This window comes from Osmerus mordax, chromosome 3 (assembly GCF_038355195.1).
Source record: "Osmerus mordax isolate fOsmMor3 chromosome 3, fOsmMor3.pri, whole genome shotgun sequence".
NCBI lineage: Eukaryota > Metazoa > Chordata > Actinopteri > Osmeriformes > Osmeridae > Osmerus > Osmerus mordax.
Genome location: NC_090052.1, coordinates 20,649,082 through 20,786,009, shown reverse-complemented (window position 1 = coordinate 20,786,009; position 136,928 = coordinate 20,649,082). Strand labels below are relative to the sequence as shown.

The 136,928-nt window shown below is 46.5% G+C and overlaps 11 protein-coding genes across 13 annotated transcripts; 3 read left to right on the top strand and 8 right to left on the bottom strand.

Moving 5' to 3' along the window:
* Window positions 1–19,986: 19,986 nt before the first annotated feature.
* On the bottom strand, window positions 19,987–40,895 carry mrc2 (mannose receptor, C-type 2). The gene is made up of 29 exons (XM_067232747.1): window positions 40,778–40,895; window positions 34,829–35,251; window positions 33,328–33,501; window positions 32,930–33,094; window positions 32,389–32,502; window positions 32,095–32,238; window positions 31,757–31,948; window positions 31,097–31,251; window positions 30,713–30,817; window positions 29,012–29,127; window positions 28,665–28,813; window positions 28,189–28,412; window positions 27,902–28,044; window positions 27,625–27,721; window positions 27,352–27,481; window positions 27,133–27,165; window positions 26,863–27,029; window positions 26,487–26,655; window positions 26,245–26,387; window positions 25,710–25,824; window positions 25,441–25,607; window positions 25,229–25,337; window positions 24,695–24,933; window positions 24,382–24,547; window positions 24,140–24,289; window positions 23,181–23,300; window positions 22,814–22,996; window positions 22,477–22,500; window positions 19,987–22,250 (listed from the first exon to the last, which is right to left on the bottom strand). The coding sequence occupies exons 1-29, from the start codon at window positions 40,893–40,895 to the stop codon at window positions 22,030–22,032; spliced, it is 4,455 nt and encodes a 1,484-aa protein (XP_067088848.1). The 3' UTR covers window positions 19,987–22,029.
* Window positions 40,896–41,622: 727 nt separating this feature from the next.
* On the bottom strand, window positions 41,623–51,315 carry tlk2 (tousled-like kinase 2). Its single transcript, XM_067232246.1, has 21 exons — window positions 50,562–51,315; window positions 49,416–49,498; window positions 47,707–47,778; window positions 47,536–47,605; window positions 47,390–47,433; window positions 47,130–47,228; window positions 46,681–46,782; window positions 46,467–46,559; window positions 46,175–46,285; window positions 45,924–46,060; window positions 45,597–45,749; window positions 45,437–45,503; window positions 45,259–45,356; window positions 45,081–45,162; window positions 44,834–44,925; window positions 44,371–44,460; window positions 43,865–44,034; window positions 43,461–43,599; window positions 43,189–43,300; window positions 42,918–43,025; window positions 41,623–42,814 (listed from the first exon to the last, which is right to left on the bottom strand). Exons 2-21 carry the CDS (start codon window positions 49,494–49,496, stop codon window positions 42,641–42,643), a joined length of 2,094 nt encoding a protein of 697 aa, XP_067088347.1. The 5' UTR covers window positions 49,497–49,498; window positions 50,562–51,315; the 3' UTR covers window positions 41,623–42,640.
* A 138-nt stretch (window positions 51,316–51,453) lies between these two features.
* On the bottom strand, window positions 51,454–54,005 carry mettl2a (methyltransferase 2A, methylcytidine). The gene is made up of 9 exons (XM_067232247.1): window positions 53,848–54,005; window positions 53,553–53,641; window positions 53,156–53,424; window positions 53,024–53,073; window positions 52,789–52,849; window positions 52,561–52,700; window positions 52,346–52,452; window positions 52,112–52,177; window positions 51,454–52,025 (listed from the first exon to the last, which is right to left on the bottom strand). Exons 1-9 carry the CDS (start codon window positions 53,991–53,993, stop codon window positions 51,838–51,840), a joined length of 1,116 nt encoding a protein of 371 aa, XP_067088348.1. The 5' UTR covers window positions 53,994–54,005; the 3' UTR covers window positions 51,454–51,837.
* Window positions 54,006–54,587: 582 nt separating this feature from the next.
* On the bottom strand, window positions 54,588–62,974 carry LOC136940768 (integrin beta-3-like). Its single transcript, XM_067233058.1, has 15 exons — window positions 62,821–62,974; window positions 61,883–61,968; window positions 61,193–61,385; window positions 60,776–61,028; window positions 60,469–60,631; window positions 60,209–60,370; window positions 59,980–60,075; window positions 59,765–59,854; window positions 59,463–59,597; window positions 58,921–59,350; window positions 56,483–56,705; window positions 56,176–56,276; window positions 55,942–56,061; window positions 55,265–55,431; window positions 54,588–55,119 (listed from the first exon to the last, which is right to left on the bottom strand). The coding sequence occupies exons 1-15, from the start codon at window positions 62,972–62,974 to the stop codon at window positions 55,054–55,056; spliced, it is 2,439 nt and encodes an 812-aa protein (XP_067089159.1). The 3' UTR covers window positions 54,588–55,053.
* A 5,906-nt stretch (window positions 62,975–68,880) lies between these two features.
* On the top strand, window positions 68,881–69,896 carry rprml (reprimo-like). The gene has a single exon (XM_067233475.1). The coding sequence runs from the start codon at window positions 68,881–68,883 to the stop codon at window positions 69,214–69,216; it is 336 nt and encodes a 111-aa protein (XP_067089576.1). The 3' UTR covers window positions 69,217–69,896.
* Window positions 69,897–78,055: 8,159 nt separating this feature from the next.
* On the top strand, window positions 78,056–79,124 carry LOC136940556 (proline-rich protein 29-like). The gene is made up of 4 exons (XM_067232746.1): window positions 78,056–78,106; window positions 78,294–78,496; window positions 78,778–78,848; window positions 79,080–79,124. The coding sequence occupies exons 1-4, from the start codon at window positions 78,056–78,058 to the stop codon at window positions 79,106–79,108; spliced, it is 354 nt and encodes a 117-aa protein (XP_067088847.1). The 3' UTR covers window positions 79,109–79,124.
* Window positions 79,125–81,993: 2,869 nt separating this feature from the next.
* On the bottom strand, window positions 81,994–83,662 carry tcap (titin-cap (telethonin)). The gene is made up of 2 exons (XM_067233724.1): window positions 83,329–83,662; window positions 81,994–83,127 (listed from the first exon to the last, which is right to left on the bottom strand). Exons 1-2 carry the CDS (start codon window positions 83,475–83,477, stop codon window positions 82,737–82,739), a joined length of 540 nt encoding a protein of 179 aa, XP_067089825.1. The 5' UTR covers window positions 83,478–83,662; the 3' UTR covers window positions 81,994–82,736.
* A 4,553-nt stretch (window positions 83,663–88,215) lies between these two features.
* Window positions 88,216–90,966, bottom strand: mreg (melanoregulin). Its single transcript, XM_067233453.1, has 6 exons — window positions 90,960–90,966; window positions 90,443–90,536; window positions 90,000–90,162; window positions 89,757–89,847; window positions 89,498–89,661; window positions 88,216–89,170 (listed from the first exon to the last, which is right to left on the bottom strand). Exons 2-6 carry the CDS (start codon window positions 90,532–90,534, stop codon window positions 88,964–88,966), a joined length of 717 nt encoding a protein of 238 aa, XP_067089554.1. The 5' UTR covers window positions 90,535–90,536; window positions 90,960–90,966; the 3' UTR covers window positions 88,216–88,963.
* A 2,337-nt stretch (window positions 90,967–93,303) lies between these two features.
* Window positions 93,304–98,569, bottom strand: stard3 (StAR related lipid transfer domain containing 3). The gene is made up of 15 exons (XM_067233598.1): window positions 98,525–98,569; window positions 97,220–97,464; window positions 96,933–97,010; window positions 96,597–96,674; window positions 96,441–96,494; window positions 96,024–96,141; window positions 95,820–95,921; window positions 95,626–95,681; window positions 95,443–95,535; window positions 95,252–95,314; window positions 94,824–94,919; window positions 94,621–94,700; window positions 94,386–94,490; window positions 94,149–94,242; window positions 93,304–94,059 (listed from the first exon to the last, which is right to left on the bottom strand). Exons 2-15 carry the CDS (start codon window positions 97,436–97,438, stop codon window positions 93,952–93,954), a joined length of 1,344 nt encoding a protein of 447 aa, XP_067089699.1. The 5' UTR covers window positions 97,439–97,464; window positions 98,525–98,569; the 3' UTR covers window positions 93,304–93,951.
* A 763-nt stretch (window positions 98,570–99,332) lies between these two features.
* ppp1r1b (protein phosphatase 1, regulatory (inhibitor) subunit 1B) lies at window positions 99,333–115,428 on the bottom strand. Of its 2 annotated transcripts, none has more exons than XM_067233749.1 (5): window positions 114,919–115,428; window positions 103,717–103,800; window positions 103,480–103,555; window positions 101,708–101,872; window positions 99,333–100,809 (listed from the first exon to the last, which is right to left on the bottom strand). In XM_067233749.1, exons 1-5 carry the CDS (start codon window positions 115,024–115,026, stop codon window positions 100,658–100,660), a joined length of 585 nt encoding a protein of 194 aa, XP_067089850.1. In that variant the 5' UTR covers window positions 115,027–115,428; the 3' UTR covers window positions 99,333–100,657. The 2 variants fall into 2 exon arrangements, with proteins under 2 accessions (XP_067089850.1, XP_067089851.1); XM_067233750.1 differs by having other exon boundaries at window positions 101,714–101,872.
* Window positions 115,429–122,760: 7,332 nt separating this feature from the next.
* On the top strand, window positions 122,761–125,778 carry LOC136940928 (neurogenic differentiation factor 2-like). Of its 2 annotated transcripts, XM_067233274.1 has the most exons (2): window positions 122,761–122,847; window positions 124,694–125,778. In XM_067233274.1, the coding sequence occupies exons 1-2, from the start codon at window positions 122,811–122,813 to the stop codon at window positions 125,776–125,778; spliced, it is 1,122 nt and encodes a 373-aa protein (XP_067089375.1). In that variant the 5' UTR covers window positions 122,761–122,810. The 2 variants fall into 2 exon arrangements, with proteins under 2 accessions (XP_067089375.1, XP_067089373.1); XM_067233272.1 differs by lacking the exon at window positions 122,761–122,847 and having other exon boundaries at window positions 124,699–125,778.
* Window positions 125,779–136,928: the final 11,150 nt, after the last annotated feature.

The following is a 136,928-nucleotide window of genomic DNA, read 5'->3' as shown; positions in this document are numbered from 1 at the left end:
ACAGACAGACAGGAAGTCACAAAGCAGTCCGGTTTCACTGCATCACGGTTGGAGTGAATCACCATGACTCCTCGTTCACCTCCGGTGAAAGGAAGCTCAGTTTGACACGATGCGACAGCTGACATCCTCTGATGGAAAACAAGTCGTTGTTTAGTTTGATCCTCGAACCCTTATGTCTCTCTGGGATGTTATTTCCCTGAGCTGAGGTCAGGGAAGGTGAGCTGTGAGGGACAGGAGAGAGACTGTTGTGTGGCTGCAGTGTGGCTGCAGGTACAGGAGAGAGACTGCTGTGTGGCTGCAGGTACAGGAGAGAGACTGCTGTGTGGCTGCAGGTACAGGAGAGAGACTGCAGTGTGGCTGCAGGTACAGGAGAGAGACTGCTGTGTGGCTGCAGGTACAGGAGAGAGACTGCAGTGTGGCTGCAGGGACAGGAGAGAGACTGCAGTGTGGCTGCAGGTACAGGAGAGAGACTGCTGTGTGGCTCTAGAGTGTGGCTGCAGGTATGTGTCCTGGAGGGTTGCTGGGTCTCAGTAAGCCACTGTCGCTAACCCTAATCCTATTCTGGGACTCACTGAGTACACTGTAGAGGCACACAAATGTATTTAACACATACATTGACTTAACACACACACTGCACACTCATCTGTTCAAAGCATGGGATGCAAGTGAGATGAAATATTTTCAGATTGTCAAAAAGAAAGATTGAATTAGGAGATGGGGAAGGAAACGAGAGGAGAAATCAGGGTTGGAAGCAGGGGGCAGAAGGGCCTGGGAGGGGTCACCACAGGCAGGAAATGAGCAGTGGAAATGAGGTTGGCACCAGCAGCATGGGCACTGGTCCTGTGGTGCCCCTGTAGTTCAGACTGACACTAAGAGGATTAGCAGTGTGTGTGTGTGTGTGTGCGCTAACCAGGAGAGGGATGGGTAGTGTCACTGTTTGTGGCATTGGCCTGCATTTACATTTAGTCATTTAGCAGACGCTCTTCTCCAGAGTGTCTTACAGTAAGTACAGGGACATTCCCCCCGAGGCAAGTAAGGTGAAGTGCCTTGCCCAAGGACACAACGCCAGGAATCGAACCAACAACCTTCTGATTAATAGCCCAACTCCCTAACCGCTCAGCCATCTGACCCCTTCAACATTTGCACTCATCGAATCATCCATTCATCCATTCATCTATGCACACGCAAACAACCCCAGCACAGACACTGACAGGCATCTCACAGACGGAGATCATATATTGCCTTCAAAGCCTTTCGAAAGTCAACTTGCCTTTCGCTTTATCTTTTACAATCTCCACCCACTCAGACATGTTCCAGGCCTGAGACAGGGAGCTTAATTACCGCAGAATGTCTCGCCTCTATTTCAGCAATCTGATCAGTCATTTGCCCTTTACAGCAAAGCAGCCATGAGGGATCAGAAGCCCCTTGGTGGGTTCTCCGCCTCTGCATACTCGACTTACTTTCCTCCAGCCGTCACAGGGAGAAGGCTCAGGCAGAGATAACTGAACAGAGCTAACATCATACTCATACACTGATGTACACACATACACATACATGATCTAACTCTGGTTCATGGGACTATTGTATGGATATGATCCAATCCATACATGACTATGTTTCTGTTAAAGGAAGTGCTGGGCGAAATGAGGATTGGAGAAAGTCTGGAGGAGCATTCTGACTGTCAAAGGACCATAGAGTAGCACTGCAAATTGCATGAAGTCATGAGATGGTTTGTAATGAAGAGCAGTGTGTGTCATCTTGACCAGCAAACACACACACACGCACACACACACACGCACACACACACACACACACACGCACACACACACACGCACACACACACACACACACACACGCACGCACACACACGCACACACACACACACACACACACACACACGCACACACACACACGCACACGCACACACACACACACACACACGCACACACACACACGCACACACACACTGTATATGCACAATGTGTACATACACTTTCAAACGGACTCGAACATGAAACCCAATTCATGCAAGATAAGGGCAGATGTTTCACTCTACAGTTTGTAGAATGCCACTGCACAGGAATATTAATCGAGACACCTTTCCTTTGCTTTTCGGTCCAACTTTGGTTGTGTAGCTCACAAAGAGCAGACAGACCTGATCAACTCCCTTAGGAGGTGTCATAGACTGTGGAGATTAATTAGCCCCTACTTTAACTTTATCCCACTATGGGATACATTTTTGCTAATTAAAATGTGTGTGTACTGTTTGTGTGTTGATAGATGCAATGTACACACCCGACTCAGTGTTGAAACTCATCCGAAACAGAATCTTCTCGTAATCTCCATCAGAGGAAGATTGACCGATATGGTTATTGATATTCTGGAGGGTAGGTATTATATTTCCATCTGTTTACACGAGGATGCACACATGTTTCTCTAAGGGATTAAGGGGAGTATAAATTATCTTAGTGATTGGGATGTGACTGTGTGTGTGTGTGTGTGTGTGTGGTGTGGGGAGGTGTGGTGAGGCCTGAGGGGGTGAAGGGAGAATATTCAGTACCTAATCTGTCATACTGTCACACTCTGGGGAGTAATTTATTCAAGTTTATAATTAACTTTTAATGGGATGTGTCGTATTGTACATCTGATGTAAATAAAACCTGGTCTGATTGGTATTTAATTATCTACAGGTAGTTTTATATCCAATTTAAAAAAAACATGTTAAAACAACTCCCTAGGAATTTGATTGAATGACTGTTGACGACATGATCTCAGGCTGAATAGCTTCCGATCACTTATCCCAGTCGGGGTTTGTGTCTGTAGAGGTTTATGATTGGTGTGTTCTCAGTCTTAACAGAGACGGCCCTCCCCAAGCTGCAGGGCTCAATAGGAGCTAATTATAGCGTAATTAAACCCTGTCTGCTCTTTCAGTCGTACAGGGTAGTTTTGTCCGACTAGTCTGCTGTGGTGCTCTCTGTCATCATACCTCGTCCATCTCTCTGCCACCCTCGTCCCTAACCCGCTCCCCCACCCCTCCCCGCTCCCCCACCCCTCCCTGCTCCCTCCCACTCTCTGCCTGTCAGCAGGGTGCGTCAATCACCACGCAGGTGAATCAACCTGTCCGCACCTGACACATCAGGAAACACGATCACCACGATGAGCAGCAGCACCTCAAAACATAAGGAGAAATGTTTTTCAACGGACATGAAAGGGTCAACAGTATCATTTCACAAGGCTGTGAAATGAGAAAGAAATGATGCCTACAATTCCTAAAATTCTCCCACCCTAATGAACTACACCAGTTGAGCCTTAGCCCTGAGCTCAGAGACTGTTTCCACAGAGACGCTGACGTCACACTAACCTACAAGTGAATGTTCCAGAATGTTAATGAACCCAGCTGAACTGTCTGGTGAGAGGGCTGAGTCACACACACGCACACACGCATGCATGGTAGCACACACCAAAGCAACTTGTGGAGTGACAGCTGGATTTTTCACATGGCTTTTATGTGCCTCCACAAGCTTTTGTTTTGGTTTCTGTAACCAGTGCTCAGCAAAACAACAGCAACAACAAACTCCCTGGCAGCATATGCAGGTGTGGCTCGGTACCGACTCGACTACACTCTACCCCACCCGTCTTTTTTATTTTAGCCGAGGCGATCCCAAAAGGCGACGTGAAAAATACTGCAGACTACTGATTGGTCAGAGAGAGACACGACATGGGACACACAAACCTGCCATTTTAAAACAGCCAAGTTATTTTATAGCGTGCTACGCTGAAAAAACCACAAGATTAAATAAACACATTTTTTTGATTGTTTTAGGGCTGAGCTGCCCCTTTAAGCCTCTATCTGTTGCATCTACCCATTTCCATGAACACACTCAGACATCCCGATCCAATCTAACAGACTGTTAGCTGGTGAAAGTCCTAAGTAGAGCGAGAGATGTGGTGGAGGCAGGGAGAGGGGGAGTTCAGCGGTACGGAAGAAGCCACTGAGTTGGGTCTAATCAGAGCAATGAAGCGGTGAACACACACACCCCGGCACCATGCCGGACCTGGAGAGTGTCCTCCCTCCTGCCCGCTCTCCTAGCCCACGTCTCCTCTCCCCTCTCCTCTTATCTCTCCTCCCCTTTCCTCCGCTCTTGTGCTCGTCTGGTCAGCTGACCCTGCATCGGGGAAACGTCCCTCCGGTTGTTCTTATCTCACTGCTGTCGTTCAGAGGCTACTTCTTTCACGGTGGGGAAGTCTTCAAACTCAGAGGGACTTAACTCCAACTTCATGATGCACGAAGAAGGTTCCAAATATGCCTTGTGTGTGTGTGTGTGTGTGTGTGTGTGTGTGGAACTCTGCATGCGATTGTGTGTGTGTGTGTGTGTATGTATGTATGTTGGCTATAGTGACAGCGTGTGTATAGTTGGTTGGAGGGTGTTGGCAGAAATCCAATTCCAGCTGAGTCGTGCTAGCCAGTTATGGACGGCACATCGCTACCCTGACGCTGGTTTCTAAGACATAGAGGAACGTTGGCATACAGGCCGCAGGCTGTAAGATGAGTTGTGTGCATTTTTGGAAACGTGTACTCAAGACACCCAGATTACACTACAAACACACGTGCACACACACCAACATACACACACATGCACACACACACTAACATTTACATTTGACATTGAGTCATTTAGCAGACGTTCTTATCCAGAGCGACTTACAGTAAGTACAGGGACATTCCCCCGAGGCAAGTAGGGTGAAGTGCCTTGCCCAAGGACACAACGTCAGTTGGCTTGACCGGGAATCGAACTGGCAACCTTTCGGATTACTAGCCCGATTCCCTCACCACTCAGCCACCTGACATACACACACATACATGCACACACAGAGGCATTCATTAATGACAGGGATTATTCTTTATAGCTATTCATAGAGTTGTGCTCTGATAAGACAAACCAATTTGGCATCATTAATTCATGCACAAAATGTCGACAAACAATCTGCTAGGAAGCAACAAGGCTCTCTGCTAATTATTCCATTCCATTCTGGTAGACTTGATATTGGCTGTGGGAGTTGTTCTCTAAGTCTTTCTGTTAGTGAGGTGTTAGTTGCTGAGCGTGGGAAGCGTGATAGATGATCGCTATTATTTATGGGGTCTTGATAGTGTGATTTGATCGGTTGAGTTAGAAGGTATGCAAACTTAGGAGACGATGGTCTGATATGTGGGGGGTCGTGGTGGGGGTGGGAGGGAGGGGCAGGGTGGAGGTGGAGGTGGAGGGGGACGTGCTGGTTTATGCTTTTAGGCCCAGCTCCAGAGTTTGTGTCTGGGTGGCCGTAACTCTGGTAGATTTATCATTTCTGTTGAACAGGATGTGGGCACAGGCCATCAGTTACAGCTTTCTCTGTCATCTGGAGGTGGATATCGGAACACCTGAACCATCCTGGTTTTCTAACATAAAGTCTTGGTTTTGTCTATAGGGGTGCTGTTGTGATTGCAGGTAGGTAACGTGATCTCACTGACAGAGCCCAGTCAGAAACTGGAAACTGAAACATAGACTTAGCATGTGCCTGTCAAGGAAAACGAAAGTCTTAAAAAATTGATGAGTCATTTAAAACCTACAAATTCAGCAGATAGACACGCATGTATGTTTAGGGCTTGTGTCTACAGGGGCCTGTCTCTCTCTCTCTCTCTCTCTCTCTCTCTCTCTCTCTCTCTCTCTCTCTCTCTCTCTCTCTCTCTCTCTCTCTCTCTCTTGCCCTCTCTCTACAACCCATTACCTCTTTTTCATCACTCCTTATTTCAGCCTATCTCTCTCACTACTCCTTTTCTTATTAAGACAATGACACATGCTTAGGATTCTAAATGGACATTTATGAGTAAGGACATGTTGATGTGGCGTTGCCAGGGAAATTAGCCATGGTTTCAGACTTTTAATTATGTGTGTGTAGGTGTGAGTCAGAGAGAGAGAGAGAGAGAGAGAGAGAGAGAGGGAGGAGGGTGGGGGATGGTGTATGAGCGTGTGTGGAGGGGGTGGGTTGGAAGAGTCCTTCCTGTCTGCGCTGCGATCTGCATTTTGAACACACCCTCTGAGTGCTGATAAAAGGTTGATCTCAGACCCATGGAGTTGTGTGAAGACCATCCAAGGGCATCTGTGAGGAAGGGATGTGCAGGACACAAAACACCAAGGGCGATCCAGCTCACGCTTTTCAAGTGTCAGAATCAGCAATAAGATGATGGAATCTGTCATGGGAGATAAACACACACACACACACACCACCTACCCTAATTATTTACAGAGGTGAGTGATGGACACAGTGCTGAGCTGTGTCGCTGACGCAGGGAGTCCTCCTGCCATCTGCTCAAGGACCAATCCTCACCTGCCCCAAAGCACGCACACATACACACACATACACACACACACACATACAATCACGTGCTGAAACACGTTTCCGAATGCAAGGCAGCTCACTGGATCCTCTGTGGAGGTCACAACAGAGGCCGAGGCGCCTCATCTCTCACCTCGTTACACACACGTTAGGGCCCAACGTCATTGCAACACGTGATCACACGGTCCCTTTCATCTCTGGCATTCCGTGCTCTCTCTGTCCCGCAGAACATACTTACAGTCAGCCTCATTACCGTCATACTTGAGCGGTTAGGGAAGCGGGCTAGTAATCTGAAGGTTGCCAGTTCGATTCCCGGCCGTGCAAATGACGTTGTGTCCTTGGGCAAGGCACTTCACCCTACTTGCCTCGGGGAGAATGTCCCTGTACTTACTGTAAGTCGCTCTGGATAAGAGCGTCTGTCAAATGAATAAATGTAAATGTACTTAGGTTTGCTTTCTCTAAGGGTCAAAGGTCAGAGGTGAGGGTCATTGTTTTCACCGAACAATGCGTGGGTCAGCCTGTCATATGCCTTTCAGCGCTACGTCATGTCTGACGGAAGAGTCACGAGGCCCAGAGGAGAGGTAGGGAAGGGTGCGGCGCCCATGGAAAAGCTTTCAGCTCATTTGCTGCTCATTATTTTCTGCTAAGGACATGAGGAGGGCGGGGGAGGGGTTTAACTTAATTATGAAGTTGTGTTGTATTTGTATTCTAAGAACATAGAAAACACCTTTTCCCTAGTGATTATTAGATGAGAATGAAATCAAATTAACAGTCAAACAGAGGCAGCCAGACCACCCCCAACAGCAGCCTTTTACACCATCTGGCAGCCATACAACACATATCTCCTCAGAGGGCCTGGATCTCAGTCTCCCTATAATGGCTACCAAAACAGAGTAGAACCACAAACTTCAAAGCTGCTGGCACACACTCTGTCACACACACACACACACACGCACACTGTGTGAAGTCAGACTGTCTAAACCATCTCCGGTCCTGTGACACTAGGCCAGGTGCACCGTGACTAGCTAGTTGGCAGTGCCCTCCGGTTGTCGCTCCTGTCCGTCTTGAACTGCGGCCAATCACAGAATCTCCCTCCTTTGAGGACCCGCATCAGGAGACCAGGCAGCCTCCCAGATTGGCTGAGCACCTGCTGCTTTGCAATATGCCCACCCGCTCCCCATAGCGTCACGACAGGCCTCTCATTCACAGTCCTCCGAAAGGTTCCCTTCTCCCCCTCCGTCTCTCCCCCCACCAGGTGGGACCAAACACATGGCCAGCGTTCCCCGGTCAGCTCTGTCGCGTGACCAGGATGGGCCAGCGTTCCCCGGTCAGCGCTGTGGCGTGACCAGGATGGGCCAGCGTTCCCCGGTCAGCTCTGTGGCGTGACCAGGATGGGCCAGCGTTCCCCGGTCAGCTCTGTGGCGTGACCAGGATGGGCCAGCGTTCCCCGGTCAGCTCTGTGGCGTCCTGGGAGACGAGCAGCCATCACACAGAGGAACAGCCAGATAAAACGTCCTCCGACAGCGCAGACGGGAACACAACCCCCAGCCAGACAACGCCGACAATATGAGGTAGGGAAAACACAGGCCAGACTTCACACCAGACCAGACTGTTCAACAACAAAGCCCTGGGTGTTTTAAAAAAAAATAGTCTAAATGCTCCACGGCCAACAAATCTACTCGGCATTCAGTGGAGCGAGTCGGGGATGGGAGGAGGAGGACGAGAGGTCAGACGAGGCACAGTCTATCGCTTGTTTTCATTTATTTCCTCGAAAAAGATCATGATGACCAATGAGAGTCAATATGTCCACCCGTGCCTTCCTGCAGATAGCTATCTAAGCCAGGTGAGAGAACCAGCGGCCCACGCTGATCCAGCAGGAGCAGCTGATGAAGCCGCAGCGCTTCCCCAGTGATGGAAGACACACTGGGGAAATCAAGCCAATCACTCCTCCTCACACCTCCGCACAGCTCTCCACCTCCAGCCCTCTCTTGCTCTGAATTACCCGCCTCCTCTCCGCTCCCTGTGAGCCTCCTCCTTGGCTGGTCTTCTCCAGACCCTCACAGCAGAGCAGTGAGGGCAATCTCAGCCAGCCTTAAACTAATTCAACAGACAGTCTAAAGCTCTCCACTGTCACTAAGCCCCAATTGGAACACTTGAACTGGAAATTACATTTTCACAGCTCGCAAACACGGAATTAATGTCTATTTCGTTGTGTTTGAGGGAGGGAGAAGGAGAGAAAACACAAAATGGATCTTAAACCAACCAAGCATATTTGTCTCACCTAAATGTAATGCTGGCTTTATGTTTTTTGACTGTTGCAATTTAAATTCAGAGCAGAAATAAAACCCTCTTGTTTCATTAGGCACTTCTCTCTCATCTCTGTAGCTTCCAGCCCCTCTCCTCGGATGAGGTGGTGTTACAGGGGGTTGGGGAGGAATTGAGATCATAGCGTCATAGCGATTGTAAAAGGATTGTCTGTGTCTGTAAATAACATGAGAGATTTCAAACACCTGCGTCTCAGCTCATGAGAAAGAGATGGGATTGGGATGAAGGGAAGGAGAGAAGGAAAATAAGAGACAAAGAGAGAGAGAGAGAGAGGTGTGTGGGGGGGGGGGGGGGCAGGGAAAGATTGAGAAAGTAGTTGCACTAAAACTGTAACCTGAAAGTAATAGATAGCTGATAGTGGAACTGAAAAGTCACACTTAGTTCAGTCAGGCAGGTATCTGTAGTGTCGAGCAATTCCCTCTAACACTAACACCTGTCAGAGACACCATCTGCTTCCCCAGCAGATCCTGCTCATACACACAGATACATCTGCCTCCCAGTCTATCTCCCCTGTCTCTCTTCCTCTCTTTTCTACCTCTCTCTCCCCCTCTCACTTTCTTTCCCTGTCGCTCTTTTACCTCTCCCTGTTCCCCCCCTCCTCTCTCTCTCTCTCTCTCTCTCTCTCTCTCTCTCTCTCTCTTTCTTTCTCTCTCTCTCTCTGTCTCTTAATCTTTCTCTCTCTCCCTCTCTGCCTCTCTCCCTGTCTCTCTCTTTCTCCATCTTCCCTTATCTCTCTCTTTCTCCCTCTCCCCTTATCTCTCTCTCTCTCTCTTGCTCTGTGTGTACATCTTCCTCTGACCTTCCTCTGGGATCCTAGAATACAGTGTGGGGCTTTTGATATATAATGTATGAACCAGGCTGAGCAGGTCTAGCATCGACCTAGCCAACACTGTCACGATGACAACACAGAATAATGGAATGTATATTTACAGGTACACTAATTGGAAGGTATACATGTACGGACACTGGTCTGTTAAAACATACATTACCAAACCAATGAGATTGTCTGGCAGTGTGGAGGAGTCTACACACTACTACTAAACACAAACAACAAACTCCATGTTAAATAGAAAGGGCTGTTGAATTTGGGTGCAGCAACCCCTGAATTGAAATTGCCCTTTGCACTACTTACTTTGATCATATTCATGTTTTCTTGGGCTGAAAAACGTTAAAAGAACATTTGAATATGTGGAAGGACTGTCTGTTGTGCGTCCATGATGGCGCTCCTCGTTAGAATGAGCTGCCATAAACATTGTTTTGGTACAAAAATGTTGATTACTTTTGCCTTGAAAAGGAGGTAATTAGGCTGGGTTTGCACTTAATTTTGAGATAGCTCAATGAGGGTTGGCTTAATGAAGCACAGCTTAATGGAATTTTAAAATTCTATTTGATTCAGGTCAACACAGATATAAAGCAGTGCGTGAATAATATGCTAGTCCATCGAGCTAAATAGGAGAACCTAAACATGCTCTACCGAAGACAAAACCATTTCTGGCTCTCCGACCCTCTCTCTCGTGGTTAATCTCTCCCTGGTCCTGGAGTGTGTCCTGTCTGGGTACTACAACACACTAACAGGCTCCTGCACCACTAACAGGCTCCTGGGGAAGGCTGCTGTTGTAGCAGCCGCAATTATGACACAAAGAGCTTCTATTGACTCAGAGGCTATGGTGGCTTTGTGCTGGGGAGCACAAGTGTGTGTGTTTGTGACTTGGGTTGAGATATGGGTGTGTGTGTGCGTGTGTTTGTATCTGTGTGTGTGTGTGTGTGTGTCTGCAGCTCTCTCTCACATGGGACTGTGAACTTGGAGGTTGTGTGGTTTTGTGTCAGGGAGCAGAAGTGTGTGTGGCTGGGGATGGGATGTGTGTGTGTGGGTCTGCAGATTTCTCTCACACAGAACTTTTGTGAGAAACTATTGTTGGCATCCTGTGCTCATACTTGACTGTGAGACTTCCAGTAATTCTGGTGTGATTCTGTCCTGTGTCTGTACACAGGGAGCACAGGTGAGAAGCCCTCACAAAGCAATGTTTCACCCTGCCTTTGGGTGTGATTTCTACAACATTTTAGCCAGTTTTGGAAGGCAGGGTGGCCAGGGGATTGGTCCAGGTGAACCGCTTCTATGCCTGCTTTCAAAACAGTGGTCTATTCAACTCTCTCTCCCCCTGCCTCTCTCTCCCCCTGCCTCTCTCTCTCTCTCTCTCTCTCTCTCTCTCTCTCTCTCTCCCCCTGCCTCTCTCTCTCTCTCTCTCTCTCTCTCTCTCTCTCTCTCTCTCTCTCTCTGTGAGTGACAGCTCCATCAGCTAGTGGAGAGGGGAGCATGACTGAGTCCACTCACAGCTGTTGTTTTCGAGGCTGTCTGCGTTCAGCCCCAGAGATCTCATTATAACCCCTACTGAGAGGCCTGTTCATTCACACACACACACACACACACACACACACACACACACACACACACACACACACACACACACACACACACACACACACACACACACACACACACACACACACACTGCCCAGTTTCACATAACCAGACAGTGAAATGAATTCAACACACAAACAAAAGCAGTGCAATTCTCATAAAAGTTCAAAAGCGCTCTTTAGTATTCCGAGCCGGGGTTGGATGTTTGGAAGCCAGTCCAGCACATGGCCACAGAGAGAACTTACTATTAAGACAATTTAGTTTATGGAACCACAGGGGCTGCAAGGATGTCTCCCACATTTTGTTCCTCTTCCAACGATAGGAGTCAGGGGACAGTAATGAGCCCGGTTTCCGCCCCTGGCTCCACAGAACTCATTATACTGAGACAAAAACGCTGATCTACAATGCAGAACACAGTCTCGCTAGGGTGTAGCATTCATGAGGAATCCATTTTGTATTTGTAGGTTTATGTGTGTGTGTGTGCTGTGTCAGCGGGGTGTCAAACCACACAGCAATACACAAACCTGATAGATAGCATCAATATTCCATTCCCAGCATGCCTAATGTATTCATGTGTAACTCCCCTCACACACAAACACACACGCATTCCCACACAAACACACATGCACTCACACACAAACACACATGCATTCCCACACAAACACACATGCACTCACACACAAACACACATGCACATGCTGTACTATCTGTCATATCAAACAAGTTTCGATTATTACATTACCTCTCGGTGAATAAACATTGACCATGCTAATGCCCTGCTACCTGATGTTGAGACGTTACCATGGTGTGACTGATAAAACATGTGCTGTGTTTCAATATAAAAGACTCTGCTCTGAAACCCTGCAGTGCCTATCCTCACAGCAGACCAGAGTTTCTTAAATATTATTCTGGACTGCCACCTGACCTCCATCTTTTTAAACCCCCTCTCCATCTCAATGTCCTTTCAATAATTCAGCAGAGTGTTTGCTTTTAGTAAACATCCCTTGGCTCCCGTGGGTCGGGGGTTGTCTGAATGCCGTGTGCAACCTGGGGAAGGATGTCTGGGTTTCACTGCTGAAGGTTTTGGGCCTCGCCTGTGGGTCAAGAGCAGGAGTGGACATTAAAATTCATGAGGAAGTGTTTTAATGCTGAGGCAGGGCGGCGCTAGCCAGCGATGTGAACACACAAGCCCTGGCTGACATGGTCTGATCCAGGCAGGGCCTGCAGCGTCAACATGCCCTGGGCCGAGAGGGCTACTCCTCTCAGTCACAGCCCCTGAGGTGGCCAGCCACTCGTTTCTACACAGCTGTGTGGCGCTAACTGCCTCTAGGAATGTCGGACTGCATCTGTTTACCTGAAACTGTGTCTGTCCCGCGTCTCAGAAGAGGAGTTCTGATCTCAGAGCGGAGATCTGTTCTACCTTTCAGATGAACAGAACAGGCCCGGAAACGAGATTAACGGAGGATTAAACCCAGTGACGGAGACTTTAATTCTAGATAGTGTGCACTGTATTAATCAGTTCTGAGCAGTATATACTTTGTGTCGATTCTCGACATTATTCATCCAGTATACATTGTCAGTATTTCAGAGCCACGGTGCTGTTGTTTAGGGGCCTGGCACAGCTTGGCTCAGTTGTTTGGCACAGTCCTGCCTGGTTCTGAAGGCAAGCCAAGACAGCTGCATCTCTCGCTTTCCTTCTCTCTGAGGCTGGCATCAGCTTCACGATGACACAACATGACCGACAATCTCCAAGTACAACAGATTAGTTGCGAGTCCATGAGGATTTGGTAGGGGCACCCTCTTATCTGGAATGTGGCTGTTTTTCTGCATCGTATATCTGTAGGGAAGCATATCACAGTCTGGGAATTTGCTTGAACACAGTACCTGTGCCAGTACCTGACTGTGAAGGTAGGCAGTATTCAGTGTGACACTAAAGTCTTCTGAACCAGCGCGTTGAGAGGAAGCCGTCTGTCGGCCCTTCCTCAGAGAGCAGACGTGGAAAGTACCCAGATTAACATCTTATCTGTGGAGAAATGAGCTTGATTTAGTCCACAACGACCTCTATTTATTTCCACTACGCTGACTGTCAGAATGAGTATGGGGAGATGCACGGAGGACGTCACTGTTATCACGGCAGCCAATGCGGCTGATCAGTTTCTCCTCAAACGAACTTCTTTCTCACACTACGGAAGTTAAAGACGTCATTAGATCTGACTGCGGCTGGCCTAATAAGGCTGCGTGCTATTGAATTAATTACTTTTTGCGCTCCCATCGAATAGCAGGCGCACATAAATGCTCGCACATGCTCACCCAAACATCTGGAGCCCTGATTTGATACGCGTGTATCAAGAGCCATTTCTATGTAAATGCATCAGGGTGTATTTGTATTCCTAGGGCCCGTTCTCTGGCATTGTCATTCATCTGTGCAGCCCAACAGGCCAGAACAACACACATCTAAGAGACCCATGGCTTGGATCTCTCTGAATACAAATGATGACTCAGGCAACTCTACAAAGAGCTCTCCCACAGTTGACACAGACTTCCACTCTGTTCCCAGACAGATAAACATTTGTTGAGATGAACTCAGCCTTGGTGAATCTGCCTGACCAGTGATGGTGAAGTGTGGTGCTGTGATCGTTTCTTACTGGTCGGTTACCGACCAGGGTTCGTTCAGTGACGCCATTATCTGTTAGCATCCAACCCACAGCATGGAGGGTTCTGACTTACACTGGAAGGTGAAAACAGCACCACTGACCAGACTCTCAGAGACACCCCAAACACGTTCTGACAGAACGCCTGGCCTGGATGAGACAGGAAGACATCTAACTGCATGGATACATGCAGCCGGACACAGTCAGAAGCAGAGTTCAGGGAGAGGCAAGTGTAAGATCACAGCCAGGAAGCTGTCCCTCGCAGTACGACTTCTGTCTCCTGTAAAACCTTGTTACACGAGAGGCAGAGAACCGTCATGTCAGAAGCTTTCGTGTTCGGAGCACTCTGTGGGGACACGATGGGCAGTCAGTCTTTGAGAGACTCTATCTCTCTCTGTCTGCTCTTTTGGAAATCTCAGGACTTTCCCAGGAAGCAGGATTTTCTTCCTGTTTCTTTTGCGTTTCATCCCTCTCTCCGTCTCACCTTTCCTCTGCCATCTTTCTTTCTCTTCATTCCTCCATCTCTTTGCTGTGTCTCTACATTAGTTTTTTCTCTCTCTCTATTTCTCTTCCTCCCACATTAACACTTATCTGCCACATTCATTTACATTTATCTATTTTTATCTCGTCATTTCCCTACCCTCTTCATCTCTCTGTCTCTATAGCGTTCTCTCTCACCTTCCTCTGACTGGCTCTAACCTCCCGGTCTCGCAGAACGGCAGAGAAACTCATTATAGTGGAGGATTAGATCGATCAACATGAGGGGATAGATGCCCAGTAGAGAGGCAGCCAGGCCAGGCCAAGCAATTTATGCCAACAATGGAGTTCATCCCCGCAGATCCCCACAGCCTCGCAGGAGAAAAAAAATCACCGTGGTGACTCAGTGGGTGAAACACACTCATAAACTCACACACAAATGCAACACACACACACACTTATTTTAAATGTGTATTGCTCAGTGAGATACTATGCACAGGACACAGCTTTGGCAGGAGAGTAAGGTCCTAATGAGTGCTGGTCAGTACAGGTCTATAGAGTCATGGGAGGCGTGGCCAGGCATGTTCCAAAAGAACCGAACAGATCGGAAAGCAGACATTGGATCGGGTTTTTGCTCAGTGGGATGTCTTTAGACTGGCCTCCTCTCCCCCCTCACATCCCCCCCCCTCCTCATTTCCCTGTGGAGTCAGCCTCGGCACCCCATTCAGTCCAGCAGAGCTTATCTCTGCCTCAGCCCTCTGACTCAGGACATTGCACTGCCGGGATTGTTAGTGTGTGTGTGTGTGTGTGTGTGTGAGTGTATGTGTATGCATATGTGTGTGATTGTGTATGTGTCTGCATGTGTGTGTTTGTGGGTGTGTATGTGTGTGTGTGTGTATGTGTTGTGGGGTTAATAAAGGATTAGGCATAAGACCGCATCAAAGCAATGGTGTGCAGCTTTCCATAAATTAACTTCACCTTTTGTCTCTATTTGTTGTTTATTTATGATTCCTTATTATTATTATTTTGGGGTAAATCCATGCAGATGAGCGAGTAATCCTGTTCTGGTTGTAGGTGATAGTGGTGAGTGTTGTTTACTGAACTGTTACATCACACTCAGGTGGAGATGAACTCTGCCACCAGGAACTGAAGCCTGGCTATCAGAAACTACAGTCCTGTTATGACATCACAGGGGCAGAGCAGGGCCAGGATAGGATAGGAATCATATTACAGTCCTGTTATGACATCACAGGGGCAGAGCAGGGCCAGAATAGGATAGGAATCATAATACAGTCCTGTTATGACATCACAGGGGCAGAGCAGGGCCAGGATAGGATAGGAATCATAATACAGTCCTGTTATGACATCACATGGGCAGAGCAGGGCCAGGATAGGATAGGAATCATACTACAGTCCTGTTATGACATCACAGGGGCAGAGCAGGGCCAGGATAGGATAGGAATCACACTACAGTCCTGTTATGACATCACAGGAGCAGAGCAGGTCCAGAAGCTGGATAGGATTCATGTGTTCTAGCAGATTGGCAGAGGAAAGATGGATTAGAAACAACCAACACAGATTGAGGGAGAGCCATTACCAAAGAAGAAAAGAGAGAGTTTGCAAAGCTTTTCTCGTGAAAGAGTGATTGATGTTGTATATAATTGTTGTATAAATTCCATGTATGATGCCATGTAAAGATTTGTATCAAATAAAGCATTGTGTGGTTATTAACATACTGTCAATTTCAAGTACAAATAGGAAAAAGGATTGCAAAACAGAAGGTACCGGGTAAGCAAATGAATTAAATAATGTTATACATCAGGAATTGTATTACATCTGAATAAATTAAGTGGTGGCACCAGTTGCAATTGGCAGGCTTTTCAGAAAGAAAGAATAGCTACAAGATTCATCACAGGGCTAATGAGATTCATGTAAGACAAGATGTACCTCTAAAAGGTATGTATAGATTCTCACTGTGATCTCCCACTGTGTTCTTCTGTTAATCATCGAGGTTTCAAGACTGTTTCTCGAATAAAAGTACAAAGCTGGTTTAGGCGTAATTGTACACATTAAGAATGGTAATCATGCCTCTGAAACTCAGCCAGCACAGGCATTCATGCACAGCTCTCCTGAGGAATATGCAAGGAACTGGGTACCCACAATCCCTTTCACCACATGTTGTCCTGAGAAAGTGCAGGATTCTGCAGCCTCATACACATTTTCATCTGCACAGAGCAGATAACTGGCCCCTTCTCCACCCTGCATGTGCTGCCCCCCCTCCCCTGTGTCCACAGACATAGCCTTACCTGAGGCTGCTGCTGGGGAGTTTGTCTGTCCAAACATTCATTATGCTCATGGTTAAATCCAGCACATGCATGCACACACACACACACACACACACGCACCCTGACACACACACACGCACCCCTGACACACACAGAGTTACTATAGAATGGAGAGCAGTTGGGCAAGGAAGAACAGGAGCTCAAAATGTGTTGGAAAATCAAAGGCAGAGCACATGCACACACACACACACGCACGCACACACACACACACACACACACACACACACACACACACACACACACACACACACACACTGTTGTTTTGTGTGTGTGTCTCTGCTGAATCAGCCACTTTGAAGTGTTGGGGCTTTGATTTAGCCCAGATATTTATGAGTTTGGCCCCATAACCTTAAAATCATTTTGTCAGAGAAATCAATGCCTGGTGATGTGTGAATCCTCTGAGACTCTGGGTGAGTCCAGCTGTGCCAGGAAGGAGTCCGGTGAGCCTGGTGCTGCCGCTTGGGCCGGGAACCAATCAGAACACTGGAAATTCATATCTGACCTTGACAAAGCATCAAACAACGTGACACACAACACTGACCAGACACCAGCTGGGTCTGTCTGTTCAGGTATAGGTTGTGACATCTGCAGATGATGATGCTGTTAGGGACGTCCTGGTCTGTCTTCCAGCTGGCATGAACCAAATAGTGCCTGATGATACCAACAAGCGGAAGACTAGCTCCACCCAAGGGCAGAATGGACTCCAGACAGCTGGACCCTGGTGTCCCACAGGATCCTCACTGCTCAGAACAGTGGCTCTGATTAGATATCCTAAGCAGGGTCCATGCAGCAAGAATGACACATCCTCTGGAAGAACTGGAGCTTGATAAGAAACACCTGCGTTGATGCGTGATTGATAGCATTGTGATAATACGATTAATCTCAGATCCTGTTTTCTCCTCATGGACTTTCATCAGTGTGTATTGTGTGATGAATGGTAGCCCGTCGAAAGCAAACTCATTGTGTTTCTGATGATGAGGTGTCACTGAGGTGTCACATGCCTGTATCTAGGGACACGCACACAAGTGGATGGTAATTGATCAGGGTAAGTCCAGCGCAGAAGCTGTTGGACCTGAATGCGAAGCGGGTTTGGATTGGACGTGTCACTTCAAAGGGGACCATTACACTGCTGTTTATAAGAGGAGGAGGAAAAGGCTTTTCTATTTGTCTCCGTATATATTTCGGTCTCTCTTCTTGTCTCTCTTGTGCCAACCCAACAGCTGTTTCTCCTCTGGATGGCCTCCAATAGGCTGACTGAGACCAGACTGAATGGGTTTTTAATTTCACTTGTTAATTGCTGTCATCCCCTCATTCCCCTCCTCCATTCCAGTGTGCTATGCTGCAAACTTTTACAGAGCAGAAGAAAAAAAACTGATGGGGAAGAGGAGAAGGAAATTGCATGTTGGGGTGACAGACGGCAGAGGCGGGTAGAGATTGATGAGCCTGGGAAGGTGAAGCGAATCTTGCGAAACATTTCAGATGAATCAATATACTACACTGATTATGAATTCAGTAGAACTATTTGCTGACTGATTGGATTTTTCATCAATCATGAAGAACCTTCCTGAAAGGTGCAAGGAAGCTTCCCCACTTGATCAGCTTCACCCTGTCGTTGTCTGCTCGTCGTGGACGCACAGACGAACACAAGTGAGGCCATTAACGGTAGATATTACTGTGCAACTAGGATTGCTTTCACTGAATGCATGCTATTGTCCAGCTCGAAGGCAAGTTCACAGTAATAGCACTGTGATAGCAATAAGACTTGACTCACAGGTAATAAAGACAGGCCATTCATTTGTAAATGACTACTGGAAGAAGGGAAACTGTTCACTTTGTCCTCATGGGTGTGTTAGGTCTGCATAATCTGAGACTAATGGACTGCAAGTATTTTTGCCTCACACACTTAATGGAGCCACGCAATGCACACACACACACATACACACACACACACACGCACACACACACACACAGACGCCCATGCACACGCACACACACTTATCTTTTTTCCAACGGTATGAAAACCATTTCCCAGTTGCCTGAGAAACATTTTAATTTAACAACCCATCTGAAACACATACCCAGACTAAACAGATTAGAAAGTAGCCTTTAGAAGTTTGACCTTTGCAAAGCTACACCTGCTTGATTTCACTCCGATAAAGAAGGAAACACCAAGCAATTGTTTTTACCTCACTTCCTGTGAACAGTGTGGTGAGTCACCAGTCAAGCCAATACACTCATGCAGACAGATGGAACCACTTGTCAGACGGCCCTTTTACCAAGGTGCAACCTCAGCGTGACAGCTTACAGCCCATATCTTCCAGTCTGGCACAACTGAAAATAAATTACATGTAAACATCTGCTCTGCAAAGCCTGAGAGAGTGGAGATTTCTCGGCTTCTTGTTGATGCCACCCCTCTGCCAATGCCACTACAGCCCATGCCCGGTTAACCCAGGCGCATATTCGACCTAAAATGGAACATGGCGGCTCTACCACACTTGACCACCGCATCTACAGGCTGGTGTCAGCTCCTACTACATTTCAAGCTTTCTCCTAACCTAGACTGGAACAGCAGGGGTGGGGGCAGGGGGGTCTGAGGTGAGGTGTAACTGTGTTTGAGTGACCAGGATGATGTCAATTCTTCATTACTGCAATCGAATTCCATGATGAGGGAACCGGAGGAGCTAGAAGACGCATTCTGACAGTTGTTCTAAGTGAGATGAATTGCACAGAGGCTTTAAGATAGGAATACAGGCAGTCTCCTGTCTGTTTAATAAGTGTCTCGTTCAGAGAGAGAGAGAGAGAGAGAGAGATAGAGAGAGAGATAGAGAGATAGAGAGAGAGAGATAGAGAGAGAGAGAGAGAGAGAGAGAGAGTTTGAGGGATTTAAGACGCCACAAGCTGCCCAAATCCTGCATTTATCCAGGTGTTTTGCCTAATCACTCTGCCGTGGTGCTCAGTCCCTTTCCCATACACAAACATGGCCTCCCGGCCAGCTGGTAGAGGAGTGTGATGCCACATCTCTTAGCTGGCACACACGAAACAGTGATCGCCTCAGTCTTGGGGCTCTGGTTGAACTCATTACCAGAGCTCAAAGCACATTAGTGCCGTCGAGGTGGGCAGCCGGCCACACAATCCTGCTGCCAGGTTGAGACTGTAGTCAGCCTGGGAGGCAGCCAAAGCCAGGAAGAACCCGGGACACATCATACGTGGTTAACACCAGGAGAAAGACAGAACTCTTTCAAACGTGCCCTTCACAGCAAGCATTGTCTGCCCTCTAGTGGAAGGGCTCTGTTATTACAACAGATTCCCCTCATCCAAAGCAATGGATCCCAAATGATATATATTTTTGCCCCCCCATCTCATCCGAAATAATACATACATGTGATACAGGAGCATGAACATATATTTTATTCATTTATTATAAAAACAGCAAATACTTTCAGCATTAAAAGGTATTCAGGTGCTTTTTAAAGAACTTTTCTTCACAGGGACTAGGAGTTCAAATCATCAGGGTCTGACCCAGTCATCGCCTCATAGACAGCTCCCCACAAAAAAACAGCTCACATTTAATCAGTAGAAGCATATGGAGGCAGGCTGATACAGCAGTCCTCCACTAGAGGACAGCATGACCCGCTCTTCCCCCTGCTTCTGTGTTCTCCCGGTAAGCCCCGGAATCTCACCCTTTTTTTCCCCTTTCCCCTTTCTCCCTCCTCCTAACCCCTCTCTACCTCGAATCCTCCTCCTCCCTGATTGGTTTCAGACCAGCCCACTGAGCTCTTCTTGCCGACTCAACATTCCACAGCTGGAGACTGCGCACACACACACACACACACACACCCACACACACACACTCACGCACACCCTCCCATTTCTTTATTCCCCACTCTTCTCTCTTTCCTTCCCTTCTGTCTGTCTTGGTCCAGTTTACAGGGAAAAAAAAAACACTTTTTTTTCATACCGGCTCTCAGTGAAACACCAAATGCTTCCATCTGAAAGGGCCCAGAGCATTCCTTAGAGCTGGGGTACAGAAATCCGGTTAGGAATCAGAGCAGTGGGAGGAGGAATGTTGGAGGAAATAGACAAAACTGATTCTATCCTCACTATTCCAATTCAATTCTAAAACACACTGTTGCTTGGTGTTTCTCTTGCCTTAGATCTAGTATTTAATCTACTACAACAATCTCACATGTATCTCTCTCAAAACAAAGTCGGACTGAGGATGTTGAAGGTGGTTGAGTTTTGGTCATGTTCTTTGGTTTCTCAGAGCTGATTCCTGTATTTTAGGAAGGTTGTTATCATGCACATGTCAATGAGTACTAAGTAGTCATAACAATGGCAAAAAATACAAACACTAGACATACATTCATACCCTAACACTGCTTCAAATCCATCTAAGCCAAATGAGATTCAACAAATCCAAAAAAGTACCGTGGTAATAATGCATCGACGGACATGTCAGTGTGCTTAACAACACTGTACAGTTTTAAAATAAACTATTCTCAAGATGGCAGCTGGAAGTGCTGAAACCGATCACAAACATTGACTCAGAAATAGGAACATCTAAATCGGACCTCTAAAGATGTCCTCACGTGACGTGCTAAAAGGATGGAGAAGCAAATGTTTCATGTTGCTCACAACCTCTCTCCCTCTACCTTATGTGCACACATCCTCCTCTAACGAGACCGTGGTGTCTGAGACAGGCCAGGGACGGTTTGGGGTCTGTCACTGTGTGTTCTGTGACTGTGTGTTCCCCACTGCCCTGCCTTCTGAACAGCTGGAGCTGCCGTGCCGGGGGGCAGGAGAGAGAGAGGGAGGGGGAGGGGAGAAGAGGCCGAGGGGGAGGGGAGAGAGGACAGCAAAGGACAGACAAAACTACAGGTACACATGCATCATCATTAACACAAGTTAACTACAGCTGCACTGATTTTGACCACAAAAAAAAACAAAAAAAAACAACCTCAGGTAAATCCTACCATGGCATAAAAAGATCGGTCCTGTGGGAGAGTCTGTTATGGTTGTGAAGATAAAGAGCAGTGTCTTTACTTTGCTTTGTGCTTTGTGAGTCTTTGTTTTGGATAATTGCATATGGGGATTCGGAATGACACACATGAAAAGACAACAAATAGACATAAGTACAAAAACTCACATCAAAGAGGTGCAGTCCTGATCCCAAAATACTTTTGTCGACATCTCACAGATAAGCTAGGATCTGATTGGTTTAAAAGGTTTCAAAGTGGCAGTGTATGTCTTGGTACCAGAGGGTGTTCTGGGCCTTTCCTATCTAATCTGATTAACGTACTGCGTTCCACACAGCTTTTCACGATTGTACAACGGTTTTAAAAAAGGGGAAATAAAAGGTCTATCCAAAATCAGTTTCCGAGTCCGAATCAGTCTGTCCCTGCCAGCTCCACGTCTGGTTCTGGAAGACTGTTCTACGGTTCTACTCAGGCTGCTCGTTCAGTTCCATGTCCGACACTAGGATGTTCTTCTCAGCCTGCTCGCCGGGGTTGGAGTTGGTGCGGCTGTAGCGAGCCCCCTCGTAGGAGCCCTGCGCCCCCATGCTGCGCCGGCGGTACAGGTAGATGATCCCCACGATCAGCACCAGCAGCACCAGCCCCGTCACCATGATCAGAACCAGGGTGGGCAGGTGATCCCCCTCCGCTGAGACACGGGGAACCAGGGAAGGAGGGAGAGAGAGAGAGAGAGAGAGAGAGAGAGAGAGAGAGAGAGAGAGAGAGAGAGAGAGAGAGAGAGAGAGAGAGAGAGAGAGTGAGGCTGGCTTAGGTCACATCTAGGTTCCTGATATAATACGCTGCACATAAGAGGCCTGCAGCAGTGCGCCGCATACCAATGCACAAGGACCACAGGAGGTAGGGTTGATACTTACAAGTGACGGCAGAAGTCTCAGCACCTGTGAGAAAAGCAAAGGAAAGATTTGTTCACTTGAAGTTTGTATGTCCTCGATTCGACCCCAGCAGAGCTGCATGTGAGGTCTATGGGAGTCAGGTGGCTGAGCGGTTAGGGAATCGGGTTAGTAATCCGAAGGTTGCCAGTTCGATTCCCGGTCATGCCAACTGACGTTGTGTCCTTGGGCACGGCACTTCACCCTACTTGCCTCGGGGGAATGTCCCTGTACTTACTGTAAGTCGCTCTGGATAAGAGCGTCTGCTAAATGACTAAATGTACATGTAAAGCGGGGTGCTGCGGGGTGAATGGGGCCTTACCACGGGGCCGCTTGCAGATGACTCCGTGGGTGCGGTTCTTGCAGGAGCCGGGCTTCCACAGGCCCGTGTTGCTCTGGATCCAGAAGCACGTGTTGGGGGACAGCATGCTCAGGTTGGTGTCCTGCACCTCCCAGTTTGTGAACTCCACCTCAGTAGTCTCTAACCACATCAGACTGGCCACTGCTGAACGCATCAGGTACACACACACACACACACACACAGACACACACACACACTTCTCATCGAGTGTTGCGTTCCAAGCGTACCAACCCTTCCAAGCTCCGGATTTAAAGAGCAGGGGGGGTGGATCAGTGTATATAAATACGTATCAAAATACGTCAGAGCGCTGATCCCTGTGTGGCCTTACCGTCGGGGTTAAAGGTCAAGCCCAGCCACGCTCCGTGGGCCTGGTCCTGGTAGCTCTGAATGTGCTCCCACACAAAGCCGTTCTCTGTCTCATCCAGCACTGACAGGAGCTGGGCACCCACTGGGAGACACGTGTTTAAATACCATGTTAGGACAAAGATAAGGGAAAACGACAACTAACATACGATTGAGAAAGGGAATGTAGAGGAATGAAGGGGAGTCAAATCTCAATATAAATTCAGAGACATATTGATATGTTGATACATTAAATTATGTCTATTGTGAGAGCATTACCAAGCTGTTGAGATTTACTATACACAATATCAAAGGTTAAGTGTGCATGCCAAGTGCTGTCTTATAAAAGTAAAAAGAGTCCTACAAAGGAAGTATCTGTTAGATCCTGGGATTATAAAGTATTGTACAAACATTCTAATTTTGCGTGACTGGCCCACCGAGAAGCCAACTTTAAAAGGGTCCCTATTTCCGGTCCTGTGCATGGCCTGTGTGTCTGGCTGGGGAGAAGAACCCTAACCCTTCTGGTCCTGTGCATGGCCTGTGTGTCTGGCTGGGGAGAAGAACCCTAACCCTTCTGGTCCTGTGCATGGCCTGTGTGTCTGGCTGGGGAGAAGAACCCTAACCCTTCTGGTCCTGTGCATGGCCTGTGTGTCTGGCTGGGGAGAAGAACCCTAACCCTTCTGGTCCTGTGCATGGCCTGTGTGTCTGGCTGGGGAGAAGAACCCTAACCCTTCTGGTCCTGTGCATGGCCTGTGTGGCCGGCTGGGGAGAGGGAGCCCTAACCCTTCTGGTCCTGTGCATGGCCTGTGTGGCCAGCTGGGGAGAGGGAGCCCTAACCCTTCTGGTCCTGTGCATGGCCTGTGTGGCCGGCTGGGGAGAGGGAGCCCTAACCCTTCTGGTCCTGTGCATGGCCTGTGTGGCCGGCTGAGGAGAGGGAGCCCTCACCCTTCTGGCAGGAGGAGCGGGCTTCCTGCGGCAGCCTCAGAGTCTGCAGGTTGAAGGAGTAGCAGTGGTTCCTGAAGGGCACCCAGGCCCAGTTCCCCAGGGAGGTGGGGCACTGCCCCGGATACATCCACTGGTGAACCGTCCCCTCGTCTGAGGAAGGGAGCAGGACAGGCTATCATGTTGTATCTTAAGATGATCATATCCGGTGTGCTATCAAAAAATCACCTCAGCTAGCCTCTCACCATGATTGATCTGACAGATGGCAGCTTTCAGTTTGGCGTCACAGGGAGTCATGGTCCACTGCCCTGTGGTGGTCATGTGACCACATCCAGGCAGGTGATTGGGCTCCCCTTCTCTCCAGTCAGTGTAAGTCAGTTCTGTTTCGCCCAGCCAGGTGAATGTCCGTCCCTGAGGATAGAACAGAATAGCTGTTATCCAATTCCGGCCCAGAAACCTACCTCTCTCTCTTTCTCTCTCTTTTTCTCTCTCTCTACATAATCCTATTCTTCATGCCCCATCAGCGCTAACGAGCTCTGAGATAACTCTGGTGCTCACCCCAGAGTTGTAGAGAGCGATCCAGGCAGGAAGGTGGAGGCTGTTGATGAGCAGGGTGAGGAAGGCCTGCTGGTACGGGTCTCTCACTGTCGCCAAGGTCCCGTTCAGAGACTCGCACACGTGCAGAGCGCCCGTCCAGTCCAGGCTCTTCTCCACCACGCGGTAGGTGACCCCCCCCAGCTCCACCGGGCCTGACAAGGAGGCGGGCAGTAGGGCAGGAGCAGGGGCTATACCTGGGTCTAGGCGGCCAAGTCAATTCAGCACAGAGAAAACAGATGTTTAATGTGAATAGAACAGGTGGAGTCATGAAGTAATGTTTCCCCCCCCGATCTTTCCGGGTCCTCTGACTCACAAACGCGACAACCTCCTCTATAAACACAGTTTTAAAACCCTATAAAATGACAAAAGCTAGCTCTAGTTTAACCCATTCGGCACGGTAACATGAACACACCTTCGAGACATGACACAACCATGTTGAAAATGCTAAATAAATGGTCCACTGTTGCATTGCTGTAGCACGAAACAGGCCGGTACCTTGCTTCTTCTGGCAGATGTAGCCGTGCTTCTCCATCTCACAGGGTCGTGATGCCCACATGCCAGTGTTCTTCTCTGGGTTCCCATGAAGCATCACCACACAGTTGCCCTGTCAGGTGAGAGCGACGTCAATCAACCGTGGTTCAACACTGAACACAAAGACCTATGATGTCAGGCGTTATCTAAGGATTGGTCACAGGTGAATGAGGTACCGGGGTCTTGATGTGGAGGGGTCCGCTGTTGTCCATGGGCTCCCCGGGGGCCCAGTTGGTGTAGCTGAGCAGCCCAGGCTGGGCCCACTGGAAGTGCCCTTTAGCGTCGGACGTCAGACCCACCCAGAGGTCAAAACTGACGTTGGTCAGCAGGGTAGTGACGAAGGCTGTGGGGTAAATCAATAACTGGCGTCAATGTGTGTATGTGTGTGTTTATGTCAGTGTATGACAAGAAAATGCGAGCCCGAGCGCGTGTTATTTCAAAGTACCTTGCTGTAAGTGATTGGACACCACGGCCAAGACCCCAGCCTGGGACTCACACATTAGCTTGGCTGCTGACCAGCTGGCCCTCCTGTCGTCCTCGCGGCCGAACACCTTGAGACACTACGGGGGACACACGGCCCGAGGTAGGTTAGCGTGAGATCAGGTGCACGTGATCGCAGCAGCATCGCACAGCAGCGGTCACCGTTTCTCCCGCGGACGGGTGGGATTACATTTACATTTAGTCATTTAGCAGACGCTCTTATCCAGAGCGACTTACATTAAGTACAGGGACATTCCTTTCCGAGGCAAGTAGGGTGAAGTGCCTTGCCCAAGGACACAACATCATTTTGCACGGCTGGGAATCGAACTGGCAACCTTCAGATTACTAGCCAGACTCCCTCACCGCTCAGCCATCTGATTCCCTTATTACGCGAGCATTATCGTGAAGGACGGCCAGCCCGGCCAGCTGGTGCGGAGGAGCCGGCCGAGCGCGGCAGAGGGCACAGCGAGTCACCACGGCCGTCTATTTCGAGCCCCTACCTTGTGCTGGAAGGATGCCCAGCCCTCGGCACAGCCCATGGGGGGCAGGGGGGAGGAGGGGGTGGGGGGGATGGTGCCCGTGACGTTCACTCTCTTACAGATGTAGGGCAGGTCTGTGTGGCATTTTTGATCCGCCCACTCGCCTAGGTTTAGGGAAAAACGGGGAGAGAGATGAAGCGATGGCTTCACCGGACAACCTGAACACGCGGTTTGGGGTTTGCGGCCAGGGCCTCGTCTCTCACCTTTGCTGGCCGATGTGTGGACGCACTTCCGATCTCGGCTGAGGGGGCGGGGCCTGCTGAGCCCCCAGGACACGTAGTTGAGAACCGAGTGGTCTGACCAGCGGAAACGGCCTTCGTTGTCGTATGTGTGAAGCCCCACCCACCAGTGATCCCCCTCCACCTTAGGAAGCTGCAGGTGCGAGACAAAACCAAACAAACCAGCAAATAAACCACCATCTACCGTCAGATCATCACACACACACACACGCACACTACAGGCCTGCTGAATGGAGTATATTCTGGTGTGTGTTGTGACGGTAGGCACCCCGAAAGCGAGAGAGAGCGAAATAGAGAGAGAGGTATTCTCCGAGTACTCCGAGGCTTGTACAGGGTGTACCTTGCGCAGGGTGTTGCCCAGGAAGACCTCCTCGTCAGCAGAGTGGACGGAGGCCAGCGAAGCGTCGAACCAGGAGCAGATCCTCTGGGCCTGGTCCCACGTCGAGCGGTGGTCGAAGAACTTATACTCTGCCTCCTGGAACGCGAACCATTCGTTAGCCCCAGAGTCTGGTGGGGGAGAGGAGGAGAGAGAGGGCTTGAGAGGGAGGAGAAGGTCGTCCAGTGTTAAGCTCAGAGTGAGGGATTCGGGGAGTCCGGTTCAAAGACTGACCTGGAGAGAATTCTGGTTCCACCTCCACACTTCCTGTAAACGCCAAGAGCACAGACATCTGTATTTGCGGATCAATCGTCATGTTCAAAACGTAAGACACGGCTCAACGCAGTCTTGTCGTTTGAATGAGGAATATTCTTGTTCCACACACACACACACAAAGCTAGCTTTGTGTGTGTGTGTGAGTGATTGTGTGTGCAGTGTGTGTGTGTATGCTACCTCGGGGGATCTTGCAGATCCAGTTCAGCTCAACGTCACAGTGCATGGCTAGCCAGGTCATGGTGCCTAGGTCTGCTGCTGCACACTGGTAAGTGTTGTAGTTGTAACGGCCAAAGTTCTGGTAGTCATACTGACACACAAGGACATGGAGAGTAAGACTGAGCCTGATATGAATACAGCTTTCACACAAGAACAAGCGTAGAATAATACCGCATGCCTAAAAAGTTGCTGTGAACGCTATTTCTGGGGTGTGACCCTCACGGTGTGACTCACAGCCAGGCCGTCGCTCCACTTCCAGCTGCCGTTGTCAATGGGGTTCCTGCGGTTCAGCCCGATCCAAAACCAGTGCTGCTCATCGTCCTCCGACTCCCTGTGAAACATCATCATCACCATCATCATTATCCCTGTACCACCACAAATGATACAACTCTATCCCAGGATTCCTTGGAACAGCAGTCACCTCTTCAAGCACTTCACCCCCTAAAATGAGATTTGAATGAGACTCATTAGAACTACCTGGACTTGACTGCTCCCCTAGAAGCACACCTACCCAAAGGTCTCGTGGAGAACCTGAAGAACAAACTGCTCCTCCTCTGGACCGCTGATACTGAGCAGGTTGGCCCCGTGTATCTGGCAAAACAGGTGGGCCTGCAGCCACCTCAGCCTTAGGTCAGGGTGAGAGAAGTGGAACACCTGGACACAAACGAGATGCAACACCAGAAGCAAACACATCAGAGTACAGCTGCTGAGTCGGAAATATCAGTATAAAACAAAACCAAGTGAATACAAAACGAAACGACCCCTAGTCCGGTCCAGGTACGAGTCGGGCTGGGGTACCTTGTAGCAGTGGTGCAGTTTGCTGTCGCTCTTCCACCCCCCGGGGCAGGCGCCCGTGAGGCTGGGGGTGGGGCGCGGGGCAGGGGCAGGGGGCTCAGGACTTATGGAGGTGCCCTGGTCCAGCCTGCAGATGAACTTGGCACGCGATGAGTCACACTCCTTCACCTCCCACAGGCCTGTGGCATAGCCTGTCGCCATGGTCACACAGCCTCCCTTGCCTTTCCCTGAGAGAGAGAGAGAGAGAGAGAGAGAGAGAGAGAGAGAGAGAGAGAGAGAGAGAGAGAGAGAGAGAGAAAGAGAGGGAGGGAGGGAGGGAGGGAGGGAGGGAGGGAGGGAGGGAGGGAGGGAGGGAGGGAGGGAGGGAGGGAGGGAGGGAGGGAGGGAGGATGAAGACCAGGTAGTGCACTGCTGCCGGTGAGAGGAGAGCTAGTCCGGTTGAAACACAGAGAGGTAGAGAGTGAGGCCTAGCAGCCTACCTGGCTGGTCTCTGTTCCAATTGGTGTAGGACACCTCGTCCCCGCTCAGCCAGTGGAAGTACCCAGGGCTGTTCTGGTCACTGAGGGCAATCCAGAAGGAATCTCCAGAACGACCAAACACAAGACTGCTGACAAAGGCCTGCTCAAACCTGTAAACTCATGCACAGAGACAGGGGTTATCTTAGATTAAGCACAGATGTGTGGTTGGGACTTGTTTAAGTATCTTAAAACCCTTGATATATCGCACATACGGCCCATTGTTCTACATAGATCAAGTGAGATACTTTTTTTAGAAGATGGCCACTATATCATACATATGTCATGGTTGTATTTATACACTGGTGTACCTATTGGTGATGGTGACAAGACCAGCCCCACTGCCCACACAGCCCTTCTTGGCCTCTTCAAAGGTAACCTGGTCCTCCCCGACCCAGTAGCAGGCTGGACTGTGCCACTTCCAGCCCTGTGGAGGAACAGAGGAGAGGAAGGGTGGGTTAGGGATGGAGAGAAGGTCAAGGACATTGGGTAGCGAGAGACGGTGCGAAATCCATTCTTCTTGCCTCCTCTTTGCTCTTCTCGTAGATTCCCTAGGAATCATTTCGGGAGACCAGGAAACACTCTTAACTAGGCCAGGCAGGAACAAGCCCAGACAAAGAGAAGCACTTATCCTTGGCTCTCTCCCTCTGCTCTCGTCCTCCCTCTCTATCTCTCCCACCTGACACTTTTGCAGACGTGTACAGACTGAGAACTTAGCCAACACACAAAAAGGTCACAAGAGGTAAGAAGTGTGTGTGAGCATGTGCGTGTGAGTGAAAGAGAGAGAGAGAGAGAGAGAGAGAGAGAGAGAGAGAGAGAGAGAGACAGTTTGGTTTATATGACTCAGCCAACCTCGAGCTATTGCACAACTTGGCCATGAAAGAAAAACCCAAAAACCTTCCAGCTGCTGAAGCTGCTTTTGTTATCCCTCTCTTCCCCTCTTCTTCTCTCCCTCTCTTCCTCTCCCTCCCTTATCTCTCTCTCCGTCTCACAGTGATCCTCTTGTCTGGAGTTGAAACTGCTTCGAATAGTTCTCTCATCTTTCCAAGGACACTAGTCCTTATTGATGTCCGACGGATGGATAAGTAAATGTCTGTTCCGAATGGCTGTTACGATTCACATGTTGCATGGCGTGCTCACGACCAGAGTGGTCTAGTCAAGAGAAACCACACACACCACATGCCCCAGAAGGCCCTGTCATGCTAACTGACCCCTGTCACATGACCACCCAGTCTGCCACACTCTCCAGGGAGATATAAAGTTACAGTCCACACAACCTCTTACTGGACGGCCTACACATACAGAGCCTATTGTTCAGGCAGGATAGCTCAACTCGAATCCTCCACCACATCATGTTTTTCACAGCTGATCATTATAAAACGACAGGCCAACATCTTACAGGCCAAGAACAAAAAAGTATCCCATAATAAGTTCTATGTAGAGTGACATCAAGTATCAAGATCCCAAACAGAGATCATTGAGTTCACTTCAGAATTCACGTAAGAATTACTGACTGTGAAATGGCAGCGAGAGAAACGAAAGGGGAGCGATACATACCAGATGTGAAAAGCTAAGCATATGGGTCATCTGTGTGTGTGTGTGAGCATGCAGCTAAACATATTCGAGTGAAGAAATCTGTTTAGCTTTGCGTGACACCTCCACTTAAGTGTTAAATGTGAACGAAGTGGGCCCTTTTTTTAGGTTAGAAAGTGTTTGTGTTGATGGCGGGGAGGCTGTTTGTGAGCGCCTGGGGTTGAGAGGGAGGTTGTCTGGGAGGTTTGTCTGACTGACCTCCACAGTCCCGAGGGAGTGATTAAGAGGACAGACAGAGGCCGGAGGGGGGGGGCGAGCTGTACTACTACGAGAACGTCAGCCTCCGAGCTAAGACTAACATGACAAGGCATGAATTCAGAACACATTCACGGAGAGAAAGTGGGGGGGGGGGAAAGAAAGTATGATGACAGAGGGGTGGACGGAGGGAAAGGGGGAGGTGTATGATGCAGAACTCGTACCGGTTTGCAACCGTGATCCTGTGCCTGTCCATCACTCTTCTGGGCTGTTTTCTTACAGATGGAGGGCAGGGTCCGATTACAGGGAATGTCATTCCAGCGGCCTTCCTGCACACATGTATACAGACACACACAAAGACACAGGGAGAGAGAGAGTCAGAGCGTGAGAGAGAGAGAGAGAGAGAGAGAGAGAGAGAGAGAGAGAGAGAGAGAGAGAGAGAGAGAGAGAGAGAGAGAGAGAGAGAGAGAGAGAGAGAGAGAGAGAGAGAGAGTTTAAACACAGCTGCTGAGTTTAAACAAATGGTCTTACTGATAGTGACAGCATATCACTAGGAGATGATCGCGGAGCCCTCAAGACAAAGAGGTCAGAGGTCAGAGGTCACTCACAGGTCCCCAGATGATGACACAGTCCTCCTGGGTGTTTCGGAAGTTGTTGGGCTCGAATGGGTGCCAGTAGGTAAAGATGACTGGCGTGTGGTCGGACCACTGAAAATCCATCTGCATCGCCATGTCGTGTAGCCCAATCCACAACTCCTCTACATCTAAGACACAGACAGGGACGAGCAGGTGAAGAGAGTGCTTTATAAGGTCAAGATCATCATTCCAGATCTCACCTCACTAAGCCCAGACAGATGTGATGGTTAGTGACTTAAGGGCCCTTCAACAATAGTGTATTTGAAAAATATAACTCTGACAACTCATTCACCTAATTCTACCATTATAGGTACAGTATGTGTGGAGAACAATACGTTTTGTTACAGTTCACCTTAAACCATTAGGGTTCAAGCTAGTGGCTAGACCAAGAGCTGCTTCCTACCCAGTGGTTAGCATACAACGACATTCAGTGTCTGGCACTCTTTCTAGAGACGAAGAGACAAGTGATGCAACTATGACACACGCAGAAACTCAAACATGATGACACTCACTGAAACCAAAACACGAAACTATTTCACGATTTAAGACTCCCTCATATCCCTTCCAATAATTGTACTCCTCTTCGGAAACAAAAGATATTCTCGGCTCCGTCAGTTTTCCGGTTCTCCTCACCTCTCTTCAGGTTGTTTATGATGAACTCAAGCTCAGGCAGGGTGTGGATGCTAACCAGGCTGGCCTCCATCTTCTGACAGGACTTCTGCGCTCCGTCCCAGTCCATCTTCTCAGAGGTCAGCTTGTAGCAGCCTGCCTGGAAGGCCTGCCAGCCCCCATCACACTCATACTTCTCATCATCCGCCCATGAGTCTGTCCAAACATAACACAACTACATCAAACAGGAATGCACATGCTGCCAAAATATGTTGAATTCCACATCAACACAAGCTGACTTTTCGACATATCAAACTATCCAGGGCAGATGATTACACATGGTAGACGGCGGAGAGGCTGACCGGTGCTGAAGGGGTCCAGGGTGGCGTTGGGTCTCTTCTTGCAGACATAAGGCAGGGCTATGGAGCAGTCTCTGTTCTGCCACCGGCCCAAAGACTCTGTCCTTATCACAGCACAGTTCTCCTCCTCGGCATGGGATGGCTGGTCTGGGGAGAGAGCGAAAGAGAGAGAGAGAGACAGAGAGAGAGTGAGAGAGAGAGAGAGAGAGAGAGAGAGAGAGAGACAACGGCGGTGAGAGATCAGACAGAAGAGTCAAAGAGTGATGAGTAGTCAGGATGATGGTTGCATCCCCTCACCAGCCTCCCAGTTGAGGTATTTGAGCGGTGAGTCATCAGCCCACTGCCAGCCCCCCTGGATGTCCAGGTCGTTGAGGCCAATCCACAGCGCAGCGCTGTAGCCCGTCAGAAGACCTACAGGAGCAAAGGACATACAGCTGAGAAAATGAGCTCACATGATTGTCTGTGCGTAGGATACACGCTGACAATATGAAACGACTCCTAGTTCAGATTAAAAGGTAAATAACCATCATACATATAAACATTTAAACATAAAGTACACAAAATATCTTCAGTTTTGTTTTCAGTCCAGTGTGTGTGTGTTTGTGTGTGTGTGTATGTGTATGTGTTTGTGTGTAGGGAGTCAGGTGGCAGAGCGGTTAGGGAAGCGGGCTTGTAATCAGAAGGTTGCCAGTTCGATTCCCGGCTGTGCAAGATGACGTTGTGTCCTTGGGCAAGGCACTTCACCCTACTTGCCTCGGGGGAATGTCCCTGTACTTACTGTAAGTCACTCTGGATAAGAGCGTCTGCTAAATGACTAAATGTAAATGTGTGTGTGTACCGTTGATGTAGGTCTGCTCGTGCAGCTTGGTGATGCTGAGCAGGTCTGCCCCCTGCTGTTGGCAGCTGATGCGGGCCTCAGACCAGGACAGGGTGGCCTGGAAGTTGAACTGGTAGCAGCTGTCGGTCAGCGGGTCAGTGTCCCAGAACGTCTCACAGTCGTTGCCTGCCAGTTAGAGAGAAGGAGAACGATAAGAAAAAAACCTAATGATCAAAGTACGATGAGATTTAGAGACACAGTCGGAGGGATCGGGCAAGAGAAGTCGAAAGAGAGCACGAACCACAAGGGTAGGAATGAGAGAAAGTGATTGTATGTACACGAGAGGAGCCGTACACCTTGACAGCAGTGTAGCATGGCGATTGTGTTAACGAGCTGAAGGGTAAACCTGCAGGTCTTACTCTTGACAGGACAGAAGCCCCAACGCTCGTCTTTTCCGTAGTTGTAGGTGGTGGCACACCACAGGTGGCCGTCCTCTCGTCCTATACTCGTGCAGCTGTGGAACCACTGGCCGTCGTACAGGAAGGGCAGGTAGCAGGGCCGACCGTGAGAGTTCCCCTGGATGGTATATATCTCTGCAGAGAGAAAGCAATGGGAGAACTACACATCCCAGCATGCAACAGCATCGAAGTCCCTCCTTTCTGTCCCCGAAAATAAATGTTACGTAAAGCGGACAAATGTGTTTACTCAAAAAAGCTTGCAATTAAATGCGACCAATAAAGTATGGAAGAGGAAATTACTGGAAAAAGAAAAACAAACAAGGTGTAAAATTGGAGCAGGACACTTTAAGTAAACAATTAACAAAATAAACTGGATTGCACACATTCTCATCATGGTATGAGCAACTTTTATTAATAATCCAGCCAAGCTCAGTCACATTGCAGAAAGTTCAATTCACCATAATATTATCTAATAGATGATATTCTCTTTATTTTGGATTCAATCTAACCGGCACATTTTGACAAAAGACCCTGGGGGTTGCCACGGTAGCCTCTGCATTCCATAGGACAGTGAGGTTTGAAATAAAGGGGAAAACTCCAATGATACAGTGAGAGAGAAAGGTAAAACTTCTACACCATGCTTAGAAAGTAGGGTATATGTGTCAAACAAGGGGGAAGGCCTGGCACTTTCCCCCCTCTCAAGTCTTTCAGCTGCACCACTGGCTGGCTCACGTCAAGTCGTTGCATGGCTGACTCATGTCACTGGTATTCTCTCTTCAGAAGTGTGTTGACTTTCCAAAGAAAGTTGTGAATATTGACAGTAAAAAAGTAAAACTTGTTATGCCAGTTGCCTTGTCTCAGCGAGAAAGTAACTTATTAGGGGAAGGTTAAAGAAGAAAGCGAGGAGTGGTTTTCTTGGTTTTTTGTTTTGGGAATGTTTTAATTGCAGTCAGATGGACTATCTTAACTTGAGACCATACTGTTCATACTTCTTTTTGCAGAGGAGGTTGTCAATATCTTTAAAAAGGATATACAAGTACATAGTAGATCGATTATTCTAGAAACAAGGCTAAAGTATGCTTCAAACTCACTGTGCTTACCTACACTTCAGGTCTGAAAGCACTGTCCAATATAAACACTAATATATTCATAGGGAAGGACATTACAGTTCGTTTGTAGAACAGAACAAACTCACAACAGGTTTTCCAGCCTTTCCTGAAGTTAGCCAAGCTGTGACTGAGGTGCCCCTGGGCAACAGCTTACTGCATGAGTCTGAACAGACCCAGCTGTCTCCTTCACAACAAATGCTGACTCCTTGACCCACTCATCACAGCTGACAGTACATGCATTACAACCGACTACAAAACACTTAAGTCCAACGTGGACTCCAGAAACTCTCCTCGACATGTGTTAATGCATTTGACTTCATAGACGAACCAGCCCGTCCTATTTGTCTACTCACCATGGTAGGTTATCAAGCACAGGTCCTGTTCATCACTGTAGAGCCTCCATTTGAGCCCCTCTGCCTGGGGCTTGACTGCTGAGGCCTCTGTGCTGGCGTTGGCCTGGGCCGGAGGGGAAGGTGACGGCAGGTATGAGTTCAGGGCCTCCACCACCTGGGAACATTGCCAGGTCCAGCGGACCCGGGGCGGCGCAAAGTCACAGGGGTACACGCCCAGAGGAGAGCCATCTCCCCGGGAGCTGCTGTTGCCCGTGGTCAGGCCCAGACACAGCGAAGAGCCCAGGTTGAAGAGGCGATCACGTGTCACCCACTTCCAGCGCTGGCTGGCGTCCTCGCAGGAGGTCGACAGGAGCAGGGATTGGTCCTGGACCCCCAGGCAGCCCTGAGCTCCCTCATGGTAGAACGCAAACTCATCCACCGGCCCTGTTACAGGGAGAGCAAGTGAGGGAAACAAAGGGCGCAGTCAATAACACTGTTCCGACGTCATTCTGTCTTTGCTGCTAATGTGGAGAGAGCAGGGACACAATCAATATTTGTGTTAATGGCTTTGGTGCTGAGTTAGAGTTAGCATCCTCACAGATAACTATGATCCAGTTGGGTGACAGCGTCCCTGTAGAGGTAGCAGACATAGTTCAACAACACAGTTCAATTCAGCTTCTCTCAGCCCGATGACGAAATGGAACGATAATTTCGAGAAAACCTTTTTATTGGGTGTGCTCAAGCCTTCGGCGAGAGCACAACCTTTGTTCTCTCACATATATATTATTATTATTCTTTTTGCCCCCCTAAAACTCAGTCAATATTTGGCCTACATAGACAACCTAGGTGTCAAAAGTTTCGTCTTGGTAGCGATTGAGTTGCTTCTATTGGGATTTACGTTCCGTTGCATGGTTTAGGCTCAAGTTACGTTTTTGTGGCGAAAAGTGAAGCTAACGGTGGCTAATTTGCTAGCCACAGTCACTGACGTTACTAACGTCACTACGTCACTAACGTCACGAAAACACGCGTGACTACCTTTGGCAGAACATTCGTTTCGCATCTGTTAACTTGGGGGATAGCTAGGCTAACTATAGCTTTACTGCAAGGCAGCTGCAGAAACGCCACAAGCAAAGAGGCCAGGGTGATAACTATTTACTCATTTTACTTTGTGATATGACACACAATTGTGATGTGTAATGTACAATATAAGCTGATATTATTAAGGAAGTACATCTACTTTCGGAAACAGTAGTCTACTATTTCACTGAAGTATTAGCATCATGACATTAGCCTGTGTTGCCCGGGCAACACATACTACAGTGGTCTATGATGTAGCGTTATCTGTTTTCAATCTTAAAATAAACATTCCTCACATATACATTTTCGTTGTAGGATTTATTCTGACATTAGTAAACGATTTGTTGGTAAAATTACCATTACCTGTGGTTTCAAACCAGCGTACTGTTCATTCTACACTTCACTCGTATTTTCAGTTGTAAATGAGGAGCAAAGAAAAAATGCTTTTAAATCTATGTAATCTTTATAAATAATAAGTATGCATTTTTATATAAAATATACAGAAATATCATTTGTAAAAATGTCATTTAAAAACGGACCCCTGTGTAACCGACGCAAGCAAGCACCCTCTCTAGTTTGAGTGTCAAATCCCCATCGCAGATCTGACAGACCTTTCAACTAAACAGAAAGGGTATGGGGATTTTAGTGTAATTGCGATAACTGTCGGAGGCCATAACTACGAGGGACTTGTCTTGGTCGTTAACCGTTAGATCTGTGATATTTGCTCCTTTTCAGAGAAGCGACCTGAAATGGCCTCTTATTTCAGATAGCCAGCGGTCTGAGTGTGAAGGAGGTTTGGCTGTGCAGAGAGAGCTCTGCGGCATGACAAACTCTGGGGTGGAGCTTGATTTTCAGGAACAATTCTGGTGATGCAACACTCCAAAATATTACTGTGCATTTGAATAATCAGACCAGACGACCCAATAGTTGTATCGTTGTAAAGGTGAAGGGAATCTTTACAGATCTGTAAACTGGCTTTTGGTTTCATGCATTGTCACGCAAGACTCAAGACTCTCTGTACTGCATATCAGCGTCTTCTTAACATCTACTTATGCATCTCGAACACTGCTATGAGTAGTTCAGAACAATATAACAGCCAGCAAGTATTTCAACCATATGTGTTCCTATGATAGATAAGGAGAGATAGTCAGAACCTAAACTATAAGCTTAGAAATACTGTCTGGACTCCAGCCACAGTGACTGGAATGTTGGGAACCAAACCCCCAAACCTTCCAAAAACCCAGTGTGTTATCCTCCTGTTCCCATATCTCCAAGCCTTTCTTTCTCCCTTTCAGCTAGGAGGGATACGAGTTTCAGGGACCCTGAGAGTTTAAACACTTGTGCATAAGGAAGAGAGAAAGAGAGAGGCAGAAGGAGGGAGAGAGAAAGAGAGAGGAAGAAGGAGGGAGAGAGAAAGAGATGAAGTAGGAGGGAGAGAGGAAGATATAAAGGAGAGGAAGATATTAAAGGAAACGAGTGCAGCTGTGACGTTTGAGTTGAGGTGGCGTTATAAAAAGAGGCAGTGGCAGTGAGGAAAAACTCAAAAACAAACAGAAGCCCCTCAACACAGTATAGGGATCCCAAGAAGAGAAACAGTAAGACACTCAGCATTCCAACTCCACAGGCTCCTGTGAGGGGCCAGGAAGTAGGGGAAGGTGGGAAAGATCACTGAGTATTTGGCTCAGGGTTTTTGGTATGTTTTTCACGTCCACATTGAAACTTGTGGTCCTGCAAAACTAAGACTCTCTCCAAGGCAGTCTGCTTCTCCAGCCAGCGCTATTCTACAGGCACCAAGACAAAGAAAATGATCTGCCAGTTCATTTTAAGCCTCTGTGTCCCAGACCTTCAATCAGTGTAGCCTCAGTCTTGCTCTGCCCTTGTGGCCACGTTCTTGAGGACTAATGTCAGCTTGCTTGTGACGTGGAAGCCTTTAAGAGTGAGACTTTGAAAGTAGTTACACAACACAATGGCTGTGTGGTTTGACAGAACTATGAGAACCTTAATTGGCGATGCTTTGTGCAGTGTTCTCAGATATTTTAAAAAGGGCTTAGTTAGTTTATCTGAATACACTAGATTTCTGACGTTCATCTCAGTAGAACCCTATTTTAGGCCTTTTCGCTGTCAGCTAGCCTAATCAAGATATAATAACCATCCATATGCAGAGAGAACAGAGGACAGGTCTAGATGACAAAACTCTGAGGTTATCAAGTATGTCTTTCCATGAGTCAATCATTCCACCCCTGTTAACAAAACGTAATCCATAACAGCCATTAAAAACTGTTTTCCATGGACAGATTCTATTGGCAACCCACTGTCTGACATTTCCATTAGATGTTGAGTGTTCAGTGATACCAGTCTATTGTGATCTAGATTTTCTCAGCATGCAGTATCATGTTATTGTTGTGTCAGGGAAGTCTGAGATAGCTCACAATACATGGACTTTACTCCACAATCTTCCTGGGTGTTTTTGTGCAAAAGCGCCTAACATCAAGCTCTGCTATGCAGCTATCTGGCCTCCAGAGACAGTATTATTGATGTAGACTGAGTAGGGGTTCTTTACCATAAACACCATATCTCTTGAAACAACTAGAATCTAATTCGGGATCTTCTGGTGTCAGTGATACTGCTTTCTATCCTAACTGATTTCATTTCCATATGCCTTCACTTGAGCCACTAGGAAAACGGTTACATAATGCTGGCCAAGATAATATTTGGCTAAACACTCACTGTAGCTTGGTATTGGCGTTAGAACGTTATTAAATGCTGCCTGGTGTCATTTGCTGTAGTCATAACAACAAATCAGACATAACAAAGACAATCTCATTCATCATCAACCCAACAACAAAAAAATGAAGTACAGTAGATTTCAAAAGTGTAACCAAGGAGAAGGGATGTTTAGCACCGACCTGGATCAAGCTCATCTCACAATCACCACACATTAGCTATGAGCTAACAGAAAGGTAAAAGGGGACAGTGGTGCCCCTCACCCATCTGTAACAGCCCACTGGGATCACATCATGTGTTCAGTTCAATCAATCCATAAAATCCCTGCTAAAGTTACTGATGCGAACTGGCCACCCAGATCAAATTGACTCTCAAGAGTGTTTACACAATTATGTGTGATGCATTTCCAACCGAACCAAATTTTAAAACGACCAACTTCAAACTGAATTTCCAATTCCTTGAGAGGATCGTGAGTTACAGCATGTTTGATCTAGACTGTCAACAGTAATGTAATTAAGTGATTTAGTTAAGTAAGATCTGCATCACCGGAAGGTTGCTGGACGGCTAAGCTTCTCCGGTATCTCTGTAGCCTGAACCCCACCTCCACCACCACCTCCACCACCACCTCCACCACCACCTCCACCACCACCTCCACCACCACCTCCACCACCACCTCCACCTCCACCTCCACCCCTGGTTTGGGCCTTTCACCTTACTCATGCTCCTGGCCATTTCTCATTGGTGACAGCCAAGAACAACAAGCACGACGAGCCAAGAAAATCAGATCTTCCCAGAAACACCTCCATGCCCTCCTACGCAGGCTGATGGCTGGAAAGGGTCTGTGAGTCTGGGGGACGAAGCTTGGAGCTTGGTGGGGTACAAAATGAAGGTGCCTAACTCTGAACCCTACTGTTGTGAGCTACCGGGACATCTGTGGACACGGAGTGACGTGTAAAAAGTAGACGTCCTCAGATCACCCAACGACAACAAACCCTCGTGTTCTGCAGATGTTTTCAGAGGAGAACATGAAGAGTGGCCATTGAGAACAACAGTAGCGCACGTAGTCCCACGTCTAATCTGGGGTGTGGTGGGGCAAGTGGATTGTCCTTGAACCCTTCTTTATTTGGACAGATGTTTGAGATAAAGAAGGGGGTCTTTATGGGTCATTGTTATAAAACAGAAGATCTCATTGTGGTGGTTAAACAAAAACCAACAAGTACACAGGAAATTCCTGTTCCTTGAGTTTGTTTCTTTTTTGATTTACGGTAATCCAGCCTCTCATGGAGATTAGGTGGGGGGCTCCGTGGGTTCATCTCAGCTCAGCGGTGGAGGTGAGAAGTGTAGTGGGTGGCACTGATGATCTTTGAAAGGAGGGCAATGTTTTGGTTTTCTATGGCTGTTTAGGATGTGGAGTTTAATGTCTTTGTTCAATGTTGTATGCTGCTTGAGTGTCAAATCAATTCTGATGGATTTTCATAGTTTATATATACTGTTTTTACTATGATTCTCAACGTTACTACCAGAAACCTCTGGTGTGGTAGGGTGCAGACAATTTCCACTTAAAACAGTAATGTCAATGTTGGCTGTTCTTGTTTCTCAACTATGCCTATATGATTGACCATTAACTACAGAGGGGAAGAATTTCAGTTGTTTCTAACTCTCCAATTGTTATACAACAGTGAGGTCATAAAGTTAGTTGGTCTATACGGTAGCAGACAGAAACAAAATAGCCTCGGCTCCGATAGGGACTTTACTGTATAGTTAATTGCATAACAGGATGTTAAGGTCATTCATGCCCACGGGGTGTCAAATTTATGCGATGTCAATCCGTGACAACGTGGATTACAAAATAATTATACCGAAAGGCATTACCAAAAGCCAACAAGGCGTCAGAAAAGTATATACCAGCCAATTGGTGTATCTTTATGAGAAAACACATAAAATAAGCATAGACCCTTCCCCCTCCCCTTTCATCTCCACATCTGGTTCCACTCTGAATTCGGACTATCGTGGCATTCCACAGCATCAAAATTCGGTTACAAAGTCACCGTGTAAAAGGCGCCGCTTAGTTCACAGAAGTGACTAATATTAAAAGTAGATCAAAAATCAACACTACCGACTCTACCGTTCGATTTTTCTGTCAACTTGATTAAAAAGCAATGTTCGTACCTGAAACGCTCCTCTTTAGTTCCAGACTAAAGACGAATAAATATAAAGTGCATTTGTAAAAGTGTTGGCAATTTTTCCATGCTCTTCTTGAATCCTTATTTCGGTCGCTGTTGTGCATGCTCACAACTGCTAGGCTACAAAACTTCTAGCTTGTTGACTGAATGCTGTTTTCGGGACGGATGGATGCGTTGGCGAGTTTGCAGAGAAGAGTAGCGCGGAAAAGACTGCGTGTCTTTTATACTCCAAAAATGAATGGAGTGAAGCGTAGACCTAGACACTGCGTCATCACGAGCACCTCACATACAGTTGTGGAGACCCATTGCAGTACTTGGAATGGCTATGCACCAACTTCTGAAGTACAACAAAAATATGAGAGTAAAAAATAGTGATCCGAATAACCCTCTATAGATAACATAATGGTGTACCACTATTAAGAGTGAACAGATGTGATGCCAGCAGAAGCCACATTTTCTGGCTTATACAAAAACAAATCTGGATGCCAAAACCATATATCTTAATCTAAAACCATAAACATGTACATTAAGGTTTGGCTAGAATAATTTTTAGATGTTTGAGGCCCATTTTGTCCCCTTATATTGTCCCTTCTATATGAATCAATTCATGGACTCTGTTATGCACAGTTTCACATTGTTCTGCACTGCAGGCTCTGTGCGTGAATGGAATTTGAGGTTAAAAAGTAAACGCCTTTTGGGAGAGTTCAGCTTTAGAACATTATCAGACATCAGTGATATGTGATGCATGTTTGTGGCTACTAAAGATGTTCCACTACCCCCACTCTAACCACACCTTCCTAAAAAAACAACACAGTTTAATCAATAGTAGCGTGTGGTTTATTTAAGCAATTCTCTGCTAAGGCCCAATCTCTCACCAACAGTTCACATGGGTAAACCAGTTATTTGCATTTCATTGGCTACCTAAATAAATATGAGTGTTTAATACAGGGACAATCAGTTAACATGGCAAGGTTTAAAAAGGCAATATCAAAATATCACTAAAACATAATTATTTTCAAACTTGGGTCAATTTAAAATCTGTAAGAAATGCAAAACGAACCGTACACAAATTCCCCAATTCATATCAAGTTACACACTAAAGCCATTACAAAAAATAACCTTAGTGTAACAGTGCCACCAACTGGAGGTTTTGGTCACATGAGCAGACTAGAGTACATGAGAGAAGCTCTAGCTCCACACATATTAGCCAATAGCTCACGGTCAGTGTGTTTGGGAGAGCCAAAAATAAAGGGCTTATACCCCGAGCCTTCGGGTCTGGTCCAAAAGGAAGAACGGACTGTCTTAGTCACAGACAAAACGAAGCTACCTGCAAACCCAAAGCATTGACTTGGAGTAACAGAGTACCTTAGGTACTAGAACAGTGAATGGATGTGCATGTGTGAGTACAGGGCCTTTGACAGTTTCATTCCATCTGTCCAAGCTGGAGCAGTATTTGACTCTCTCTCCTTCCTCCGAGTTAAGCAGGAGAAACACTGATTCCTCAGCACAGTGCCATGCAAGTGCCAGGTCCCCCCCTCAGCACAGCGCCATGTCCCGGTCCTCACAGTGAGGGCAGCCCAGGGCTTTGACCCCCAGGACAGTGCCATCCCTCAGGGGAGAGAAGGACATGGAGTTGGGGCTGGTGGACACGAGAGATGGAGGGTTTACACCTCCAACCCCCCCATCTATGACTCCTCATCTACCCCCTTGCCAGCGTCCCAGTACAAGCTCTAGGCCGTTGCATGGCGCCGTGTGATGGGGGGTGGGGGGGGGGGGGTGGGGGGGCAGAAGCAGGCATCGCACCCTCACATCCACACTTCAGGTCAGTACGTCGATAACTGCAGTGGTCTCAGTTTGAGGCGCTGCTATTGGAGGAGCTGGATGTTGAGGGCGTGGCCATGGCAGAGGCTCCAGAAGTGGCCACAGACTTGCGGATGTGGGGCATGAGGAAAGGGTCGCTGGCCAGCTGGTGGACACCGATTCGGTCATCCTTACGGTAAACTAGACAGCGCCTTATAAAGGCCTGCAGACAGAGACAAGAGGCCATTACAACACAAATGATACCACTTGTACAATGTTATTAAATGAATGGCAAGGTTAATGACACCAAGGACAGAATCGACTACCTTGGCCTCAGGTGTGACTACTGGTTTGGCAGGAAACTGCACCTCGGTGGCCTTCAGAATTGTGTTCTCTTGGAGGATGTCCTGTTGCGACTGGTTATGGCCAAAAGGCTGGAAGAAAAACGACAACAATGTTGTGCTTTCCTTTGTGATGTCACAGGTAGAGGGTGAATAAAAGCAGGTAAACCATTAACAACAGGATGCACTGCTCTGAGCTGAAGGAGAACACTTCAAATCTACCGGAGGGTAAACTGGCCGTGGGTGCGTCTCTTACCTTGCGGCCGTACAAACACTGGTAGAAGATGACTCCCACCGACCATACATCTACCTTGTTGGAGATTTTAGGTGGCTCCTTCCCCACCACAAAGCATTCTGGGGGCAGGTACCTGAAACGCACGAGAACAACCGCCATTTTAGAGCTGGAAACTCTCCAGCCCAGTCAGACGGGTGCTTCCTTGGACCATAGGTGTGTCTGCACATGCGTCATGGGTCAGATGGGTGTTTCCTTGGACCATAGGTGTGTCTGCACACGCGTTATGGCCTCACCAGTAGGTCCCTGCTCCCTGCGACGTCAGCTCCATTCCGTCCACAGAGTTGTAGCTGTCGTCGTCCATGATCTTGGACAGGCCGAAGTCAGTGATCTTGATCTCCCCACAGGCGGTACCGTTCACCAACAGTATGTTACCTGAGGAGGGACAGGCAACATACTGATACAAGACTGATACCTCAGTCTTCACGACTGAGGTATCTTGTATGATCAGACAATAATTATAAATCAGTCTAACACTTAACATGAAAACATGAACATGTTTTCATGTGTTATCCCCTTGTCACAATTCCGCTATTCAACTTGGATATTATATTATTTAGTATATAGTACAGTTCAGAGATAAGGTAATATTGGTGTCATAGAGGTCTGTGTGGTCTGTGTGGCTCCTAAGGACAGCTACCAGGCTTCAGGTCGTAGTGGATGATGGGCGGGCGGATCTCGTTGAGGTACTTGAGGGCGTTGACGATCTGCATGATGATGGAGCGCCCTTCCTTCTCGCACATCAGCTTGTGCTGCTTCAGGTAGAAGTCCAGGTCGTTCCCCTCGCAGTACTCTAGAACCGTGCAGAACCTGTTCCAAAACCACCAAGGGAAGACGAGCATGAGGTTCTGTTTGGAACTGAGCCAACTTACAACAACGGAAAACCAATCCAACTCTTCCTGACCTAGATTTAAAACCTCCAATAGCTTTTTTTGTTGTTGTCAAGAACAATGTATTTTTGGGATGCTTTGTGCAAAGCACTCCAAGGATCACAAGTTGAAAGAACTTTTACCCTTGCACTTAGACAGAAAGGGCTGCTATGGTAACAAAGTTGTTCCTCCTATACCTTCATTACACTAAAAGCCCTTCGGCATGCTCACAGCCTATCGGCAGCCATCTTCCAGCAGAAGGGAAAAGGATACTTACGAGTCAGTATCGAGTGAGAAGTAGTCGTACAGTTTGACTATCCGTGGGTGGTCGAGTTCTTTGTGGATTCTATATTCCCTACACGCATGTCTGAAAGCGGGAAGGAAAATCTTTATTGTTTTAGAGTTTATCATACAAGTAGTTGTATCTCTGCAACAGGTAGTTCAGTGCCATTCATAAGGAAATATTTGGAAAGAAAGACATCACATGGCATGTAGGGGGGGGGTCAGATGGCTGAGCGGTTAGGGAATCGGGCTATTAATCAGACGGTTGTTGGTTCGATTCCCGGCCGCGTAAAATGATGTTGTGTCCTTGGGCAAGGCACTTCACCCTACTTGCCTCGGGGGAATGTCCCTGTACTTACTGTAAGTCGCTCTGGATAAGAGTGTCTGCTAAATGACTAAATGTAAGATGACATCACATGGCATGTATGACGACATCATATGGCATGTATGACCCTCACTTGTGATAGTTCTCCTTCTTTTCATCCCTCCAGTTCTTGTTCAACTGGTGAATTTTGACGGCCACGTATCTCTGCTCCGTTATGTCAAAGGCCTGTTAAGAAGAAACTTGTCTCATGAGAAAGAAACTCGTTTGGGACCAATCCGATCACTTTACGGTGTCCAAACACTCTACACGCGTCTTGTTTACACGGTGAAAGTGCTTGGTAAGATGAGAAGATCCCTGAAGCGCTGTTGGTGAGCTCTCACCTTGTAAACTTCACTGAAGCCCCCGCGGCCAAGTAGATGAAGCAGGAGGTACCGGTCATTAAGAGTAGGATGGTCTTTAAACCTTCAAAGTGAAAAAAACACATTGCCTGTTTAGACGACGAGCCAGCATTTCTGTCACCGGTGGAGGTGTGGAGGTGGAGGTGTGGAGGTTACACACTGGGAGTTGTCCTCGTTGTGGATTCTCTTGAGCTCGCGGATGTGCAGGTTCCGCACGCGCTCCAGCCTTTCCAACTCCGCCTGGATCTCTGCCTCCTCCTGCGAAACATAAAGACGATGACTACTTTGACGAGTAAAAGCACACAAAAAATATATATACACACACACACACACCGAACCTTTTTCAGGTGGCCCAGTCTCAGCTTAAAGATCTCCTCTTGCTCGTGATATTCTGCCTGTGATAACCTGGAATGACAACCACGCAATTACAAGCTGTGGCACAACACAGGACATGTAGGCAGACATGACAACAGAGGGGGGTATAAAAACAGGACTGACGTTTCGTTCTCCACGCCGTTGGTCTTGCTCTTGCGTTTGTTCTGTTCAAAGCTAGGGGGCGGAGTCTGGGCCATGGAGGGCGGCTTCCGCTTGGCCAACAGCTTCCTTTGCCTCTCAATGTCCTCTCGTTGGGAATTGATCCTCTCCTGTTGCCTAGAAACCAAGGCACAGGCGAGACAGACAGAAGGTGAAGGGGAGGTTATAAGCTGGTCATGCCCAGTTCATCTGATATTTCACTTCAGTTTTTATTTTTTTGATAAGACAGGACAAAGAAGGCGAGTGAGTTGGAGTCAGTGGGCCAGGAGGGGTCGTGGATGAGAGTCTCACTTGATGAGGTTCTGGAAGGCGTAGCCGTCGGTCCACTGCTCCGTGAAGGAGGCTCCGTGTCGCACGGTGGTGAAGTGACCCAGACGCAGCCTGTCCTGCATGCTCTTGTCCCTGCACGCCATCTTCTCCTGCTTGGACTGGAGGGACCACAACACATGACCATCAAGCCCATCTGGCCGAGGCAAGAACGTCCTCCTTTCAACCGGGGGGGGGTAAACTAGAGCTAGGGTGAAAAACCGCGAGGCACTCACCTTCTCAATCAGCAGCTTCTTGCTCATGGTGACACACTTGTTGAGCCTCTCCTTGTACCGTTCCAGCATCCTCTGCTGTTCGTCTATCTGTCTGCGCAGGTCGCAGTTGGCCTAGAGAGCAGCACATGCAAAAGGAGGCAGCTCGGCGTGTCAGGTGAATGCAGCCGTCGAGACGATGGAACAGCTTGATAACGAACACAGTGTTGAGGTGCTGGTGGCACAAACCCACTGTCTGTCAGTGAGGTCAAGGAGCATGCTACGGAAAACAGATGTTTCCTAGTTGAAGTCATACCCGCAGTAAATCATCTATTCGTCCCTCCTTCTTCTCCAAGTCAGAGTTCTTGTTGTTCTCCATAGCTATTAGCTTTTCTATAGTCAGGTCGGACTGAGGGAGAGATGAGAGGAAATGGCTGATTAGAGTCTGAAGACGAGGAGGGTTCCATAGTTAAAACAGTAATGATCAAGAGCAGAATCAGTCCGCCGGAGAACAGTTTGTGCTAGCTTACCTGCGTAGCTTTATGGAGCATGTGAAGAGAGCCAGGCTTTGAGGAACACGACGAATGCTCTGTGTTTGCCGAACTGATGGATGAGGGGCTTCCCTGCTGCACCTACAGAAACAAACCCATTCGTTGGACCACTTGAAACTCACACGTAGCAGATCTAAGCTGAAACCCAACAGAAAGCCCAAGAGGAGAGTGTGGAGTGGAGAGGGGTGACAGTGAAGGAAGAGAGTGTGGAGTGGAGAGGGGTGAGAGTGAGGGAGGAGAGTGTGGAGTGGAGAGGGATGAGAGTGAAGGAGGAGAGTGTGGAGTGGAGAGGGGTGAGAGTGAGGGAGGAGAGTGTGGAGTGGAGAGGGGTGAGAGTGAGGGTCGAGAGTCTGGAGTGGAGAGGGGTGAGAGTGAAGGAGGAGAGTGTGGAGTGGAGAGGGGTGAGAGTGAGGGAGGAGTGTTCTCACCATGACTGGGGGGTTCGAAAGGGAGTGCTGGGGGGAGGAGCGGACCACTGGAAGGACGCCCCTGGCAGGACTAGTGCCAGGACCGCTACCACCCGCAAACTGATACATAGAGAAAGAGTGATGGAGAGACTTAGATTAGAAAAGATAACGAATGCTACATCCTGAAATTGTGATTCCTGGCAATAAATTGCTTTTGTAAAAGGAGTTAATGGTGGGTAATAGTCAGTATATAGCATGTCAAAGATGTTGTAATAACTTACCTCAAAATAATCACTAATTTTATGTCCCCTTGCTCCTCCTTTTCCTGAAGGGAAAGTGAAGTGAAATCAAATTAAAGGCACATTCATGGCTGTATTAGTGGCTTGGTGGATGACAGATCATAGAGGTAAACAAACAGATGGCCAACCTTGGTTGCTGTCATAAGAATCTCCTTTCCTTTTTCTTGTTCTCTGGTCATTAGACTTCTTTTCAGGGGTCTGAGAAAATATAATTCTATTTTCAGATGTTTTAAAATGACCAAGTGATGTTGACCAAGGTCTCTCACATTAAGCATATTAGAAAAGTACTGGATACAGACCTCCTGTTCTCTGTCACTGAGGGAGCCCACACTGCACAGACTCTGATTGGATGACTCATTTTGACCTGAGCCCTGTTCAAAGCAAGCAAACAAACAAACAAACAAACAAACAAACAGTTGAGAGACAGAAAACCTCAATAAATACCTGTGACATTATCGGCCTGTATGTATTGTGTGTGTGTGTGTGTGAGAGAGGGAGGGAGGAAGACCAGACAAGTGATGGAAGAGTGAGCATCAAGCGTTAAAGTTCATATCAATACTGGGCACCTGCACAATCACCAAATGTCAAATCCCAGGGTGTGGCTGTCACTCACAATTCACTTCTGAATTCTGAAGACACCATAGAATCAGTCTAGTCTGTCATTCTAAGCACATCCTGCAGCTCTCTCATAAAAAAGAGACATGCTCACCTCCTTGTCAGGTTTTTGTCTGTCTTGAACTCTGCCTTTATATCATATATCACCCTAATCAAATCCATACAATTCTGCTTTCTTTCTCCGTAATCCAGTGTATGGCTGTTCTGGAGACGGACGCATCTATAAGTGGACAGACATGGGGCTACAGGCTAAGGGGACGGAGGGGAAGGAGGGGACGGAGGGGACAGTCGCGGCCATAAGTTTTGGCAATGACAAATGTTGTGTTTTGCAAAGTTTGCTGGTTCAGTATTTGAGGTAAATGTTTTCACATGTTTCTATAGAATACTGGAATACAATAAGGCGCATATAATATTTAAAGCTTTTTTGGGGCGAAAATGTTCAATATATGCAAATAGTCCCCTCTTTTACAGCAGTCAATCTGCTCTTAAAATCCAATCAGAATGATAAGAGTGATTCACCTGGCTAGAACTAGTTCACACTTTCCCCTGTGCTGATGATATGACTTACGGTACTGAAATTATGTTAGCAGTCATTTTATGCCAAGGCCCAGAAAGCTTTGCAAACACAAAATGTATGTCGCTCCCAATACTTTTGGCCACGGCTATACAGCTTTGGATCTGCATCTGCTAAATGAAAACAAACACATCGTCATTCCTTTCCTCCACTCCCCTCAGAGCCACGGGGCTCTCCAAGGTCGAGCTTCTCCATGACAGCGCGTGGCTTCTACACCCTCCACAAACCCCAGCGCCGTTTCTCTCTCGCACCCCTGCTTCCTTCATACTGCCTCTCTCTCGTCAAACCCTGGTCGCACACACGGCAGCAGCGTGACGTCTTAGTGGGAGCCGTCCGCCATTTTCTCTGCGGCAGCGGCCATGCCATGCTCTCGGCTAGGCTCTCGGCTTTGGCACGAAGCCCACTCCTGGCTCTGACTCTTGTCCTCTGCTCCGTGGGTTCACCTTCCACAAAAGCCCCATGGGCTGCGAATGGAGTTGACCTCTGCATTGAACTAGATCCCGTACACCGAAACACTACCTTTAAACATCATCTGGTTAGGGGTTCCATCCCTTTGGTGACCATCATTCCTGCCCCCCATCCCCTTCCATCTGTGGCCTTTTGGAAGGCACACACCACCCGCATATGCAGACCGAGCGTTATGAGCCAGGCAGTGGGAATGCCACATCCCACTAGCCAACAAACCCAATTCAGACACAAGGGTGGGTGGAGGTGTGAGGGGAGGGAGGTGGGGGCAGGCAGACAGACAGTACCAAACAAAGGAGAATTGAGAGACACAAAGAGAAAGGTTGAAGTAAGAAAGAGGCAGTTAGGACAGACCTTGGCTACTCCAACCCCAGTGAAGCGAGCCTCCAGCAGCTCCTGTCGCCGTGGGTCTAAGCTATGCAGTTCTTCCATCATGGCTACAGAGACAAACACAGGGCAGAAGTTATGAAGGGTTAAAAAAAATGTCATAACTGTCACTATCACGTAATTACATTTTTGTGGTTCATGATCATGGGCGTGGCGAATCATAGCTATGATATTATACATATACCAGACACACCTGACATATAAAATGTCTACATTTTATGTCAGGACAGTAAGTAAGCCTTACTTTGTTCTCACATACAAACACATTCATGTCAACAATTGGTCAATTGTTATCATTTTGTCAGGTAGTCAGTACTGGTAAGCTATTAAGCTTGACAAAGCACTAGCTCCTAAAACGGTCAACATTTGCAAGTTTGGGAGCTGACAAAGAATATCTCGTCTTGGCTTTCTACAACGATAAACTTAAATAGCTACCAGCTCCGCTAATATGGCTAGCTGACTAAAGTTTCGTTTTTAAAGTGCTGCTTAAATTGCACAACACATTATAACTTAATTCCGATGTTTGTAGACTAGCTAGCAGTTGGTCACCAGATCAGAAGCAACAGTGCATCATCAAACATAATCCTGACATACTGTACTGTAGCTTGCTAACATTAGCAACTAGCACTGTTACCTGAACAGAAACTGGGTAGCAACCGAACCAGCTCCATCTCACTTTCTAAGCAGCAGCACGACAGCTAACCTGCTAATTTTTTGTTTGCTAGCTGTGTAGCTAGTATTAATCTGGTTATCATGTGCTATGTTCGCCGTTGACAAATGACTAGTTGACAGCTTGGTTAGTAAACAATATATTGGCTAGCTAACACAGTCTATCTAGTTTACTGGCCTCTACGTGTTCAATAGCTACGACAGTGACAGTCAGTAGCCTACCAACTGAGTGAGTTCCAACCTTGCCGTAGCATCAATCCTGCAGTTGTTAATACATTTTAACCCTGCTTGCTTCGCTTGCGGTTGGAGCAATGTTATGTCAGGTGCTTGCACAATTACTAGACTCTGCATTTGTTGAAGTTATTGACCAACTAGCCCTGGTAAACATAAACCACTAGTAATAGTAGTAGCTAGCTAGCTAGCTTGCTGTTGCGTTGACGTTACCTATTGTGGTATTTCCCAGTTGCAGGTAGGATGATGGTGAGCGAAAGTCTTATCTCGTAGTGTCACCCCTTCAACTACCCAGACACTCCCAAACGTGGCCTCATCCAAATTCACGATCTTTGCTGTTTGATAGTTGCCTTGTCTTGTGTTAAAGTAAAAAGACGGCGTTCGCTTTGGCTTCTTATAGACGGATGATTCCCTCCAAGGCCTCCAACCTGGGCTGGGGGTAGCCCAAACCCGTCTTTCAGTACTCCCTGGTTAGTACTCGGGTATCCCCAGGCCCAGGATCACATTCCATTCGACATAGACCCCAACGATGTTGCCACGCTTCCTTTGGGATATTTCATCTCTAACAATGGTCATGGTTTGCTGATCACGTTAAGAACAGCCAAACGATAATGTTATATTCCAACGGGGGCAATCCGTCCAATTTAAAACTCGATCATTCGCAATAAAGTTCCTATTCTCCTTTAGCTATCTTCCTCGACACACAAAACAATATGATGCGGAAGTTGAATTGTTCCGATCATTTCAGCCTAATCCGGATCGATTCGGTTCGGTTCGCATTTTTTTTGCAATGTAAACAATAATGGTAAATCTCATGTCTTCTCGTGAGATTGCACAAGTATTTCGTCTCCCACCTTCACCCCGAACAGAGCATGACTTGTCAATCCTTTGTAGACCAGTCTTTTGAAATTTGAGTTTGTGACCCTCAGAGTTTGATTATACATCTGATCTAGATTTATTTAATTAAATACATTTAAAACCAGGTGTTAAAAACTAATTCCTTCATCATTTGTAAATTTGAATGGCCTTTGCTCGTGTCATGTGAAATTGTACTCACCAACAGACAGTTCAAGAAGTCAAGCAGATCAAAGAAAACGGTCATACGTTAAAGTTGCTACTTGTTTTAATAATTTTGAAGGTATGAAGGTGAAAGAGGTCTTATGAAAACCATACAGAACAATTCATTCAAAACAATGGATTTCGACAAACAACTGTCCGTCCATTGTAAACGTGTATTTCTTCATTCAGACTCAAGTAGTTCATCAGCTTTCGTTGTGCTGTGTCTGCTCTGGGTATAATTTTAAGGGACCCCAGAGGAAGCCCAAAACCCATTAGTGAAGCATATTCTCACTACCAACACATCAGTCCTATGCCCATTACCACCGATAAATGTCTCCCATGGTGTCGCACTGCAGGTATTCCACAACCATGCGTTCCTTCTTGGGAAACACCATGTTCTTATTAGGTATCAGAGATAACCTTCTGCCGCTTAAGTCTTCTTTGCCCCGCTGGCTTCATCCTCAGTCTCAGGTGGCTCGGTGGGAGCCTTGCGGTACTTGCACTGGATCCAGACACGATACATCGTCAGCTGTTTGCCTCTGTTGACCTGCAGTCGCCGATCTACCAGGTTCTGAACTTTCTCCAGCCCTGCCAGATTGAAGATTTCATGGAGTTCATCTGGAAAAACACAGGTCATGTTATTTCAAAGTATCCTTAATACCACAAGAAGTATCAAAATATTTTTGGACAAAAATGTATTGTACCTTGAGTGAAGAAATAGACTCTTGTTCCATCTCCTCGAACATAGAAATTATCTGACAAACATCTTCCTGAAAACGAAAGGGACACATTTGCAGTAATAAACAAGATAAGTAATTAAAACAATTTCACTGTCTGTTTGACTGGTATCATATCAGATGTCAATCATGTATACAAATTCCCCATGTTATAGCTTGCAATCAAACAGCAATGTGTACAAAACCTACAGTCATGCTGACCTTTCTTAAAGCGTAGCTGAGCCATGTCATAACGCCCATAGTCCCTCAGTAACAGCACTCCCCCAGGCTTCAACAACCTAGCCAGCCTGCTGATGGACGCCTGCATCCTGGGAGGAGAAAGGGGGCAAGGATGGGGAGAAAAAGAACAAGAGAGAATTAAGCTCCACTAAGTCTGTTTCCTCACAGCAGACAAACCGAAAGCACCTAGGCCTTACCTGTCAGGATGTAAGGCAGAGAGCACAAAGATGAGTACTATTACATCAAGGCTTTCATCGGGAACGGGGTTGACAGCTGCATCGTCACTCAGGTCGTGTACAAAGGCAAAGCAACGTCCAGGGTCATACTCTGAATTTGTCTGGTGGTGAAAAGTCAAATCATCAGTCGATCAAGCAAACATGCATAGTATATTTACATTCAAATGTATCCTTCACCTTCTTTCTTACCTTGACCAGATCCACAGCGGTGCTGGAGAAATCACAACAGTAGACAAATAGCCCTGGGTCACTGCCACACAAAGTAGATATGGTAAGGCAACTTCCAGTACCGATATATCCATTTAGACAAAATGCGGTATATGAATACTGTATGTGGCATAATTTGCTTAACATGGGTTTGCGAAACTGAAATGCTAGATGTATAGATGTCTTGTACATAACGTGACAATCGATCACCACTCACTTGTTTGTCTTCAGTATAGGAAAGACTGTGTTGCCCACACCACAGCCAACCTGTTGGGAGATTGAATAAGTGACTCTGTTGAGGATCCACTCCTTAAGGTAGTTCTGACCTTTAAATATTTCCATCTCTCACCTCCAGGATGCGATATGTGGCAGTGCAGCCAGGAAAGTCAACATCTGTGGGGAGCTGAGGTGTGCCTTCCCTGGATTGTCCTTGGTCCAGATCACCTTGGCAACCATCTCCAATCCCAGAGTCCTCTGGGCTAGTGTCATGGTTCAGCTGACATTGCGGTGCCAACTCAGGAAACTCAGTGAACAGCCAGTGGCGGTCCTTGAAGAAACGATTCTCGTGGATGGTGTAGAAGTCATTCCAATACTCATTTGCTCGGCAGTCATATTCCTCTATGGAAAGGGATGACGTTAAGAGACATGCCACTCTTGAATGCAAAGTCACTCAAGTTATTAAAAAATATACCGAGGTGCATGGCAATTATTAACAGACTTTCTTTTCACAGCTTGGATTAACAAACCTTGTTTTTCAGTAGGAAGTGGTTGACTGTGCTCCTGGACCTTTTTCTTAGCAGCTGCCTCTTGTTCTTCAGTCCACTCTACATTGTCCCTGAAAAAGAACGACACACACCATATAATCAACCGTCACATCAAAGATGAGGTTAACTAGCTAGCTAGGAAACGACCATGGTCATTCGGGTCTGGCCATGATGTGATGTGTGCATGTGTAAATGATCCTGTGTGCTATAGCTAACTAGATTAGCTGGCTAGCTAGCTAGCAACAATTACAATCAACGTTATTAGCTAGCGACAGACCATGCGTTATGTTGAAAGACCTGACGTGGGTCTGTCAAGAAACGGGTTCCAAACTGGGGCCTTTTAAAATCTTCAGAAATCGATTTGGACAGGGCTTGTCCTGATTCAATGCTGGCTTCATCTAGTACCCCGCCGGGTGCTGCCATGTTTAAATGACGCTACCCTGCTTCTATGTTTGCGTTTCCAGCAGGCTCTTAGCCGAAAGTCATGTTGCTGCCCTCTACAGGTGGGACAGACTAATAGCATGTCAGGCACTACGACATACGTGAAAGTAGAGAAATCCAATGCAGCCAAACACAAATTCTCACAAACGCAAACTGGTGTTACTGGTGAGTCTTTTATTAATTTTTGACCAGCTATTCCTCTAATAAGTACGGTGGCCGTAAATAAGGGAACAGGTGACAACCACATTTGCAGCGGTTGGGCTAGACATAATACATCGCCTAATATCGATGATTTACTAAATGCATTATATTTATTAGCTAAACTGTTATATGTAGGCCTACATACTTTGATCAAGGGTCACGATTACAACTGCCTTTCTGGAAATTTGCTTTAGTTTGTTTTCCCTCACCACTATCAATACTTCTTCACACCTGATGATGGAGCCATTACAATTCATTTAATTCTTCAGTGCGAAACGGTTTTCATTCATCATTGATGGCATGCACACTAACGTTAGTGCTTTTAATATAAAAATCACGTTGATTATCGACATAATCAGATCATTAAAAACACTGACACAATGACACTATTGTTTTATTCTAATGTTTTATTCTAACTAATGTAAAGAAAAGCCACATTTCAAGCAATGATAATTATTTAAAAACAGTCTTTGATTTTATTGGGTATATAAAAGCACAGTGCCAGGAACCCTCAATGCCTGAATTACTCCATTTACACAAAGCATTGTTTATGGTAAACTAAAAGTATGAGAAATGGTACTTGCAATTGTACTCTGCTGAATTGACACATTTGTGAATAATTAGAAGTGGAATACAACTTTAAAACCTTTTTCCTGTTTGCTATACACATCAATATCTTTCTGTATATATATATTTTTTTTTACATAGTACGTGCATTTCTTTTGAAATCAGCATGAGAATCTTTACAGTAGAGTGTGCAGATAACACATTGACTGAATTGCAGTTCTCTTTCAAACCCCTGAGTTTTGACACATTGTGATATTTGGCAGTACAGGGGTCCTTAGTTCCCACGATATGTAACGTTGGAAAAGGTGGACGTGGCTCCTTTGTACAATGGATTGTTGCCCTGAAAAACACAATTGGATTTCACATGAAATAGTTTCTTCTAAATCAGGTATGTTACTCTGAAACAGAATGGAATTGTTCATGCAATAATAGATGAAAATACCCTTTTGAAATACAGTTTTTACTTTGCAAAGAGAAAATCTTACCGTATCCCATTTGGCCTTGGCTCTCTCCTCCTCAAACTTGGCAAACTCTTTGCGGTCATGCATGGTAACAAGCAGCTTCCAGATAAGCAGACCAGCCAGGCCGAGGAACAGAATAGCTCCCATCACCGACATAAGAACCACCAGGACGTCAGCCCCTTGAGGACACTCTGGAAGACAGGAAAGAGGAGACAGGAGATGTACAGAGCTGTCAACTATAGTGTCATTTGGCCCAATTATTCACACGTGAAAAATAAATTGAAAGGCTGCATTCATGTACATCAAGTAGAAAGAATTAAGCATGGAGCTTGATAACATACAATAGCCGGAAAGACAGGGCAGTCTTATCAACGTCTATGTGACACAAACTGTCACTAGCACCATAGTGCCTTCACTAGTTTGTAAAGCATCCCCATCGGATGATGACTGAAGGTGACGCAAGAATACCTGCTCTGTACCTGCACAGCTGGAGCCCCACTGACACTAATATAAAGGCTCCCCTGACATGCAGGAACACACTATTCTTAGCCAGAAACAAGACCTCCTGCTGCATCTCCTGAAGTACCTCTCGGAATCTTCAGTTATATGCACACACACAGATAGGGAATATAATTCAAACATGCAGTGTACTTTATACACACACACATGTTCACAAAATACATGCATAGATGCTCACTCACCTGGATCCTTGATTACAAACAGGATGGACTTTCCGCTGACATCCTCATAGTATTGAAATCGCTCAATGCAGTCATCTTCATCCTTATACGTACAGTTCACAGCGTTATTATCGTGGAACACTGCGATGGCCGAAATGGGGGGAAATAAATCATTTTTATTCAGGTGGACAGGAGGATGTGGAGAGGGGTGGAGAGGTAAAAGCATGTTCAGGCTCGTCTCAAATAAGTTCTTACCCAGCTCGTCCACCAACTGAATCTCATCTCTGCAGATTCTGGGGCAACTCTTGTCCTCAAATAGACTTCCCCTCTTGAAGTGTCTACACTCGACACACTCCCTGCACACACAATCATCATCATCATCATCATCACCACATTTAGGAACTGAAGTGTTGATGTTCATCATTGTAGTATCGTTTTGTAATATGGGTCTCATCTGAGAAAAAAATTGACATTACACTGAAAACGAATGAGAGAATCCCTATCATATTGAATCGAATCTCTTCAAACTTCCTAGTCATTATGAGAACATAAATGGCCTTACTTCTTGATGGTACAGGCATCAGGGCAGGTAGGACACCTCTCACAGGTGGAACCATAGGCCCCAGGCTGGGTGCACTCACAGGCCCCACACACACACTGACCCCTGCCGCTACACAGCAGACCGATGCCGGACATGCAGGTGTCGGTGCGCGTGGAGCAGTTACAGTTCTCTCCTTTCCAGTCCGAGTTACACTTGCAGAAGCCACAGTCACACGTGCCGTGGTCTGACAAGGAGGGAAATGGAGAAAGTAGACAGACATTACCATCAGATCTTCAACACTGTGGACTAATTCATTCAAAACAAACAATACAGCTGTGCAAGTTTGTTATTAATTGCCCATACTATACAGTGTAAAGCTTTGAGCCTGTGTTCACTTGTATGTTAGGGTTACTGACTCGTGTGTGCGTCAGCAAGTGTGTGGCAGCATGTATGTACATGTACAGTAAGTATTGATGATTAGTCATTTAGAGAGAGAGAGAGAGAGAGAGAGAGAGAGAGAGAGAGAGAGAGAGAGAGAGAGAGAGAGAGAGAGAGAGAGAGAGAGAGAACTCTAGTTACAACTGAGCACAAACAATAGCAGGAGGAGAGATGATCCCAGTCTTCTTCCCTCCCAACCTTGTGTTAGTTCCTGTCTGGGACGACCACATCATTGCGCTAGGCCAGTTGAGTAAGAGCAATCACATGAGTACATTACTAATACCAGTTTCCTGGACAGCCTCAGTGGGAGAGAATGGACATGATCTTCTCTCCTTTAAGACTGGCGTCCATTGTTTTGTTACGGCAAATGACAAATAACAAGCTTGCAAACATCCTTAAATCATTCTTACAAACAACTTTACCATCTCCGCTGAAAACAAATGTTTTCCACTGTTGCCTAACTCTCCCACCCAAACAGTTTGTATTTGACAAGACAAAGTGATTCACACTTCTTTTAAAGTTGAGCAAGACATGAGAGGAGCGCCCTATTTTTGTGGGGAAATAATCCTCCCAATTAATAGCAACACACAAGGACCACTGACATGTACAAAGTTTATGCAGTAGTAGGGAATGAGAGAGAGAGACCGAGTGAGACAGAGGGGGAGAGAGCCTGCAGAATGCAAACTTTCCTGTTACATCTTGCCTGTTTATGTGGCCTGGGGACATACTTGCTGACTCCTGCTCTGCCCTATCCATGCACTAGTCTAAGACTTCCAAAAGGGTGAAACACACAGCCCTTGGCAGTCGAGGAAAACAGAGCTTGGGATTAGAGTTAGTGGTACTTTACCAGTTCACACAATGATCGCTACAGCTCCATAATCTGTCTTTTAGACTACCTGTATTGCTACAATATTGACACATAATTGTAAGACATTTCAGTATTTAAATATCACTGCCACTAATGCCCTCACATAACCTGGTACATTGCAGCATAAAATGCTTTATGTAACATACCATCAAAATCATTCTTGGAGACTCAGGCCTTCGTAAAGGGAAAGACTGTTTAGACATACTAGGTCAGGAGCAGCAGTGGGAACGCATGAATGTTAGACTGAAACAATAACAGACGGACCATCTCAGGGGCCGACCATGGGAACATCGTCATCAAATGAATGGAAAGGTTACACTGAGAGGCAGTGAGAACCACTTAACTAAAACAAAGCATGACTTCGAACTGAGAAACAAATCTTGTACTTCTCAATAGCAGCCCCTTCAAGTTACAACCGTGGTGAGTGGAAAGAAAAACAAAGTTGTAAAAGGTTTACACATGCAACTGACCTGTTATCCTAACCCAACAATGTCCATTAGTATTGTATGTTAATATAAATACAGTGTATGATAGATTTCACTTTTTTATATTGTATATTCATTTAGCAGAAGTGTTTATCTAAAGCGATATGCAAATAGAACACAGGAAGTACCGCAAAAGATTAAGAATCAGAAGTGCATAGGCCTAAAGGAATAGTCTGAACCCAATGTATGTGGAAGTTGTCGAGTATACAAAAAGTATGTAGGTGTTACACAAAACACCCACATACATGGCATGAACAAGCCTCAAGAAACACATGCTGATTGCAACTCTGGAACGTAAGGGCATATCATGTTTCTGCCTGAAAAACTGATTATAATAAGTAAGACACATCAGTCTATTTAAAGAATATTTAAAGCAACAGTCAACTCAATGGACTGCATTTGTTCAGTGAGTGACTATTGCAGGGAGCATTATGGGTTTAGTGATCAACTAAGGAACTGTGAATAGTTGACAGACAAATGGAAGTCTGTTCTTTCCTGTTAAACATTGAGACAAGTAATGTTATTGGCAAACTGACAGATTTTAACACTTAAACAACTCACGTCTGAAAACTCCCAATGTTTTGGTCTATATTGAATCTAAAGTGAACAGTGTTAGAGCAAACAGCTTAGAAATGATTACCCACAGACCCAAACATGCATTCACTCACCTGAGCACAGCTTTCCTTTGTATCGCAAGCAGTTGAAGTCATCACACTCGCAGTACTTCCCCCACACTTTCCCAAAGTCAGAACGGTGACAAGAACACTGTCCACAAATACAGTCGCCCCTCCCATTGCAGATGTCATCCTCAGGTTTGGGGCTGCATTTATCGTCGTCCGAGGGGCTGTATTCCTCCTCTGTACACTCACAGCGTGGACCCAGTTGCCCAGGGTTACACTTGCACACTCCACACTCGTAGGTGCCGTTGCCTTGGTTGCAGTAGGGGCTGTCCGCCTGAGCTTGGCTTTCACAGGAGCAGCCACAGGCAAAGTCTACCGTCACCTCCAGAGCATCCTTGAAGCCCCTCGGCTTGATAGTGAAGGTCCGTCTCGTCTCTTTTGGGCAGCCTCTTAACCGAGCCTCGATACTAAATGACACCTGAGGAGAAGGTTAAGTGTTGTTTAGAAATCTATCACTGTTACTATGAGAGACCCTACTTTTTCTGAGGATAGGCCTTTGTGTTAAACATCTTGTAGAAAGCATCACTGACCGTGTCTCCTATCTTGAGATCACTGCAGGACTTGAGGCCAAGGTTGACCTGTCCGTTCAGGCAAGTGGCGTTGAAGGAGAGGGCTAGTTCCTCTGGCACACCCAGCAGCTCCAGTTCCACCTTTGAGCGGATCTTCTGCTCAGCAGGTCAGGACACACAGTTAGGGGGATAAGCGGACCACGATAAAGCAAGTAGTGACAGCATAGCAATTCTTCGGAATATTCAGTGGTGCATGTCATCCGTGAAACCAATTAAGACCATTACTTTTTTACAATATGAACGCAGAGACAATTGTCCCTCACCTCGTAGGCATTCAGAATGAGCTTGATCACATTTCCAGAGTCGCCAGACAATGTTCCGACGGTTGTCCCCGGGATAAGCTCGCTGTAGTTCTGAGGAAAAAGACAAGGGAAAATTCCATATAAACACATCCAGAACATAGAGACTGAGTCAGGGTCTTCTACAGCCCTATTCTTGATAGCATAAATCTTCCTGGGTTTTATTAAAGCAAACCCACCGTGTAGAGAGACAATACATTGTTGGTCACAGCAAAGATCAGGTTGATGTTATTCTGAGACATTTTCTCAGACATGAGAGCCAGAGAAGGGTAGTCCTAGAGGGAAATTAAAGGCTGCCATTATTTCATGTGTAATACAGGCTGTATTATATATAGTCTTCCATTTAAACCCCTACTGGGTTACGAGTATTCTAATTCAACCAACTCAAGTATTCTCGCGCACACTCACCATTACAGTGCTCATGTCATAGTTGTTGTCCTTGTCGAGGTGGCACTTCCCATCGTTGGGCTCGACCAGGCCTGCTAGCCGTCCGTCAAGAGCTATGTGTGTCTCAGCATCCGTGGTAAAAACCAACAGGTGTGAGGAGTCCTCGCGCCAGCCTATCTTTTCCTGAGAGACAAGACAGGCGAGAGCCGTTCATCCACAAGAGTCACATTTGCCGTCTCACGTATTTTGTCCCGTTACTGTGTTGATGTGATCGTCCTCACGTTGCACACGAGAGCCTGGAGGATGCCGTCAAAGCCGCCCTCAGGACCGTCTCTGTTTCGGGAAATGTTCTGCTTGGCCACCTCCTCAGTAAAGCGAGCCACCTGCTCCGTCAGAGACAGCACGTGGCGGTAGCCAAACTGAGGCATGCACACAGTCTTGATTCTGTTACACCAGCCACCAGAGGACACAATTTGCAAGGGATATGTTAGACCCATTCAATTCACACCGGCCAAGTAAACGTGTTCACAATGACCACATCCTAGCAAAGCCCCTCCTCTTCCAGTCCCGTGAGATATCTCCACTCACCCTAAGCAGGGATTTTGGACAGCCTCCTCGGGGTAAATGTACATGTAGGGTGACAGGGGCTTGTCCACAAAGGCTCCAAAGCCCATGCGCAGTTTGCTGGTGGTGCGGCCCATTTCTTCAGCCAGATCATTACTCAGGGTACGAAGACGAGCCAAGTCGTCCTTCATGGAATAAGATAAGTCCATCAGATAGTACAGGTCTACTGGGTAATCTTCCACCTGCTTCACCGAAACAGTGAATCTCCTGGCATCATCTGAGTGGGAGATTGCAAGGGAGGCATGAAGGGAGAGAGGTGAGGAGTAAAAGGGGAGATGCAACACAAGAGGAAGTGAACAAACATGGAAGATACCCCTTAGGTCCTTATCTCTAAAACCCAGGGCGCATTGCAGCTCATAGTGTGGCCCAGGTGTGCAGTACCTGGTCTAAGAGTGAGGTGGATTTTCTGCGGTCTGATCTGAGTGACATCATCAGCGGCCCCTGACGCCTTGTCACTGAGCGGCTTGTCTTCCTGGATAGTGAGGATGCTGGTGGGGAACTCCAGGGCCTCCACTTTACAACCTCCATCCAGCAGATTCTTCTTCAAATCACAGCGAGAAGCACTGGACTCCCTCTACCCAACCCCCCCCCCCCCCCCCCCCCCCCCCCCCGATAAACCACACACACACAAAAGAACAAAAATTTAGCCCACAATCAACACTTTCATCAAATGGTTGAAAATATTTAAAATACAATTTTAATCATGTTGTTTGAGTTTAATAACAAATGTTTTAGTGTACAACTTAATTAAACACATAACTCACACCACAAATCATCATTGCCCAATGATTCCATGTTAGGCATCACACATGCAGTGGCCTAATGCCCACAGCTTAAGCCTATTACTGAGTGTACTCAGTAAGCTGCATGGGTGTGTTCAACAGGTGAATTTGTTTCTCAATAACAGATTGAGAAATGTAGTCTAAGAAACGGAGCCTGGCATGACAGTGTATTTGTGTGTTAGGTCCAATAGGTGGAATGCGGTTGGGGTAATTGCTTCAGGTCCTATCACGCCGTTAGATAAGACACGATTAGACTGAAACTCCGCAACGTGAGGGTGGTAGATCTTACCTCTTGGGAGCACCAACCACAGCTAGGGCTGATATCTAAACATTTCCGGCAGGTGCTCACCCCTCGGGAGGTGCAGATATTGGAACCTGAAATAACCCCATCAACCATTAGAAAGTCAGAGAGGCACTTACGCCTAGATTCTAATATAACCGTTGTTATTAAGTCGCTCAACACGATCTCTACTCCCTTGCTTGCCCACACTGGCCGTTCAAATTTATAGCCGAGTCCAAGCATGCAACTACCTCTCAGTCGTAATCACAGCTTCAGCCTACTAAAAAAGATAGCTTTTCGATGGCCCGGGTGGGCGGCATTATAAACGGAGTCGGGAGTTTTCACGTCTGTTACGGTAAGTTGCAGGATGTTTGGAAAGTCCTAAAACACTGCACGTCAAATGTTCTTAACAATGTCATTGTCATATTTCCCAAGAGTACAGGATACCTGTTAAACCAATTTACAGCAAGGCCACAGGAAGTTGCGGGTCCTAAATCGAGTTAAACAGTGTTTAAAATATTATCTGTCCATAAGTTCCTTATCTGTCCTTTAGGTTCCAGAAAGTGGGCTACTCAATAAAAGCTGAATATGAGGAATACATACATACATACAATAGGCTTCATATTTCATGTAAATATGTCAAAAGTGTGTTGACATACCAAAGGTGTGGTCAATGTTGGCATCACGTCGCATGAATTAGCGTTCCCTTATATGGTATCAGGAAAGCAGTTCAGAGATTTTTGAGTTTTGTAGGCTACTGAGTCGCTCATAAAAAAGTCTACCACGAAAGTTAAGTTACATTTCTATAATCTACAGAGGAAAAGGTATGATCAATTCCTTGATTAGACTTAAATTTAACCGTAGCCTACTGTAAAAAGGTCTCAAGGTTTCTGTCAAATGATAAAACTAATACAGTTTCATACCAAAATTAAGAGAAGTGAACTTACCATAAACTTCTGATGCTGTGAACAATGTGAACAAAATCCACAGACTTTCTAAAAGCGATCCCATAGTGCAATGCCTGTTTGAGACCGAACTGATCAGTTGGACCTGTGCTATTTGAGCGTTTTGTCCACACCCCACTGTAGGTAGGTCTCCCATGCGACTACTGGAATCATCCTAGACAGAGCAAACTAAGACACAACCTTTTCGTCGTCGTTGCAAAACTCACCGCAAACTTATCAGCGAAAAATGAGTGTGATGTATTTGTTAACAAGTATACTTCCCCTCACTGAAAAAAAAATACTATGCAATGTGGTAGGGCCTATTCATTTTTATGCTTATTATTGGGGCATTACAAACAATTTATATGTTGCCAATAGGCATTTATATCATAAATGTAAGCAGCAAACCGATGTGTAGCCTACCTGAGAAACGTTTCTGAAGTCCAGAATTATGCAGTAGAGCCCTCTAGTGGCCAATAATGAAACCACTTTTACATTTATATTTTAACGGTACTGCAGATGAGCAGACCTGTCGGCACATGGTCATTGGGGAAATTAGTCAGAATCAAATGTATAATTATAAAAGCCTTTGTAAAAATAGTTTCTTCTCTTCAAATACAATTTCAAATACTTTGCTTAACCGAGTTTGTTCTCATTTCAGTTTAAATTAAATGTGTACGCATGCACGCAAACACACACACACACACACACACACACACACACACACACACACACACACACACACACAGAGGACCACCTGGACCATGTGGATTCTATATATTAGTTAAGTTACATTTCTATAATCTACAGAGGAAAAGGTATGATCAATTCCTTGATTAGACTTAAATTTAACCGTAGCCTACTGTAAAAAGGTCTCAAGGTTTCTGTCAAATGATAAAACTAATACAGTTTCATACCAAAATTAAGAGAAGTGAACTTACCATAAACTTCTGATGCTGTGAACAATGTGAACAAAATCCACAGACTTTCTAAAAGCGATCCCATAGTGCAATGCCTGTTTGAGACCGAACTGATCAGTTGGACCTGTGCTATTTGAGCGTTTTGTCCACACCCCACTGTAGGTAGGTCTCCCATGCGACTACTGGAATCATCCTAGACAGAGCAAACTAAGACACAACCTTTTCGTCGTCGTTGCAAAACTCACCGCAAACTTATCAGCGAAAAATGAGTGTGATGTATTTGTTAACAAGTATACTTCCCCTCACTGAAAAAAAAATACTATGCAATGTGGTAGGGCCTATTCATTTTTATGCTTATTATTGGGGCATTACAAACAATTTATATGTTGCCAATAGGCATTTATATCATAAATGTAAGCAGCAAACCGATGTGTAGCCTACCTGAGAAACGTTTCTGAAGTCCAGAATTATGCAGTAGAGCCCTCTAGTGGCCAATAATGAAACCACTTTTACATTTATATTTTAACGGTACTGCAGATGAGCAGACCTGTCGGCACATGGTCATTGGGGAAATTAGTCAGAATCAAATGTATAATTATAAAAGCCTTTGTAAAAATAGTTTCTTCTCTTCAAATACAATTTCAAATACTTTGCTTAACCGAGTTTGTTCTCATTTCAGTTTAAATTAAATGTGTACGCATGCACGCAAACACACACACACACACACACACACACACACACACACACACACACACACACACACACACACACACACAGAGGACCACCTGGACCATGTGGATTCTATATATTTAGAATACAGAGAGCCAATCATGAGCAAGCATTCACCTATGTACAAACACACACACACTTGTGTTTGTACATAGGTGAATGCTTCTCTCTTTCAGGAAGATACATTTCCAGCCTGAGTTCTAAGGTAAGGTCTCAGTCCACATGAATCTTCACTGCATCCGTCCCGTCAAAGGACTGTCATTCAGGGTATGATAGGGCATGAGAAAAATCGTTTGCTATCGAAATGGGATAAATAAATAAAGAGTAAGCGAGAGAGAGAGAGCCAGGGTGATAAAAAACAGATTAGATCAATGCTGCGACTGCCACCCGTCAGCCCTGCAGAAATGGAGTCGTGGTGTGGAGGTAGAGAAGCAGACAATGCCTCCCTCTCTGCCTCTGATCTTTGCGCTTGTCCATTTATTGAATCACTATTTCTCTCCCCTACCTCTATTCTCTCTCTCTCTCTCTCCCTCTCTCTCTCTAGCTGGTTGCTAAGATACTGCCACCAGTGTTGAGGAATTGCAGTGAGGAGGGCTGATAGAAAAAGAGGAATAAATAGATAAGCTATAATACCTAGACGGCGTGCTGGCATTAGGCTCTGATTGCTCCTAGCAGTAGGTGTGGGGATAACACACTCCATGGACACCTAATATTGTATTGTTTACTCATGATTGGTTCCGTGGCCCCATGTTGTTCATATAGCCCCCCCAACCCCACACCCAAACCCCCCCCCCCCATCTGTCTGAACAAATTGCATTTTGGCCAGAGCATGGCTCACATTGTGCTGGGTGAAGAGCTAAAGAGAAGGTCAGATGGCACCCAATTAAGAATGTGAGCTGGAGGAGCAGGAGGGGCCTGGCTGGGGTTGAGGGGTCCGGTCCCAACCCCAGCCTCAGCTCGATAAAACTGCGATAAAGCTCCTGACTGGGTCTGAGAATGCAATTACATCAAGTTTAGATTACCTCTTCCAGTTCATCCTGGTCCTCTACGATGGATTTGACTTCATTAAATATACATCTCTGTGACCCTCTGTGAAGGAGAGGGGTCGAGGGACGGAAAGGAAGGGGTTTTTATTACGGAAAGGTTTGGCTATACCTTATGGATTTGAACCCTATTTTTCTCACATGGTGCGGTGTGTTTGTATTGTCATGTGACCTGCTGGAGCTGGCCTCTTCTCACCTGAGACCACCTTACCCCCCAACAGGTGTCCCAGAGGTAGCAACTAAAACAAGGATGCCGTCAAAGAGGGATTCAGCACAGAGGAAAGAGAGGAGACATATAAAAGCAAGCGACAGTGACGGTTTTCTCTCTTTCCACAGGTGCCTCATTAAAGTCCATACAGTACTTTGGCACCTGCTCAAATACTGATGTGTCACGTTGGAATGAGGATAAAAAAATGCAAGGAGAAGAGGGATCAACATAGAAGCTGTGGCAATGAGAAATGCATTGATCAGTGAAAAAGAATGGGAGAGGCTCTTTTTCAAAGAAAGACTGCATGAGACTAAAACAGGAGGCAGAAATAGCAATTCATTTAATTAGTCGCATGCAATTCTAATTTACTGCCTACAATGCAAACAGACACACTCAGTAAAAGGTGGACATCAGCTTGCACGCACTGTACACACACACATTCAAATGCACATACACACAAACCAATGCAAAACAAATTAAAGCAATGAAGCCATCATCTCCTTGAAATAACTTTAACAGCTAATGAGTGCATATTGAGAGGTTGTTATAGGGCAGTGCTTTTTACATTTAGTCATTTAGCAGACGCTCTTATCCAGAGCTTTTCTGTGTGTGTTCGAGCCAACGTGTAATTAACAACTGCGTTTGCTTGTCTGTGATTAGGAGTCCCACAGGTGACAGCCCTCTCTCTGTTTGTCCCTGTCCTTTGCTCTGTAAAGCTGTCACGGTGTCATCCCCCGTTCCGCTTTACTACACTTTACTACGCTTTCTCCGTTTTACTGTTCGCCATCGTCTTCTCATTTATTTTTCCCTTACACGTCTCTCCCCTCTCCACCAGAAGCAAGCACACTGAAAACAGCCTTTACATGCTTTGATCATCTAATAAAGGGTTGGCTTAAGGGGAATCTGTTAGACTAATTGGACAGGAGCTATGTCCTAAGACTCTCCCACTAAGGTGCAGTAGATAAAGAAGATGTGTGTGTGTGTGTGTGTGTGTGTGTGCGGGCAGGCGCGGAGGGGCTTCGAGATCCCTGTGTCCAGGTGAAGTAATAACCTGTGTGGTGGCCCTTAAAGACAGAGGTGGGGGTGTGGGCTGGAGGGAGGGAGGGGTGGGGCCAAACACCTCCCTGTTGCTAGGGGATGTCTTCACTTAGTTTGTGTTGCTAGGCTGCCAATTCCCTTGCGCTAAGTGGAAACGTTTTCCCTCCCCTCCGTCCATGCACACTCCATCCCCTCCCCTCTTCTTTTCTCAACCAAAATAACTTTACCAACCATCTGTCTCCATGCTCACACATCTCCTGTTGCTTAGGAACTAGTTTGAGACACATAGGACATGTCTATATGTGTCTCCATAATATCTATTTCTATATTGAGACATAGTGGGATTCAGGATAGGCAATATTAATAAACCCATCCCTGACATCGGTGACTTTATAACACATACGTCATTGAATGTAAACACTTTGGAGCTGACAGTAAACGCAAGGCATAGCATATGGTTTTCTACCTGTTGAGATAAACAGTATGGCCTGGCTTAAGTTTACTTGACACGCGCAATCATAAACTATATTTAACTATAGGGAAGGGAACTATAGAGAAGGGAAACTGTTATATGGTATAACTTTAGAACCTACATAAAGTAGCAATAGTCATTGAAGATTTACTTCACTTTGATTCGTTTTTATAAAAGCTTTCTGCGCTTTGTAGCATTTAAACAGTGTAGTATTCATAAATAGCCTACTTTACTTTGCGGGTGTATGTATTAACGGAGGGATCAACATTCAAATCCCTGTTGCTTGAAAATGACATTTATGCAATATTGGTTTATACACAGCAATGCTATCCGCTATAAATAGATAAAACAAGCTCAATAAAAAATGCTAATAGGATTATTGGGCCTTGTAGAAAAGAAAACTCTTCAGTGCTCCTCTGTTATCAGCCAGTGATTAATGAACTGTAATTGATTGTCTCCCAAGCTAATGAAAGTCATGTGCAGTACTAATCATTGTTTGAACAGACTCTTGTCAGTTTGCAGTTGAGAGAAGCTTGTATCCACACATCAAGAGCAGCTTAAATTGAGTTAGACACCTTTGCATGTTGACAAACAAGACAATCTGTCTCTGACCTTCTTTATTGTTCCCAACAAAGTCTTTTAAATACTTCACAAGGACTTGTACATTACATATTAAAGTGAATGTGCCACTATTGTTGGTGGCAGCATCATTTCCATATCATGCAACAGACTGCAATTGTAAGGGCAGTTTAGACCATTTGAAGTGAGGATGGCAAGTTGTACAGTATAGCTATGTCAGATTTACCATTGTGCTCTTACCAAAGCACTATAAGGACGGCAAACAATACTACAGGCCTGGTGCCCTTGAAAGTTTTTTTTTTTTGAATAACACATTTCTGTGTTAGGGTTAGACATGTGTTATTTGAATGACACATGCCTATCAGTTGCGCATTGCCATCTTCAGTGAGGCAATCTCAGTCACCAGTCTCAGAGAGTTGAAGCAAAGAGCTCCAGTTAGCTGAAAACCGTTCAAACTCAGGTGTATTACCACACACACCAATTCCATGCAGTATTAATGTGATTCTATGGTTCACCACATAAAACGTGAAAGATAATATGTTCATTTTTGATGATGTAAGAATGGCAAGTAATAGCTGTTCAAATTAAAAACGTATGCGTAATCCAAATAAGTGGATTATCGTGCAACAGACCTACTTCAGACACCTCCCCTTGTGGGGAACAATGGTGTGGTCCACGGGGAACTCATCATCACTTTAAAACGCACCAGAGACTTGGCACAAAAGCGCACACGAAGGCACAGTGCACAGAGGGGCAGTCTCACATTTCACAGGACGGAGGGACGATTTGCGCTGTCAGAGCTGCTCATAAGTTGTGTTAAGCACTTTTACCGGCAGCACGGTTTACGGGACTCAGTCTGGGAAAGTGGTGACTTTTCAGAGGCAATACAGACTACGGAATGACAAGTCAGTCCTGGCAATATTAACCAAGAGGAAAGCATTGTGTTTCTAGCCTATTTCACTGATCGTTTTTCCCACATGAAGCAAAGTGTAACTTCGAGACAGGATTTTGTGGTGAAAGTCTGCTTAGTGGAACCGTGCACCCCAACATCAGGCTGCTAACAACCACGAAGAGATGAACGTTACATTCTTCGACCCAGTCGGGCTGACCCAGGGCGCGCTGTTTAACGGGAGCCAGATTCTCGCCGGTACTCTGGTAAACTGCTGTAATGAAACAGACGTGGCAACCAATGACGGTGGTTCGCTGGTGTTGCCTCCAGACGAACGAAAACTCTTCATCATGCGCGTAGTGCAGATCGCCGTCTTGTGCGTCTTATCGCTCACGGTAATGTTCGGCATCTTCTTCCTTGGCTGCAACCTCATGATTAAATCGGAGAGTATGATTAACTTTCTGGTAAAAGACCGGAGACCTTCCAAAGACGTGGAAGCGGTAATGATTGGACTCAGCTAGTCCAAAACGATGGGCGATGGGTGTGTTGCGCACGGACTGTGGCCTCACCATGTACCATACGCCTCTCCTAGGCGCTCTGTTTCTTGGTGCGACGATGATATGCAAATAGTATTATTATCTTAATATTACGATTGATTCGAAACTACCAATTTTTCTTGAAGAACAAATGTGCTCAAAGAACCAGCAAAGTATTGTTTACATGTGTGTGATATGTTCACCGAAAAAATATTTTGCTTGCCAACTTGAACAAAGTAACTAAAATGTTTACATGTTGTTAGCTCGAATTCAACAACTTTTAAATTAAGTTTAGGAACGATAACATGTATAACATTCCCGACCACGGCGCATGTAGTAAGATGCGCGATTTAGTGTCAGGTGTCACAGTACTTTAGGCGTAGATGTTCTTGTATTTCTCATCCAGATTCGTAGTGGCATGTGGGTTAAAACACATAAGGCGCAGGAATATTGCACGTTTACCAATTAACTCCATCAATGTTTACACTGTGTTTAAAGGTTATTTCCGTTAAGCATGCACTGCTTGGTCCGTGCGTGATTTTGGACCAAATGTTTTTGCACTTTTCGTAATCAGAAAATACAAGAAAACAATGCTGCATGGTTTTTGTATTATACCACTCTAAACAAATGTGCAGCATGCTTCGAATAAAGTAAACTTGTTTTGTTCTGCTTATTGTATTCTTAATTGTAGCCTGTGTTTGACACTATAGGACAAACTACTACTGTCTATAACAATAGGCTATAGCTTAATCCTATTTGTCCCAATATTCTTTTGCGATTACTTGCAAGTTCAAGATGAACGATCACCAATGGGAAATGATGTGACATTTTATCTGCGAGGTTGGAGAAGTTGTTAATGAAAAATGTATTTCAGTCAAGCAACTGTCATTTCATAGCTCAGATAAACATAGACCTTTAAAAATGCATGACGCAAGGCTTCTACACTTACTATGTCTCACTGGCAACCTTAGAGACACCAAGCTGTCTCGCCACCCTCAGTCAGATCAACATACATCCTTGAATAAAAATACGTTTCTGAATTATTGAAGCAAGCTATACAAGTGTTTTGCAAACTCCGTATAAAGCATGATACGTAGTGCAACCTGTCATCAGTTAACCGACTCCTACATACATGTAAAGTAAGTGTATATTAATCAGGGAGTATGGCGGACTCATAAGAATGGTTCAATTTGTCTGTAGGCAAATTCTTAAATGTGTCGACCTGAGAGCACTGTTATGCGCTATCAACTGACGTTTACTTTCTGACTGCAATTAAGATCCCTGAGGTCGCCCTCTTCACCTCATCCACAAAGGCCTGACTGGACTGGATGTCTTTCATCCAGGCTTGACATACTACTTTCTTACAAATGCAATTAACATTTGCTTAAGGTTCATGTTCTCTACACCATTATAGATGGATTGACTTTCCCTGCTCATTTCCTTTAAATTCTTTCTTCCAAGCCAATCTCTCGCCTTTCTCAACTTTTATATTAATTTGTTCTTTTGTGTTTCATGACAGTAGCATGCTGATCTATTCCATCTCTTTCTACTTTTTCTTTCCCCACAGCTCGTCGCTCTTTCTCTTGCATACTCAGAAGCAACAAATGTTCTCATTATTATTTCAGCACTTGTCAGGAGAGCTGACTCTCTTGGGGTAGATTAGTCCACACACACACACTCTCACACACACACACACACACACAAACACAGTCACACACACACATTATTTTTCACATTATTATACAGTTTTTTCTTCCATACCCACAAACAATTTGATCTAAGATACCAACAATAAAACAATACCAACACAACTGTATTGTATTATTATTTAACAGAAGACATAATTAAATTGTACATTTTGACAGACTGTCTTTATTTTTTATCATATCGTGCTCCGGAAAAATAATTTCTACCATATAACCCTGTTAACGATGACCACACAACTCAAAATATTATCTTTAGCATACATTTGATTGGGGTAACAGATTTTTTCAAGTTTGTTGACTGAAAGAATTGCTGATTAGTGATTATTAGGGGATGAATAGTATTGTTTTGATATAATTGTTTATGCAGGCTAGTGGGCATTACCTTAAAAGCATTTTCTATATTCTTTTAAACAAAGTCTATTAAAAGCGCTATCTGCCAGGTTGAATTTAATGATTGGAGGGGAGTCTAGTTGGAACAAGACTCAGATACATATACTAACAGAAAACTACAACAGAAGAGATGACATCAATGGTAAAACACACTTTCCTGAAAATATAATTAAAGCTTTGTTACAACGCTTAGAGAACCTCAATTAGGCATCTTATAGACAATAGACACTAATCAAACCTGTCATATTTAGGTCTGAATGCAAACAAGGCATTAAGGAATGACTGATTATTGCAAATCAGGACTTATTTACTGATTTACGAGAAGTAATTAGATATGCAAATCAGATGATGATAACTGGTGTAAGATAGATAGTGAAGGTCTAGTACAAAGTGAGTAATTAATAGGCGTAATGCTCATTTGAGTGTTGTGTTTACAGTTTGGGTGTCATGAGCATAAAATGTTTGTGTTCACCCTTCTACCCTGAGGAATGAAGCCTTCGTTGTGTATCGCTTGAGAGAGGTATATTAGCTTTTCATGCAGTATCAGGAGTGACCTTTTACAACATAAACCACACTGAAAAGAGTGAACTATACACCTGCACTGAAAACAATGTCAGAAATAATCATGATTAAGCCAGCTTTGACATTTAATATTTTCTGTAACCAAACACCAAATCTCCCTAACAAAAAATCTTGACTGAAACTCCTTGGGATGTTTCTAGGTGTTACAGGCATGGTAGTATTGTTTTTGTTTTTTTCACCACAGGGGTAAGAGAGTTTTACACAAATTTGACTTGTCATAGGGAGAAGGCACCATTGGCCAGAAACTTCTATCTAATCCAGGGGTCCCCAAACTACGGCCTGCGGGCCGAATACGGCCCGCCCACGCATTTGGACCAGCCCTCTGAACAATGGCAGAGACTTTTTTTTCATAAAAAAAAAAGAAAAGATTTCACACTGATTATTTTTGCATACGTAAGTAAATGTTTTGATTTCAATAGCAATGAATATGAAAAAAGGTCATTACAATAGTAATTATGCTCTTTTAATAGTTCATATACCCTTGATATGTACAGATTTATGGTGCATAACAAAATAATAAACTAATCTAGCATAATGAATACATTTAAAATCATAATAACATCTCCACAATAATACTGGTAGTCACTCCGGCTCATGTAAGTTTCTGTTACAGACCGACCCGGCCCAACATTAAAGAAAGGAAAATTATCTGGCCCTCGCAGAAAAAAGTTTGGGGACCCCTGATCTAATCACTCCCTCTCAGCTGACTCATTTTCTGTGGAGACGCACACAGCCTTCTAGAATTGAAGTGGCCTTTCTAAAGCCAATTCAATTCATTTCTAATGGGATGTCTTGCATTCAAACGGAAAAGAGGGAGACACTTGGGACAGTGCAATCACACCACACACAATAGAGATGCTAAACCGGAGAAAAACAATCTCCACCTGACTGATCCCCCATAGCATTCTCATTTAACAAATCTATTAAGGAGGTATGCTTTATGAAATACTAAATAGCAAAGCTTAATCAGTTAAAGACAGACATGCAAAGCCACAAGTCACGAACACATGCCACACACACACAAACACAAACACACACAAACACAAACACACACACACAAACACACACACACACAAACACACACACACACACAAACACACACAAACACAAGCAAGCTGTGCTGTCACATTCTGCTGCAAAGAGCCATTACCTGCTCAGTCTTGAATGTAGCTGTCAGTATGTCAATGTGCCCTTCCACTCCTCCTCGATCATCTTTCCACCTCTGTAAATGGTGTCTCTCATTCTTCCCTTTCAGGTTCTATCCCCCAACTCTTTCCCTTAAGGCACAGCCAATCAACATGAGCAAACGTTTTAGAAGTGTAATTATAGAGTGTGTGCAAAGTGTGCTGGGTTAAACACTGCACACTTTTGTGGAAAGGCATGAGAATTGGGAAATGTAAAAAAAACACACAAAACTCCCCCCAAAACAATCAGCTATTTCCTGTTTCTCATTGGATGTTTCTCCTGCACAAGTTGGCTTGAGGCTCTGAGGTAATTAAGAATGTGTCAAGGAAACTGATTTACTGTATGACTCAGGCTCTCAATTTTACACTACCCCCCACCCCCACTCCCATCACACCCCCCACCTTTCGAAGGAGAATTATTAGGTTTTAAATCAATTTTGTCTAATGCCACTTTAACCAAATCAACGTTTTAAGATTAAAACATTTTATCACTGGGGCTCGTTGTATTCATAGGCCTGTGGCACAAAAGACAAATCAAATCGGGGCGTCAGGTGGCTGAGCGTTGAGCGGTGAGGGAAGCGGGCTAGTAATCTGATGGTGGCCAGTTCGATTCCCGGCCGTGCCAAATGACGTTGTGTCCTTGGGCAAGGCACTTCACCCTACTAGCCTCAGGGACAATGTCCCTGTACTTACTGTAAGTCGCTCTGGATAAGAGCGTCTGCTAAATGACTAAATGTAAATGTAAATCTCCAAGAAGGACAAGGAGTCAGAGACTACACTGACCCCTCTTTTGATCTCTGTTTCTACATTTAGCCAAGCCTTTAGCCTTCCAGGTCAACCCTGTAGCTGAATAAGCATGAACACACTCTGTTAAAGTTATGTTGCAGGTGGATTGTATGTTTAAATCTTCGAGCAAAGTGGTGCACACACAGTTATAGCCACTTTGTATTTTGAGACCCCAGTGGCCTTTCATTCGCAACACTGAGGCCGACTCAAAGGACACAGTCTCTAACAAGAGGAGGTTTTGTATATTATAATGATAGCACTGCTAGTCGTTACCGACCGAGAATATCATGCAGGACTGAATTCTGACGCTACGACAAACAACAATGAAAATGAGAGCTTAATGATTCCAGGACACAGACAATTGATAAAAGAGTTCACCTCTGACATCACTATCCCAAGAGTCCAGTGGGTTTCATATCATTGATTTACTTTGAAAAACACCTGTAATGAGCTTAGGAATAGGAAGGCATACAAACACAAATAGTAGGCAGTGTTATTCCTGCAGCAAAGCTTCTTAGCCCTCACTAACTCCACCATCTCGCTTTCATAAGACCAAATGAAAGATAATTGGTGTCTGTGGCCAACTCAATAATGTTGTATAAACGAGCTTAGTGTGTGTAGAGATGTGTTAATTGGCATACGTTTGTGGTGTGTGGGTGTGTGCGATGTCTGTGGTGGTGGTGGCATGGGTGGGGGGGGAGTCACTCCAGCCTCTATCCTCAAGGTGTAAGAGAGAAAGGGAGGAGAAGAGAGACATAGTCACAGCCTTATCTGCAGCCGCTTTTGCCCATCCCTCCCTCCCTCCCTCCCTCCCTCCCCCTCCCTCCCTCCCTCCCTCCCTCCCTCCCCCTCCCTCCCTCCCTCCCTCCCCCTCCCTCCCTCCCTCCCTCCCTCCCTCCCTCCCTCCCTCCCTCCCTCCCTTCCTCACTCTTTCTCTCTGACATTCTCTCTGTAAAGGTAAGCCAAGACAGTGGACTCACAGAAAAGAATAACAGTCCTTGTGTCAGCCTGTTCTGTTAAACCCTGCACCCCCCCCCCCCCCCCCACCCCACCTCTCACCATCTTTGCCGTTGCCCACCGTCTCTTCTCCACGGTGTCTCCGGCGGTCTATAACACGCCCTCACTGTCTTCAATGTTCTCCTCCAGCCGTTTATGTCTCACCCCCCATCTCCCTCGCACCAGAGGCAGGCCCACAGACAGGATGTAGCAGGCTGATGAGACTCAGAGGGGGGCTCCAGGTCCAGGCTCAGTTGATTGACCAGAGATCAGCCTGAAAGAGGAAACAGACAGTTCTTAAATCACACCACACTGACACACCGTGTTCTGTGTCGACACTAGTGAAACGATCCAAGAATACCTTGCAAGTGCGTTTGTTTCAAGGAATTCTAAAGTTGCGTGTGTCTGCTTGTGTATGTTTGTGCATGTGAGCAAACAGTAAATAGAAAGTGTAGTTTCACTGTAAATATATTAACAGGACATATAATATAACACCAACCGCTCATTCTTATTCCCTCTGATGCACACACACACACACATTCTCTCTCTCTCACACACACACACACACACACAGTCACTGAAACCAACACCCAAGGGCTGGAGAGCAGGGTAGGGTTGCCATAGGAACCGAGAAAGGTAATGGCCATGTTCTTGAGCACATGCCGCAGGGGGTGGGGGGACCAAAGGGGGACACGGGTGGGGACAGGGTATGGTGACGGGGCGAGTTGAGTCAGACTGCGGAGTGGTGAGGAGAGGTTTAACGACTCAACATTCTCAATCACTGTCTCAGCATAAGTGGCCAACTTTCTGTGGTGACAATACCAAGCAACAACATCACCTCTGTAATAGGATAACATTTACACTGATGCCATTCCATTTTCCCTGATGTATTCAGTGGGGGAATGGAGTTAATCTAATAGTGTTGGCTGTGATGAGGTGCAACGCTGAGATCCGGTCTCTGGTCCAGAGTTTCTTCAGGACTCCTGCGGCATGAATAAATGATCACTAATGCAATGAGCCTTTTATATCAAATACAGCACGGCTTGTGTGTGTGTGAAGGAGATTGCTATATATCATTAAATATGACTGAATAGAAGATAACCGAATAAGCAACCCTAACCAAGCTAATGGTAATGTCTTGACAGCTTAGTTCTGGTACGGTTTATTGGTGCATTTTAGGACACAGCCCACAAGACAGAGAAAAGTGAGCGACAGAGAAAGTAAGTTGTTGAGAAAGGTTGTCTCATAATGGGCCTACTGCAAACTGAGTGTGTCGACAAACTGTGACTATTTCATAGACGGAAAATAATTATAAGTAGGATGCATGTCACCGGCCATCTGTCGATGAGGATGCTTTCTGTGGCAAGTAGCCTATGTTTTGTCCCCTCACATTGTGTGGGTTATCACCTGCTACTGTTGTTCTTTCTCTCCTTCTCCATACCACGTTCTCCAAATCGCTTTCTTTTGTTTCACATTGCCCACACGGTGACAACGCTTTTTAAAAATAGAGGCGATCTTTCCAGATTACTGCGCGCGGCGCATTGATTAATTACAGTTTGAAATGCGTTGGGGGCGGAGGCCTTGGCGTGGGAGATGTCGACAGGAAGGAGGAAACTGAGCTAGTATAAGTCAACTCGCTGAATGGGAGCAGAATTCTATAAAGTAAAAAACGCAGTTACACTGTCTGTAGAAACTTAATTTAACACGACACAGCTAGGTCCTATGCTCCTGTTTCCTGCTTCGACAGGCTGTCTGCAGGAATGTTTGCAACGACCAGTGGTGTGTGACTTAAATTGTGACCAGGTCAAACGTGCACTCAAAGCTCGACACATGCTTTCTTGACTAGACTTTTCTATAAATTATGAAGTCGAACACAATTGTCTAACTGTGTATGTCTCAAAATGCACTTTGCCCGTCACGCAAGGCTGTTGTTTGAGCTCTGACGCCTTGGCAACTTCAAACACACTCGGCTGTCAGGCTTGTCAACTCAGCTGGGGCAAGTATCAGAAAGGACTTTCTACTAAATGGCATGGACTGATGATGCCAACCCACTATTTCAGCTGTGGGACTCAGACACTCAAAATGTGCACTTTTTTCAACAATCTGTAAGTAGTAGGCCATACTTTCCTGGCTTGGGTCCGGACCGTGAAGTTTCAGGTCACTACGATTAGTCTCGACACTTTCATAGAGCCTACTGAATGCACTGTACCCTTTGCTAGCGTGAGGTTGGGCAAGTATTAATATACGCTCTGGGAAAGGCAGTGCAAAAACGAAGTAAAAGCTTCCATTTAATATTGGTCATTATCTGAATCGCTGTCATCTATCCAGTGAGTGGTGGCGGGCAGATATCCTCTCTCGGAGCATTTCATCTAAACAACGAATCTAGATATAGAAGATTCTCTACCGCTTTCCTGGAGGCGAAGTCTCATTACCAGCCTATCTGTCCCCAGGCGCCTCAGCAGCCTACTATACTCCAGCAGATCCCGGCAGCCTCGCCTCCTGCAGTCTCCGTCAAGCGTGGCCACATCAAGGAGGGTACGTATGGCAGGCTGACTGGCCGCTGAGAAGCTGTCAAGATAAACCCACCGAGTTCCACTCTCTCTGCTTCTCCTTTACTTGACTGTCTGTCTGTCTTTCCGTGCATAAAAATTCATTTATGGCTCAGTCCTTCTGCCTTTGTGTAAGAATGTGTTTGTGTGTGTGATAGGGTGCGTGCTGCCTTAATTACGTGATACTAATATATTATTTTAAGTTGGCTTACATAGTATAATTGATAGGGACAGTTTGAAATGTTCATACATCTTCTTGCTGAATGTTGCATCACTGTCACTTCTGTCAACTGGTGGCCAATGACAGTATGTTCCCACAGGTGAACATCAATAATTTATCAGGTTGAGCCATGTCCATAAAAAGAGGGCAATGTTTTTGTCAGGTGATCCAAGTTATCAACATGTGAAAACATAGAAATAGTGCAAAGATTGAAGACTGACCGACTGAATTGAATGCACTGTACGAGGCTCGTTATAGTGCTACCGTGGGGTTGAATTGTGTTACAGAGTTAGTGTGCGCAGACATTTCAGTGTCTGTAATGATCATGTGTCACTGTTGATGTCAGACCTTGTGGAGCTGATGATGATTCAGAATGCCCAGATGCACCAGGTCATCATGAACAACATGACCATGACAGCTCTCAGCTCATTTGGATACTCCCATCCCTCCTCTGCCCCCGAGGTACTTTGCTCACCCGAAAGGCATTCTGAACCTAAAGTCTAAATGCACTCCTATGTGAATTATTCAATGATCATTCGACTTGATGTGATTACTTATGGCAGCACTGAGAAACCATGTTAATCAGACCACTAAGTGCAGGGGAGGCTGGAGAGTTTGCAGGTGAACATGTTTTCCTCCTGATCTCAAGGCTACCAGACACCCGGTGATCGTGCATGAGGAGGAGGAAGAGGAGGAGGACCCAATGGTGTACCACCACCACTACCAGCCTGCACCCTACCTACCCTACCCAGCTTGGGCACCCCCTGTCCAGCTTCCCCCTTCCCTGGTCTACCAGACCCCACTGGAACCCCTGGAGCCGGCCACAGCACCCCCCTCCCAACACAGGAACAGGTGACGCACATTCACGACACTCCTCTGAGTATAGAGTATAGAAAGCAACACAAACAATACATGACGATGCCTTGGAGTTATTTAAATTTAGTCATTTAGCAGATGCTTTTATCCAGAGCGACTTACAGTAATTACAGGGACATTCCCCCGAGGCAAGAAGGGTGAAGTGCCTTGCCCAAGGACACAATGTGATTTTTACACAGCCTGAATCGAACCGGCAACCTTCAGATTAAAAGCCTGATTCCTTAACCACTCAGCCATCTGACCCCTATGTTATTCAGAAGGGCCGTCCCCCCACCTCCCCCACCCAGTGCAACCAGGACCGTGGGGGCAGACATCCCCCCCGCTACAGGTACGTACACCCCAGCAAGCCTCACAGACAATCAGCCCCAAAGATGGTGTCAAAAAGGATGGTTGTGGGTTACGGGTGCTTATGACAGTCCTGAGACTCATAATGCAGTTAATGGCGGTGCTGCCAGAGCTGCTGATTGGCTCTCTGCTGGTGATAACAACACTGATGTTGACCCAGGTGTGGGTCAGTTGTTCTCATCAAATGCTTCTGGTTTCTCTCATGTCTGAACAGAGTACTACGATGCCACAGAAAGAAGATAGTTCAACCGGAGGCGACAATATTGGGTTCCTTCTATCTGTGACTCTTTCTTTCCTTAGTGTTTGTCTTAGTGTAGAGGATAAAATTATCTAAAGTGTCTGCTGACATCTGCAGTCGCAATATCCAGCTGTTATCATGTATTCCTATTCAGAAGAGTAGCGTGAGATTTGTGTGAAAATGTAATTTACATTTTAAGGATTTACCATATGTATATGTTAATCTCAATTAGTATTATTTTATTATTATTGCATCATATTATTCATTGCTTTGTCTATTGCGCTTTTTCATTGATTTCACTGTGTTGTGTTGATTCACGTCTATTATTGAAGGTCAGTCTTTTATCTGTGTCAGTTTTACTCAGGAGAAGTCAGCTGTGAAGACTCTATATGGCCAGGCCAGAAAGGGAGGCTTGGGTCAAGAGGGGTGGGGCTTATGGCTGGAAAGGGGAGACTTAGGTCAAGACCTGTTTATGGCCTACTTCTAGATACATTTAAGACTTGCATCTGTTACTTAGGCAAGTATTTCTCTTCATCAGATGCTGTCAGCCTTTTTATGTGCATTGTTTTGTCTGATAAGACCTCTGGCCTTCATGCCCCACTTGGCAACAGATGGATTTTGTGCATTTGATGTTGTCATATTCATGTTTGGCGTTACTCTCTCTCCTCAGCTTTGATTAATAAATGTACACATCCAGAACCTAAATCAAAATTTTCTTCCACAACTGTCATGTGCATTGTCACAACAATTCCAGCAGGGAGCAGCAACATGTCTGGCATTACATACACTAGCACAGCCTTCAATGATTTGGAGGTCTGACACTTATTAACTATGTAAACAATTTCAATGGATTAATTAGCAACCATTCTTACTGTCTCATATCAATATTAGTGTGTCTGTGTTGATCTGAATTTAAATAGTGTGTGCCTTTGTGCACCTTTCCTGCCATGACCATCCTAGAAAAGCCTATCCTGTTTGGAGTTATATAAGAGCTTTTTATGGATCACTTAAGAGCACACAAAGGTATTTGAGCTCCTGTATTTTGACAGGTGTTCATTGGGACTGGGGCTTTCTGACACTGCATACCACTGTGTGACACTACATAGCAGACTTGACACCATTTACCTTCTTAGCAATGTTGAAAGACAACTGAAAGCTGAGAAGGATTACAGGAGATGAAAAGTAAATTCAGTTGTCCGGCTGGAAGGTGACTACATACACTAGAAAATCCAAGGTCATTTTCAAAGGAGGGTGGTGTATAAAAGCCTTGTCCAATAGATCGTAAGGCAGATGGATTGAAATGTATTTGTTGAATCAAGTGGTAGAAGGTTTTGTGTCCAGTACATGTTGTGTTCACCATCCTAGTCAACTGAAATTCTTTGGCTGCTAGGGAACAGTGTTTCGTGGCTTGGCAGCTTCTGGGTTGGATTGTGGAAGTCTTTGGGGAAGGTTTGACATACGTGTGTGTGTGTGTGGAGGGGGTAATATTCTAGTTAGGGCATGAAGGCAGAGGACAGACAAATGATAGAACATTGTGATTAAGAGCTCATATGAGCAGGTCAGGCAGCAGAAATATTACTGTCTCTCCTATATGGCAACATCAATGTTTACCAAGCTATTAATACCTAAATCATCAGATCACTGCACTAGAAGCACAAGAGACTGCCGCAGGGATCACATATTAGAGCAAAGGAGAGGGTCAAATAAAGAGAGAATAAAGAGTACCAAGGCAGAAATTAAAACTTTTATGCCGGGTGGAAAATAACACGGAAGAAAGCAATCCGTGTAGACTGGTGGAGTTAGTGGATGGAGACAGGGAGGGAAGGTGGTGGCTGGGTTCAGACTGCCACAACAGGGGGAGGGTACGTTCTGGGCTGAGAGCCCACAGCGGTGGCACTGCGGAGGACCCATAAAAGATAGATGAGAGGCATAAAACGGTGGAGAGTGTGTTATTGAAGAGAGATATGAGAGTGGGGGGGGGGGGGGAGGGGGAGAATATCACATCTTGTTCCCAGTAGAGCTCTGATAAGAGCCCAACTCAGACGCCCATCCTCCCAGCACACTGTTAGGTCAGTTGACACGCCCCATCCAACGTCTTCAACATTCCACAGTAACATAAGGACTCGGCTACTCCGTGCTTGTTTAAGCATTTTTTCTCTCAACACCATGCCTAAATCTGTATGCTGTGACTCTTTGACCCAGATCAGCTGTTGCTGCCTTCACGAAAGCCTCTGGGGGTCAGATCACGAGCCAGTCTTGTTGACTGCAGATCCTCACTCCGCCTTACATGACATATGTACATACGTACGTGCGTCAGTGATTGAGTGTGTGTGTGAGTGTGTTTTGTTTGTGAACCTTTAATAGTGTGAGATATAAACTGAACAGCACGTCTTTGAATGTCGTTGATGTGATGCTGAACAACAGGAAAATGGATCAACATAAAAAGTGTAAAGCAACTTAGTATTTATTATAGAAAAATAATTCTATGGGAAAACATTTGAAACACAACACAGTATGCTACAACATATGTACCATGAGCGGATCACAGCATTCACTTCTAACTGTTGATTAACTCTAAGAGGAACAGTTCAAAGTTAGAACACAATAAGCAGGGCAGATCAGATCATGCAGCCAAATGTCCCTATACTGACGGACAAGTCTTACGGGTGGCTAATCCCCAATATCTCTGCAACGGCATGACTCAACCAATCAAAGCTGCCAGCAAACACACCTGACTGGGACTGGCTGCGTTGGATCAGGTCGTCCTGTTCTGTGGCCTGTGATAGGATTAGGCAGAGGCGGACCATCTCTCCATTCTTACCGGGATAGATGCCAAAGCATGTTGAGTGTCCCTCTGTCGTGTTGACTACCGCCCTCCCACCCCCCCTACCACGACGCACCCTAACCCCCCTGTCCAAATCCTCTTCACAGTTTTCCATTTATCTCTATCCCCTTGCCTTTCACTTCTCAATCACATTCCTTCCCTCACCTTCTGGATCTTTCTGTTGACCAATGAACTTTAAATAACGCATACAACTGGAATACATAAAAAATTCATTCCATTTCAATTGCCATAAAATGGCATTGCATGACACTGGGACAGAACGCACAATAGTTATGCAGTCAGATTGGCATTCTAAATGGCATTTGGCCTGTCTATGACTTCGAGTGTGGGTGGGGGGACTGGGGACTGGGGGGGGGTCTCAGTCAAAGAGTAGTCGACCCCCCAAGGCCTTGCAGCCAGTCTAGGCTTTTGGCAGCAAGAGGATTAGCTGTGGCACAGCTGAAAGAACCCCCCCCCCCCCCCCCCCGCCTCCCCGAGCATGTGTCCACCTCTCCATCACACAGAAGATGTCATCAGATAGGAATCATCCCATCCAGCAAATACCAGCTACATTCAAATACCATCCATAAGCATGTGACATTTGCCATTTCCCTGATGTAAGGGAAAGGTATACACTGTCAGGTATCTAAAGAACTACAGGATGACACTAAAGGATATTCATCTAAATACGCTTCTCCCTGCTGTTCTCGGTCCCTCCATTTTCCTTGCATGCTGCTCATCCTTCTCTTCTATGTACACTTCTCTCCCTAACTTCCCCTCCTTCTGTCTCTTCCTCCTGTGGGTCGTCTTCACCCTCTCTGGATCTCCTGGGAGATGGATCGGCCCAGGGCTTTGGGAGCTTTGGCGAACTCCATCCTGAATGGCTTGACTGGAGGAAGGGCCTTGGTGATCTCGTCCACGGCCCTCTTGTTGGGGCAGGCTCCATCTGGAGTGGGGAAGGGGCGGAGGTCCTCCAGGGTGTGGGGTGCTCCGCGGCCCAGCCGGATGCCCAGCTCTGCCGGGGTGAAGATGGGCAGAGGCAGGGTGTTCCTCTTGGGGAGGAGCTGGTGTTCCCTCACCCCCCTCTCCACTGTGCCCACTCTGTACACCCCAGACGGGCAGTTCTGGAGCAGGGAGCGAGCCTCCCACTGCCGAGACAGAGTCTCGCGACGAGAGTCGTCGTTCATGTTCATGGTCTGCCTGCAGGACAGAAGACAGGGAGACAGTCAGATTAAAAACAGTGATTTTCCACGTTTGCTTAGATTGCTGTTGTCTTTCTGAGTCTTTCAAGTTTCTTCGGAGAAACCTGCCGAAAATACTTCATGTACAATACTACATGAGTCATGTACGTATTGTACATGACTCATGTACAATACGTTCCAATCATCAGATACTCCTCACCTGTCCTGTGGCCGGGTCTTGAGGGTGACGCTGTGCCAGTCTGCCATGTAGCTTTCCCTCTGAGTCTTGTTCTCCTCCCGTAAGCTGCAGGCCAGCTCTGCTGCCACCACGGCCCCGGCACTCTTCTCCACAATGGTACACACCTGCATTCTCACTGCTGTCTCTCTTGTCTTTCCGTAGAAGGATCCGGCGTTCCTCTCTGTCCTTTTTTGAAATCACCTCTCGGTCTGTCCCGGTCTCTCTGGGCTCGGTCCTCGTCTATGGGCTTGGCTGAGGGTCTGTCGGGTCGGTGGCAGGTCCAGGGGACTGTGCCGGCTGTCTCTGTGGTGGTCGCTCGCTGCCGTCTGTGTTGGGGACTGAGTCGGTTTGTCTTTTATAGCATCCACGCTGCTATTTACGAGAGATGTTGTCACTCCGCAAACCAGTGCATGCTGACACCCGACACCAAGTGTGTCTCGTTCCCGAGAGCTGGAACTGACGCTTACACAGGGGGAGCTCTTGAGAGGGGGCAGTGGAGGGGAAGTTAGGGGGAGTCTTACAGTAATCGGACTGACAATCCCCTGAAAACTAAATTATACTTCCAGTCCTCCCTTAATCCCCCTCAGCCCAACATTTTCAATTAAGCTACTGGAGGACGAAGTGGAAAGTTTCCCTCTTCAAAGCACAAACATAGAAACACAATCTAGACTAATGTAAACACAGAGATTGACTCCAGGGGCTTGTTCGTGGAGCTGGAATCTTAATAGATGTTTGGTATTGATGTACATGTAGCAGCGAGTGGTTGTTCACTAAGATGAAGAGATTAGCTCCCTCCATTAATGTCAATACCATCTCTCTGATAGCTTACAGACATGCACTCATGAACACAAACAAACACTACATACACAAACACACGCAGACACAAACAAACACTACATACACAAACACACGCAGATACAAACAAACACTACATACACAAACACACGCAGACACAAACAAACACTACATACACAAACACACGCAGACACAAACAAACACTACATACACAAACACACGCAGACACAAACAAACACTACATACACAAACACACATAGACACAAACAAACACAGACATAAACACATTGCTGTTCACATAGGCACACATGCATACTGACATGTCATAAGACTATAGTGTTTAGAGCAGAATATGTATGTGGAGGCCTGCGGCCAATTGAGATTGTTGATGTTTTGTATAGTTACCACCCTAAACTTCATTGTAATGTACAACAAGTATATGATTACTCATGTTTTTTGGACATGTTAGCTAGCAAGCCATTTTTCAAGCCATGTCAAATCAAATTATAAAACGGAGTAGAATCTTTGAATGCAGTTTTCACTTTTTGCCACAGGTCAACTTTAAAATTATGTAACTTCAGTTGTGATAAATATATCTGAGTGATTTAAACAGATTTGTATTCAGGAGAGTTTGTAGTTTCCAAATATGTATAATACCCAGAAAGTCCAATTTTCACGGTGTGAAGGGTTTCCGCAGGCCGCCACACATATACCCAATTATCTTACCCCGTTTGAGTTATTCACAGTTATGCAAACAAACACACAGCCTGGTAATTAGTCATGTCTCATGAATACATGAACATCCCCATTAGCAGCTCTTAAGATTGTTTTTGTTGCTGTAGCAGTGGAAGCTCATTCGCTGATTTATCACCCTGGCGACAGAGGTTACCCCAGATTCCCATGGTTCAGCATCAGCAACGTTCTATCTCTGTCGCACACATAAACACACACATTTGCACATAAACACACACACTTTCTTTCTGTCTTTTTTTCTTTCCTTTTTTCTTTCTTTCTTTCTCTCTCCTATGTATACCTAATGGCCATGTATTTATTTTGACCTTGAAGCATATTATTTACTCCATAACTCCAAATGAGAGACACAATGTAAGTATTGTGGGCAATGTTTAATTTGTGGTTTATAAAATACAGTGTTATAAGTTCCAAACCTGTCATCCAAATACTGTATAGCAGTCATTGTTTCTTTATACCTGTCATAGCTGAAAAAGTAAGCACAGCAACATCTCAACTCACTCACCTTCCTTCTCTGTACATGTCATGAATAGCAATGACGTACTCTCTCTCTCTCTCTCTCTCTCTCTCTCTCTCTCTCTCTCTCTCTCTCTCTCTCTCTCTCTCTCTCTCTCTCTCTCAGACACACACACTATGTTTGGGATAGTATACAGTACTGAGTTATGTCACCATGGAAACCATAAAATGTCACTGCAGAAACCTAGTAAGTATATATGTGAAATATTCTCAGTATACCGTGAGGTCATTTTCTTTTTATAGCAACTTAGTGAGCCTTTGAACTTGATCTAAATTGGCAGAATGTCAGGATCCAACATGTTATTGGCCAGTTTATTGGAGATTAGCCTGACAAAAGATCTTTAAGGCCCCAACAGGATGAATCAGTATTTGGTCAAATGTTCCAACAAGGCCTCTTGAACAACACAGATGTGTGTTTTCACCATTGACGTCTCTATAAAAGAGTTTAATCAACCAACAAACTTGACTGCAACATGATCCCTGAGCTGAACTGTCGATGCGAGAAACATTCACATGGTCTCTAGAAGCCAAGGACTTCCTGGTTGGTTCACGACACGTTCATTCTGCTGAAGCCACAGGGCTGTGGAAAGTCCCGAAGGTGAGTGGTGATAAGGTGATCCTGTCAGGGTGACCAGAGCCCCCTCCATTGCTCCTCTCCTCTCCCCGCCTCTCTCCCACAGCTCCAGACAAGCCTGGCAGATCAGCAGGCAGACAGGGGTCTGTTATATAAGTGCACAGCTGCTGGGAGGTGACGCTTAAATGAGCTGTCAGAGGGAGGAAGAGACAAGGAGAGTAGGAAGGGAGAGGATGAGAGGGAGGAAGCGATAGGACGAGGGGATGGAACCAGGGTGCGAAATACGGGGGGGGGTTTGGGGAGGTTGTGGTGGAAATTTACAATACAGTGTTTTAAGAGAAGTTTAAAGTTGGTTAAGAAGCTTGATACAATGAATGTTGAATCAACTCCATTTGGTAGAGATGCCATTTGCAGTTTATGACACCTGGGGAGGATGAGACAGCTGGTGTGGAGACAATGTGGATTCAATTGTATCGTTATTGTGATCTGAGGGAGCAGTTTAACCCTCGTGCTGCCTTCGGGTCACATGACCCAAAGGTTCATAACGAACCATCGTTGTGTTTACCCAATTTTACCCAATACAAAAACAAATAAAAATAATTTTCTTTTAACCATTCCAATGTGGGGGGTCTGAGACAGCCCGAGAGTTAAAAGAAAATGCTTCACTTTGTTTTTGTATGAGGTAAATTTGTCGCAATACGACGGTGGGTCACAATGACTGATGGGTCAGAATGACCCGAAGATAACACAAGGGTTAAGATAGATGAACTGATCAAGCTGCTCTGACCCTTCCTGTTGCATGGGTGGTGTTAATTAAATATGTGTTTGAAGATGTCCACACAAAGGACAGTTGACCATTTGACTGGTGAACTCCTGTGGCTTTAGTATATACTGGTTTGGGGAGAGATGCCACATCAAAGAACTGTGGGACACTTGGTATGGAGTCAAACTGTCACTGAGCAGTGCTGACCAATCACAGAGACCGCCATATTGATGGATTGACCATCAGAAGAACCATTTGTTCTAAGTTTATATAAGGCAGGGTTTTAGGGTTGTTCTTCATCACTCTTGCGAACGATCTGTGGCTAGCACGCCCTTCGTTATGACTGATCACAAAGTACTTTGTTAATTCTTAATTTGTACAAGCTAAATGAATGTATTGAAACCGCCATCTCTTGACTATTCAAATCTACACAGTGCCACTAGAATTTTACCACAACAAGGTCTGACCCCCTTAATTAAGACTTGGACCCCCCCAAAAGAGGTAAAAACAATACGATACACGCCCTGGAGAAGAAGTTGACCCCCCCGATTGTCATTGTATAATTCACACTCTGGATGGAACTGAAACTCACTGCACAGACAGTGGAGAAAGGAGATCTGGATGTTTTGGTTTGATGAGAACAGATGCGAGCAGGTCAGCAGAGAGGGCCTAGTAAGCCCGGACAGCTGATCTGAAAACGTCGTTAAATGTGCATATTTCAGATGAAAGCTGTTCTACTGAAATCGAGGAGCGACAGTAATCAGAAAACAAGTACTCCCACAAGAGACAAACCGTGAGTCTGAGGACTTGGAGGAGCGACGTCAAGTGAAAGGAAACACCAGTTGCTAGGGAGAGTTCTCTTAACGAGCCACGGCAGCAGGGTGTGTGTGTGTGCGTTTAGAAACAGGCTGCTGCTGCGTTGAGAGATGAACCTCTACCAGAGCGTCCCTCTTGTGTGACTCCAAAAGACAGCCGTTCACCATAACATCAACATCCTCCGTCACACCCTTGTGGCTCCAGAGGGACCAGCAGGCTAAGGGCATCTTGGGCCAAGCGAGGCCAGGCGGGGTGGGTCCAGAAGCAGCTTGGCATGGCAGGCGGGACACGTGAGTTCCCGGGTTTGGAAGTGAAGAAACATGCTTTCTAACTCCAAGTACTTACGCACTGGCCATGCCCTGATGTTATCTGATAGGCTGCGTTGAATAATGAATGTCAGCTGTGGGACTAATATGTTTAATTAGATCTTGTATAGGTGAGTATGGAGTGCGAAACACGTGTAGGTGAACTTTTCTGTGTGTTTGCAATGGAAGGTGTCTATTTCTGCCATATGTCTTCTCCACAACACCCCCACATAATGTGCCAGGGCTCTGACAGCCTTGGCATGCCCCGTGCCAATATGATTCCATCAGTCCCAAAGGGCAAATAAACCCCCTCCCACACGACCATCCTCGCTGTGTATCAATATCAGGTTTGCAACTTTATTTCTGTCAGCTTTGCACCAGAACATACCGTATCCCCAGACACTCACCACAACATAATAAATCTCTCACAATCTTCTTACTGTGAAAAAGATTTCCTTACAGTTCTCCAACACTACCACATACATATACACTTGCTCAAGCCTCCAACTGGCTTTAGGCTGTGCTGTGATAACATTGTTAACCTCCTACTTAACATTTATGACGAGAGCGGATGATCAGTCTAATGCAGTCTGGTTCATTCCTCTGTATCATGTACAAAAGTAATGTAGTATATCCAATCTGAGCTCTCAAAGAGAACAAGAAGGTCTTGTGACTAAACCAAAGGAGTGCTGATAATCATGAGACAAATTGCTTAGAAGATTGTGGTCCTAGGACAACTAAGCCCTGCAGGATGAATGGAGACAAACAATAAACAGAGAGCAGGGTACAGAGCACTTTGTGGTAGACCCAAACAACAGATCATATCTAAAACGTAACTAAAACAGTGTTAGGCCAAGCGAATCGATGACAAGTAAGACATGTTACCGATCCAATTTTTTCTGATGAAATGATATCCACATCTTGTAGCATTAACATTCAGGGGAAGCCGTTTTGAAACAGTTAGAATGACTCTTAAAGTGGGTGCAGTTGGCTGGATGACGAACAAGAATAATACGATTGCAACGCTGAAACATTGACAACTACTGCCCCCTTCTTTCTGCCTGGGATCATTACAAGCCACAGCTCTCGTGGCTCGGCCTACTCCTCTCTTCCGCTCCCGTCTTCCTCGTCGAGCGTCTCGTCGTCCTCCCCGCCTCCGTTCATGGCACGGTTCACCCTTGCCAGGAGCATCGGGAGGTTGATGGCGGTCTCCTCCTCTTCCTCGTCGTCCTCGTCTCGCTTGGGGTAGAAGCGCCGAGCCTTCGCCACAAAGTCCTCGGCGGCGTCCAGGTATATGAGACGATCCTGAGGGGCGAAGAGAGAGAGAGACAAGAGCCGGGAAGGGGGAAAGGGCGTGAGGAGAGGGGACGACATGGGGAGAAGGCAGAGGAAGGCGACCCGGGGGGGGGGGGGGGGGAGGGGGAGAACGGACAGAAGGGGAGTCATGTGGCTGAGCAGTTAGGGAATCAGGCTAGTAATCTGAAGGTTTCCAGTTCGATTCCCGGCCGTGCCAAATGACGTTGTGTCCTTGGGAAAGGCACTTCACCCTACTTGCCTCGGGGGCAATGTATGATAAGAGCGTCTGCTAAATGACTAAATGTAAGACAGGCCCCTGTGTGCTGCCGCTCCTACCAGGATGAAGAGGTATCTCTCTGGTGGGGACTCCCTGCTGTTGAAGATGGACGTCTCGGAATGGAGCGTGTGCAGCAGAGTGCGGGCCACGGGGGCGTTGTGCATGCGGTCGAACGAGGCGCTGGTGGCCACAGTCAGCAAGGACTCAGCCTCGGCCATGAAACCTGCGGGAGACGTTTTCAGGAAAAGGTAAGTGTTCGTCTGTCTGTTAGTCTGTCTGTGTTTCACTCTCTGCTCTGCCTTTCAATCCCTCTCTTACCAAGGTTCTCTAGGATCATCTTCCATTTGTCTCTGACCTCTCGGCGCATGTCCCTCATGGCCTCAATGTCCACACTCAGACGCCGGTAACCCTTCACAGAGTCAGGAAAACACGAATTAGAAAAACTAACAAAATCAGGATTATCACAATCAAAGACTATCATCGGATCTAACTGCATGTATCTCTCCAGGGTTGAAGCACAGTCCCTCTCCCGCCCCCCTCCGTCCTCCCCCCAGGCTGTACATGGGAGCCCCTGCGGGTCTTGGCCCTGGTCTGGAGCAGGTTGTACAGCGAGCGGTCGTCATCTCTCTCTGAGTGGCTGGGGTCTCCCGGCTCACTCCACAAGTTAGTCTCCTGGTCACGCCGCTTCTGTGCCTCCCGTTCAAAATATTCCAGAGTATCATGACTGGGAAAAGATGACACACACAGAGATATGATCATCCATGCATGATAAATCACATGAATATTATGTTGGACTGTATGAAAACAAGTTGTCATGACAGCAGAAGCTAGACAGAACACTAATGATCTCTGTTCGAGGGGTCAAGATGGTAAAGCGGACTTGTGACAAACAGCATGTAGCATCACACCATATAGCCTTTATTAAACAACAGATAGAAGCAACACAAGTTCCAATTGTGGTAATGAGGATGAGCAGATAGCTGCATTATTCGAGCTCACATTACCTGAGGATAGGCTGCTTCTCTTCTTCATCATCATCGTCACAGCAACAGCAGCAGCAGAAGCGAGCACAGAACCTCTTAAAGGCAGCTCCCATCTCTGAGGGAAAGCACAGGGTATTTTGTTGAAGTCAGACATTGGTGTAATGGAAGAAATACAATGCAGTTTATTGTGAAAGTTCAAACTCCCACCATTACTTGGGACACAATTATCTCTGGGTTTTTTTATCCTGCAAATCCTTTTTATTGGTTAACCCTTGTGTCATCTTCGGGTCATTGTGACCCTTCAGTCATTTTGACCCCCCCACGTGTTGCGACAACTTGACCTCATACAAAAATAAAGTGAAGCATTTTCTTTTAACCGTCAGGCTGTCTCACACTCCCCACAGCGCGACGGTTAAAAGAAAAGGCTTTTTATTTGTTTTTGCATTGGGTAAAGTTGCAGCACAACGATGGATCGTTGTGAACCTTTGGGTCATTGTGACCCGAAGGCAGCACGCAGGGTTAACATGTCTGGGTTCACCTTGTTCACACCTACTGTTGTCTTCCCTACAAGTGTCTCATCCAGAGGATTCACATGAAGAAGCAGTCGCAGGTGCACATAAATCACAAGATCATAACGAGCCCGGAAAATAGGTCCCGTTCACTGATCAAGCCCTGCGCAGACGGATATCTCGAATAAGTCAACGAGGATATTCAGAGCTCATAACAACACAGTCCAGAGTACTATGCTAATGACGAGGTAATGATCCACTCCATCCAAGTTCTCTCGATCCAGGCCCAGGGACGTGTGGTCTCGTGGCAGCTGGGTAGGTGTCCAGGTCACCGGCCGATCTTTCTCCCTCCGAGAGAGCAGCTCAGAGAGAAGGCTGCCCAGGGACTGAGAGGCTTCCTCTGCTACACGCACGACAAAGAGAGAAGCTGGCTCATCCAGTCCCACACCCCCGGCCCCTGCAGACAGTCATCCCAGTCATGTGATGGGAGCCATCTTCCGCCCCCAGCAGTGAGGGCGAGCCCCCCGCTCAGGCTGCAGACAAACCCCCATGACTACTCTACAGGAGCAACTACACATTCCAAAGTGTCAAATCCACGATGCTTTATGGACAGAAGTAGTAGTACCCTACTGGGAATCCTTAGAGACTAAATTTCAAATGATCTTGACGTTGATTTTCTTGGGCTGACTGACTACACCCTGGTCAGCTGCTGACAAGAACATTTTTTATTTCAACTCACAGAAAGCAAGTAACGAGATGAGCTCCTTGTATAATCCCTGATGTTAGGGAACTATGTAAGGGGAGAGAATCTTTCTTGTGAGTGTAACTGGCAAATGTGACGTAGAGAGCCTCAGGGTCATAGGCATGACTTCCAGTCCCAAGATCATACCCTGGGGTCGTTAAATTGGCACTTGATTTTTGCCTGTATAATCAGACACAGGGGGCTGTTCCCATGGTAACTCTGGACATCATTTCAAGACTTTCCCCTAAAGTAAGAACTGTCCTTTCCTCATGAGTTGCCCTGTGAGACCTGCAGTGTCTGCTGTGGGAAAGGACAGGACGTGAGGGAAGGGCAGTACAGAGATACAAGTGGGCTGGCCAGTTGTGGCAAAAGTTAGAACAAGAGCACTACTAAAGGTGGGTAATGAATGATCCTTTTAAAAACAGAAATCAATTTACACATTTTATTAATTTTATATCCGGTTCAATAACAAAGTTGCTGTTCTGTGTTCCAGTGAAAGCTTGTGAAATGAATTAACTTTTTAAATGTGAAACAATTGAAAAACAATTTGTAGTCATAAAAACCAAACATACAAAACAAAATATATGCAGCTTTGAAATACCTTTGGCTAAAATGTAAAGCAAAGGTATAACCACTTAGATTTTATTAAAAGAAATTATAAAAAAAAACAAAAGGCACCAAAAGTTTATCAGTCATAGACAGTCTATGATCAGTGGTTTTCCCAACTGCTTATGGTTTGAGAAACCTCAAAATAGCTAATCTCATGGAAATTGTCATTTACTATGGTACAATCTGATTTAGGCTGTTTGAATTGGGAACTTAAAGACCTTGTTAAGACAGCAAATTTTACAACTAAAGTGTCATTTATGTGCAGTATAAAAAATATACTTGTTAGCTCAAGATCTACCTAATGTCGCCTACCTACAAGGTGCCAAGAGGCCTTTGAAGATGATGTGGCCAATACGTGTCCAGTGACATCGAAACTACTCAAAACGACCCTTTTGTATCTTAATAAAACCAAACATTAAGGCTGAGGGGAGAAAAGACTTCTCACAAAGTATTAATTTGTTATGATTTCACCTAGCCCAATTCAATTCCATTCATATATTAACAAAATAAACAATAATAATACTTAAAAATCAGATTCATAATTTTTGCTTACTGCCACATTAAGACTGCAGTAAAGGGCTTATTCCATATGGTGCAATCCATCGACCAGTACAGTAACAAATTCTATCATCTGTCAGTGAGTTCAGCTTTCCCCTTACAAAGGACACTTGAGGCTATGCATTGGCACAAAAGAGTACAGTTTTAGAACCTTCTGACTTCCTCCATGGCTGACAAAACCAAAAGGGCTGAGTCGTACGTGATGGGGTCACCTAACCCTTTGAGATTGAACTCCTTCATGTCCGTTTCACAGTAGATCCTGGGTGTCATACGTCAGTGGCAGTCATTCCTCTTCAAGTGTCAGACTGTCTGGTGCTCCTCCACCTGAGAGTTCAGGCAGACTGGGGGACCGAGCTGTGTGTGAGTGTGTGTGTGTGTGTGTGTGTGTGTGTGTGTGTGTGTGTGTGTGTGTGTGTGTGTGTGTGTGTGTGTGTGTGTGTGTGTGTGTGTGTGTGTGTGAGAGAGAGAGTGTGTGTGTGAGAGAGAGGATTTTTTTTGCAGCACTCCAAGAGCCTGTTACCATAGTGGTTGTGTGATGCCGTGTCACCAGAGCAGCACGGTTAAGACAGTGATCAGGAACAAAACAAAACAAAAACAAAACAAACACTGCCAATTAATGGCGAACATGTGTAGTAGAATAAGGCTCAGGGAAGCTTGAGTACATCTCCCCGTCCATGCACACCCACTAAGGTCATAACATCCATTCTCTTTTAAGAGAGAATGGAAACGTAAGATTTCAAAAGTCATGCTCCTTCATCATGCCTCGTAGCACAGCCCTCCTTGACCAGCCAGAGGTTAACCGAGTTTCTCGACTGGGAAGACAGTGTCCACATTCACATCACAGTGAAAGAAATAGCAAAGACAGTTATGGTTACATAAAAAATTGACGGTTTCTAAAAGCAACAAGGTTGGCAGAGGGACCATCTCCTTAAAATGTTTATATAAACAAACGAGGTAACCGCGTGGGCTTTCCACAACACCTCGCATCCTGTCCTTTGAGGGAACAACGGTTTGGGTGCCTGAAGGTTGTAATTGCACCTCCAAACCCGCTGTGGCGCTGTGGAATCCGTCGACGGGAAGCACATCTCAAACGGGGGGGTCCGGAGAGAGCTTTAGCGGTGCGCGGGGCGTAGGTCGGAGATGCGCTGCCGTAAATGGCCCATGAACTCAAACATGGTGGCAGCCAGGCTCTGGTGGATGAGGTAGCGAGGCAGTCGACCCTGGCAGAACAGACGGGAGGTTAGACGTCTGGAGGCGAGGGGGAGAAAAACACAAACACCATTCTATCATGACAACGGCAGGGTGTTACCTTAAGGTCTGTGTTTAGGACCCAGATGAAGGTGCAGACAGACGGGTTACTACTAGACTTGAGCACCACAAACCCTCCGGGGCCGTTCTCGCCCCTGAGGAAGAGAAGGAAGGGTCAAGGGTCAGGGAGGGGAAAGCTAGAGGAGGGGGAACACCAGACCGTCGACACAAAACCAGTTAGGGTTTTTCTGTCGTGGCGTTTTCAGTCGAGAACCACGTGAGGCGCGTCAAGCCTGACCTGACGTAGCGACTGTGCGCGGGTTTGACGTCGTGCTCGGTCGCCATGCCTGCAGAGATGTAGCGGTCTCGTTTGCGCTCCACCCGCCGTACGTTCACAAAGTCCCTTAGAGTCAAGAGACACGGCAGGTCAGACCGCGTCCATTTGACTACGGGACATTTCGAGAAACAAGTCGACGACGAATGCAGTTGTGGAGGAACAGAGAAGAGAATGAGTGGGACAAGGGTTAGCCTACCTAGCAGAGACCACACCCCCTGCTGCCCCGGAGGACACATCGTACGACACCAGGGTGTTGTCATCCACCCTTTGAAGAATCTAAAAGATCAAACCAGTTTGCACGTTTATAAACCATACCAGTTAGCAAGTTTACACACCATAGTAGGATCAACATCTACCAGAGTCGATAAAAGCTGAGGTCAGTGAAAAAACAGGAATAACCTGGCATCCAGACACAGTTTTGTTCCACTGCACCATCTTCTCTGGCTGGAGGATGACTTCCTGATAAACCAGCTCAGCTGAGCACTGCATGAAGGCCTGTAAGAATGCAGTCAACAAGGTGCATCAAAAACTCATGTCTCAGAGTCGATATCTCAAAGTTGAGTTTATTTTATAGGACCCCAACATATATTACATTTAGTCATTTAGCAGACGCTCTCATCCAGAGCGACTTACAGTAAGTACAGGGACATTCCCCCGAGGCAAGTAGGGTGAAGTGCCTTGCCCAAGGACACAACGTCAGTTGGCATGACCAGGAATCGAACTGGCAACCTTCGGATTACTAGCCCGATTCCCTCACCGCTCAGCCACCTGACTCCACCTGACTCCCCTGATATATGTATTATAACCTGTTGATAGGATGATCATACCTTCAGGATGAAAGTCTTCCCATGGAAGGGGATCTCCAAAGTGTAGACAGAGTCCCCTATGTCCTGACAGGGAAGATCCATGCATATTGGTAAACCCCCACTGAGCAGAAGTTCTTACGAACAACCACAGATTGATATCATTAAACTACAAATCCACAAACACAGACCAAATCCCACGCAGAAACACTCACATTGTTTTTTTCAAACTTCCAGTTCTCCTCCTGAGTCAGAATCTGTTCCACCACAGCCATGGCCTCTCGGCCCTGTCGAACATACTCCTTCTCCTGAAGAGAAAACAAGGAAGAGTGAGAGCCAGTCCTGGCTGACACAAGCAGCCTTACTGGTTAAAGCAGGCTTGAGGAAGGGTACAGTACCGAAGCTGTGATGGCCCTACGACCAAGACCCTCCTCGTCCAGATCTTCTTCGGACCCTGGAACAAACACAGAGACGACCGTCAGAAGAGAGACCACGCACAGGCTCAGACTGAAGGGGTAACAGGACTGATACTGAGGTAGGGACAGAGAGGGAAAGATGTGGGAGCGATAATGCGGTGCTGTGGCTAGCTAACCTGCCAGGGACTCAGGTGGTGAGTAGAACTGGCCGTCTGACACAGCACGGGGGTAGATCATTGGAGCCCTTTCACATGCTGCGTGCACAGCTGCCAGGTAGACTGGAGGAGAGGTCCGTCAGCAGAGTAATACAATAAATAAATATAAATATAATAATCATCGATTAAGTTCTTTCATATTGTCTGCCTGTCTGGGTAACTCACCCCTCTCATCGTCAGCTTCCTGGGTGAGCACCTTAAAGTCCAAGAACCAGGTCTCCAGCCATGCCACAACAAAGGAAGTGATGGGCAACACATAGCCAAATGCATTCTGGGTCAAGAGCTGTAAAAGACAGGAAACCCTGTGACTTCTGTAATGTACTGTACTCAACCAAGATCTGTATTGGCACAGCTTTCACAGACATGACCACAGACATTTAACCATGCAGCTTCTTGTAACATGGATTTGATGTCATGGGTTGGTAGACTCAGAAAGCAGAAGAAGGAATATATTCTGCCATGGGTATGAACATTCTAGACCAACAGACAGTTTTATCTGTGTTCTGAAAGCAGAAGTGAAATGGTGAAATACCAGTTAAAGCTCACAAACAACCCATAAAACTAACTCCCCGTGTCACTCACATTGGAAATGATGACTTTGGCAACGAGAAAGGCACTAGTCACGAGAGTGGTAATCTGTGAACACCGAAAGAGAAAAACACAGGAGGAACGTGTCAAACTCCATCAGTCTGTCAGAGCTAGATATTATACTAATCTGTTTGTCCTTCGCTTTCTTACCGCTACAACCCACCAGTGCCTGAGACGCACAGCAGCATAGCCTAACTGTAGACACAGGAAACGGAACAGAGCCAGGAGCTGAGGAGGAAATCAAACACAAGCTATCGACCCCCAGCTATGCTGTACACGTGATAGGAACATGTTTACTTTGACTATTATAATATAGAAAGTAATATATTATTACTTTCAACTATTCAAAAGTCAAGCCCCATGAATGGTCTTGACAGTTCATACCAAGAGGATACTAAAACAGAGATGACTAGATACTAACATTCTTAAACCTTTATGAAACCCACTTGTAGGCATACATATACAGTTGCTTGACTTATCACTTACAAATATGTCAAAAAAGGAGGACTTGAAGTGATAGTTGATGACCTCCTCCTTAAGGTTCTCCCAAATTGTGCTTGAGATCTGCAGTGGGAACAACACAAAGAGAAACAAGTAAATAGCTGAATGTGCCAAGCTGCAAACACACTACATGCTCCCGGAACAATGAAGACAGTCGAGATTGACAGCTAACAAAATAGATAACATCCACCTATTTGCAAACTGGTTTGCTTATGGGACGATCAAGGGATGTCAGTCAATCATTTTTCATATGTGTTCGGAGGAAGACTCACGTTGAGCTCAATGATCCAGAGGAGGGAGATGAAGAGGAGGTCGAAGGTTACAAAGAGGCAAAAGGTACGACGGACGTCTGAGATGACTCTGCGTTTGCCCGGGGGAACCAGCAGGTAGTGAGGGGAGGGGATGGATAAAGAGGTTGAGTAGGACGCATTCAGAGAGCCGATGTTGGGTAGGCTTCCCCCAAACTCCCCATAGTCCATTCCACCTGGCATTCCTACTGTGGGCGGTTACAGTCCACCTGTGTGAAGGGAGGGGTAGTGATGTGGTGGCAACCAAGTCAGTCAAATAAAAGTAGGAAAAATATTATTAAAAAACATTAGATGATGTTTTGATGAGTAGAAAGCTATTGTTTAAGAGGATGACATAAAATCTACTAAACAGGAAAACATTTCTATCTCATCTTGACCATTGGACTATCAGACTTAGGCTACTGTTTAGCTAGTTAGATTGCATTGATTTTGCTTGCTAGATTTAAACGCATCACGATTAGCTACGTAATGACAAGGAAACCAGATAACATTTAGAAAATCACGTCCCACCCTATTTTCTGCAATTCTTTACGTCTAATACATTATCAAGGCTTTATTTGAGCTATTTCCACCCACAAAAAAGATGCTAGTTAGTATGACATTTTGAAAAAGAACTTACAAGCATTACTTAGCCTAGACCGGAGATCGTTTGATTAAATGTTACTGTAGTCTACTGTACCATTATAAGCCACTGCTTGAAACAACATACTAGCTAACGTTAGCTAACTAAAGAAAATGGAAATTCCCACAAAATAAACCAAATATTAGACATGCTAACTTGAACCAAAGTAGCGGGCAACAACCCGTGAGTCAGGCTAGTTCAAGCTACTTGTTGACAAAATAAAGCTAGCTAATGCTAGCTAGCTGAACGCATTGTAGCTAGGTCAGTCAGTCACTGTCGCTATTTTATTAAAGCTAGCGGCGATGTCAAAATATAAAGCTAATAAGTCAACGTAAACTTGTGGGTTTTTTGCCCAATGCCTGGACCTTTTTCAACCTAAACCACTGTGAAACCGACAGCTACCTGCTTACTGTATGGGGCTAGTTTGCTAAACAGCTAGCCTGCTGCAAAACAGCTGGAACAGCCTGACTAGTTTTCTACTAAGCTAGTGCTAGCAGCTAGCTATCGATTAGACAAGCCAAAGGAAAATAATTGAATCCGTGAAATATGCTAGCTTCATGTCAATTTTGAAATACGAGCACATCACATTATGATCATTAACTATATATCTAAAGTAAAGTTTTCAGTGTCCTCTTTTAGTTTCTCACCTGAATTATGGCATCATTCTTTCTTATTAATCAGGAAATGCTTGGATGACGCCGTCAGTTGCAAGGTTGGAGGGAGGAGACTTGTATAATTTGTAAATGATACAATTAATCCACGATGAAATCTTTAAAAAAAGTTATTCAATACCGTATGTATATTTGCCTAAGTACGAGTCCCTCCTGGCCCCTTTCACCGATAATGATTCATCATCTTTACACGACCTCACGGAAACCACAGCAGAACTAAATCAGACGGTGTATTTCATAATTAGGAAGTTTAACAATGTCAGTTGTATTTGTGCATGGTTATCTGTTCCAAATTGCCACACCGTAGGCTGTGCAATCGACGCATTTGGCATAATTGGACATCATTGTAAGGTGCCATAACATTATTATGCAATTATATGCTTATCACCGCAATAAAGCCTGCAATGATCACTTCATAATTAGGTTTCAGTTGGCTGTCTTTTTCTTAAAGCATTGTAATGTAGTTGCAGTATTTATTAGTCATATAGCGTTTTGTTGTGCGGAGATGTAACTTTCCTACAGTGAGTATAGACCCAGCACGGGTGAGTGGCAGCAGGCATACAAAGACCCGCTCGCTCTTTCTCATGATGCGCTGTTCTTTCAGCACCCCGTGCCCAAAGTTGTCTCACCTATGTGGAGAGGAACTCTCCTGATGTTTTAGTTTGATGTTAAATCTGTTACATCTATCTAGATCTCTCTCTCTCTTTTTCTTCTTTTTCTCTCTCTCTCCCGCACACACACACACGCACATATAAACCCATGACTCAAACACACACAGGAGACTGAAGATAACAACAGTGTTAGGTTTTATTGGAAATGAAGAAAACCCTTTATCAGAAACATGTGTACACTTATCTGTTCAGTTGCACCAATCAATTGAACAACGCTCGGACATAATGATGATAACAACGTTCAGATGGTATAAAGCATGTTTACGCCCAGATGTGGTGTTCCATTGTTGCAGGGAGAGAGGGAGAGCTTGTGTGACTGTGAGAGAGGCTGTGCAACCACATTATTAATCATCAGCGAATTAGACTGGGCCTGTACAACCATCCAGACAGTATAAGTGTGTCCAGTCACAGAGAGGATGAACTACGTTTTTACTCTGAACTGTAGGTTTAAGAAAAAGAACTATACATGTGTACAAAATTGTGGAGATTTTTTTCTGCAACTATTACAAACCATGAGACGCTATCCACAAAAAACGTTGGCCAGGTTACATTTTTCAGAGGTAGAATTATACAAGATATTTTCTAAAATATGAAGTAATGGGTTTGAGTTAAGTTACTCTGTGCCATCCTTTACTTGTGCAGAAACATTCCCTGTTATATCTGCCTACAACCACTTGATGGCAGTAGAAGCCCTTTTCTTTGAGCAGACCAAAGTATTTCACATTTTGTTTTCAACCAGATGTTCAGTTTAGGCCAGGGCAAAACGAGGTGCGTAGCTTGAAAGTGTCACGCAGGTCTTTCAAGCTAATTTGAAAAGCGCCCATAAAATTATTGTCATTTGCATACAGTAAAAAGGTGTATGTGTATTTGTGTGTGTGTTTGTGGGAGTGGCCTGAGAAAACTCAAGCACAAAAAACATGGGTCCCTCTGACATGGAGGTTAAGACTAGTGTTTACACTGGGAAGCATCTGATCATGGTGACCTTGGGGACCTTGAACCATTCTACTCCCATCATGTTTATGGAGACATGGGGGCCAAAGTGACGTGTTTAGCTTGATTGACATGATGTGCTGTTGAATCACTCTTCGCCACCCCATAAAGGGCACATCTATAAAACACTTCTGGAACTCAACTTCTCCTGCCAACTCCCACCCTTGTCTCTCTCCAATTCTCTGGCGATTTCTAACATACAGCTTTATTGCTAATTCATTTATTCATACTTGTCAACAGCATCCAGAGTTTGTCACTTAGAGATAGAATCCGCACACAAACACACTTTTTATTCTCGAATACTACACTGACGTCAGACACATTCACACATACACACACCTGCACATCCACTCCTCTCATTTAATGTTTTTGAGTTAAAAAATATTTCACACTCTTACACACCCTCTCTCTCCCCTTTCCTCTCCCACTCTTTTCCGTCCTCCATCAGTCACTCCCCGGTCTGTTTTCCTGTCTTTCCCTTCTCTTTCATCTCCTCTTTCTCATCCTCCTCTTCGTCGTCATCCTCCTGGACCTGTTTGGACATCATCGTCACGTTTGACACCTTTTCTGTTATTTCAGCAGTGGGAGCGTCTTGCTGATCTGAGGGAGAAAGGTCCAATCAACAGATGCAATCGAACGTCACATCACACACAAGCAACCTTACATGTTTTTATATATATTTTACTCAATGCAGCATGCATAGTCAATTATGGCAGCTGAAAAGCTCAACGGTAAGCAGTTAGCACCCCTTTACAATTGACAGTATTGTATGTACACTCAGAACTCATTCTCAGACAACACAGACCAGGTAGTTTCAGGTAGGAGAGAATTAAAGTTGTAAAACTGCAGGTGCTACAACGTGCATGCAGTGTGCTCCAAGGAATCAGCTTCACCATCTTCTTCTCGAACAACTGAGTTTCTGCCTGAGTGGCTGTGCTAAAATGGCAAGGTGTTTCTTTTTGGAAAATACGTACTGTCATGACCACGTTTTGGACGGGTATGCATTAAAACTGGTTACATAGCATCAGATAATGGGCTCTGCCCTTAGACAAACAGTGAGTGTAGTAGCTGCAGTGAAACATTGACTGGAACCTTCACCAGAGTAGGACAGTACAGGAGCACAATACATTGCAGTGTGCCCCCTGAAAGATTTGGGCCCCTCTCTGACAGGTTTGGGCCCCCTCTGATAGGTTTGGGGCCAGAGACATTAGGGCGATCTGTCAACACGGTAAAGTTCACCTGAACCCCCACTGATCCATGGAGGAGCTCACTTTACCCCGAAGACTGCACAAGGATGGCCCACAGACAAAGAGCCCTGTGAAACAGTGCCAGGGGGCTAAATGAATCCCGGCAGCCACTGAACACAGACAGACCAAGCCTCTGAGTTGTACATGCAGGTGTGTGTACTGTGTATTAGCTCCAGTCCAGTGTCCCTCCTGTGTGTGGTGTGTTGCGGTTGTCACAAGGCAGGGCCCTGTTGTGGGTGCTGCCCTCTCACCAGCACCTTGGGTGGGGGATTTCTCCTCCCCCTCCTTCTCCTCCTCCTCCTCCTCTCCCTCCTCCTCATGCCAGTGGTAGTCATGGTACTCTTCCCCCTCAAAGTCTTCCAGAGGGGGGTAGACCCCTAGGTGCTGCATGTGAGCTTCAGCCATCTTCTGCACGGCTGTGCTCATGCATACACAGGTTTGGGCAACACGCAAACACAGACACACACAGGGAAAGAAACACAAACACAGACAAAGGGATAAAGGGATAGGTTTTGGATTGACTAGGCTTCAACAGGCTTGTTATTGTTACCATGCGTCATGCGGGTATTTCAGTGCATGTCAGACGGACAGACGAGTCCACCAGCTATCCCAGCAGACATCGGGATTTGGTAGCACTGGTTGTTGCTCATTGATCTTTGCAGTAGTGAGTCATTTCTACTTAAAAAAAGGTGGTGTTTTGTTTCCTAGCCTTTCTCTCATCCCTCTTTCCTTTTTGGTTTCGGTTCTCTCTTTATCCCTCTCTGCTGCTGTTCTCTGGATGCTGACTCACCTCATTCTCTCTCTCGCCCTAGCACTCTTCATTCCCTACTGTCTCTCTACTCCCTCTCCCTCTTTCATAGGTCACCTTGGCCTCTCTCTCGCTCTCTTTCGCAATACACACCTCCAGCACTGCGACACAGACACAGGTTGTTGTTCTTTGCTGGGATATCTGAACACAAATCTCAAAGGGAGGAACGGCTCTCTTCCCCAATCTGTCAGCGAGACGAGATGATTGGGTGACAAGCAACCCTCTGACACACAAACACAACTCAAGTCAGTATACTAACCTGGGGGGTATTCCAGAAAGCAGGTTATGTGACAAACCCGGGTAGGTTTAACTCCCCAGCTGACACCCAGCGTTGTAGCAACATTGCCAGTAGGTTGCTGCAACATTGTGAATCAGCTGGTGGGTTAACTTACCCGGTTATGTTGCGTAACCTGCTTTCTGGAATACCCCCCTATTCTACACGCACCCATAAATCTCTACCTTATAAAGCACTGCTGACAAGCTAAAAATGATTTTCTGATTATTCAGCCACATCTTACATATAGCTTTGCTTCTGCATGCAAGGATGGAACTGCATTTATAGTTGCACTTACAGTTGCAGAGAGAGAGAGAGAGAGAGAGAGAGAGAGAGAGTGTGTGTGTGTCAGCAGCTGTATACACTGTCCTGTAATCCTGGATGATCCAGAGTTGCACAGACTCACACTCAGTGTCTCACAGCTGTCAGTCTTTAATCTCTGTCTTCTCTCTCTCTCTCTCTCTCTCTCTCTCTCTCTCTCTCTCTCTCTCTCTCTCTCTCTCTCTCTCTCTCTCTCTCTCTCTCTCTCTCTCTCTCTCTCTCTCTCTCTCTCTCTCTCTCTCTGTCTCTCTCTCTCTCTCTCTCTCTCTATCTCTGTCTCTCTCTTTCTCCCTCTATCTGTCTGTCTATCTCTCTCTCTCTCTCTCTCTCTCTCTCTCTCTCTCTGTCTCTCTCTCTTACTCTCTCTCTCTCTCTCTGTCTCTCTCTCATACATGCGTAGCGTACTCATCCAAATTAAACTCCAAACAAACCCCACTCGATCCCTTACGTGAACTCTAAAGATGCGATGTATCTGCATCAAGCATGTTGCCCTGCTGCCTCTACAGCCTACAAGCAGCAGGACAGGTAACATAACAAGGAGAAGCAGGGTAAAACATGGTATTAACACAGGGATGGTTCACAACACAGAGCACAGTGTCTGACCTCAGTGACAGACATACCTCTCAGTGACGGCGGCTGGTACACATTGGGATTGACCCTCTTGGGTTTGAGCACACCGTTCTCCCCGACGACCCACTGCGAAAGGAAGTTCCACACGAACACTGCGATGAGTAAAAAGCCTTTGTGTACGTGCAGTATATTCATAGAAAGCAAAGCCATGTGATGTTGATCATGCCGCTATTGTGACGGTAGCCATAATACTGGCATGATGCTCCTGGGCAGCGGCGCACTTTAACCTGGTGGGTGGACTGGTCATCTTCAGGGGAGGCTTGGTCTGCTACTCTGAACAGTGTGGCAGGTGTGGGCCTCCTGCGCCGGATCTACAAACACACACACACATACACACACAGAGTTACACACATACACACAAACACACACACAACACACAAGAGGATCATCAACATCATGACGTTTGACCGCTTGAATCTTCCCCTCCTCCGAGTGACTCGCCACGCTCTGGGCCACCACCGGCCTTCTAAGACTTAGTTCCCAGTTGGACTCGAGAGACCGTTCGCAAATAGTCTGAGCGTTCGGCAGAGGTGAGGTCCAAGGTGTAAGGCTGGAGTCACTGGAACACAAGGCCTCTTGTTTTGTGATTGTGTGCAACAGTTTGGGGGAATCGCTCTTCGTCAGACAGGTAACGGTGCAGTCCGAGGCTGCTGAGATGCAGGTGGAGCCTCAGAGTTGCACCTTGTGCAAGTGGGTTTGTGTGTGTGTGTGTCTCAGATTGAGTGGGTTTAAGTATTTCGTCATGGCGATTTATGAGCTTGAGAGCTTGAGGAAGAGCAGATCCTACACCCTTCTCCTTTCCTCCTCTCCCCTTCCCCTCTCCACTCCCCTTTTCCTCTCCACCTCTACCCTCCTCTTGCCTCCCCCATCCTCCTCTCCCCCTCTCCACTCCTCTTGCTTCATCACTGTTTGACGTAAATGTGTGTCTACTACCCATCACTCAGTCCACGTGAGTGGACTTTGGGACTTTATCTCCAGACAGTGTGGAGTGTGCCTTGGTTTGCCTGCGTGCCTTCCCTCATCACAGACACAGCACATGGAGAGGAGAGAGGAGGAGCAATCTAGAGCCAACCACAAGCCCGTCAGCCCCTCCCTGCCTCTTGGGCCCCCGCTCCAGGGGCCCAGGATGGAGCAGACAGAGAGACAGACAGGCAGACAGACAGACAGGTAGGCAGACAGGCAGACAGGCAGGCAGGCAGGCAGGCAGGCAAGGATTTTTTTTTTAGACAGACAAAAATGTGTTGCCATAGGCAACAGTCCTGTACAGCCCTTCCAACTCACTCAATACAAAGTCTTAAATTCAAAATACTGGACAATGGAAAGAATTCAGGGAAGGGGTCAAGCAGCGGAATTCACGGTGCCTCACTTATATTACCAAGTGGAACCCTCCTGGTCCCTCTTTCATACAGTAGCAATTTGGATTTCACCTCCAAACTTCCACATAGCACATCACATGACACAGGCATTCAGAACCACGTAGACAGGCCCCAAGGACGAGCCCACCTTGGGGTCGACCTAAAGCTAACTGTGTACGGTGTCACACAAGACAACACAAGAAGAAGAGAAGCACTTGTTTGTGGGGAATCTGCTCTATGGGCTGTGTTTATGTTTCACAATGTGGATGTAGGAACAGACTGACATGCGTCAGAGAGTGAGGTCAGTGTTGCCAAAGCAAAAGCTTTTGTAGGCAACAGTGGAAAGCTACGGCCGCTAAAAGGATTATGCAGGACGTGGAAGCATGGATTCGACCGCTATTTATGATACCAGTGACACATAATTTCATCAATCAAGTCGTGCCTTTCCTGCAATCGAACCCTCACTGTCTCTCTCTCAGCCTCCCTCTTCCTTCTCTTTCTATCCTATGTCTCTCTCTCTTTTCTCTCTCTGTTTCTCGATATCTATTTGCAGTCACTTTCATCTTTTATCTGTTCACATTTTATCTGTTCACTGCGCTGTGGGATCTCTCCTCAGCTGAAATGTTGTGATGTGGAGCTCACGTGACGTGTCACTTCCTCTAGCCCTCGCACCTCCCTCCGCCTGCCACAGCAGGGGACATCCGCAGGGCTGTTTGACCCCCTCTGTCTCCCTCTCTCCCCAGACAAGGTGGGGAAGCCTGGGGCTGATGGCTGCTTCCTGCTGCCTGCCTGGCTCACACCTGCTACCAAACACTGCTGAATTGAGTCTCCCTTCCTTCCTGTGGGCTCCAGGGTTGAGCTAGTATACACAGTCTAGGGCTGTCAGAGGACCTGACCAGATGTTACCAGGTCCATGGTCTCCCCATGCCAAGGCCAGTCATTGCACGGTAAAACAATTTGGCTGCTCTGCTGCATTCCTGCCAGGCGCAGGAATGGTCTACATGGGATCATTTTGTTGAGAGAGAGAGAGAGAGAGAGAGAGAGAGAGAGAGAGAGAGAGAGAGAAGCAGAGACAGAAAGACAGAGAGAAAAGACAGATGAAGATAACAAAACCTGTGTATGGATTAAATACATGAAAGAAGAACAAGACAAAAATCGATGCTGGATAATTTAGGCCACTGAGGTATACGCTAACATTCGTTGTATTTAGTGTCAGCTACTTTATATTCACTTGCTATGGAGGCTGGTGGTGAATGTCAACACTGAATTTAGATTACTCTGTAACCTTGGTTTTACATGCCTAATGAAGGCAAGACCTATGAATTCTTTCACTTGTGGATGTGGGGCTCATGCATTTTTGCGAGGATGCCCTATTCCAGTAAAGCACATGAGTGCTATTCTTCTGGGAAAACATCAAACACGACTTTTCACTGGACACAAGCCCAATCTAGCTACACGGCTCTCTCAGATAGATTAAATGAGAATAACTATAGTGACTAGGCACACACACAGACACATACAAAGGCACCATGGGGACGGTGGTCCGGGGACACATGACGGTGGAAAGGCCATATGATGTAACACTCCGCACAGCTTTTAAATCACCCCATGTTGCCGGTTACATAAGATCGTCTGTGACTTTTCAATTTACGCCAGTACTGGGCTACAGCGTGTGAGATTACCCCCGGTGCACTTTATCCTCTCTTCCCTCCCTCCCTCCCTCCCTCCCTCCCTCCCTCCCTCCCTCCCTCCCTCCCTCCCTCCCTCCCTCCCTCCCTCCCTCCCTCCTTCCCTCCCTGCCTCTGTGGCGGCCATTGTTCAGTCTCATTAAGATCAGCCCCGCTGTTCTAGCCTCCACCACTCTTCTCATCAGACAAGCCGTCTCAGGGATCACCGGAGCTCCACAGGTGTGTTCCTGATGCCCCTCCCCCCCAACCCCCCTTCCCAACCCTGCCCCTGCCGTCCCTGACCCCCCCACCCCCCGCATCCCCCACGTCACCATGACTACACTGAGCCTGCGTTGGCAGGGGCTGAAAGCGCGGAAGGACTACACAGTAAGAGCTGTGGACACGATGAAAACATTCATCCAAAACACACGAAGACATTGCTGCATGTGGAGAGGACTTCCATTGGTTGAAAGCTAAAAGGGTTAGGGTGGGGGGGGGGGTAGGGTGGAGGGGCGCAGCAGAACGAGAGAGTGAGAAACTCTCTTTGAACACAACTGATTAATGACACAGTTGTTCTCCCTCTTGGATTCAGCTTCTCTTCTTTCTCTTTCCTTCTCTTCAAGACTGATGGGATGGCACAGGCCGGCCGTGGAAGTAGACCACCGATGTCATTCAGAAGTTTCACCTCAAGTTTGCATGACACAGCGTGACTATGCGTGTGTGTTGGACACAACGCGTGTCTCATCAGTAGCCTGCCCATGAAGTCAGCTAGGATGCAGGTTTGAGCTGATGTGGGTCTGCTCCCCAGAGCCAGTCCTCTAATCTGCCGCAGCCTATTAAAAGCTACAGTAGGACAGCGTAAACTAGATCTGAGGACCCCCCAGGGACCCGGCGGAGCGAGACAGAGAGTCTCCCCGGCACTGCTGAAACCAGGCAGAGATACCAGCGCTCCCTCTCCAGGGGGCACCACTGTCTCACTACAAAGACAACAGAGGGAGCCACACACCAGCCCTGCCCTGGGATGTCCTGGGGAGTCAGGTGGCTGAGCGGTGAGGGAATCGGGCAAGTAATCCGAAGGTTGCCAGTTCGATTCCCGGTCATGCCAACTGACGTTGTGTCCTTGGGTAAGGCACTTCACCCTACTTGCCTCGGGGGAATGTCCCTGTACTTGCTGTAAGTCGCTCTGGATAAGAGCGTCTGCTAAATGACTAAATGTAAATGTCCTGCTCCTGCCTTGACTCCAGGTACCAAACTCTCCATTACGTAAGCCCATCTCATTAGGCAGAATGTGGAGGTCCTCTGAGGTAAAGGTGAAACCAGCCTCGGGTCTCACGCAGAATCATTTCTGCCTTGTACCTCTTTCTCTAATGATCTGGTTGTCATTCAGCCCCTCCAGACAAATCTACATTTACAAAGTGACTGATGTTCAGTTAGGGTGTCAACCCTCCTCGTGCACTCCAGAAATAAGTACTCAGTTACATTTACATTTAGTCATTTAGCAGACGCTCTTATCCAGAGCGACTTACAGTAAGTACAGGGACATTCCCCCCGAGGCAAGCAGGGTGAAGTGCCTTGCCCAAGGACACAACGTCATTTTGCACAGCCGGGAATCGAACTGGCAACCTTCTGATTACTAGTCCGCTTCCCTAACCGCTCAGCCACCTGACTCCCCCTCAGTTCCATACACCATCAATTTAGCAGAAACACTTAGCAGCAACTAGACATGCACACAAGTTGCAAAATATGCCAGCGCACGACTCTTCCCAACCTTCACCCTGTTCTCTCTCTCTTCCTTGTCTCATTTATCTAGCCCTCCCTTTCCCCCTCTCACTGTCAGAAGCAGGTCATTGGTCTCGACGCAGACACTTTCAACCTATTCCCATCTGCTTCTGTTCTCTCTCTCATCCACCCCTACCTCGCACTCTCTTTCTCTCTCTTTTTACTACTCCAACCATTTCACCTGGACTAGTGGACTAACCACAATTTTTGGTTAAGAGCACATCACTGCCCATCCTATTTCACCCTCTGTAATCGTAAATCGACATGTCTGTGTGTGAACGTGACAGCAGGACTATCAATTGCGGCAGCTGCCCTGCCTCTTAACTCTGTGTCAAGGCCTGAGAGATCTAATGAAATGAGTAGGCTGAATCTCTTGAGCTAACTCTGCTAAGTGCTATAACACAATAATGGGAAAAGTAATCCCTCTCCCAGCGAGCTGACACTCATTTAGACGCATTAACAAAGCAGCGACACTTCTGTTCAGAAAAAAACGCAATGGTTTTAATAAAAGAACTGCTTGTGCTGGCATGGTTTGGAAACAAAAAGTGCAGAAAGTAATTATACTTTCAGGAGACAGATAACTTGATGAGGAACATAATTAAATCTGGCCTCTCAGCTTTTATATGGGGCTTTAAAGGGCTTAAGAAATCAAGTGCTGTCAACATAAGAACCGGTAATATTAATGAACTGGTGGAAGTGTGTATGCATGGCTGCTTCAGACTTTCCAAAATATCATGTAATCACGTTCAGCAAACATCCCCAAACCCAGTCTCCACACCACACACACAATGATGCCTTCCATCAAAACAGCAATTGATGGCTCTATCTCTGTCTCTGTGTATCTCTGTCTCTTTCTGTATCTCTTAGGACCAGAGATCTATGATGGTGTCACACACACAGCCCGAGGCAAGACCGTTGACCTGACCTATGACCCTCTTGTTGGCTGCGGTTTCATTCTCCAGAGCAGGAGACACAGTGATGGCAGACAGCATGCACTGGGCTGTGATTTGCAACTGACACACGTAGAGGTCGTTGACCCCATCATCGGCTGACTAGGCAAACAGATGGGCTGGACTACAAAGCAGCTGGAGGGGCTCTCCTGTAACCCCAACCAAGCAATGTAACGATACCTACCAGCACTGTGACATCACACTGACTGCATCCCCGGCACTACCCGCCGTCACCCAGATACCCTCACCCCCTCACCCCCTCACCTCCTCACCCCCTCACCCCCTCACCCCCTCACCCCCTCACCCCCTCACCTCCTCACCTTCTCACCCCCTCACCCCCTCACCTCCTCACCCCCTCACCCCCTCACCCCCTCACCTCCTCACCTTCTCACCCCCTCACCCCCTCACCTTCTCACCCCCTCACCCCCTCACCCCCTCACCTCCTCACCTCCTCACCCCCTCACCCCCTCACCCCCTCACCTCCTCACCTTCTCACCCCCTCACCCCCTCACCCCCTCAGGCCCCTGAGGGGCCACACCGCCTGCTGCTCACCTAATTAGATCCCGGTCGCCGAGGGGGAGCCTGCTGTGCAGGGGATTGTGGGAGTATTTGTTTGTGACAGTTATGAGGGGGTGTTTGTAGGGCTGGTGAGTGACAGGGAGCTTGCCATCAGGATGAAGTCACAGGGGACCTGTCACTCACGCTCCTCACAAGGTGTGTGGCATACAGTACGCACTACAGATGACATGTTTCACAGTTGTTTGGCTTACAGACTGAGGGGAAGGTTGGCATAAGAATGTCTGCCTTCGCCTGCTTTACACCATAGGTCAGGGATTGGCTTCACAATATTATACTCAAGTTCATAGCTTACACACAGGGGGAACTGGAACTTGGAAATAAGCATTTTCCAACTATGAAACAAAGTCCCAAATCATCCGTCCAAGTCATCATAAGCTGTTAAGCATGTTAAAAATAGCAACACTGATTCACACTACAGCAACACAATGCCAGTCTCCCTTCATGTGAGTGATTAAAGATTCCAGACCAAATAAACTCGAGTTGCATTTGTCTCTCACTCTGCATCCACTGTCCTGCCTCTGACTGTTTCAGGGAATAGAGAGCTGTGCTCCGAACCAGAGGCTGACCTCTAACCCCCCTGGCTGCTGGTCTGGAGACAGATTACGGGGACAAGGCTGCCTCTGGTTCTGTGCTGACCCAGTCTGGTGCACCCAGAACCCCTCCACTGATCCACTCCTGGCTTCATCCACTGGCCGGACAGCTTCATGGCCCCCCACCACCACAGTCCTTAGCAACAGAGACGCAAGGTTGTAATCCCCCTCCACCCCCGCGATCTGAGATGGGGCTGGGGCGGTCACAACCGTGGAGGCTGTGGGCAGTTCCCTCAGCACGCCCGCTGCCTGAATGACTGGGATGCACGGGAAAAGACGCTAATTGAAGACGGCGCTTCTGTTGTGGATCATATTAGGGAGTCAGTTGGCTGAGCGGTGAGGGAGTCGGGCTAGTAACCCGAAGGTTGCCAGTTCGATTCCCGGTCATGCAAACTGACATTGTGTCAGTGGGCAAGGCACTTCGCCCTACTTGCCTCGGGGGAATGTCCCTGTACTTACTGTAAGTCGCTCTGGATAAGAGCGTCTGCTAAATGACTAAAATGTAAATGTAAAATGTCTTCCATTAGTCGTGTCATCCGGTGCTGTGGGTCCTCCATGTTCTCCGAGCCGCCAGGTACCAGAGCCTCTGTTGATCATCACCACATGCCGGGAGGCGACGTTTCCCCAGGACATCGCCTGCGTCATGTCCTAACGAGGCCCCTCTCAACGTCTGTGAGACGTACCTGGGTCGTCGTCAGATGTGTGTATTGTGTCATCACAAAGCCAACCACCCAGCCCCTGTTCAATATTATGTTATGGGTGTTTATCCAACACACGCTGACAGACAGGAACACAGCTGTACTGTGCGTGAATGTCAAACCACGGAACAACAACCCCGACGACCGTGTGGACGTCACACTCGGGCAACATCAATGAATTGATTATGTAAACCAGCTCCTGACCGTCCAATCAGGACGGCCGACACTCCATAGTCATATCCAACGGCCGCTTCAGCAACACCGACAGCCAAAATGTGGTTTCTATTAAAAGAGCACCGACATGCAGTGTAGTTCAAGTATACAGAAATGATGTGCTGAGGTTGGAGGAGCTGCGTGTTGTGAGGCGTCTTTGAGCTAATTCTGCTAATCCTGCTACTACAGATACAGGGTCAGCAAACAATTCTTCAAAGTTCTCAGAGAAACACTGTGACTGTTCAAAACAGGGAGCGGCCTTCTGAGACTCACAACCCCACCCCCCCCTCCCCACACACACACACACACACACATACACACACACGAATACCACACACAGCCACTCACGTCATCACATACAGACTTCTTTTCTAGCTGGTGTTGTTAAACTGTAACCCAATAATAAACAAGTATAAATGCAGAGGAATCCACGAATAAGTGTGTGGAAATGAATCTCTCTTTTCTTGGCACCATCCCAGATTTCAAGAAGAACACAATTAACCCACGGCCCACTAGATCCCCATCCAGGGACAAACTCTTGAGTCATGATCCATTCATCGGTCATCCTCCTGCAGGGGCACACCATCAGCCAAAAGTTCACAAAGTCCCTTTTCCCAGCATGCTTTGTGCCATCCGGTAAGATGTTCAGGTTAGGAGTGCATGTTGACAATCCCTCAGACAGGCAATGTTTACCCACAAACACTCACCGCACCAAAGGTCTCTAAGTGATGTCTAAACATGCTAGGGAGGGGTTGAAGGGGAGGGGATGAGAAGGGTGTGTGTTTATGTGGAGTCAGGTGGCTGAGCGGTTAGGGAAGCGGGCTAGTAATCTGAAGGTTGCCAGTTCGATTCCCGGCTGTGCCACATGACGTTGTGTCCTTGGGCAAGGCACTTCACCCTACTTGCCTCGGGGAGAATGTCCCTGTACTTACTGTAAGTCGCTCTGGTTAAGAGCGTCTGCTAAATGACTAAATGTAAATGTAAATGTGCGTGGGGAAGAGGAGGGTGTGTGTTTATGTGCGTGGGGAAGAGGAGGGTGGCAACTGGGACGACTTCTACAGCCCCCTGTGGGTTCCGCTTCGATCGGAGGCTAAATAGGGGGCTAGGGAGGATGGGCTTCCCTTCGCTCCACTCATATCCCCACACCTCTCTCCATAGGATCGGCTCTGGATGATCAGATTAGGACAGGAGAGCCAAGGCCCCTGTGTTTAGTCCACAGAGCAACTCACTGTGAGGGAACGAGAGACAGCCTGCTCACGATGACCCTAATCTCTGCCCATGATGCACATTAGCCCACATCAGCTCTGGAGCACCGGGGGGATGCTGAAGATAAACACGGGGCATTTGCAGCCTGCGGGGCTCTCATGCCTGTGGGCCTGTGGGACCGTCAGAGGGCAGAGCCCCGCCCCCGGAGAGAGCCCTCAGTATGGAGATGTCTGATCGTGGAAGCAGATTTGCGGTATATCGCTCGGGTAATTGTAATGGAGTTCATGACTTCTGGGCACCAGCTGGGTTCATGGTCTCGGCTGTCTGGCCTGGTGACTGGTTCCTCGGCGTGGGAGTGAAGTTTGGTCCGTTAACATTAACTCCCCTGCAGCAGCACGCACTTAGATTAACATTTAAAATGTATAATTCATGCAGATTACCCAAGCAGACTCCATTACGGCTCACCTTTCTGATGTGACCTGGGAGACGCAAGGGAACTGTGCAGTGCAGGCGTCATGGTAACAACCCTGACTTGCCAAGGTATTACAACTGTGCTTTTTATTAGCTGTGTCGTGGTGAAAACAAACAGGATATTTCATGGTGTTGACGGGGAAATGTGCTTTTAGAAAACCGCGCATGACGGTCAGAAAAATTACAACGACTTAACTGCCCCGTTTATCAAACCCCTTTCACAAACATTTGCGCTGTGTGTGTTTACATGGGTGTTTTAATTGCTGTGGGAGGGAGAAGGGGGCCTCTAAATGAATATATGTCATCAACCATGCCCACTCCCACATCCCTAGAGCCCTACACTCAGCATTGTGTAGATTCCATCTCTGAAACACACAACCGGCCTCTGTTTGCCGTGCTCCCAAAACACAGGTTCCTTTCACAACACATGTTGTGTGCAAAGTAAACACACACACAAACGTAGCACAATGATGTGCTTTTCTGCCATGATCTCCACCCAGGAGCCTGTGTAACGCCACTATCACCTGCACACCTGGGACTGTCTGTTTACATGCACGAATACTACTGTGGGATTTACTGCCGCTCTGAGAGCTTTGCTGTGAGCCTGGTGAGTAACCCTGATGCAGCACACCCCCCCCCCCCCTCCCTCAGCAGGGTGGAGGGAGGGGGGGGGGCCAGAGACCTGCTGCCCCTGAGGCTGACTGAACTAGAGGTGAACTGTCCGGTTCAGCTTACAGATGGGGGATAAGGGGGGCTGGAGGGAGACAGAGAGAGTGGGAGAGTGGGAGAGAGAGAGAGAGAGAGAGAGAGAGAGAGAGAGAGAGAGAGAGAGAGAGAGAGAGAGAGAGAGAGAGAGAGAGAGAGACAGAGAGACAGAGAGAGAGAGAGAGAGAGAGAGAATGAAAGAAAGAAAGAAAGAAAGAAAGAGAAAGGGAGGGAGGGATGATAAAGGAAGGGAGAAGGGGAGATGGGAGGGAGGCCGGGAGCGAGTGAGGGGTGGAAGGGAGGAAGGGATGGAGGGAAGGATGGAAAAGGGAGAGAGAAAGGGTAGAGGAGGGTGAGCGCTGGAGAGAGGCTCCGTGTGAGAGCAGCTCAGGAACAGGAGCAGCAGCCGAGGGAGGTGACACCAGACGGGTGAACCACAGAACAGGTCGCTCCTTCTTTTTCGACGTTCCTCCATATAGCTCTCCCTTCTTCTCCTCCCTTCCACCCTCCCCCCCGGCCTCTCCCCCGGCCCTCCCGAGGACGCGCCGCTGGCCTCGATCTCACACGGCACCGACCAGCTCCTACTTTGACCCACTTTCTCGTAGGCTAAAATAAAACTTAGCAACGACAGGGCTGAATATCACAACGCTCTGACTTCACCCTGCAGACAGCCAGACACTCTCACTCTGTCAACTGTCGTTTCATATACTCAATGACAGTGAAATTGGAAAGATGGAAAAAGTTTGAGAGAAAGACAGACAGATAAACGAAAGCTAAAGTTAGAATGAGTGATACTGTGAGTGGGGGTGGGGGACACATTGCAGAGAAAGACAGATACAAATCAACTGGCTAATCATTAACTGTGATGTCAGTAACAGACCATGGGTTATTTGTATAGTTGGAGGTGCCAGAAAATGTCATTGTGCTGAGTCGGACATGCTCAATAATGAGTTGCAGTTTGGGGCCAATACTTATGAAGAAACACAAAAAAGGAAATGTCATAATAGCGTTACGCAACCAAGGGGAAAGGGGAATCTGACCACAGATCAGTCAGAAATATAAAAGAGAGAAGGACGGAGATCAAACTCTGTGGTCTACAATGGTGCACAACCATTTCCCCCTCAGGGGCGGATTATATCTGAGCAAAACACTCTCACATGAGATGCTATCCCTTCATCTTTCTCAACTGGGACAGACCCCTACATCTCTTACTCACCATCTCTACTTGTCGGGGGTCCAGCTGGGTAGGTGCCGAGGACGGATCAGCAAAGTGAATCTTCTTTCTCTCCTTGGCCTCCACGTCAACTGAATCAGAGGGCTCCATGGCTCTTTCTCCTGGCGGGTATGTGTCCCAGAGGAGAGGGTATCTCACCAGACACACGGACCTGGATCTCCCACAGCAAGGTAGTCCTGTCTCTGGATAGTGTCCCCCGCACACTCTCCTGTCTCCCTTCTCCTGACTCCCTTCAACTCAGATGAACGGATTCTCCTGTTTAACCTCTTTTCTGTCTGTCAGCCTCTCTCTCTCTCTTTCTCTCTTGCAGATAAATACAATATCTGTCCTGTTGTTTCCTGTGGTTTTTTAGTTCTCTTTTTCAAAAGCTGCCTCACTTTTTTGAAAGGATCGCCTGTGCGTATGTTGGGGGTGTTTCTCTATCTCTCTCTCTCTCTCTGTTGGTCTCTCCACCTTCTCTGTCCCTTCCTCTCAACCTGTGCTGCAAGAGCGTACGAGGCACGTCTCTACAACTGGCAGGGAGAGAGAGAGGGGAGGGACGGAGAGAGAGAGGGGGTGGAGACTACCAGCGAGAGGGGAGGGGATAAAAGGAGAGAGGATGGAAGGAGGAGTGGGTAATGTTTTTGTATATATCCAAGCTGAAGTTGATTTGTAATCAGAAAAAAAAGAGATAATCTCATCCCGTCAGTTGAGCCTCTTTTGGCCTCTATTTGTGAATGAGAGATTTATGTTTGCGAGAGAGATGGAGGAGAGGGAGTGGAGAGGGAGGAGACAGAGAGCAGGGGGTGGTTTAAAAGGAGGGAGAAACAGGGAATGATTAAGAATGGAGAGGGGGAAAAAACAAGAAAGAAAACAAAACAGACCGTGCCAGACTATTACTTTGGTCATTTTAAAAGAGGCATTTAAATCTATTTAAAGGCAAATAGATCACAGTAAACATCATTTACTATCTGTATTGACTGGAGGAAATAAAACAAAGAGGGGGGACTCCTAAAAAACATATACAAACATTTACATTTAGTCATTTAGCAGACGCTCTTATCCAGAGAGACTTACAGTAAGTACAGGGACATTCCCCAGACGCAAGTAGGGTCAAGTTCCTTGCCCAAGGACACAACTTCATTTTGCACGGCCGGGAATCGAACTGGCCTTCAGATTACTAGCCCGATTCCCTAACCGCTCAGCCACCTGACTCCAAACAAACCAGTAGGAGGACAGGTTAGTATGTTCTATGTCTGTGTTATTGTTGTATATGTGCGTGAAAAAAAGTACAAAAACAGGACAAGGATCAAGTGAGGCAACCACGGCAGTAGCTTACGCTGAGACAGGACTGAGGACTTGAGAGGGGTCACGTAAACACCAACAGCTGTTCCACTGCCAGGGAACAGAGAGGGAGAGGCAGAGCCGGACGAAGGACAACAACTTGGAGCAGAAGGGACAGTGAGTGCGGGAAGATGGACAGAACAATAGACACAGGGGAGGATGTGGCAAGAGGGGAGCGAGATCGAGCATCAACATTCCCAGAATCGTTTGTGGAGCCACGCTTCAATGTCTCTCACATGGAGGAGAGTAGGGGGAACAACAGGGGGTCAGATGGCTGAGCGGTTAGGGAGTCGGGCTATTTACCAGAAGGTTGTTGGTTTGATCCCCGGCCGTGCCAAATGACGTTGTGTCCTTGGGCAAGGCACTTCACCCTACTTGTCTCGTGGAGAATGTCCCTGTACTTACTGTAAGTCGCTCTGGATAAGAGCGTCTGCTAAATGACTAAATGTAAACGTAACAGGGTGGATCTAGGGCTCTGCTCGGAGGACGGCTTTGGCCACAGGTGGGATGGGAGAGAGAAGTGGAGGAGGAGGAAGGAAGTGGGTGGGCGGAGGGTCGAGGAGGATCTCTGGTGTTTTGAGAAGGGTCGGATGTAAACAACACTGTCTCTCAAACCAACTCAAATACACAATGAGACATCCTGACTCCCAGCGTCTATAACCGTTAGTGAAGCTCTCTCACAGGAACAAACATCAACAGACCTCCGAACGTTCACCCCCAATGGTTTGAGCATGGTAAAAGGCGGTCAGAGCCTAATCAATTCTCTGTTTGCAAGGAGGTTTACGGCTTGAGGATTCATCAGTGAGCTTTGGGGGGTTGGCTTGATGATTTGGATCATTGTCTCTGCGAAGTCTGCACACATCTCTCTGCGTTAGGGGACGAGAGAGCCTTGCTGAGGGGCAAGGCTTGGCCCCAAGCAGGGCCAGGGATGGTTTCCATGGCTAATCTTTACATACCTCTGAATTTCCTGTCTGTTTTTCTTACCTCGGCAGAGCTAGAGGAAAATCCCCTGAACAGAGAGAGAGAGAGATCTAAGACAATCCAAGGAAAGTATCACAAAATCATGGTGTAGATGTCAACAAACACACACACACAAACACACACACACTCATAACTTGTGTATTCTGGAAGGGGGCCGATCTCCAGCTCCTATGACAGACAGGGGAAAATATGTAACTCTAGACTTTCCTAAATGGGGCATCTCTCTCCATGTGACCGCCGATAGGGCAGAGGTTGTCTGGTGTTAGAAGGGCCTCCAGACACAGCCTCTTCCAGGCAGGAAGCACAGACCGCAGCACAGCTCACACCTGCTGTGGCTAGCCTGCGGGCGCAGTCACTCAGGACACTGGTCCTATCTGAGGAGAATTACGAGCATTGTGTTTTCTCCCCGGACTTCAAGTGAATGGAGAAACGCTATACAAACCTATTTTGAGAATATTGATATTAAGATCCATAATGGCGTTCCTCTGTCCAGACTAATTCATTATGCGCGCCAGGTGTTCCGTTCAGAACAAGCTGAAATGTCTGGATTTTAGGGGTCAAAACTGAAACTGAAAGGTGAAATCTTTCATTTCTCAGGACATCAAAGAGGCTTTGTCCTGTGACAGCAGGTGTCCCCAGAATTCCATCTGAGGTCACAGGGTGGCAGTGTATTTCAGTTCACACCTGCCTCCTCTCCCTCCACCTGGCCGGCCCAAACACGGGCACACCAGGAGCGCCACAAACTAACCCTGTGTTGAGTTCCCTACCCGCACCAACAGTGGTTCCATTTGTGATATGATTACTGAGGAGTGGTGGTCAGGTAAACCTGTCTCATCTGTGGTCTCTCCGGTGTAGAGAGCAGCACCTGTGCACCATCTGCTGTACTCTTAGTACAGGCATCCCACTGTTGTAAGAAAGTAATACGCGCACAAACTCACACAAATGCACATCCTCGCTCAATTATGTCAGTCCCATTATGTGTGACCGGCACAATAATTGAGCAGTGAATCTACCACCGAGAGAGAGAAGGACAAAGAATAGGACAGATACCAGAGAACAGAGAGACAGTGAAAGAGGAAGAGAGAGAGAGAGTACCACAGTACCACACCATGAACCATAATACGTGTTATGATGACATCGTCTGAGGCTCAGCGCCACTCTGGCTTCAACCAATCCCCATCTGGAATGTGTTAGGACAACAGCGACACGCTCACGGCATGAAGGGATAATCCCTGGGGGAAAATAAAGAGAGAGAGAGAGAGAGAGAGAGAGAGAGAGAGAGAGAGAGAGAGAGAGAGAGAGAGAGAGAGAGAGAGAGACAGAGAGAGAGAGACAGAGAGGAGGGAAGGAAATAACACGGAAAACGAGGACACAGCAAAAGGATGAGAATGTGGGGAAGGAGGTTAGAGAGATAAGATTCATGGAAGAGCTTAGATAAGTTATGGAGGAGTTGCACAAACAATGAGAGGAGTCAAAGGACAGACATGGTCTGTCTCGGAGGGAGGATTCAGTAACGAGTGGATTCGCTTTCACGAAGTTCCCGACATGACTATGAAACTGGTTCTACATTTTGTGCTACCAGTGCACCATCTGTGGGATAACAGAAGCAATGACATTAAGCCTGAGTATAATCTTCAGATCGCGATAAGAGCTGCAGTGCCAGGGAGAACCCTATAGATGGGGCTCTTGATTCAGACATGACCCACTGAAAAGCTGATCTGGATGTCTTTAGAGGGGGTTAGTGGCACGGACCGGGGGTTGGGGAAAAGAGGTGGGCTGGATGGTGAAAGGCCGGAGGTGATGTCGAGGGCTACAGAGGGATGATGTACGTGGGTAGGCTACAGGATAAGGAGCGTGGAGGATGGGCCAGCAGCACAGGCAGAGATACAAGGGAGTTGTGGGAGGAGACTAGAGATAGGAGAGGATATACAGTGGGACTGAGGAGAACTTTAGAATGCCTCAGTTAAGGCAGGTTGGAGGAAGAAGCTAAGTGGTAGCAGGAGTTGAAAACAGACTGAGGAACACAGAAAGAGACACTGAGAGTGTGTGTGTGCAAGTGTATGTGTGTGGAGGGTGTGAGGAGGTGTAGCAGGTGGAGGGCATGGTGAAGCCAATGAAAAGGGGAGGTGGCTTTGGGGCAGTGATTTAATTAGTGCCCTCTAGCCCCTAAAGCCCCTCACTCATAGCATCAATAATGCATGGCCCCTTGTTTCCACTGCCATAATTAATCCTCCGTTACTATAATTAAAAGCCAAAAATCCCACAAGATGGTTCAGCTTGGCCGGGCACGGGTTAGGTTGGCACAAGAACTGATGAAAACTCCAGAGCAACACACCCTGTGGGCCGACACACACACACCCTCACCGACAAACAGATCCAAACAGACTTATTGACATTCAGTCACAGAGAGAGAGGGTGTGTGGGAGAGAAAGAGAGAGAGAGAGAGAGAGAGAGAGAGAGAGAGAGAGAGAGAGAGAGAGAGAGAGAGAGAGAGAGAGAGAGAGAGAGAGAGAGAGAGAGAGAGAGAGAGAGAGAGAGAGAGATGGTGATAGTGATGGTGATGGAGAGGCAAGCAGAATCACACTTTTATGAAACCACAAACCATCATGACACACTGTGAAGAGACACTGGCGCGCAAAACAAACGGTTGTTTAGAACCTGCCAGTGAATTTAAAAAAAAAACATGGGTGAGTCAACACACATGCAACCACTATTAGCATGGCTTCTCCACCTGCAACACACACACAACGGACCACAGACACGGGCATTCACACGCCAACACACACTCACACAACCCAAATGATCCCAGAAGTGGCGTGTAGCCACAGCCGCTGCAGCCAAGCCAGAACAGCACAGAGAGGCGGAGCTGTCTGATGCAGCCATTAGGACCGCTGTCTTGGTGAGCAAACAGGGAGGAATATTTTAGACGGGAGATCTCCATGGGCACCTATGATGGGGTCCTGGCACACCTACAGAAGCACAAGCCCAGACCTATAAGAGCTGCCAGAGCTGCATGCCTCCCAAATCCTGATACCTCTATCCTCTATCACCACACCAGCATCCACCCCACTGTGAGACCCAACTGAGATGTAAATGCGTTCGTCATTAGCCAACAACAAACTTCTTAACAGTGCTCATAACATCCGGGATGCACGTTAAACATCCGTTGGCCCGTTCCGACGTCAGTATGAAAAGATGAGCTATGGCAAATGGTCTCTCTGACACACTGATTCGCCGACCCCACTCACCTTCACCTTTCCTCTGCACTCGGAGTCTTCTAACGATCCCAGTGAAGCTCCTGAGCATGCACACTCTCAAGCCCCCCCACCCTCTCACAGAGCAGCCAGGGGCACTCCCCCCTCGTGTGGCTTCACCGTCGACGCTGCGCACAGCCCTCCTCCCGCCCCCTCCACCCTCGGCCCCATCCCCACTTGATTTATCACTCTGAAATACCACTGCACTAATTAGTCAGGTAATTAATTAATAGGCATTTGCATTTGTGCATATGCAATTAGGAGGCTGGAGAGGAGAGAGTGCAGATGGGGTCTGGGAGGCTAGCGGAGTGGGAGGTGTGTGTGCGTGTGTGTGTGTGTGTGTGGGGGGGGGGGGGGGTGTAGCCGTGTGTGTGTGTGTGGGGGGGGTGCGTGTGTGTAGGTGTGGGTGTGAGCGTGCAATTTCTTGCACGTTTGTGTATGTGAGTTGAAGTCGGAACAAGAAAAATGAAATTTGCAGAAAGACAAGAGAGGTGCAGGTCATTGTCTCCAGTGCCTGTCGGGGGAGGAGGGGGGGGGGGGTGACAAAGACAAAGAGCTTTAGCTACATGACTTTGGATGGCTCAAGCAGCTAGCATGGCGATGTACACAGGATTGTCTTTGGGAGTTCAAAATGAGTATATATGTTGTTGTGTTCAATTGGGGTCAGCCAAATTTAGATAAACGGTTGCTTGTACGTATAGAGCATTGTGCATTCCACAGACATTCTTGGCAGATGGCTCCCACTTGAAAGCAATCCTCACACAAACAAAACCCACTCTTCTGCCAGATTACTAAGCTTCCAGATTCTGCTCCAGAATTCTCCTACCAGTTTCAAACCGTTGTGTTTGATGTCTCCTTGAGTCTTGGCATAAGCCGTGATGCTGACATTTACCATTTATTTAGGCAAGGTGACCTGAACGATGTTTGGGACTTGTTGAAAACCACCAGCTCCCCTATGGCAAACGGACATCATTCCCATCTCCCAGTACAATTGAGGTGGGGCACAGACTTGGCTAGCAGTGGTGGCTGATGCCCCTCCACCCCGCACCATTTGGGGTAGTGCCAGGGTACCACCCTCCTGTCCCACACGGGACGAGAGACATCACTGAATGTAAAGCATCACAGCTCCCCGGCCACAGCTGCTACACTTCTGGTGATCTTTCTAGGTTACCCTGCCTCCCTCCCTCTCCACCCTACCCTCCTCCACTTCACCCCTTTAAAACCCTCTTTTTTGGACGCCCACACCCCCACCCCCTTCCCCATAGAGGCCTTCTGGCTGTGGCATCAGAGCAGTAGGTGAACCTTGCCCAAGGACATGTCCTGGTGATAGCTGTTTTCTTATCCTTCTCTCTCTGTCCAATGTGGTTGTGCATTGACTAAAATAACTGGTTTTCTGGTCGCAGAGCATGTTTCCTGTAGTTCAAAACATGGACACAGATTTGATTTCGGGACGGTGACTGAAGAACTAGAGTCAGTTTGAGGTCAATTTGAAACTTCAGTATGGCTTCTGAGCAAGCTATTTGCCCTGTGTGCCAAACCTCATCCTACACTCTGGTCCCCTCAACCAGGCTCAACCAGCCCCCTAGTCCCTCCTCTTAGCGACCCCCACCTTTTCAACCCCTCCCTGGTGCAGCTACACACACCTGGGTCCCCTCTGCAGGAGGGCTGACTCTGGCCCCCGCAAGCACAACAGGCTCTGAGCACACCAGAGCTGATGAAGACTGTCACCAGACCAACACTCCTGGTCTCCGCTCTCATCTTATGCACCAGCTCCCTAAACAGCAAATAGCCTATAGCTTAACTTGGTCACATGGATCTCTTATCTCAATTGTAAGAAGAGCCACAAATGTCTCACTTGGTAATATAACTGTTAAATAGCAGGATAAAATGAATAACAACTGTTCGTTTGGTTTTGAAAATAAAGCTGTATATTATTATCATTAAATTATCATTCTTATCGAATTAGGTACATAAATAAGCATTCGCCTTCTTTGTCTATTTTTTAGGAACTATTGTAGGCCTATATTGCTCAAACACCTCCGATGCTCTTGCCTAATCCTCTATAATCATAGTCATAGACCGGATACAGCTTTAAAATTTTACGTTGGCGAAAAGACAACTGTAATCATTTTTGTTCCACCATTTTCCGTTTATTGCCTCCTATAGTCTGTTTCTCTTTTTTTCTGGCAGTGTGAGCGAGAGCGCAGTGACAGATGGCTGGCTCCTCTTCCCTCGGGAAGGCAATCTCTCCGAATACAGGCGCATGTCAATCACCGGTTCTCATGTGATGGCTCTTGCCAGTGACGTGCCAACCATATGGCCTGGCATCATAGCTGGTATGTAACCCTGCCTGGTAGCGATGCCACACTGTCTCTGAGTGTGCGAGTGGATAGAGCACTGAAAGAAGCCTGCCGCAACTATTCTGTTGGAGCGTTTGCTCGCAGTACCCGAAGATGATCTGAACTCAGGCGCATTCCACCCTTTAAGAGCTCCAGCGAAGGTAAGTTAGAACATAAACAAATTCAGGTGTGACCGCTGCAAAACGGAAAGTAATTAATTTAATAAACAGAGATTCATAATGCGAGGTTTGGATCACACCACAGTCGTGGGTGCATCAGCTATTACGCTATACCATTTGTCCTTCAAATTGTAATGCCATGGTAGCAATGATGTCTCTCCTAGGCATGTAATACCATTTATTTGGCACAGAAAACAAATCAGCAAATACAGGCTTTGCGGGCACTGGACAATATTACAAGTAGTCAATTAGGATTGTTCTAATCAGCTTCCTGGATAGCTTTATAGTCGAGGCGTAGAGTGTACTCCATAACAGATGGTACTGGACTCTAATTTGATTAAAATTAGATTACATTCCTGTGTATACACCTTGCATCAAAGAAAGACTGTGAGACAGCTATCTTTTTCCACATCTAATTGCTTCTACGTCTCGCTTTCTTTAAAAGAAGATTTATCAATGATAAGTGTATTAATCTCGAAAGATATTAAGGGTGGGACAACGTAATTGGCGAAACGGCAGGCGTGTAAACCGCAATGAGAAGATAAATTAGCTATTTATTTTATGCTGTATATCTTGTCAGTTCACCTGCTGGATAATTGGATACCTTACCACCAGAGGATGTGCGGCTTCGTGGCAATTTTGATAAATAAAATCGTATGTAAACTCATCTTTGCCAAATGAAATATGTTTCCATCTGTAAAAGCTTGCAAACAGCTAAAAGAAGTCTTACATTGAGCATTCTTGCATAAGGAATGATGTGTGAAATAGATTTATTGTCAGTCACACGGTCTGTTAATTAAACGTTCTTTCTTTTAACTTAGCAAATCTCTTGAGTGAAAACATTTTACACGAGCCCATTTTGCCCGTGGCGTACCCCCAAGACAATTAGCTTTCCTAACGACTTTGGTTCCATATAACGCCTGGTGGTTAACTTGGTAGGCTGGTAGTCTTCATCCTGGAGAGTCGTAGTAGTACTGGTGAGCATTGCAGTGCAAATTATTGGAAATTATTTGAAGATTTGAAGTTTAGATATTTTAACTTACCCTTTATCTTTGTTTTTCCATTTGATGTGTTAGCATATTGGATTAATTTAACATCTAGGCCTATGCCTTTGATAATGCTATATGAATTGAACATTTTGTTATTTTTTTATAAAGAAATATAAAGTATTTAATCAGAACAGATGCAATAGTTAATTGTATGTACCTCTAAACTAAATTATATTATCGGGAAAGTCCTAGAAAAAAGTAACGTCTATAAATGTCAATAACATTTCACAATGACATTTTATCAGACTATATTGTATGCCAAAAAAATAAAACATTGCATGAATGTGAAAATACTGAGCTTGATTTAGGGAGGGTGTTCAGGGTGGAATAGTGCTGGAATTCAGCCAGGAGTGTGTAGGCGTCGGGGGACGAAAAAGTGGGGGGACGTCGTTTCACAGCCCGCCCCATGGGATCTGTAATGTGCCCTCTGCCGATGAGATCCCGCTGCGCGAGGACGCGAGAGGGCACGGTGACGACAGTAGGGAATTAAATGGGGATCCATCTGTCTGCAGATCCGGCTGTTCACTGAAATTGTTTATTTATAAAATAAATGTATATTTATCATGTTTTCTCCAGTATTATGGACTAGTATTTCTAGTGTCCATTAATGATTCCTTCTCCATCTTCCAGAGCCGCAATGTTGACAAGACTGTTCAGTGACCCTTCACTGCTCCCCGACGTGCAGAAATATTCGGGCTGGGCGGATGACAGCGAGAGCGAGGACTCGAAAAATAAAGACGATGACCAGGATCACTGCCGCCTGGTTGATGACGATTTAGGCGACAGTGACCTGAGAGGCAGCCGGACACACTCCGAAATGGCAGGTGACGACGAAGATGATGACGAGGTGGATGAAGAAGACACGGAGGACGATGCAGAGGGAAATAGACCGAAAAGGCGAGGACCTAAGAAGCGTAAAATGACCCAGGCGCGTGTCGAGCGTTCCAAGGTTCGTCGTCATAAGGCAAACGCACGGGAAAGAACGCGCATGCATGACCTGAACTCTGCGCTAGACAACCTGCGTAAAGTTGTGCCCTGCTACTCCAAAACGCAAAAGTTGTCTAAAATTGAGACTCTCCGGTTGGCCAAGAACTACATTTGGGCCCTGTCTGAGATACTACGTTCTGGGAAAAGACCTGACCTTGTCGCCTACGTCCAGACACTGTGTAAAGGACTGTCCCAACCCACAACCAACCTGGTGGCAGGGTGTCTACAGCTCAACTCCCGAAACTTCTTGACTGAGCAGTGTCCAGAAGGAGGACGCTATCACGGGTCCAACAACTTTTCCATGCATTCATATCCATACCAGTGCGCGCGTCTGTCCAGCCCACAGTGTCAGTCTGGCACGAACTCCAATCCTTTACGAACTCACGGGTTTTGCTCAGCTTACGACTCGCTGTATGGTGGGGGTGGATCTCCCGAATACAACAGTCCTGAATATGAGGGACCACTCAGCCCACCTGTGTGTGTCAATGGCAACTTTTCTCTGAAACATCAAGGCTCTACTTCACCCGACGCAGAGAAAGGCTATCACTATTCTATGCATTACTCTGGCCCCCCCAGCACTCGCCCTACTGCTGCCCACAATCTGGTGTTCGGTTCTTCAGGGGTGCGTGGCAGCATCCACTCTGAAAACGTTCTGCCTTACCATGACATGCACTTACACCACGAACGGGCCCCCGTTTACGACGAACTAAATGCGTTTTTCCACAACTAAACCCCAGTGCGTCCTCTTACAATCATCGAGCACACTTGACAGGGTGCCACGTCACCCATGTATTTACTGCCCCATCCTGCACTCATTCTAGCAAGGATTAACACCAGGAACAAAATATGGGGAAGAAGTCATTATTGACACGTTTGTCCGTTGTATGTTGTATTTCTTGTGTCAGATTACACAGGCCTACTGCATTTGAGAGACATCTAGACTGAATGCAAGCACAGACACACCTAATGTATAGTATTGTCACGAGAATATTATAGTAATTTAAACAATTGTGAACATTTTTTATTATTATTTGAATACACAAAACGCAACGCAACACTGATTGGAGAAACACTTGATGCTCTTCAAGGGACAGCCTAAGTATATTTTCTAATTGTTAACCAATTGTTTACAGCTATGCAATAACATGACATAAAAATGTTAGGACCCAGGTGTAAAACGAATTTATCTCTGTGGGGTTCGAAATGTTAATGCTTTCTCCGTTATTACTAATATGTCTCTGTATGATCATTGTCATGTGATGGACAAAATATGGAAAATGAATGGAAATTATTCCATTCCAACCTGCATCTACAGGTTTAATATTTGCAAATCACACAAATACACACACGCGCACACACAGACAGACATACACACACACACTTTGTAAGAAGAGGGTACACGACCTAAGGTAGGCCTATTTCTTTGACGTTTGACATCAAAATCCAGTTTGAGGAAGAGGTTTTCTGTTAATTTTTCAGATAGCTGCTGCAAGTCATTACGTTGCAAATGAACTTAAGCGAAACTGATTCACATTTTTCAATCCATATAATCAAATGAATATGATAATGGAACCTAACCAGGTGTCCGTCTCGTGTCGTATGTCTATTCAATAAACACAGGGGGTCACGGTATATTTCAAACAGTTAAACAAAACTGCTAAACAACTCCTAAATGGACGAGTCACATTAACTTAATTAAGGCCTATATATGACTTATTAAGGCGATATCTTCTCCCAAGATGTTTGGGGGGCAATTTATGCCTGATTGTAGATATCATTTTAATTATTATGATATGTTATAATTATGTTATGTCTCGGTCTTGGATGATGTTCCTAAAATTTAAATAAGAGTGATTCATGTTTTCATAATAAAAAACGGTTAGTTTTACTTTATGTATTTTGATGACATCAACATATTTATTGTAATTACGATTATTATTATTATAGTTAATGTTTTATTATTATTATTGATGAAACGATGAATTAATTGGATTATTCAGTGTTAGTATGCTATGGAAGTTAAATGAAGGGGCCCCTTGAATCATCAACGTGTTGCTGACAATTTTTCATGAAAGTAAAAACTTTGTACTTAAACACTTGTGTGGTCAAATAAAATTATGGTAAACCACATTGTGTAACTTTTTACAGTTTAATCAACAATTTGAAAGCCATGTGTTTTACTCTTGTTTTATTAGCCCGAGAATCATATTAAGCATATGTGATAAATGTATGTTCATGTCATGGTATGGGGTGTAGAAGGGGTTGAATTATTTTAGGCCCATTAAACACAAAGCACATAACATCCAAAATGTCCTATGTTAGCCTTGGAGTCAATGGGGGCATACAGAGTTTTTTAAACACAAAGAGTCTTATCTAAAGTGCTGTTTTCGGATTTTTGGAAAATCTAAGAATGAAACATAGCGGGTAACATGTGTCCATTAAATAAATGGAAATGTGTGGGGCATAATGATGCACACACAGATGCACACGTTTCCAATGCATGTATGGCCAAGAGCTGCTCTGCTATTACCCTGTTTGTTTGCCTTTCTTATATGATTGCAGAAAACTATTAGACCCAGGATTTGGGAACGGGGTCTATGGAACAGACGAGACATATTATTGTGTCACCATTTATTTTACAACAAAATCCATCTGTAGCCTAATGCATAAGATTTTTTTAAGCAAATATTGGAGAATTCTGTGCATCTCTTAGGATTACATAAAGCCTGGTGTTAGCACATCAGCTGGTCAGAGGCCTCTTTAAATCTTACCATGTAGTGAGAAAACGATAAACAGAATTTATTTCCCAATCAACTTTGTAGCTTTGTAATGACATTACAAAGTTTTCAGCAACATTAAATTAAAAGCATTTACCTGCAAGCCAAGATAGAGGACTCTCTTAAATAATATAATAAAAGGAAACGGGCAGATGATTTAAACATCTAATTAAACATTTTGTAGCAAATACAGAGTTAAATTCGATTCAAAACTTGATTAAAATAGGTGTAATGTTTTATAATGTTAGCCATCCAAAAATTCCATGGGCATAACATATTATATTAAAGAAAGAACATTTTCATTTAAAAGTAGGTTTCTGACTTGCCGTTAATACAACTTAATTAAAGTAACAAATTATTTCGATTCGAGGCCTTGTATTAAATATTTTATTCAAAAAAATTGTACGTGGTATTAGATTTGAAAGCAATATAATTGATCTAATTAGGAAAACATATCAAAAATAAATCCAAACTTTTTTTATATGTAGGCACAGACACACACACAGATGCACCCACGCACACAATGCAAAGTGCAGCAGTTGCCCTCACGCGTACGCTGTGCTCGGCTGAGCTCTGTTGCCCCGCACGGCTTTGGAGGGCTGCCCCGGGACCCATATGTTCTGCAAAATGGCCAGGGTGCTCATAACTCACGCAGGCGCAGAGAGCGCTATTGCAGTCTTCACTCCGGGTCAACCGCATGGACCCAAATTACATGTATATTTCCATTCGCCTATTTTTATTCCACCTTCCTTCCTATTTATAAATTAGGCCTAAACAGAATTGCCACAATGTTAACAATTTGCTATTATCAGAGAAAGTAAAAAATGTCAGCTTGTTTGACTACCATGTGTATCATTGAGAGGATATGAAGCAAAGCCCGTTGAAGTTAGCTATCAGTTAGGCCTATCAAAAGTTAAGCAATTATATTTATTATTATGTGAACCATACAGTTATAATACTGGCAACTGACAATACTATGTGACAAATGGATGAAATCGAATGATGCACTAATGTAGACATTCACTGGCAATTCAGTCTTTCATTTGGCCGTGAACTGCTGTGATAGACGGCCTTGTGGTTCTGAAAACAAATTCAGTGGCAGAGGACTGTAAAATTATACCATTAATGTGTGAGCATAAACTTATTAGGCAATAAACTTGGGTGCTTTATGTTTAGGCTACGTAGTTTTTCCAGAATAACTGCCCATGAATAAATATTTATAAATGCTATATTTTGTCAAATCAGCTAAGGAAAAAGTTTTGGGGAGAGTTAAGCTATGGAGGCAGTGGAAGAGGGCATCTATCAACATATTCCCTTGTCCGGCCGAAGTGATGTGCGCTCTTTCCAGAGGCGGAAGTTGGCAGCCGTGGAGGGGAGCATGCCAAGTTCCTTAATGTTCCCCAGTACAACCAAGAGCTCTAGAGAGGACACCCGCGTGCCTCGCCCCTGCCGCGTGCCAGTTTGCCCGGCCAAACTAGCACTGCTGGGAGGAGTCTATGTTTCTTTGCTAATTTCGCGGCATCTGTTCATTATCCAGCACATTTAAACCAGAACGCTCTTTATATACACTCACCCTTCACCACACATAAACGCGCGAGGCCCGTGCACAAGCCAGGCAGTAAGTAGTCGCTATGACCTACCTTTAATTGTAAAAGTCATTTATAAACTAATAGTTTCAACAACTTGCTGAGATGGAAAGTCATCAGTGACAAATATCGCATAAGAAATCGTTTTTGCAAGTATTGCCAAGACTACAGACTATTGATACAGGTCTATAGGAATGCTTTGAACGAATGGGTATAAAACTGTTTAGCCTTGTGGACAGCTCCAAAGGGGTGCGCACTGGGAAGGTTTCTCACTCTGTGCGTTCTCCTCTTGCTCACACAGGTGGTAGATCCGCAGTAATCAGGGAACGGCACATTTATAAACAAAACTAATATTAAAATGGATTATTTGCAGATATCAACAAAGTTACGTTACGTTTTTTTTTAATCACGCATTCAAGTTCTACAAAGTTCTATTATAAAACTTGACATTAAACAATTCCGTTTCCCCGCCAAAAAAGAAGAAATCTCGCTGTTTTAATTAGCGTGAATGCCTACTCTTTTCTCACTCAACTTGATAGGGCACAAAAAAGAGTGTTTGTCTGACATAACAGTCAAGAGTGTCCTTATCAAATTGTCACAAGTACTTAACTGGTGTGAATTCCAATTATCAGTCCAGCCTAATTACACTACAATTTTACCAAGAAAAATAGGTATATTACTATAATTCATGAACAGTGACATTCGAAACCATCATCACAATTAATTTATGCCTTAATGGAAACTTATTATTTTATCATTAAACAACATATATAGCAACATAAAAGGTCATTTACACACACAGACACATGCACACACGCTCAATAAGACAAACTGAGTCTCAAAACTCATTGATGCCACACTATATACCAGTGCCAATGCCAGACAGGGGGAAAGGCTGTCACTGGCAGGCAATGCAGTAGAAATTCCCCAGCATCTGTTTGTTAGCACACAATAGGCCACGGAGTGTGGGCAGGCTGGAGCTGAAACAGAGGATGCTCAACTCCTGGAGACCCAGCCAGGAGAAGAACACAAGGCAGGGGTGCAGAGAGAGGGTCGGTGGTGGTGGTGGTGGTGGAGGGGGCAGACAGAGACAGAGATTAGGGAGGACGCCAGGTCAAGATGGGAGGTTTTGGGGGTTGCCAGGTATGTGTGTTTTGTTGAGATTGCAGAGGTTGATGATTAAGAAAAACACAGGGGTTGGATTGCGGCACATTGCTCAGTTTCTACTGCCAACGGAGGCTTCTGTCTGACCGCAGTCATCTTTGGGAAGTCACAAGCCGGCGCTGAGGTCCCTTCCACAGGGCCAGCAGTGGCTTCCTCCCTGGGACTGGGCATGGCTGCCTCCTGTTTACATTTACATTTAGTCATTTAGCAGACGCTCTTATCCAGAGCGACTTACAGTAAGTACAGGGACATTCCCCCGAGGCAAGTAGGGTGAAGTGCCTTGCCCAAGGACACAACATCAGTTGGCATGACCGGGAATCGAACTGGCAACCTTCGGATTACTAGCCTGATTCCCTCACCGCTCAGCCACCTGACTGTGTTTAGGAGGTTAACCTTTGTGCTGCCTTCACAACGACCCATTGTTGTGCTGCGACAACTTTACCCAATACAAAAACAAATAAAAAGCATTTTATTTTAACCTTCGCGCTGTGGGGGGGGTGAGACAGCCCGGCGGTTAAAAGAAAATGCTTCACTTTGTTTTTGTATGAGGTCAAGTTGTCGCAACACGTGGGGGCGTCACAATGACTGAAGGGCCACAATGACCTGAAGATGACACAAGGGTTAAGTAGAAGCGTGCACGGCGAGCGTGCACGGCGGGGGCACCACTGGATCAGAGGGCGCAATGTGGGTTGTTGCTGGTCTGCACAGATGGCATGCGTGTGAGCGTGCGTGTGTGTGTGTGTGTGACTATGTGGATGTGTGTGTCTGTGTTATGATAGGGTTAGATGATGCCCTGGTCACATGGGCAGCAGTAATTGGCCTCCATATTGACCAGTTTGCAGTGCTAGGGGCCAGGCAGTATTCCAGCTGGATCTGTCAGATGGCATCGAATCCACCTCACTGATCACTCCCCGACGACCTCTCATCTCCCTGGAAGCCCCCTCTCTTCCTGTCTTCCATCACCTTTAATGTCCTCTGCTCTAGCTCCACTCTGGTCCTTAACTGCCCAGTCACTGCTCACTTTGGTGAAGAACAAAAAGATGAACCTCTACGCGGGATGAATGCAAGTTCACTGCTGCTTGCACACATGGTATGTGTTTCCCTCGATGTGGCGGCGGTGGCGGTGGTGTGAGGTGTGATTGGAGGAGGCCAACACTGTGAGAAGCTAAAAGCCAGTGAAGGAGAATGTCCCCCTCAGCCTTGGCAGGAAGGGGAGTCCCCAGGTGGAGGGAGAGAACCATCCTCTAGCCTTCATCCCTGTCAGTCAGCAGGCACAGAGAGCTGGCACACAGTCAGTGGGAAGAGCGCGGGAGTCAGGAGGGGGATGGACATACATACCACCCTTCCCCTCCTGCACCAGCATGGGCTAGAGACACCACCGAGAATTCTGGGATGGCAGGCTGGCTGTGGGAGGATTTGGAGAGGCTGGAATAAAGAGGAGGCCACTTTTGCGATGCTACCTGGTAAGACAGAGAGAGACAGAGAGCAAGACAGGCAGAGGGTTGGCAGTCATGCCAAGGCCCACGCCAGGAGAAATGCACCTGGGAATATGTAAGTGCCTGTGTGTATATATGGTGTTATGCGTGTGTGCGTGTTTGGGTGTGAGCTCCCTACATATGCATGTCAACGAATGTTTTCGAGAGCTTGCGTTCATGCATACAAGTGCTTCAGCACCTATGTGTGGGTGGCTTCCAACATCGTCAAAAAAGTGTGTGTGTGTTGGAGAACAGATTTGATTACACCCTTGTATTTGTATGCTGTGTGTGTTGCTTTTTGCATTTGCAGGGAGGAAGGGGAAGGTGTGTGTGTGTGTGTGTGTGTGTGTGTGGGGGGGGGGGGGTTGTGTGTGTGTGTGCAGGGATGGGTGTGGGGGGAGGGAGGGGGAGTGCACCTTTAAATTCAGTGACATCTGTTCATTACAACTAGAGTGTGTTTATTTTTATACAGCCAGCCACAAGCAGAAAGCTCAACTGGCACCATTGGTTAATGTACCAGCCTGCCAGAACTGCACAGCAGATTAAATATTTACAGGCAGACAGACAGAATAAAGAAAGAAGACAGGAAGATGGGTAGAAGAGACCTCTGATAGGATAATTTGTGACAAACATGCGGGCACGGAAACATGCAAATGCGGATGAACATGAGCAGGAAGTGCCTTTGACATTGTAACCAAAGCAGGTTCACATGCTGGAAGAGGGAAAGTGAACGAGTAGCACAAAAAGCGTTGTTTTGTTTGGTGTCGTGATGCTCAGAATAGGCTGTGATAAACTGAAACAAAAACTAAAGAAAAGTTCAACAGCAAACACAATACACCAATCCCTATGGATATGACTCACGATGACCAAGAATGAAATAACGAAGAATATAATCTTGTTTACAGACCAAATGTGATAGTGACAGCTTGTCACTTGCTGCGTGTAAAGCATTACCTGAGTTAGGTAGGAGGGGTGGCGACACGATGGCAGACAGATCCCAGACGAACTCACCAGGGAGACAGAAAGAGCGGGTTGGCAGGGCTGATACTGGGGTGTGCACCAACCAGCCCAACACACAGGACTACATCCATCTCTCCCTGTCAAAGGCAAAGGCCCAACAACTGTGTGTTTGCACATTTACATTTAGTCATTTAGCAGACGCTCTTATCCAGAGCGACTTACGGTAAGTACAGGGACATTCCCCCAAGGCAAGTAGGGTGAAGTGCCTTGCCCAAGGACACAACGTCATTAAGCACAGCCGGGAATCGAACCGGCGACCTTCTGATTACTAGCCCGATTCTCTAACCGCTCAGCCACCTGACTCCCCGTGCACGTGTACACGGTGTGCGTGAGTAGCGGTGTGAGTGTCTATGTGGTTCTGCTGTGGTCCCCATCACCCCCCACCCCCGTGTCCTGTCTGTCAGGGTCCCCCTCCCTCCCCCCTGTGCCCTGCCCCCACCAGCAGGCCCCGTCCTACTCCCCCACTCCCCTGGGAGGGCCTGCTCTGGAATGTCGCTCATGGGGAAGAATCTTGCTGCAGGCTCTCAAGATGTCGCATGTGTCTGAAAGAGTGAGAGAGAGAGGGAGAGGGAGAGATAGAGAGAGAGAGGGAGAGAGGGAAAGAGAGGGAGGGAGAGAGAGAGAGAGTCGGATGAGGAAGAAAGAGGGCCGAAAAGGGACACCAGCCAGTACACTGTGGAGGGGCATTGGTGGTGTGTCTGTAAACATAACCAGATTAAAGGTTTAAAGAGTATAGATTAACAGCATGAGGACTATGACTCATGACTATGACCAAATTGGCAAATGGGGTCCTGTCTGCCAGTGTATTCAGCTTCCTCTATAGAACTGCTCTCACAAAGAGAGATGCACACTGATCGTAGCTGTTCATCATGGCCCATCATGAGGTCCTTGGAGTTTTCGGGGGGGGGGGGGGGGGGGGGGCACAAATTCACACTCATTAATCACTCAGACTCTGCAAACTTTTCTGTCAATCAACAATGTCTCCCTTTCCCCTCTTGAACGAATCTCTCTCTCACTTTCTCTGTCATGCTGAGGCTGAGGCTGGAGAGTAGGAGAGGGATGCAGAGGAGAGACTTCCCAGCCCTCAACCCTTCAGCCTCAAGCCTCCTCCCTGCAGAACCTCCTCTGAGCCTCTGAGCCTCTCAGCCTCTCAGCCTCTCAGCCTCAGACAGATTAAGAGATTACGAGGCAAGGCGTGCGATAAAGCTGGGTAATTCTCACCCAGACACAGAGAGCTAAGGTTCCAGAGCCCTGTGCGTCCGAGCTACCCAGCGCAGCTGTGCCACCGGGCCAGAGCACATCCCTCTCCAAGGCAGGCTGGAAGAGGGGAGAGATGCCAACCACCAGCCTCAAACCTGCTCTGCCTCTAGTGGCTCTGGGACAAGGATGACACTACTAAGAGAACTTTGATGTTCTCTTAAGTGACATTTTCTTCGCTGAGTCTGGCAGATTTGGAAAACCTCCAGCATCAGGAGACTGCGTGGGAGTCTGAAAAACAATGCCCTCTCTGGTGGAGCACTCCGTGTTCAAGCTGTGGGTAGGGGGGAGTTGCTGAAGTAGAGTTTGAGTCATTTGGATCTGTTGAAAACAAAAGAAAAAACATTGAACCACAGACATTGTCATGGGAACATCCTTTCCCAAAAGCCTTACACCAGGCACACTCATACCCATAAATCTTCACTTTCTGCGCTTCTGAGACCAAAAGCAAGCTAACGTAATCCATCTCTGTAAATGCATGGTAAACAAGAAAGAGAGGAAGAGAGAGAGAGAGAGAGAGAGAGGGAGAGAGAGAGAGAGAGATGGCGAGGTGAATAAAGAGGAATGGAGGGAACCAGATTTGAGCGCCCGCTCTCCAGAATAGACAGAGGACAATACAAGGCTGGCAGAGTTGGAGTATGGTGCCAGGGGGAATAGAGTGCCACATGGTGCCCCCCTGAGTGGGGGCCAGCCTGGGGGGGGGACCAGCCTGGGGAGGGGGCGCTCTATGCATATGTGCCTGTGTGTGCAAGTGATTGTGTGTGTGTTTATTTGAGAGACAGTGAGAGGGTGCTTCTGTGTGTTTTGTGTGATGTATGTATATTTATGTGCGTGTGTGTTGTGGGAGGGAGGGAGGGAGGGAGGGAGGGAGGGAGGGAGGGAGGGAGGGAGGGAGGGAGGGAGGGAGGGAGGGAGGGAGGGAGGGAGGGAGGGAGGGAGGGAGGGAGGGAGGGAGGGAGGGAGGGAGGGAGGGAGGGAGGGAGGGAGGGAGGGAGGGAGGGAGGGAGAGGAGCAGTCCCAGTTCCCGTTTGCATCTTAAATTCCTCAACATCTGTTCATCCGTCCTCCGTTGTAATGTGTGTGCTCGAGTGTTTGTGTGTGTGTGTGTGCTCGAGGGGTTTGTGTGTGTGTGTGTGCTCGAGTGTTTGTGTGTGTGTGTGTGTTCCCATACTTTAATTAGAGGGAGGACATTCAGACATGGACTCATTTTCCATAGAACTCCAGGTAGCATGAGAAGATCCCAGACACCTCCACAGCATGCAGCCAGTCTGGAAGAACCAGTGGTCCAGCAGGGTTTGTGTTTCCGGCCCCGTGGCAGGGGCAGCGGGTCCCCCCCTCCACCAGCTCGAGAGTCAGGAGCACAAACACCAATCCCTTCACAAACACCCATGGTGCATTTGAGAACAACTGGACGACCGGCTATTGGCCACTGGCCACTGAACTAAGCTCAAATGAGCTTGTTTGACCTGGTTGGAGGAAGCGTCTATGTGAGTCGTTGTGAGTTGCATGCCAGTGTGCCTGCAAGCCTTCTGTGTAATGTATGTACACAGTATATGGAACTAGGGAGTGAGATTCAGTCATGAAATATTTAGCTCCTCTGTGTCAATGTCAACTCCTGACTTGCGATGGCAGTTAGGGGCGTACACACACACACACACACACACACAAAGCCTTGCCACGGACACAATGCACACACTGCATGATTACTCCAATTGCCAGATTGAGCAAATCTCATGCTGCATGCATGGCAATCTAACCCTAACCCATGCATGGCAATCCAATGCCAAATGTCCTGTCATTTCCAAGCCTGTGTCAATGCCATACCGCACGTATGCCAACCCTGTGCCATCCACATGCCAACCTCCTGCCACCCCAGTGGTAGTCCTGTGACAATAACCCAAACAGCTGTCAGTGTGACGAGGATTTATAAATTGTTGACTTATACATTTATAGATTCCTATTTAGTATGTAACGGAGAGGGGCAAAAGTCACTGGTGAATTTGGCTCCAAAACAAATCTGTCTTTTGGTTCTCCTTCAGTGGATGCAATTAGCTCGGAAACCATTCACTGATAAAGCCCTGATTTCCGGGTTTGGTCAACTGCTTGCTTTTATATCAGCCTCTGATCAAAATCTCCCATCAGGATCACCTCTCTCTCTCTCTCTTTCTCTCTCTCTCTCTCTCTCTCTCTCTCTCTCTCTTTCTCTCTCTCTCTCTCTCTCTCTCTCTCTCCTGATGCCTGCTGGCACTTTGGGAGCAGTGCCCCTCCAATCCCGGTGCCCCCCCCCCTCCCCTTCCTCTGGATGCCAGCCGACGGCCCTCACAGTGTGGCACGCCATCTGGTGCCGCCCGCCCCGGCAACCTCCCCCCGCCCCCCTTCCAAACCCCCTCTATCCCCCCTCACGCCCGCCCTCCTACCCCTGTAGACAGCTACCCACAATCCCCCTCTGCTTCAGCTCCACGCCGCACAGAGCAGGAGGCTTTCGCACAGATCACTTCACCCCTGATGCCCCCCCGCCAGATATGAGTGCTACTGGGGGGGGGGGGGGGGGGGGCACGCACGCACAAAATGCTTCAAATCTTCCTTCAAAGCTTAAACACA

Coding starts and splice junctions, on each gene's coding strand:
- ppp1r1b (XM_067233749.1), bottom strand. CDS start 115,026: ATGGAGCCCTCTGATTCAGTTGACGTGGAGGCCAAGGAGAGAAAGAAG. Junction 103,801..114,918: donor ACCCCCGACAAGTAGAGATG/GTGAGTAAGAGA, acceptor GTGTGTTTGTAG/ATCCGGCGCAGGAGGCCCAC. Junction 101,873..103,479: donor CCAGCCGCCGTCACTGAGAG/GTATGTCTGTCA, acceptor GCATGAGCACAG/CCGTGCAGAAGATGGCTGAA.
- stard3 (XM_067233598.1), bottom strand. CDS start 97,438: ATGCCAGGTGGAATGGACTATGGGGAGTTTGGGGGAAGCCTACCCAAC. Junction 96,142..96,440: donor CCAAAGTCATCATTTCCAAT/GTGAGTGACACG, acceptor TGTCTTTTACAG/CTCTTGACCCAGAATGCATT. Junction 95,315..95,442: donor GGAAGTTTGAAAAAAACAAT/GTGAGTGTTTCT, acceptor CTTCCCTGTCAG/GACATAGGGGACTCTGTCTA.
- tcap (XM_067233724.1), bottom strand. CDS start 83,477: ATGCAGGTGTGTACCATTGTGGAGAAGAGTGCCGGGGCCGTGGTGGCA. Junction 83,128..83,328: donor AAGACCCGGCCACAGGACAG/GTGAGGAGTATC, acceptor TCTGTCCTGCAG/GCAGACCATGAACATGAACG.
- tlk2 (XM_067232246.1), bottom strand. CDS start 49,496: ATGATGGAAGAACTGCATAGCTTAGACCCACGGCGACAGGAGCTGCTG. Junction 46,061..46,174: donor AGAAGCTGCTGATTGAGAAG/GTGAGTGCCTCG, acceptor TGGTCCCTCCAG/TCCAAGCAGGAGAAGATGGC. Junction 45,357..45,436: donor GACTGGGCCACCTGAAAAAG/GTTCGGTGTGTG, acceptor TATGTTTCGCAG/GAGGAGGCAGAGATCCAGGC.
- rprml (XM_067233475.1), top strand. CDS start 68,881: ATGAACGTTACATTCTTCGACCCAGTCGGGCTGACCCAGGGCGCGCTG.
- LOC136940928 (XM_067233274.1), top strand. CDS start 122,811: ATGGCCTGGCATCATAGCTGGTATGTAACCCTGCCTG. Junction 122,848..124,693: donor CTGGTATGTAACCCTGCCTG/GTAGCGATGCCA, acceptor CATCTTCCAGAG/CCGCAATGTTGACAAGACTG.
- LOC136940768 (XM_067233058.1), bottom strand. CDS start 62,974: ATGGGAGACCTACCTACAGTGGGGTGTGGACAAAACGCTCAAATAGCA. Junction 56,062..56,175: donor TCAGTTGGTGGACGAGCTGG/GTAAGAACTTAT, acceptor CGGCCATCGCAG/TGTTCCACGATAATAACGCT. Junction 55,432..55,941: donor GTTTGTAATCAAGGATCCAG/GTGAGTGAGCAT, acceptor CCTGTCTTCCAG/AGTGTCCTCAAGGGGCTGAC.
- LOC136940556 (XM_067232746.1), top strand. CDS start 78,056: ATGACAGCTCTCAGCTCATTTGGATACTCCCATCCCTCCTCTGCCCCC. Junction 78,497..78,777: donor CCCTCCCAACACAGGAACAG/GTGACGCACATT, acceptor TATGTTATTCAG/AAGGGCCGTCCCCCCACCTC. Junction 78,849..79,079: donor AGACATCCCCCCCGCTACAG/GTACGTACACCC, acceptor ATGTCTGAACAG/AGTACTACGATGCCACAGAA.
- mreg (XM_067233453.1), bottom strand. CDS start 90,534: ATGGGAGCTGCCTTTAAGAGGTTCTGTGCTCGCTTCTGCTGCTGCTGT. Junction 89,848..89,999: donor AGACCCGCAGGGGCTCCCAT/GTACAGCCTGGG, acceptor GACTCTGTGAAG/GGTTACCGGCGTCTGAGTGT. Junction 89,662..89,756: donor GATGATCCTAGAGAACCTTG/GTAAGAGAGGGA, acceptor CGTCTCCCGCAG/GTTTCATGGCCGAGGCTGAG.
- mettl2a (XM_067232247.1), bottom strand. CDS start 53,993: ATGGCAGCACCCGGCGGGGTACTAGATGAAGCCAGCATTGAATCAGGA. Junction 53,642..53,847: donor GTCTTTCAACATAACGCATG/GTCTGTCGCTAG, acceptor GTTCTTTTTCAG/GGACAATGTAGAGTGGACTG. Junction 52,178..52,345: donor TCAGCTACGCTTTAAGAAAG/GTCAGCATGACT, acceptor TTTCGTTTTCAG/GAAGATGTTTGTCAGATAAT.
- mrc2 (XM_067232747.1), bottom strand. CDS start 40,895: ATGCACAACAGCGACCGAAATAAGGATTCAAGAAGAGCATGGAAAAAT. Junction 22,997..23,180: donor CTTGACCTTTAACCCCGACG/GTAAGGCCACAC, acceptor TGATGCGTTCAG/CAGTGGCCAGTCTGATGTGG. Junction 22,251..22,476: donor TGAGACTTCTGCCGTCACTT/GTAAGTATCAAC, acceptor CCCGTGTCTCAG/CGGAGGGGGATCACCTGCCC.